Source organism: Raphanus sativus, chromosome 7 (genome assembly GCF_000801105.2).
Source record: "Raphanus sativus cultivar WK10039 chromosome 7, ASM80110v3, whole genome shotgun sequence".
NCBI classification, from domain to species: domain Eukaryota; kingdom Viridiplantae; phylum Streptophyta; class Magnoliopsida; order Brassicales; family Brassicaceae; genus Raphanus; species Raphanus sativus.
In genome coordinates, this window is record NC_079517.1 from 9,946,510 (window position 1) to 10,084,446 (window position 137,937).

Here is a 137,937-nt window from a genome sequence, read left to right on the forward strand (position 1 = left end):
GTTACGGTATAGATTCATACGCAAACCCAAAAAAATTGGGCTTTCAATGCCAATCGCAAATTGGTGGACCACTCGTCGTAATTAAAGCCATGCAGTGACGGCAGAGATCAGTGTGCCTTGACTGTTGCCTAAAGTGAGGTTTCACCACGAGTTTGCGCCATTGAAAATTAAAGTTTGACAAAATTGAAGTCAAATAATAAGAGAAGAAAGAGATCTCGTATGCGGACTACAGAAATCTTAGAATCGATGAGCCAAAACATGTAGTGGTTTATGTTTGTAGATTTGATATCATGTCAAGAATTCTATATAATTAGTGAAAAAGGCTTCATGTATATTCAATGTTACAGAAACAACGACATGCATATATGTTGGTGTTGTAAGCTTATTGCAATACAGAAAACAAAACGTCTAAAGAAAACCAAAACAAACATAAACGACAAATCTTACGAATTTTGGAGCATTTCGAACTAGTTATCAAACTTAGATAAAAATAAAATAAACAAATAGTCAACCAAAATTTTATGGACCCATACTAAAAAGTAATCGAGGCATTACATTCTCAACTATTCAGATGTATAAATATCTCAAATATCTCTGTGGGACATAACATACACGAGGAGTGTATTGATTTGTTTGACAAGACTGTCCGTATGGTGGTGAAAAATCTGAAAATATTGGACCAATCGTTTCCTTTTTTCTGTTGGTTACTGACATAGTGACATGTTATATTCATAGTACTATTACACGACAATGAATGATCAAGTCCCCAGAAGGCCCACGAAAAAAAGTTTCTCAGTGATAGATGTAACACTTGCACTAATCGAACAACAATCAATCTTTCTTTATGACAGCATTCTCTTATCTCATTTCTTTTCTAAATTTTCATGCCACCACCTCTCCTTTTCTTTTTTGTTGAAAATCTCCTATTACTCTTTTTTTATCTATAAATAACTTTTTTGGTAAAATATCTCTGGATATCTTTACTTTTAGAAACTAGTCACTTTCAGTTTATGGGATGCAAAATCTTCTTCGGTTGCTATTTTTAGTTTAGATCATTTCTGACCATCTCTAATAATAGAAATAATTTTTGTTCTAATGTGTTCCTTTACAATAGAAAAATTATATTTTTGCTTTTATAAATAGATGAATGCTATTTTTCCTAAATATCATTTTTTATTTTAGAGATCTCTATTATAAAAATAGATTATAAATGTTCTTAGATAAGCACGGATGCTTACGAGCACAAGACTCTTGTAAACTTCTTGTATAGCTGATGTTTTATTAAAAACAAATTATTTAATTTTTAGTTATTATACTCCTTCTGTACCATTTTAAGTGATGTTTTAGATTTTTACACAATTATTAAGAAAATACAAAATTTTATGCACTTTTATCTTGGTTATATAAAAATCACACTAAATAAAACAAGTTTAACCAATAATAAAATAGTACATGATTTTGTAATTGATCACAAAATTTGAATGACATTTAATTTTACATAGAATAGTGAGAACATCACATATTATGAACCAAAATAAAAATCTTAAAACTTCACGTAAAATGGAACGGAGGGAGTAACTATTATTACAGTCTTGTGGTATTTGTAAATAATCGGAAACCGAATGTCAAACAGCTTTTTCTTAGAAAATACGAAGTGTCTACCTTTGTGTATTAATTTATTTTCTAAAACATCTATACTCCATTAAAAAAACAGAGAGAACATGTGTGTTGTCATTTATTATAGATCTTTTATTGTCCGATCTTTATTTATTACTCTATCTATTTTATAATAAATGTAACTTAGACGCATTTTACATAGATTAAAAAAGTGGCAAAATATATTAATGTATTCTTATTAAATGTATAATTATTTAAATACAAATGATTTAAATAAATATCTATTGGTTAGTTAAAAGGATACGGAAGAGATTATGTATGAAAAATTGTGAGGGAGTATCTTTAATATGTATATGTAAAAGTGAATAAATTGACTGACATATTTTACTTGTTTAAAAACTTAAATGTTTGTATTTGCTACTTTATTTATTCGATTATTGCATTAACATTTAAATTTCGTGTATGTGTAAAGGCCACACTGATCTCTTGGCCAATATTTTTCCAACAAGTTAATAGATATAAATATGATGAAAGTGTATTGTGTGATCACCAAGATGAACTCAAAAGTAGAACAAAAAAAAAGATTCTATCGCCACTGGTTGTTTTTCTAGTCCATGTTTTCCGAATGTTAAGATACCGTTGCATCAAACTAAAATGAAGTATACGTATTGTAGCTATATAACACTTCTATTTCATGTAGAATCTATAAAATACTGAGCATCACACGCCATAAAAGTAAAAACACTCTCATTTGTTTCCCCCTCTCTGATTTATTTAATACATATTAAATTATTGTAGTCATTATCACCGTTCATTACTCGTATCATAAAATGCTTATTATAGTACTATATATAGATGCATTAATCTCATAGGGCATGTAAAGTCAAATGATTAGAGGAAGAACCCCCCATCGATCTAACTTCTTCGTCCTCCACAGCCATTATCCCTCTGACAATTGAAGTAAACCGCAGCCACGGGAAGGCCGAGATTGTATAGCGCAGCAAACTCACGAGTGTTAAACTGTAGGCGCCACCCTGGTTCATACACTGTCTGCCTCCCGAGCTGCCGGAACAATACCAGCACGATACGATGTATCCCCGAGGTGGGCCTTGGATTCTCGTAAGATACAATCTCATTGCCTGAGAAAACAAGCATCAACATATATCCGTCCAATCAACCGCATAGTCATCAATCTATGGAATAAAACTCACCAAAGTTTGTGCCAGTTGTCGCAGGGATATCAGTCACCAACCTGTAATGATGAGAGTACCCATATAGACTTTTAAGATATTGTACCACATCAAAATGCTACTTAAACTATAGATTTGTAAGAAAGATAATAACGTAATAAATAGGTTATCGGTGCTAATGAGATCTATAGTTCTATTGTGATTGTAAAGCGATAGATCTTCCGTGTAATTAAGTAATTCCAAAACGTGCATCAACTAATATTCAAAGCCCGTCTTTGAAAGTTTGGTATGGTGCATGCATACTTTCACAATATATATGAAATATGATTCGCGCATTTATTAAAGTGAGACTAGTAGATAAAAATAAAATTAAGTAACACTAAAAAGAAGTGTTGTGTAGTAGCTGTACTGTGATATAACAGGAAACATGGTCCTACTAACTTCAAGTCACAAAGATACGTCATCAGGCTAAGAACGTACAGGCAACTTTAAAGTGGAAAACCAAATGTTTGTACAAGTCATGTCCAATAGGACTAATGTGTAGCTTGTTTAAGAAAACATTTATACATATCGTGTATATATAGCATGCTAAGTTTTTTAAATCTCTTCAGTTTTAGCCTATGCTGTTTGGGCTTTGTTAGGAGACAAAGTGATAGACCGCTTCTTAAAGCTGATTCTACATGGTAGTCCTCGTCTGTTAAACGGCAAATATTTTACTTTTGTTATCAGTGAATTACTAAGTTTCAAAATCTCCAATTAATATGCATTTCATGTTTCCATGTCTAGTTGTGTCTTGTGTGTATATATCTAATTAAAGCAAAATTGTTCGAGGATATAACAAAGAAGTGGATAAAAGAGGTGAACTAGTGCACAAAGTTACCAATGGAGATATTCGCGGAGGTGCGGGTTGCTCGGACTTGGAACATCTGGATCCACCATAACCTTCATTAAACCCATCAGCACTAAAATACGTTACATATAAGACGAAGTTTTTTTGGTAAAACAAAAAATATAACGCATAGTTTTTTTCTGAAAATTAATATATAAAGCAATAAAGCATAGTTAAGTTTGAGAAATGAGTAAAAGAAGAAGAAAAATTAATAGAAAACGGTAAGTAGTAGCATACTAGTCCAAAAACGGTAGGTAGCATCTACATGTATATATAGGCAGTGTATCGAAAAGACTAACTTGAATATACTTATTCAAACAGGCATCATATATACCACAAAGAGATCTAATATTTATCAATATATCTTTAAACGACCGTTCATTCTCTTGATTATTATATTTTAGACATTCGAACCCATGTACTTTTGCCTTTTAAGAGCATTGTAAAACTTTTAACAAAAAATATAAACTACGATCTAAATTATTGAAGGAACAAAGGAACCCTTTCGCCAAAAAAAAAATGAAAACCTTTTGGCAAGAAAAAGTTTCTGAAAAGAAACATAAGAGATTCAGATAAGAGACCAAGAAAGAAGAGAATTCTGGTAGAGTATAAAACTGTTAACATGAAATGCTCATGGGTTCATCTTCATGGTAAAAGGTAAAAAAAAAAACAATATACTTCAGGATATGGTATATCTAGAAGTAAAACCAATAAATCGTAAGAGAAACAGAACAAGAGAAAGATTTCACTAAAGGTCTCTTTGTGGGTCTGCGCGGCCAAGGTAATTGCATGAAAGAAGAAGAGTAATGAAGCAATGACGAAGAAACAAAAACAGAGAGTTTAAATGTAAGAACCAAAGTATAGAAGTTCCTTAGGTCTTCTCCACCAATCTCAACTCTTGGCTTGTTGAGAATTTGAGAAGGCCTTATATCCAACCCATTTGTCACCTCTCTTTGGCCGTAAGTAACCCTGAGATCGATTGATCTTGTGAACCGTTCAAGAACGTCCCCTATCACTCCCCCTACCACAAGAGGATCTCTGGTATGTACAGACATCTTTGATCTAAAACAAACAAGTTGTTTCTGATTTATTTATTTATTTATGGTTCTTCTATTCTTATGAACTAACCCTCTACATGTAACTTATATATAGTGTCTTGGGAGTCGGTTTAACTCGGGTCGTGAGAACTCATCACCGCAATCTTTTTCTTGTCCAGTGATGTAGGAGAATCCAAAACTGATTCTACGTACATCACATATTGTCTTCTTATTTCATTTCTTTTTCTTTCTTTTATGTATTCTAAAGCCACCACTCTAATAGCTAGACTGATAATATTCCAGAATATATCTCACCCACTTGGTTAGGGCCGGGCAAAAAATCCGAACCCGAAAAACCGAACCGAACCCGATCCGAAAAAGTAGCACCGAACCCGAACCGAAATTGATTAAATATCCGAACGGGTTCAAAATTTCGGTATTTAAAGAACCGAAACCGAATCCGATCCGAACCGAAATATTTTGGGTACCCGAATGTATCCGAAATAAATTTATATACTTAAATATATACATTATTTTTATATATAATGTATATTAAAAATATATAAGATACCTTTAAGTTTTCCAAAATACTCAGGAAAATATATGCAAATAGTCAAAATTAAATGTTTAAAATAGCATAAGTATCTGGAAACACTAAAATAGTTAAATATCTATTGATTCTTTATCCAAATATTCAAAGAAAACCAATTTATATGTTAAATTAAGATATTTTGACATATATGTTATGAAAATTTATATGTAATATATTATCTTTCTTATAGATTTTGAAAATTTAAAATATATAATAAATTTTGAAAATTTAAAAACATTTTAAATGGGTTATCCGAACCTGAACCGAACCCGCAAAGATCCGAACCGAACCCGAACCGAAATTTAGAAATATCCGAATGGGGCTGAAATCTTTGACTCCAAAAACCCGAAACCCGAATGGACTGAACCGAAACCCGAATGGATACCCGAACGCCCAGCCCTACACTTGGTAGCCAATAATATTTTTATATATCCTTTAACTATATATACCATTCGACTTGTGACTCAGAATAAATTAAAAATTCTCCCCACCATATAATTACAAGTGTATTGTTTATTCATAAGAGTGCAAATAACAGCGAAATCTGTGTTAGAAATCAACAGAACTTTTTTCTAGAAAACAGTATTTTTATAAAAATATCGTTATATATTATTTTGAAATTCTTATAAGTAAAGAGTTGTTCATTTTTCTACATTTCTCTCGTCTTAGGCAGAAACAACACAAGATAAATAAATTAGCACACAATAATTTATCTGATTGTAATAAATGATACACTAAAGTATATCAAGTGGTATCAGAACCGCTTGAAGATTTAAGTATTGAAGATCTTAACCCATGGTCACAAATTCCATCAACTATTTAGTAATATTTTATGTCTTTTTACAGAAAACACAAAGACAAAGAAGTAATATGAGAATTGTTGCAAGAGAGGAAAAGAAACTAGAGGCATGCTGAGTTAATAGAAATAAATTGGCTGACATATGAACATAGAAAGAAATAAGAGGTCAGCTGAACAAGCAGCCAGAGCATAACCTAGGTCATTCGGAAAGAGCCAAGGACCTACTGCAGTTGTGATAAACAAAGTAGTTTTCAGGAGTTTTTTGCACAGCTTGATTTGCAAATTAATCCCACAGTTTTAGGATTACCTTAGGAATGATATACAAAATGCATACAAAGCAGCTGTGTAAAACCAACAAAAGAGGCCAGTCCCAGGACCAACCTCACAAAACTAAGTTGCTATCAGAAGGGACCAGCTGGGGAGAAAAAAGAGGTTGAACCAGAACCCATCATTCTCTGTCAATGAGAATTTTCGGTCTGCTAAAACAAGAAGAAAATGTATCAAAGTTTTGTATGATCATATGCTCGACCAAACTAAGATTAAAGAAGAAAGAGAATTTGATGAAGTCACATATAGTTCATAAAAATTAATTTGAGACTATGATTGAGCAAGGTAATGTATATTAAGAAAGAAACAAACTCTCTAATAACCAACTAACCGGCTGACAAACCTATCAACCAAACTTTCGCTGATAATTATATATATATATCAATATACTTGCTCCAAATTGTCAAATGCAGAATAATTATGAGATAAGTAAGAGAACCTAAACCCACCATCCTTTTATGAAAATGACATTCAAAAGTCATCAGACCAACTGAATAAATTGGGTACATGAGAAAGCTTAGAGTAAGACAAAACATTTATTGGGTCTCAGGGTGATGTCCTCATTATTAAAATCCCTTTGTTCACTCGTCTTGTTCGCTTGTTCGCTCTGGAGTGCTTTGTAACTTACTTTGGTGGCTATAAGAAAATCAATAGGTGCTAAAATGCAGACCCCTCAACTTTTCTTTTCTTCGTTTTCATGTGGAACAACCGAACAAGTAAACATCCATTCTTACTTACTACCATCGGGTGGAGAAGAAATTAAATAAAATAGTAACATAGAACAAAAACGAATCTAGAAATAGAAAGAATGCTACCAAGTAGAGATGTCTCTATACTTGCTACTCATCCAATACTTTATGGAATAATCTTCTGATGTTAGCCAAGATTCTCGCTTCTCTATCATTAACGTATCTATTTTATATAAAAAACGTGTCTATCTTATTTCAATAATGTAAAATTATTCTTGATAAACTTCCAGCTCATCATCTCTTATTTTTGACCTTACTGAAAAATAAAAATTAAACATTACTTCAAACGAAGATATTCTGAACATATTTGTTGTATTTTTTTATTTTCATCTTGTTTCAATGATTATAAAAATGGAATAAATAACTATTGGCAGTTATATAACGTAACTTTTGTGATCATACGAAATCTAATGGCTCTTAGTCACTAGTTTAAGGTTGTGAGTGGGAGGCGGGAAAAATGATGGAGCGTACACACATGATGGGTCATCCACCTTTTATCCCCATTCACATGTTTATGATTCTATACAAAAAATTGATGAAGCATATACACTTGTGGTTAAAATTAGTGGTTCATATAGACACAAAACAAAAGAACCGTTTTTCACTCGATAGTGAAGGCCGAAGGGTTTCGTCCACTTATTTGTACTGTTAGCACATTTTTAAAAAAAATAATGTTCTTGTGAATTAATAAATAAAATAAATTAATATGAAAGATATGATGTTGCTGTTACCTTTTATTTTCTCTAAATACTATATAATTTAAAATTTTGTATCTATGTTATACAAAATGGTTTCCAATAAAATACCTAATATATTATGTAATGTATTTATAAATAATATTTCTCAATTTAAACATATTAGGATTTTTAATTTACATTTTAGTAATTTAAAAATTGTTAATAATAATATGCTATTTGTGTTTCATTAACTGATATAAACTTTCATTCGTGTATATAAAATATTAATTAATACTGTTAAATGATAAATAATTTTAATTTAATATAAGTTATAATATTAATTATGCATTTTATTTTTTATTCACAATTCCAAAGTGTTTTAAATATTTAAAATTAATATTTAGTCAATCATAAAGCATAAAATTATTATACTATTTCACCAATAATTTTATTATTTTAAATTATTCAAAACTTGGTATATATTTTTAATTTTAAAGCTCAAAATAGTTACAAATAATACCAAATAATATTCTAAAATAAATAAATTTAATTTTTAATAATGAATAATAATATTTATTTTAGTTCCAATTTAAAAAGAAAATTTCAAGTATTTTTTATATTTTAAATATATACAGTGTTTTGGACCTATTTTTATCTTTCACCATTCGAATTTATATTTTGAACCTAATATAAGATTATTTTAAATAAGATTATTTTTCAAAAAATATTTTTTTGCCGAAGGCCTTAAAACTGCTTGAGCCATGGGCTCATTGGGCTGACTACACAAAAGATAATATCCGAATTTGTTTGGATATTTGTAATAAGTATAAAATATTCAGAATTGAACAGATTCAGAACCGATCGAAAACCATATCAAAACTCTGTATATGAGTCCAAAATAGTATATCATCGAGGCCTGAAAAGTAAGAAAAGCAGGCCCATACGTAAATGGGCTATCTCTCTCTCTCTCTCAGTGGCGCCAAACACAGTAAAAAATCGCCAAATGTGGCAACTGGAGGCAAAACCACCCGTCAAATCCTTGGCGGGAAAATCAACGAAAAACCTCCCAAAACTTTCTCCTCTTTTAAAGCCTCCCCATAAATCATTTCTCCAGATCTTCTTCATCTCTATCTGAGCTTTAGGGTTTCTGCGGTCCAAAAGAAAAAAAAAAAGAAATGGACGTTGAGAATCGGAAGACGACGATCGGTGCGAAGAAGCGGAAGAGAGAACCCGCCGCCGCCGCGATTGAGAATCTAACCCCAGAGGAGAAAGATGCTCAGATCCAATCGTTGAAGCTGGAGATGGAAAGCCTCTTCGTCTATTTCCGTCAAACGATTGGCCAGACTCAGACGCCAGATCTGTTTTCTTCTGATTCCTCCTCCTCCCCTTCCTCCTCTGTGAATTCAATGGTGGCGTTGTTGATGGAGGAGACGAGCCTGCCCTTGTCGAAGCTCGTGGATGAGATTTTCTCGAAACTGAGAGAGAAGATCGAGAGCGTCACGATGGCTTCCGTGAAGACGGCTGTCGTCTCCATCGGGCAGAGAGTCAGTTACGGCGTGCCTAACGCGGAGGCTGACGTTTTGGAAGATGATGATGAATCTTGTCTCTGGTGCTGGGAGGTAACTCTCTCTCTCTCTCTCTCTCTCTCAATACATGTTTATTTCTTCTTCAATTGCTAGTCTTATGGTTTCTATTAATGCTTAAATAGACGAGAGAGCTGAAGATGATGCCTAAATCTGTTCGTGGATTGCTCAAAGTTCGACGGACTTGTCGAAAGAAGATTCATGAGAGGATTACTGCTGTTTCTGGTGGGAATGTTTTTCTCTATTGATGATTACTCTCTATTTGATATGGAAGGTTTTATACTTGTTATTGTATTTATACAGCAATGTTAGGTGTGTTGCAAAGAGCAGAGACTGACAAGTCGTTTAGATCTGATCTCAACAAAGCTGCTGAGAAGCTTGGGAAAGTACTGAGTGAAGTGGATATTCGATCGTTTATGGATAATATGTTGCAGAAGAATAGTACTGAGATGTAAGCAAGCATCTTTAGTTTACTTCTTTGTTTGTTTTTTTTGTGTGTTTCTTTCTTTCTTATTGCTTAGTTGTTGTTTTTGGTTGTTAAAGGGCTGATAAAGATGCGAAACGGGAAGAGAAACTGCTTCTTAAACAATTGGAGAAAACTAAATGTGAAGCTGAGAAGGAAAAGAAGAGGATGGAGCGTCAACTTCTTAAAGAAAAGTTGCAACTTGTAAGGCTTTCTATTCTCTGGATTTGCCTATTTGATTTTGAAATCTGAGCGTTCTGTATATTGTTGTCAGGAAAAGGAGCAGAAGCTGCTACAGAAGGCACTTAATGAAGATAAAGAAAAGGAAGAGGCTGAGTCGAGAAAACGGATTAAGAAACAGCAGGATGAGTCAGAGAAGGAGCAGAAGCGTAGAGAGAAGGAACAGGCGGAACTAAAGAAGCAGCTTGAAGTACAGAAACAGGCTTCTATCATGGAGAGGTTTCTTAAAAGAAGCAAAGACACTTCTTCCACCCAACCCAAACCTCCTTCCGTTGAAGTAACTGCTCAGGGTCCGTCATGCACAAAACCTGAGGATGAAAGTAGAACAGTTATTGAGGCGATTGACAATGCCTTTGCAACAACTTGTGAAGCTTCAGTCGATGATATTCGCAGGTATGATAGTTGTTTTCGTTGGTGGTTGATCTGTAAAGTATCACTTTCGGTATTGTTGTCTGAGTTGTGTTTCTTTGTAGGGAACATTTTACTTCCTGGCGTCAGCTAAGTCATTCGCTTTCGAGAAGGAGAAAACATTGGGGGATGCGTAGGAAGCCAAAGAGTGAACTATTTCCAAAACTAAAACTATCTACAAATAATGGAGCAACATCTGACGGCGAACTTAACATGGAGAAGCAAGAAGATGAATGTCAAGAGAAACACTTGAATGATGTATCTTGTGTTAGACAGAGCAAGTCTTCTTCATCTGATCGTAAGAAGTCCAGGAGAGCCATGCAATTGTTACAGTTTGATAAAAGCTACAGACCAGGCTTTTATGGTATTTGGCCAACCAAAAGGTTAGTTCTTATTTTGAATTTAAAAAAAATTAGGCAGTAAGCTAAAAGGATATAGATCATTTGTTAGTTTTAGTCAGCTAAAAGTATGTGAAGTATTGACTAACTCCAAGCTTTTAGCTTCTCCATGAGTTTGTTTGTTACTGCTTTTGCATATTAGTTTTGTTGGCAGCTGTCTGTGTGACTACCCCTTCTCTATGCTGTTTAGTAAAGCATGGTAAAGAATGTCCGAAAACAACATAGTTCTTGTAGTGGCTGATCCTTAACTCAACTCACCTTCGTCTATTTTGACTTATTACCATTTTCTGCATTCAGTTGGATTAAACAATCACTGTAGCTTATTTTAGTGTAGCGATTGTTTAGTGATTCTGCTAGAGTTGCAACAATAATTCATTTCCTGTTGTGATATACATCTGGCTAATCCAAATTGAAAGAGAAGATAACAAATACTCACTCTAAATTTTCTTTCAAGTACTGATGGTTCTTTTGTTCAACATTTACAGTCAAGTTGTAGGGCCACGTCGTCCTCTGAAGAAGGATCCGGAATTGGATTATGAAGTTGATAGCGATGAAGAATGGGAAGAGGTAATATAATTGATTTTAACATTTTGATTTAGGAAATCATCGTGCTTTTACAACCCAAAAGATCACTGGTTAATAAGGTGCTTTTTTGTTTTGTTTAAAGGAACAAGCTGGTGAAAGCCTTTCAGACTGTGAGAACGATGAAGAAGAATCTTTGGAAGAAGGATGTTCAAAGGGTGATGACGAAGATGATAGTGAAGATGACTTTATGGTACCTGATGGGTATCTCTCAGAAGATGAGGTACAGAAACTCTTTTAAATCCTAAGTTGACACTCTAGGAATCTGAAACAGCTAATTTTGCATTTAGTCTAGTTTTCCTAAGAGCATCTACCATCTTTGTTAATGGTATTAGCTTCACAGTCTAAGAATTTTTGTTATTATAGCGAATGGTTTTCACTTAGGTGAAGAAGTTTCTTAATGTAAACTCTTGTGATTATATGGTTCAGGGGGTCCAAGTGGACAGAATGGATCTTGATCCGTCTGAGCAGGATGCAACTTCATCTCCATCTACGCAACAAGATCAAGAGAGTCAAGAGTTCCGCGCACTTGTACATCAGCAAAAACAAGTGCAGAGTTTGACTGACCACGCTCTGGCGAAAACGCAGCCACTGATTATATGTAACCTAACGCATGAGAAGGTCTCTCTTTTAGCTGCTAAAGATCTAGAGGGAGCACAGAAAATGGAACAGATATGTCTAAGAGCTCTCGTGGTGCGTGCATTCCCTTGCTCATCTTCTCTCATTGAGATATCGATCAACGACATACAAGATGAGGATCAAGAAGCAGCGGCCAAGTCATCCTGTAGTCAGAGCACTCCACCATCAGCTTCAAAAGCAAAATCCATACCAGACTCGGATTTACTAACAGTTGTGAGTAGATTTTCTCCAAACAAATTACATTTTTTCTCTAACATATTTTAGATAGTTCTAACAAGAAATTGGCGTGGCAGGTATCAACAATTCAATCATGCTCTCAAGGTATCACCAAAGTGGTTGAAACATTGCAGCAGAAGTTTCCTGATGTTCCAAAGACCAAACTAAGACAAAAAGTGCGCGAGATATCAGATTTCGAGGATAGCCGTTGGCAGGTTAGCTACTTTGATCTCTCTCATAACAACAGCTGTGTTTGGCTTGAGACGGAATTGCTTATCCTTCAGTTGTGTAATGAATATTATAGGTAAAGAAAGAAGTGTTGACAAAGCTTGGGTTATCACCATCACCAGATAAAGGCGTTAAGAGGCCGAAAATGATATCCACATTCTTCTCTAAACGGTGTTTGCCTCCATCCACAAACCCACCACCACCAGCTGTTGAAGAAACAGCAAGATTGGATAATGAGAATGATGCTTAAGTTTCTTTACAGTTTCCATCTTTTTTCTTTTCTTCTTTTTCGGATTACATCCCTCAAAACTCTTTTTTGGCTTCTTGTGGATTGAAGTTGTATGATCAGGCAAAGCGTTCTAGATGAGGGAATATGATAAATCGGTTAAAGAAGAAGTAACCTTAGATGTGTTTTGTTCAGGTTACAAGTCTATGCACAGCCTTTATAATGTAAAAACTCTTATGTAGTTGTTTCAATTTACAGTATCCTTTGTGCTTTCATTACAACGTTTTGTATACTGTCTTTTAAGTAACAGAAAAATACATGCGACGGTGTAAAGTACTCTTTTCAAACTTGTAATAATCAAATACCATATCTAGCAGTATAATCGTATTGCTACTGTTTTAAAAAAATTCCAAAAAGGTCAAATTTTACTGTAACCAAATAAAACAAACTGAAATTCATCATACATATTTCATGTATATATATTAAAAGTTCATTGAATGCAAAAAAGTATATTTCTATAAATAATTATGTTTAATACTTTTAGCTTGGTTTTTTATATGAAAATCAAGATTCAACTTCAAACTAAACCAAATAATACTTATTTTTTTTTTATCAAACAAGTACTTCATTCATTCAAACCAAATAGTTTACCCGCCATGGGTAGGGTTTGTTACAGACAAAGCAAGAACTGATTTTGCCACAGAATCAGACTCGGAATTAAAGTTGCGAGAAATGAAACTAAAAGAAATAACATCAAACAAAGGCATGAAATGATAGATATCAAACATGATACCGAACAGTTCAGGTTGAAGCTCTCCCCTCTTCAAAAGCTTGATCAAGGAAAGAGAGTCGGATAGAACCGCCAGGGATCGGACGTTTGAATACACGGCCAGCGAGACCGCACGATGAACAACGATGACTTCTGCCATAATATCTGAGGAAACATGACTGTGAACTTCTGCAATGGTAGAGAGGGACATACTTCCCGGATTTGGAGTCAGGCCCCCACTAAAAATCCCGCCTATACCACACTTCCCGTATTTGGAGTCCCACGCCGCATCAACTCTGCAAACTAGTACTCCCGGTTGGAAAGTCGGAGGGGGACATGGCGATCGAGTGTTTGAGTGTGATGATAGGGCGTTGCCGGAGATAGGAATGATGGCATCCTTTTGGGCCTGTCCCCATTCCTTTGCATCCTTGATACTCTTCAGTACTATCTCAGGCCCTGTGAAACTCTTATTCTCAAACACAAGCTTGTTTCGTGACTTCCATAAGTTCCATAACACCCATGGCCATAAAGGAACTGTAACCCCTATCGGAGGCAGAGGAGTATAGGTTCCGCCCTGTTTTATCAAATCAGCAATAGATGATATCGAACTCACTGGTCTGTGATGAACCGGTATCAGGCTCCAAACTTCTTCTGCTAGGGGGCACTTGAGTAGTACATGGATGTCATCTTCATGTGTTCCACAAGCCTTACAGTTGAAACTCGGGAATCCCCTTCTCTCCAAGTTTGAGCTCACCGGAATTGCTTTCTTCACTACCCGCCATAGGAAATCTTTTATCTTAGGACTTGTCTTGACATTCCAAATATGCTTTAGCCAGTCAACAGGATCATCAGTAGAGCTCTGTAGTCCCTTAGACGTAGCTCCCACTCCATACCCCGTTTTTGTAGTGAAATTGCCTGTCTTTCCTGGTAACCAAATTAGCGTGTCAGACGATGGTGTAGAGCTAGTTTTTATCTTCAAAATACTCTCCTCATACTGAGGTAAGATGCTCCTGATCTTCTCAACATCCCACTTATTTGAAAGGGGACAGAGAAGATCGCTAACCATAAGCAATCGGTTCTCAAGAGTAGCTGGGCCTATCGGTTGGCTAGGAGACTGGAAAGACAGCCAAGGTGAATCCCATACTCGAATCTGTTCACCATCACCGACTGCCCAATTTAAACCCTTGCGGAGGATCTCCCTTCCAGCGAGAACACTTCTCCATCCATGGGAAGCAGATTTAGGGATCTCACAGTCCATGAAAGATGAGCCCTACGCATATTTGCCCAAAAGGACATGAGCCAGCAGAGAGTTTGGTTCCTTGAGCAGTCTCCAGCCTATCTTTGTGAGGAGGGCTTCATTAAATATCTCAATATCTCGGAAGCCAAGACCTCCCGCATACTTCGGTAACGTCAAAGTATCCCAAGCTACCCAACACATCTTTTTCTTGTCGGGGTTAGCATCCCACCAAAACCGAGTGAGCAGTGACTGTATTTGTTTACACAGAGAGAGCGGCAATTTAAAAGAGGACATCGCGTGGCACGGCATAGCTGAGAGCACTGATTTGAGCATCACTTGTTTACCAGCTCCAGATAAGCACTTTGCCGACCAGCTATGTGCCTTCTGTCGAATTCTGTCAAGAATGGAGGCAAAGATGTCTCGCTTACGACGGCCAAAATGCTCGGGAAGTCCGAGATATTTACCAACACCACCTTCGGAATAGATTTCCAGTGACTGCTTGACACGATCTCGTACTGCAGCCGGTGTTTTAGCAGAGAAAGTGATGGCCAATTTCTGTGGATTTATCCTCTGTCCTGAAACTTGTTCATAGATGGACAAAATCTTCATCAAAGCTGAGACACACGGTGGCTTCGACTTACAGAAAAACATGGTATCATCCGCGAAGAGGAGGTGATTTATAGCGGGGCTACTGCGAGCTACTCGTACACCAGGGAGAGAGCCATCAGATTGTCCACGATTGCACAGAGCGGAGAGCACCTCGGTGCAGAGAATAAAAATGTGAGGTGAGAGGGGATCTCCCTGTCTAAGCCCTCTAGAAGGCTTCACCAGTCCCTGCGGAGACCCATTTATAAGAAAAGAATATGTCACCGACTCTATGCAGCTCATTATCCATCCTATCCAGATTGGATCAAATCCGAGAAGACCCAGTACTTCTCTAACAAAGCTCCACTCAATCCTATCGAAAGCTTTGCTCATGTCCGTTTTTACAGCCATTGAGCATCGCTTTGTCGCCTCTGAGGTTCTCAAATAGTGGAGGGTCTCGTGGGTAATGAGGACGTTGTCGGAGATAGCCCGTCCAGAGACAAACGCTGATTGAGTATCAGATATCAAACACGGCAATAATGGTCTAAGTCTCTGGGACAAAAGCTTTGCAATGATCTTATAGTGTGTATTGCACAAAGCTATGAGGCGAAAGTCCGCTACTGTCCGGGCACCGACAATCTTCGAATGAGCCTAACGTGGGTTTCATTCTGCCTAGGATCCAAGATGCTGGAAGTGAAGAATTCCCGGACGTCCCTGATGACCTCTGCTCCTACTATATGCCAATAAGATTGGTAGAAGGTGGCTGAGAATCCGTCCGGACCCGAGGCTTTATTCCCGTTGATTGACATCACTGCTTCTCTGATTTCCGAATCGCTCGGTATAGATGTCAGCATACTATTCATTTCCGGAGTAACTTTACTGCAGAGAAGTCCTTGGATCTGTTCAAAAGAATCATTCCCATTGGTCTTGAAGATCTGAGAAAAGTAGTCGGATATCACTCTGGTGATGTCCTGTTCCTCGTACACTGCTCCACCTTGTACATCTTCCAGGACCGGAATGGCATTTATAACTCTCCTTGCTCTAGTAGCTGCGTGAAAGAAGCCGGTATTTCTATCTCCTTGCTTGAGCCATTGAATTCGACTTCTCTGCAGCCAGAACTGCTCCTCCTCAATGTATGCCTTTTGGAGAGTGGCGTTGATCTCATCAATACGCGTCTGGTCAGGAGTGTCGCTGGATAAAGCCGCCTCAAGAGCATCCTGATTCTGTTTAATAAGAACATTGCTATGCTCCTGTTTCTCCTTTGACCATTTAATTATTCCCCGTATGCATTCGTTTAGTCTTTGGATCACTGAAGCTAGCGGTGATAGGTGCCAGGAGTCGTCAATAACCTTGGTTACTTCCTCCTGCTCAGTTAGCGCCCGATTGAACCTGAAGAGACCTCGTCTTTTTTTGTCTTTCCGAGTTAAAGTAAGTTAGGAGAGGTCTATGATCCGAGCCCTCAAATCGAAGGTATCGACATCTCCCAAAAGGAAAAGCTTCAGCCCAATCACAGTTGCTCATAACGCGATCTAGCCTTGACCTTATGAAGTGGGTATGCCTGTTGCCTCTCCATGAAAGTTGCTCGCCTGTATGCTTAAGGTCCCACAGACCGTTTTGCGCCACAAAAGACCTGAAAGCTGAGAAGGACCCTTCGGGACGAGTTGGGCCTCCTACTTTTTCCGCATTGTTTAAAATGTCGTTGAAATCACCCGTCAATAGCCACGGGGCATCCCTTCCCTGTCCTATCGAGTGTAGTTTACTCCAGTAAGCGACTCTGTTCTCCGTAGCAGGGGAGCCATAGATAAAAGACACATAAGATGTAACTCCTTTATGAACGATTCTTGTGTCAATCAGGTTGGGGGATGATTCCAGAATGGTTATATCAGTGTCCTCGGTCCACAACAGGGAGAGTCCCCCACTGAGTCCATCGGGAGGGATTGAGAAATAATGAGGAAACTGAAGACTCTGTAATTTAAGCTTTATAACCTCATAATTGTTCTTTGTTTTCCATGAGGAACATTACATTAGGAGCCATCTTTTTATGGATCTCCTTAATTCGCCGGATTGTAAGGATGTTCCCCAATCCTTGACAATTCCAGCTTAATAAGACTAAGGAAGAGGGTTTTGATGGGGCCGAAAATCCACCCCACCTCTAGTACTTCCTGGTATAAACACCGTAGTTTGAGGACCCGCCTTCTTACGTTGCTTACTGGTTCCCACCTTATCACAAGGTAAATTGGGATCTTTGTCTACTGTTAGCTTCCTTCTAGTTGTAGTAGAGCGCCCAGAGCTTGGTTTTCTTTGGATGATGGTTTGGAGGGGCTTCTTGATACCTTTCTTCTAGAGACAACTTTCCTTTTGCCAAGCGATTTGCTTTGAGGGGCCATCGGTATCGAGGTACCAGTTCTCTTACTAGCTCTTGTAGAGCTATCATTTACTCGCTGAACTACAGAGGCAGTAGCAGGTTCCTGTGTTTGGATCTCCATTTCCATATGTTCAGTTTGAGCTTCTGCTTCCACTAATCCCTCATTTAGTTGCAGGCGTCCAGACTCAAAACTGGGAGGCTTTCTCATGGATGGTTCAGAGAGTCTTTCAAGAGCTGAGCGCCTCTCTCTGGATCCCGAGTGAGTGTGAACTCCCCTAGTAGCAGGGATTTCTATGCGTGATTGTAGGTTGCGAGATGGAGTAATCTCGTTTCTGGAATCCGACAATCGAGCATCATCTTCTGCTACTGGAGACTTTAGACGATCGCTCAAGTTTCGTACTGGTGTAAAATCTCTGCGAGAGTTTATTTGTTGCTCTACTTCATTATGGCCAGAAAGATTGATACCATTGTTTTCAGCTCTCCTGGACTGGTTGACTGAGTTGAGATGAGGAGCAGATGAACCCGAACTGAGTCTGTTTTTCTCAACTACTCTGTATTGCACAGAAGGAGCTCCATATCGATGGTGCTCAAAGTGAGGATGAGCTGTACGCGACAGGTTAGAGTGATCTCTTCTGTGATCATCAACTCGAGGATAAGGCCTTCCCACAGGAGCTCTGTCTCTCACTGATTGTGAGGAGCTCATATGGTGGGGTCTAGAAGTTACACGAGCATCATCAGGTCTAGAATTTGCACGGTTATCATCGGGTCTTCTGTAACCACGTCTATCATCATGACGCCTCTTTTCTGCCTCAATGCGTTGAAGAGCAATGCTTTGAGTAATCCCCAGTACTCTATCTTTCGGAGGAGGAGCATGAGGAGGTAGATGGGGGCAGTCTGATTCCTCATGAAATAGCGAGAAACAGGAGAAACAGTGCTTCTCGATTTTAATATACTCCAACTCCACTTCAGTGATGTCGTCATTTGGAGTTTCGATCTCCATCTTCATAACCAAAGGTTGAAGTCCATCCACTTCTACCCATATCTTAGCTTCTTTGACATCTCTTACCACACATTTTCCAAGCTCACTGCCAATGGTGAGGATGGTCCCCTCAGACTAGAACTGTAGAGGGATCCCGTGTATCCTTACATTGAAGGAGATTTTTGATGGGAAGAGGTCAGGCACAGTAGGTTCCCATCTTTGAAGCAAGATCATCCATCGTTTGTAGTGGTATGGGCCTTTCTCTAGAACTTGTAGGAGCTCATTTTCGGTTCTGAAAGTTACTTGAAACTTGTCAAGCCCCAGTACCCTGCCTTCGAATCTTCCTTCTAGGTTCCAGATTTGAACCATGAAATCCATAACAGCCCTAGGCTTTTGGATATGAGTATTAGTCAGTCTACCAATGACTGTCAGTCTGTTTGCCTCAATGAGGTCGTCACAGTCATTCGCCAGTATGCGCACCGGAGGTCGTTTCGCTGGGAGCTCCGGAGGAGCCTGCCATTTCCCTTTCTCTGAGCGGCTGAATCGTCTAGCCATTTCTCAAACCGTTACAAGTTAGGGTAGTAATAAGTAGACAAGAGTTCTCTGCAGCGTGGGGTTAAACAAAGAGCAACCTCCACCGGAAAGTAGAGCTTTATACGTTACGAGGGAGAGAGTTAATGCCGAAGCAATAAGCTGGTAGGAGTGATTAATGCTGTTGCGCGTTAGTAGTAGAAGATATAAAGGAGGTTATGGCAACCCAAATGAGAGAATCCTTCAGCTTGTAGTCTCCATAAACAGATCTGCAGTACAGAGCAGTGGGTGTTTGGAGGTGGCCGAAGAAGAGGAGACGGCACAGGAGGACCTGGCTGACCCGCCGACGGCGTCGGGGGCTGAACCCGGCGAGTTTCCGATCAGAGACGGCCGGTTTGTGTGGTGAGACTGTCTATGGACCGGTGGATATTTCTAAAGGAGATAAACTTTTGAAATCGCAGCAACTTTTTCAGAGAATAAAGGGGGGTGCAAAAGGAAAGAAACGTGGGGTAAAAGGAAGTAACAGCTGAGAAACCAATGGTTAATACTTCACTTCGAAAAAAGTGCCTGAGAGCAAATTGCAAGAGAGAGAAAACTTTGTTTTTTGTTTGCTTTTGTTTTACTTTTTAAATTTGTCTTTTAACCAAATAATACTTATTTTTCTTCTTTTTTTATAAGAAAGTACCGAAGTAATAAAGTAAAATTAGGCAATACCAATGCAAAATGAAGAAACACAAATTCAACTTCAAACCAAACCAAATCAAACTGACTTTTTCTCTCTTTTTTTTCTTTGATAAAAAGGTAAAATTAAGCAATATACCAAAGCAAAATGATGCCAATAAATCAGGAAAGGGTGTCTTCAAACCAATTCTGAAACTTGGTCATCTCCTTAGAAGGCAAAGCAGCCAAGACATAAACACCTTTACCATCTCCCTCAATGTCTGGAAACAGCAAAACTATGTCTTTCCTATGATACACAACGGGGCAGCAATACTTAGGCTTCCCCCAAGGATACTCAACCTCCGCAAACCCTAGTTTCCACCACGACGAAACCAAAACTTCCCCATGTGGAAACCCTTTGTACATCTCTCCCCAATCTATAGCTGATCTCGCGTATTCATCCGTTATCCGATTTGACCCTTCTCCTACCATTTCCACTATCCTCCCAAACGGCTCTTCCAGCAATACCTTTCGTTTAGCCTTTGCATACGCGGTTAAAACAGCGTTTCCGGTGTAGGAAGAGGGAAGCTGAGGATTCAGCCTCCCCCTGATGTCCACCGCATAAAGAATCGTTGATTCTTTTTCAAGATCCTCTTCCTCTTCTTCTTCTACTAAAGAGAGGGCTTTGCACCTCCAAATCAAAGCGGTTACGACGTTGAAACCGGTCGCACGAACACGACCACTACTAATACCCTCCGAGGCCTTCTCCTTCAGCCTCAAGATTTGTTGAGATGATAGCTTGAAGATGTTGAAGTCTAGGTGCTCTGAAGTGGCCTCGAAGACGGTTGTTGTCTCGGAGTCTTGAATCTGGACAAGCTCGTGGTGTGGGAATGTGACACGTGGTGGAGTACGAGCTTTCAGAAGAGTACGGTCGTTGCATGGAGGTGTTGATAAGGGATTCTCGCTTAGAAGGAGGGAGGCTAAGTTGTCGAGAAATGTTTTGAAACTAAGTCCGTCGAACGTTGTATGGTTTGTTGAGATTCCCATTGCAAATCCACCGCACTTGAAGGATGTCACCTGCCCATATGTTTAATTTTTAAGTACGTACGTATGCATATTGATCTCCGTGACTTGGACCAAACTTTAGAATATTCACTTGTCATTAACACTTTCTCTATTTGGTTTCGTTAACCAAAGACACAGTTGTATACTTAGGAAAATCTCCGGTAAATTAAATAGTGGCACACCGCACATGGATGGCAAAGCTGGCACTAATGATCATTTGAACACATGATTTATGGCAAACAAGAGTGCAGAATATCTACATAGTATCATGACTAATTTCTAATAGCTCATACGTTCATTAGCTATCGAGTAACTAAGGTATACACTACTTTTCTTCAGGAAACGATTACAATTCAAACAGAATGATGTCACATTAATTTAGACTGATTTGTGTTCGGTGGATTTCAATAAACTAGCAACCAAGAAAACCAGCGTTTTAATGTTGCAATCATTTACAAGTGTTATTTTTAAAGTTTTATTAATGCCACCAAGTAGCAACTAAATAAATTGACATTACGAACAACTTCAATAAATATGTACATTGATAACGTTATAGTGATTGTTAACTAGATTCCCATCCGTCGATTTTAAAGTGCAAAACTATTTTTTATAAAGAAGTATATTTAATGAAAAATTATATTTTTAAACTGATTTGATTATTTTTTTGTCATCTACTTAAACAGACTCATTATGACACATAATGATTTTTATTACTTTTGATAAAATATTTATTTTGTTTAAGCTAAAATTGTTAGATTCTTTAAAATACAATATGCTAAACTACAATATGCTCAGTTTGTATTTTTATTATTTAAGAATATTGAGTTAATGTTTAGAAATATTTTAAATAATAATAGTGGATTAAACTAGTTGTTTAAACAACAATTTTTTAAAAAAAATTATAAGATTTTGTTCTAGTATAAGTAATGAATATCCAAACTTAAAATCCATTCTTAACATTTAGACCCAAAAAGACTTAAAATCCATTTAATGGTAATATGTGCGATGATGTATTCTATTAGTGCTGTCTAATATGTAAGTGATAATTAAATCAACAGTGATGAATTTTTTAAAAATAATTAAAAGTGGAATAAATCGTAATCCTATGTATATGAACATATGATGATTCTACTTTAATAAAATAGACTAGATTTTGATCCGCCCTTAAAAGGGCGGGTATTTTTTTGTTTTAAATTTATTTTTTGATATTTTTCTTTCTTTCTGTTTATATTTGTATTTTTAATCATACTTATGTATAAATTTTAATAAAAATATATTTTATTAAATAATAGCAATTTAAAAATTGAACTGGTACGTACGATTAAGGTTGGGTTACGGGTGAAACTTGTCCCGCTGATCCACCAACCCGCTGGTTTTCAATTTTGTTTTGGTTAAAAAACATGACCGCACAACCCGCAAACAAATAATTTTATACCCGCACCCGTTCCGTTTAATTTTGTGGTTATCTGTGGGTTATATATATATATATATATATATATATATATATATTTAAAAAAAAATTTATTTAATTTAATTATTATAAAAATATATTTATAATAAAAAATTTACACATGATTTAAAATTTCAATTATTATTTTTAAATTCCTGTATTTTTAAAGAAATATTTACTTTTTAAATATCTTGCGGGTCGCCGAGTAGCCGCGATCCAAAATCAACCAACTCACATTCACCCGCATAAAATACTCATAACCCGCACTCCCAAATCGATTTTCAAATAATTAGATCAAACTTATGATCCGTCCTTAAAAAGACGGATATATTTTTTGTTTTATATTTTTAAGAAATATAACTTTTATAAAATCTAGGCTATAATCAACAACAAACAACAAATTGTCGTCCAACGAACAAATTGCCACATGTCAGTTTGGACTTTTTTGAAAAATGTTGTGTAACTATTTTTTGACCGGTTAGTTGTGTAACTGTTTTATTTCTGGAAAAAACTATTGTCCACCAAATTGTAAAGAAAAAATAATATTCTAATAGCTAAAACAATTTTAAGAATAGAAGCATTTATAAAACTGACAGCCAATATGCAAAACGTTTTGCCACTATGCAAGGTTGATTTTACAAAACCGATAACAAAATTTAACACAAAACAAATTCCTAATAATATATTTGGGCTACGTAAAAATCTTGATACAAAGCCCACTTTAGTAACTGATTTACCCCGAAACATAAAACTTACGTAATGGTTAGGCGAATAATAAGGGATTGCGGTTAGACTTCCTATATAATTAGAAACATTTATGAAATACTCAGTTTCTTTTTAAAGGCATAGAAAGTAAGAATCATATTTCATTTAAAATTGGTCACAACTGATATCAGTTGGTCATGTTTCAACTTTAATAGTATTGATAGATATTCGAATAACCTATTTAAAATCTTTTAAACTAAAACCCATAGAATATATTTTTATAAATAGTAACTTCCATAATAATATCAAAGGGCGAGTTTATTTTCTGTTTTACGATTTTTTTAGAAATTTAATTTTTATATTTATATTTATTTAATCATATTTATAGTTTTCTTTGTAATTGTATTTTTCCTTTTAATCCTATTTAGCAAAAAAAAGTAAAATGGGTTTTGGAAATTTTAATTTTTGAAGATCACCTTTTTTGTTTATCTAATTTTTAATTTTATATATAATTAGCGTTTACATGAACTATTTTAATTGGTCTATTAGATGGATTAAGATTTTAGGCGAGAGTTTTGACCCGCAAAAAGCATAATATTATTTTAATTTAATATTTATAGATTTTCCATTTTCAAATAATTGTGTACATATAATATTGCAGTTCTAATAATAATCTGTGAAATTTTTATCCCTCTGTAAAGTATACATAATACGGAATCTCTGAAGTGTCCACAATGTCTGATATAGTTTGTTTTTAACAATGTTGATATTGATATCAAACTTGAATAAATGGTAGAAGTTAACCTATTATAATATTTTGCTCTGACATATCTAATATTTGTTCCTTTAATGTAGGGTTAGTGGGTTAGTTTACAAAAAAATAATATAGGGTTACGTTAGTGATTACAGTTATATTGTTTGCTTACAATTAATTTGTATGTCTATTATGTATTTGTGGCAGTTATAAAATTTAAAAAGATGGACACAATATTTATCAATTGGACATGTTGAAGAATTAATAGAATAGAAGATGCATAAAACACTCGTCGGTTACATAACTGTTTTATTTTTGGGTTCTAAAAACAAACATAACTGTCTTTTTGTCCTGACTAGTTTGTGTATAAATTAGAAATAAAGTAACAAGCTATATAATATTTGTGTCAGTATGGTTGTACTTGTACACTGGAAGAGTTTCAAACTTTTTTGGCATAGTATCTGTCTGCAGGCAAAACTGGAACATGTCCGAGTAAATATATGTGTCACATGTTACTTTGTGTTTACATGTTACTTGATATAAGACTTATGTTTACATTGTTAAGGACTGAGTAGGGTGGTTGGTTTACTTAAACTAAAGATCTCTTACAGGCTTATCCGTTTATATCTTGAGATCACCTACAGGATTGAGTAGGACGGTTAGTTTACAGTGGCTACCCAATGCATTTGACTAGTTTCTTGAGTATTGTTTACCCCTAAATATTTTTCTTTTCGTTTGTGGGTTATTACAAATTTACAATGATTAGAGGAATTGCTTGATTACCTAACTTATTTATTTCATTATAGATATTAATTAGATTAATAAACTTAAAAGTGTCTAGTTTTTTGTAGCAAGAAGTTTTTTTGTCATTTTATTACCAGAAGATTAGTGAAGCAAATGTTAAATTAATTTCTGAAACGGGGGAATAGTCAAAAATATTGATGTTTTATTTATCTACGTTGGAAAATCAAATTCTAAACCTATATCAAACATAATCCTCAAGTAATTACCATAATCTATTGTGCTTATACAGCCACAAAAAATAAAATAATGTATTGCTTAATTATATATTAAATGAATTGACAACTAAAAAACGTGAATATGAATCTGCTTGGTTTGTTCTTCTAGAAAACAAATCTTTTGTTTACTTGGATCTTTTTTTTTGTTTTTCTTAAGATCCTGAGAAATTTTATTCATCTGTTTTATTTACGATGTACACTCGAATCTGGTGAAAATATATTTTTGCGATATTACACCACAAAGAAAAACGAAGTAATTAACGTGGAAAAGTATATGTTTAGGATTAATCAATAGGGAGCAATTTGTTGGTTACCTGAAAAGCAAACAATGGTTGATCATCTTTAGGCAAAGTTTGAAGGTGACTTGTAACCAATTTAGCAAAAGCTGGATTTGGATAAACCAAATCTCCAAGTTCCTCCAAAGTGTACTCACTCGCTGCCGTTACAAACCCAGCTCCGGCACCGTTACAGTCCACATCCAGCCGACCAGAGCTAGGGTTCAGCCGAAGTCTCCCGGCCAGAAACTCGTAAACGTCCATTGCTCTCACCAACGCCTGTCTCAGCATCTCCGACACGATCTCAGGAGGAAAATCTTTGTTTGGTCGAAAGAAATGAACCGTTTGGACATCAAAGTTGAGAATTTGGTCGACATTGGACAAGAACATAGATTTTCTCTCACGAGCTAAGGTTTCTTCAGATGGGAAAATGAGTGATGCTTCTTTGATCGTCACTTTGAGATTTTGAAGAAGCAATGATGAAGATTCTTGGTACGAAGTACCCATCTTTCTCTCTCTCTCTAGCTAGTTTAGTTGTGTATTGAGTGGAGTCTGTGATTTGGGTTTGAAACTTAATCTTTATTATATAGACTAACACATGGTGAGAGATGTCTAGTTGCATCTAAATTATAGTATGAGATTATCCATCGTTAGTAATATGGATCCGACAATAAATGTAGCATAAGTTTTTATACGGATCGGAGTTGCACGAGAAATCATATGGGCGTCGCGTTAGTCCACTCCAGTCACATGGAAGCGTTTTATTGTTATTTAAAAAGCAAAAATTGTCACTATTGTTGCTTTTTGAGTTGTGATTATAGATTTGAGAGTAGTGATTAGCTTGATTTGGTGGGTGTGAGGTAGGCTTAGTGATTTATTAAAGATTTGATAGGAGGAGGTTGAGATGTCGGCCTTAACTACATAAAAGGCATGTGATCAGCCATTTTCGAGTCAATTTCTATGTGCCAATTTTTTTACTTTTTCATTTGGAGTTTTATGGAATAATAAGATTTTTGTCAACATTTAATTTGCAGCATCTAATAATGATTATTTGTTACAATCGTCAGCAAAAGAAAACTACGGTTATGGTCTACAATTATCTCAATTTTGTTGGTTAACCCTTTTCCCATGCAGATGATTAGCCTTTCACTAGTTAAAGGAAATATACGTTGATTACTTCAGATGTAGTTTAAGTTATATGTTTTAGGTTTCGATAGGGAGATAATCTTTCTCTTTCGTCTCTGTCCTCTGTAGCTGAGCACTGTTGCCTAGCTCCTTTCGTCTCCAGCAGTTGACGAACTTTTTCTTGCCGTCGACCCATCTCCTTCTTATCTACCGGTCCATCTCTAGATATTGACATACCAGTTTTTCAAATAGTTGTTTATGCATGTGACCTTGTCTACTTAGCTCTAGCAATTCATAGCATAAGACAAACAACTGGTAAGTTTCGTAAAGTTGTAAGAGTTCTGTATACTCATATGTTCACACCCTTTTTTTTATCATGATTTCAATACTTGTATATTGGATCCTATATATGATTTTGATAGTGTCTTAGGCGTTTCCAAATATTTGTGGCATCAGGGATGTATTTATGTCTTTGGGCAAAACATGGTAAAACGATGGTTAAACGAAATGTGAGCTTAATTTTTATGTAATTAATAAAGGTGTGTTTCATAATCTTATAGAAGAAACAGATGCAGAATCGTCTACTAGAAATCGTTCACAACGCTCCAACCATCACAACTTTGTAAACACAACATGGTCGGTAGAGACATGTTGTGCTTTCTCCGGTAGAGACATGTCTCTTCCTCGCCAAGAGATCAACGTATGGATGAGAGCTTCTGAGTTAGACGACGTCGACCACCACCTTCCTTTGAACTTTATTTTGGTTGGGTATGTTCTTGGGCCTTTGTTTAGCTTCATTTCTGGGCTTTTGTTGGGCCTCTACCTGTGTCATCTTTGTAATATTTGGTCTTTAAATTCATCAGAAGAAAGGAACACAATGTCGGTACAGACATAAAATATATCAGAGCATTTTTTGAGTCTTGTTCTTCGTTTCTGTTTCTCTCCTTTGGTTTCAGCAAAGACGAAAGAAGACACCACACTGGTAAGCCCTTTTTTGTTCCTCTCCTTACCTTCCTTCACAGTTCCTTTCATCTCTGCATCTCTCTCGCGCCGCGCTTTTGGGAGAACCCTAGAAATTAAAAAAAAAGAAGGAACCTTCGCGAAAATCTGAATCATCATAAAGTTTCAATCTTACCCCTTTTTTTGTTTCCAGCTCCCAGATTCGGTTTCGAGCTTCTAATTTCTCGAAAAGAATCATGTCAAGGAACGCTCTTTCCGACGAAGAAGGTACTCAAAAAAATCCCCTCTTTTCCTCAAACCCTAATTTCGTCCTCTGTACGCCCTAATTTCGCTAGGGTTTCTTCTTCTGCTGATTCTAAAGATTTGTTCCTTTTCTTCTTCAGACGACCACGAGCTCGAGGATGAGGATGGAGAGCCAGTTCATGGAGATCCTGTCGATAATGCTGACAACGATGATGATGATGACGAGGAGGAGGAAGAGGGTAAGTAACGTTTTTGTCCTTTGTTTTTGGGTTCTCCAACTGACAATAAATGTTTCTCTTTTGCATTAATGGTCTGATTTCATTACACAAAGTGCATGCAGTTCATTGTCTTAAAAAGTCAGATCTATTTGCTACTGTTTACTTCTTAGTTTGCTCCATTAGGGACATCTTATGTTGTTTGTCTGCTGCTGGAACTCATTCAACCACTAAGTCTTTATATCTTCTCTGTCTCTTGGTTTATCACGTGCCTTGTCAAGTTCCTTTTAGAGACTAAAAATGGTTTCTGTGCATTATTAAATCTATGAGTTTCACATCTTCTCCCTTTTGGGTTTGAGTCACTGTTGTTGGTGTGATAATCGTTTCTCTTTCTTTGTAGGTGATGATGAATTTGAGAACGATGGGTTCATAGTGGATGATGAAGAAGAGGAGGAGGATGACGAAGAAGAAGAATTAAAGAAAAATAGCGATGAGGAGAAGCAGAAAAAGAAGAAGAAACGAAGAAAAATGTAAATGTTATTTATTGTATTATCAGTAGTGCTTGATTATTGTATCTATCTGATAAGCTTTCCACATACGATGATTTGATAGGGACGAAGATCTTGATGAAGATGACTATCTGCTTCTCCAAGACAACGATGTCAAATTCCAAAAGGTCTGTTAATTACTTTATATCAAGATTATGTACACACACACACACACTTAACAATATATATAAATATTGATTTTCTTTGCCTGAATCATGACAGAGGAAGTTTAAGAGGTTGAAGAAAGCTCAAAGGGAAAGGGAAGGTGGCCAGGGGGGATCATCTGATGATGATTTCGACAGGAGTGGTGGAGCTAGAAGAAGCGCCGAGGACAAGATCAAAGACAATCTGTTTGATGATGTTGATGGTATGTCCTCCCTTTAGTTTTGTGATACTTGTATTTGGACTGTTTCCGCATGTGTAATTTTGTACTCTTGTCTTGTAGATTTGCCTGATGATGTAGGCGATGAGGAGGAATTACCGGTGGAAGAAGATGTAGTTGGGAGCGAGGATGAAATGGCCGATTTCATCGTAGATGAAGATGGGAATGGTCAACCTAGGAGGTACATATTCTTTCTTTTGATCTTATAAGTGTCTTATGTCACGTTTATTTTTCTCTGATTCTATCTACTCAACTAATTTTTCAGGGGAAACAATAAGAAAAGGAAGTATGGGCAAGGATCAGATATGAGTGCTATACATGACGCTAACGAAATATTTGGTGATGTCGGCGAGCTATTGTCACTTCGTAAAAAGGGTTTGGCATCTAGTGAAAGGATGGAACGAAGGCTCGAAGATGAGTTTGAGCCAACTATTCTTTCTGAAAAGTACATGACTGGGAAAGATGATGAAATCCGCCAAGTTGATATTCCCGAGAGGATGCAGGTGCGTTCTTTACTTCTTATGCTGTAAGTTTATTTGGTTGTCATGGTTGGATGTAAAGATCTCTTGTCACCTTTTGACAGATATCTGAAGACAGCACTGGAAGCCCTCCTGTTGATGAACTTAGCATTGAGGAAGAGAGCAATTGGATATATGCCCAACTTACTTCGCTGCTAAAAGATCCTGATGGACTTCATATTTTTGGAGGACAAGGTTTCTCGGTTAACAAGGATGATATTGCAAAGTTTTTGGAGCTTCATCATGTGCAGAAATTAGAGGTCCTTGGATTCATTTCTTAGTTGGATGTTCCTTGAGTCGCTCTTGGATTACGATGCTAATTTTTTCCTTGTCTCATCCAGATACCATTTATAGCTATGTACCGAAAGGAGCAGTGCCGGAGCTTGTTGGACTCTTCTGATATTAGTGACCTCGATACAGAGAAGAAAGCTGAGACCAAATGGCACAAGGTAAGCAGTTTTATTGGATAAACAACAAGTACTCATCTTAATATAGTGTCTGGAAATTGGTGGATGTAATGTAATAATTGTTTGCCAATATAGGTCCTCTGGATGATTCAGGACTTGGATAAGAAGTGGCTCCTTCTTCGAAAAAGGAAAACGGCGTTGCATGGTTACTATACAAAACGTTTCGAAGAAGAGTCAAGGAGGGTCTATGATGAAAATAGGCTTAACCTAAATCAGTATCTTTTTGAATCAGTCATGAAATCTCTTAAAGTGGCAGAAACAGAGAGAGAAGTTGATGATGTAGATTCCAAGTTCAACTTGCATTTTCCTGCCGGTGAAGTTGGTGTTGATGAAGGGCAGTACAAGAGGCCGAAGCGAAAATCACAATATAGCATCTGCAGCAAAGCAGGGCTCTGGGAGGTTGCAAACAAATTTGGTTATAGCGCGGAGCAGTTGGGACTTGCATTATCCCTAGAAAAATTGGTCAGTGTTCTTTTATACTGTTTCCTCTCCGTGCTGGTTTGGAATGACAACTCTGATGCTACTTGAGTTGCAGGTTGATGAGCTCGAGGATGCAAAGGAAACACCAGAGGAGATGGCTATGAACTTTGTGTGCGCAATGTTTGAAAATTCTCAAGCTGTTCTTAAGGGCGCACGGCATATGGTACGTTCCGCAACGAAGTTTGTATTATAAGAACTTCTCCTCCTATTACCAATGCTGAGATCCTTCTTATTTAACCTTTTCAGGCTGCTGTTGAGATAAGTTGCGAGCCATCAGTCAAAAAGTATGTCCGTGGCATTTATATGGAGAATGCAGTAGTCTCGACAAGTCCAACAGCAGAGGGGAATGGAATAATAGACTCTTTCCATCAGTTTGCTGGGGTTAAATGGTTACGTGAAAAGCCATTGAGCAAGTTTGAGGGTGCGCAGTGGCTTCTCATTCAGAAGGCAGAAGAGGAGAAACTTCTTCAAGTAACCTTCAAGCTGCCTGAGAATTACATGAATAAGCTGGTTAGCGACTGCTATGAACACTATCTAAGTGTCGGTGTTAGTAAGTATGCCCAACTCTGGAATGAGCAAAGAAAATTGATACTGGAGGATGCACTTCATGCTTTTATTTTGCCATCAATGGAGAAAGAAGCAAGATACTTGCTAACTAGCAGAGCAAAGAGTAGGTTGCTTTCAGAGTATGGACAGGCTTTGTGGGATAAGGTGTCTGCAGGGCCATATCAGAAGAAAGAAATGGACATTAGCTCAGATGAGGAAGCTGCACCGAGGGTCATGGCATGTTGTTGGGGCCCTGGAAAGCCGCCAAATACATTTGTGATGCTGGATTCATCTGGAGAGGTGCTTGATGTGCTTTATGCTGGATCCCTCACACTGCGATCTCAAAATGTCAACGACCAACAACGTAAAAAGAATGACCAGGATCGTGTTTTAAAGTTTATGATGGACCACCAACCGCATGTTGTGGCTCTAGGAGCTGTCAATTTGGCTTGTACACGTCTGAAGGATGATATTTATGAGGTAAGGATTCATGTACATAATCTCTGTTCGTTAACGCATGCTAACACAACATTATCACTGGTTTACTTAAGTTGTTCCTCAGTATCTACTGTTTTGTGACCTGTAGTTTGTGTGTTCACTCATTGTTATTTCTTTTGCATGGTAAATCATGGTCATGTTTCTCCTTGTCTTGTAATTTCAGGTCATTTTCCAGATGGTTGAAGAAAAACCTAGAGATGTTGGGCAGATGGGTGAATTAACCATTGTTTATGTAGACGAATCACTTCCTAGGCTATATGAAAATTCTCGAATCTCGGGCGAACAGCTACCTCAACAGTCTGGGATCGTGAAACGTGCAGTTGCTCTTGGACGCTACCTCCAGAATCCTCTAGTAATGGCAGCGACTTTATGTGGTCCAGGCCGGGAAATATTGTCTTGGAAGCTTCATCCATTGGAGGGTTTTCTTCAGGTTGACGAGAAGTACGGGATGGTTGAACAGGTTATGGTTGACATAACAAACCAGGTTGGAATCGACGTTAATATGGCAGCTAGCCACGAGTGGCTTTTCTCTCCTTTACAGTTCATTTCTGGACTTGGACCTAGGAAAGCTGCATCCTTGCAGAGGTCGCTTGTAAGAGCTGGTTCGATATTTGTCCGCAAGGACCTGATAATGCATGGGCTTGGTAAGAAAGTTTTTGTAAATGCAGCCGGTTTCTTGCGCATCAGGAGGAGTGGGCTTGCTGCTAGCAGCAGTCAATTTATCGATTTATTGGATGATACCAGAATACATCCGGAATCGTATGGTCTTGCTCAAGAATTGGCGAAAGATATCTATGACCAGGATGTTAGAGGTGATTCCAATGATGACGAGGATGCGATAGAGATGGCAATAGAGCATGTGAGAGATCGGCCAGGCTCTCTGAGAAAAGTTGTCCTTGAGGAGTATCTTGCAAGCAAGAACCGGGAGAACAAGAAGGAAACTTACAGTAATATCATGAGAGAGTTAAGCTGTGGATTCCAGGATTGGCGGATACCTTTTAAAGATCCAACTGCAGATGAAGAGTTTTATATGAATTCAGGTGAAACTGAAGACACCATAGCTGAAGGCAGGATTGTCCAGGCCACTGTTCGGAGATTGCAGGGTGGAAGAGCCATATGTGTATTAGATTCTGGACTAACTGGGATGCTCTCGAAGGAGGATTTCGCAGATGATGGGAGAGATATTGTGGAGCTGTCAGACCGACTGAAAGAAGGCGAAATCCTTACATGCAAGATCAAATCGATTCACAAGGAGAGGTACCAAGTGTTCCTTATATGCAAGGAGAGTGAGATGAGAAACAATAGGCACCACCAGCGGAACCAGAATCTGGATCCGTATTACCATGAGGATAGAAACAGTCTCCTGATTGAAAAAGAGAAAGCTCGGAAAGAAAAGGAGCTTGTGAAGAAGCATTTCAAGTCTCGGATGATTGTCCATCCACGTTTCCAGAACATCACTGCTGATCAAGCAACCGAGGTATTACCCTCTATTTGGTTACTTGTGTTAAAGTTGATAAGATGATTACATAAGTAGTCTTGTTCTCTGCTGCTGTCTGAGTTTATTTGTTGGTGATATGATATTTCAGTATTTATCTGACAAAGAATTTGGAGAGAGCATTGTTCGTCCAAGCTCTCGAGGACTCAATTACTTGACATTGACGCTCAAAATTTACGATGGAGTCTATGCTCACAAGGAGATAGTTGAAGGTGGAAAAGAAAGCAAGGACATCACGAGCCTACAGCGTATTGGGAAGACGCTGACAATTGGAGACGACACCTTCGAGGATTTAGATGAGGTATGTATGTCTCTTTATATAATATATAACTAAAACATGTATTTGATTATTCAGCATTCTGAAGCCACCTCATAACTGCAGGTCATGGATCGGTATGTTGACCCTCTGGTCTCTCACCTCAAGACGATGCTTAACTACAGGAAGTTCCGGAAGGGGACAAAATCAGAAGTAGATGAGCTTCTAAGGGCAGAGAAGAGTGAAAACCCTGCGAGGATAGTTTACTGTTTTGGGATCTCACACGAGCATCCTGGTACCTTTATACTGTCCTACATAAGGAGCACCAATCCGCATCACGAGTACGTCGGTCTGTACCCCAAGGGATTCAAGTTCAGGAAGAGAATGTTTGAAAGCATTGACAAGCTTGTGGCCTACTTCCAGAGGCATATTGATGACCCGTTGCAGGAAACAGCTCCGTCGATCAGGTCTGTTGCTGCAATGGTTCCCATGAGAAGCCCAGCGGACCGTGGTTCGCAGAGTGAAGGAGGCTGGAAAGGTAACTCAGATCGCTCTTATGCACCAAGACCAGGTAACGCGTTATGGTCATGGTTGGACTTGTCTGGCTTATGTGTTATTATTACTTTAATTCTGGAGTTTTGTGAAAATTGTGAGAAAATGTAAATTGTAGGGAGAGGCGGTGAGTACAGAAACGGTGGTGGACGTGGTGATGGGCATCCAAGTGGAGCGCCAAGGCCTTATGGTGGTCGGGGTAGAGGCAGAGGAAGGAGGGATAATAACAGTGAGAGAGAAGATGGAAATGGAGATTGGGGCAATAACAGCACCGGAGCTGGGGATGGAGGCTGGGGGAGTAGTGGTGGTGGTGGTTGGGGAAGCGAGTCTGGCGGTAAAAAGAGTGACGGTGGAGGCGGATGGGGTAGTGAGTCTGGAGGTGGTGGTGGGGGTTGGGGAAATGAGTCTGGCGGTAAAAAGAGTAGCGGTGAAGACGGCGGTTGGGGGAAGGAGTCTAGTGGAAAAAAGAGCGGTGAAGACGGCGGTTGGGGAAATAGCGGTGGTGGCGGTTGGTGAAAAACATAACAGCGGCTACAGTGTTGGTGTTTAAAATTGCAAATGCTAAGATAAAACGCATTATCTTCTTCTTTTAAGCAGTAGCAATTAGCTTTTCCCTAAACGCCTTTTGTTTCGTTTTATGCCGTCCTTCTGTCTTGAACTCCGGTTATGTAATGACTTTTTTAATTTAATTTTCCAGGAAAGTCTTACAAAACAAGTGGTAATAGTTATATTAATATTAAAAATTTCGTAACTAACTGATCTAATTACAATATTGGATTTTAGTTCTTTACTAGTTTTATCAACTTATTTAGATAACTAAATTACAATGTTCTTATATGGTTCACTAGTGGTTGGAAGAAGACGAAACCAGAGAGTAGCGTTTGCGTTAGACACAGGATCTTCTTCTTCTTCTGTTCCTGGAGGAGGAGGAGACAGAAGAGGTGTAGGTAGCACTAGATTAGGCAGAATAGCGATTGCGTTAGGCAGAGAGAGTTGCTTGTCAAGATAAACTCTGCTGGAAAAAACTTCCCCATACTGCTTCTTGGTTTCTACTTCTGCTAATGCATTAGCCACGATTCTTGGCCAAACCGGTGATTGGGACGTGCTTGTGGCAGGAATCGTCGTGGCTGCGATCGAAGGGATGTGTATGCTTATGTACAAGAAGAAGAAGCCATCTTCTTCTTTTTCTTCTGGTGGGAAGTTGCAGTCTTTTGTAGTGTTAATGAATTTCTGGAAAGCTGGTGTTTGTTTGGGTCTCTTTGTTGATGCTTTCAAGCTCGGTAGTTGAATACTATAAAACAAAGGCCTTTCTTTTCTTCTACCATATTAGTTGCTGTTTGTGTATAGAGAGAGCCTTTGATTAGATTCACAATTGTATCAGTTTTGTTGGATTATATATGAGTTTGCAAGTCTTCACATCATTTTAGTGCCACTTCTTCAATTGGCTCTCTTAGTAGCTGATTGGTCCGTCAGGTGAACAGACCGTATAAGATCTTAGAGTTGATGCAAGCGGAAAAGATCCAAGAGCAATGGTTTGCGCACACATAAAAATAAAACATGTCTAGATAAGATTCTTATCACTAAAAATGTCAGCTTTGTAATTGTAAGTTATGCTTTTTTGGGGGGGGGGGGGGGGTAAATTTATACAACCGAGGACAATAATAATAAAGTTACCGTACACGAAGATCATGACTTGCCACAACATTCCAAAATAAACCAAAATTGGCCTGTGGTTACTATCTATCCACAAAATGAGAGAGAGAGAGAGTCTCTCTTCGCTTCTCTCTCGAGTGTGTGTGACACAACAAACTCTCTCTCTCTCTTTCTTCTCTCTCTTAAATGGGATTTGAATGGCGAATTATCTTCTCCTCTTGATACTTCTCCGATCACCAATCACCGGCCTTCACACCCTCCTCGTCTTTCTCCACTCCCTCTTATAAAAACAAAAAAAGCCAATTCACATCTCTCTCTCTCTCTCTAAATGGCGTCGGTGTTTCTGTATCACGTGGTGGGAGATCTGACGGTGGGGAAGCCAGAGATGGTCGAGTTCTACGACACCGAGACCGTCGAGTCCGCCATTCGCGCCATCGGAGAGTCCACCGAGTGCGGGATTCCCGTCTGGAGGAAGAGATCGGTTCTTCCTCCTCATCCTCATCCTCATGGTGGGGTTGAGAACAGCGAGATGAGGCAGCAGAGGTTCGTTGGGATCCTGAGCTCTCTGGATATCGTTGCCTTCTTAGCTAGGAGCGAGTGCCTTGAAGAAGATAAAGCGATGAAGATCCCCGTCTCTCAAGTCGTTTCCCCTAACAACTCTCTCCTCAAACAAGTTGATCCCGCCACCAGGTTTTCCCTCCCTTTTTTTTATTTTCATTTTCTCTTTATTGGCTGTATGAGACTAGTTTGATTTCTAGTTGCATACATCTAGGATTTGCTGAAGCTTCAATTTTCTCTCTTTTTTTTTTGAGTTTTATCTTTCTTTAATGATTCTCTTGGCTTTACTTCTGTTCGATTATCTAGGATCTTAACTTTACTACAAAGGGGTCACATCTTAAGCTTAGTTATTGTCACAAAGCTGCCAAATTTCAGTTTATGTTTCTTGAATAATGATCCTCTGTCTTGATTCTGTTTTGTTGTGTCTTTATACTAGTTCCACTTTATTTGGATATCAAGTCTCAACTTTACTAAATTTTGATGTGTTTTAAGTTTTCTCACTTGTTGAAAAATCATCCAAACTTTGCTCATTTGGTTCCTAGTTTAGTTCTATTCGGCGTCTCTCCAGATTTTAGTTGCAAATTTTTAGGATCTTGCATTACTCAGAAAGGATATCATGTGTGACCCATAAAACCATATCTTGCGATATTAGATTTACTAGAAAGAAAGGGTCACATCTTTTAACTAAAATGGCAAAGACTGATTCCTAAATTGTACTGTTTTTGAGCTTGGATCTAGTTGCATACAAAGTTGGTTAATTATTTCAACTTGCATAGCTAATAAAGATCCTGTTTTTTCGTTTCTTTCATGTTGTTGTGATAATTGATTGAATCTCTAAACATGTTTGGATCTATAAGCAGAGAAACTCTGTCATACAGCCAAAATATTATTGTGCTCATACAGCCATGTGCTCAGATACCCAAAATATTATTGTTCTGATTTCATTTTTAAATCTATGAAAGTGGGACCTCTTTTATCTTCTTTTTTTTTATTGATTGATTGATTCCATGAGGAACATGGCTCCTGTCTCAGATTACCAACCTTGTTAATTAGCAAAATGACGTATACAAATGTTTTCTTGTGCTCTGTGTTTTTAAAAAGATGTTTCAAACCATCTGGGAAAGCACATCATTCTTGACTTCAACGTTTCTTATCTTGTTTACAACTTTGTCAATGCTTATTTTATGTCTGCAACCGTCTTTCTTATTTGAAATGATATTTTATGTTCTCAACTAATAGAAAGAAAAAAAAACAAACAAGAAAGACATGATTAAAATAGGACTGTCTTAGATTCTGTGATGCTAGTATTTTAACTACAAAAGAAAAAGCTCTTACCTATCCTTCTCTCCTTTATCACCCTCACCTACTACAAACAGAATTGTTGTTTCACCATTAATGCTTATAGCTTTAACGTATCATCTAATTAGATACAAGCCATAACTCTTAAGTAAACTTTTTTTTTTTCATTTGTTATCTGGAAAGCTATTTAGATTTATCATAGATAGCATGGATTGTATAAGCGTAAATGAGAGTTTCAAGTGTCTCTCTGAGAATTTTTAAGTGTCTGTAGGAGCAGTAATTGTAAAACCTGGAAGATGCATATCAATTGTTTCAGACGCTGTAGAAAGTCATCCTCATTTGCACTTCAGATTTAGTGTCTATGGAGTTGACTGCAGTTTACCTTGTTAAACATCTCATTTTTTTCCACTTGAAAGGGTCACAAAATGTTATGACTTGTGCAGGTTACATCTATCTGCTGCTCATTTGTTGGATCTTCTATAAGTAGACAATAGTGAATAGTTCTGTAACCTATCCAAGATAGAGTGTTTCCTGCGTATTTGCAGACTTGTTCATCCTTTCTTGTGTGTATTGACCAGGTGGATCTGCCACGTTGCCTTAAGCGTGCAGAAGCTTTTGAGTTGGCTCATATTGGCCTCTTCTGTTAGACTCCAAATCACATACACCCTATTTATGTAGAACATATACTTCCTCCTTTGCAGTCTAAGATATTATGCATACTTCTGTTGGATCCTATATTCCTTGAATCAAGGACCTTGATCCTCGTGTTGCTTTATATAGGTTCATATTGCTTGCGTCCCTTGAAGTTTTCATGTTACTCGATATGTGTGTTGATGGAATTACCTTACTTGCTTTAGTACAATATTTATGTGTTCACTGGCCAGCAAGATTAAATGTTTGTTATGATGATATAATTTTATTGTATCAATTGTAATGCAAGGTTGATAGATGCTTTGGAGATGATGAAACAAGGAGTGAGACGACTTCTAGTTCCGAAAAGCGTTGTTTGGAGAGGTATGAGCAAGAGATTCTCCATTCTTTACAATGGAAAATGGCTGAAGAACAGCGAAAACTCTGGCAGTAGCAGCGGTCTCTCCGCTGACTCCAACAGGCCTGCTACATCCAAGGCTTCAAGCCGGGACAAGTTTTGCTGTCTCTCAAGGGAAGACGTGATCCGCTTCCTCATAGGTGTCCTTGGAGCATTAGCTCCTTTGCCACTCACATCAATCTCTTCTCTTGGAATCATCAATGTAGACTACAACTTCATTGAAGCCTCTTTGCCAGCCATCGAAGCCACCAAAAGGCCACCATGTGATCCCAGTGCAATCGCCGTGTTGGAACAAACCGAGGACGAAAAACAGTTCAAGATAATAGGAGAAATCTCAGCTTCGAAGCTCTGGAAATGTGATTATCTCGCTGCAGCTTGGGCTCTAGCTAATCTATATGCAGGGCAGTTTGTGATGGGAGTCGAGGACAACATGTCATCAAGATCATTCAGCGACTTCCTCCAAACTTCATTTGTCGGAGGAGGAGGAGGAGACCAGAACGGAACAGCTACAACAAAGGCCAAGAAATTCAGTAGCAGGAGCATCGGTTTCAATCCGACAAGCCCGACAAGACTGAGCATCGGTAGGAGCATGTACAGGGGAAGAAGTGCGCCGTTAACTTGCAAAACGTCGAGCTCATTGGCTGCGGTTATGGCTCAGATGCTGTCTCATAGAGCCACACATGTTTGGGTTACAGAGGCTGATTCAGATGATGATATTCTTGTTGGAGTAGTGGGCTACGGAGAGATCTTAGCTGCTGTTACTAAACAGCCTTCTGCCTTTGTTCCTTCGAATCGTTCTTACGAAGGTTTTGGTAATGAAAATCAAAGCTAAGAAGACTACTACACAAAATCAAAAGGATAAACAACTTATGTCTGAGAGGAAGGGACACAGTTTTTTGGGTGTGTTTGTCAAAATTGTGTACTATTGAACTTAGTATCAGATAGCTCCAATAAGCAAAAATAAACGAGCTATGATTTTTCTTTCTTATTCATTACTATGTGAACTGTTGAGTGTTTACAGCATATGTATAAACAGATTTGTCTTATTATTTCTTGAGAGATATGTGTATTACAGACAAATACTAGTTGGCTATTAAAGTTGAAGAAAGCAATCTATTGGAATGGGGTCTACTCGGTTTTGACATATCATGAGGACACAGAGGTTCACCAAGTTAGCTCTACATATTTAATACGCCTCCGAATGTATTTAATAAACACTCAACTTTGACCAAACCAATAAATGATTGAATAAATATCTATAGACATTATTACAAACATTATTGATACACTGATGAACTGGATTTCATTTACCGTAACATTTGAGGTAAGAAATAGCAATGTGTTAGAAATGCTATTAGATTGGCAGTTTCTTAAAATGTACAAGTCTAAAAGCCAATCAAGGGGGGAAAATGATATGTTCAAACATTTCCAATAAGACAGCTTAATGATGTGTCATGTGCGAATACTGAATAGTAATGAACAATTAGTAATTAATTTCAGATCTTGCCGATTAAAAAATGCTTACAAGAGAGGGGAGAGAGACAGCATGAAGTGGGAACAAACATTTGATTCAAACATCTCTTACATCAAAAATGTGTTTCTTATGCAATCGATAAATAAACATATTCAAAGATTATGTTTAGTCCCTGCACTTGAAGATGAATAATTGTTTTTTACGTAAAAGATACTTTGTTTCATCTTTTTATAAACAAAAATACTAAACACAAGCACTTAGATCTTATAAGATCAGAACAGAGCACTAAACTTGATCCTTCTTAATAATTCCACGCATCACAAAGGCTTAAATAGCAGTTTCAACATCACTACCATCAGTCCATCACCATCAACACCATCATCGTCATATTAATATTCTTCCAATACCCAAGTTAACCAAAAAAAATATGAATAAAATATGCTACAAGAGCACAAGTACAAATCTTGGTGATAAAATAACCGATGGGAAACAAAATGGAGAAAACAGAAAAAAAAAAACAGATATAGAAACTGAATGAAAGAGAAGGAAAAACAAATATAGCTTGAAGTGTGGGTGAGATCCTCCATAAAAGACCCTAATTTGTTTTTTTTATAAGAATGGCAATGCAAAAAGATAATTAATTAATGAGGATGATGATGTTGCTGAAGATAGTTGGTAATGAATTTAAAGAAGACTGTAAATAAAATTATAAACAAAAATAATAAAAATAAAGAACCAAACCAAGAACAGATACTCCATTTTCTTCCCTTTCACACTTTGCATATGAAATCAAGATTGTTGATTTATTCTTTCTCTGCCCCTGGATTAATTGGAACCAAACATCAAAACATGATCCGAGAAGAACCCAAAAATAAAAATAAAGAGATAACACAAGAAGAAGAAAAGAGAAGCTTACACAATGAAAGATCTCAGACATGGCAACCAAAGCAATTGCAGGATTTGGGAGTGAAGGAACAATAACCAAAGGGTCTATTTGGGATGTTGCAGTTAATTGCAAAGCAACAAGGTAGAGGTAGGCAAGCTCCTTTTACACCTCCACAACAAGTGCAAACTGAACATATCTGGAAACTCCCAAGCTTCCTTCTTGTTTCATTCATTACCATAAACTTCTCCTCCATTAATGGCTCCATTCTCACCTCTCCTCCTTTTTTTTTAGATTGTGCTGTTAGCTCATTTGCCTTTAAAAATTCCACATAAATTCTCATCAGAGCCCAGAACATATAATCTTAATAAATACCCATTTTCTAATGTGAAATAAAGTTTAAAACTATTTTTTGGTTGAAAATATTATTTATAAAGTTTAAAACTTGAAACCAGCTTAAGGTTTACACAAACCAAGGTTCAATTTCTCAGGTAATATCAGAAACACCCAAATGAAAACATGAAGTGAATGGGATCTAAATCAAGAAGACGAGGAAATGGTAAGATATGAGAAGAAAGACACTCACCTGGAGACTGAAAGTGACGAAGACTGAGAAGCAAAGAAGCAGCAGAACAATAGAGATCTTAGATTCTTCTAAAGCTCTCATCTTCTTTTTTTTTTCTTTTTTTTCTTCTTTCGTTGTGAAAGAGTTGTGTTTTTTTAGTAAAGTAGCTAATGACTTAATTTTTTCTCTTCTTTCACTTTCGCCTTCTTCGTCCTCAACTCTCTCGAGCTACTTTTTTCAATTATTTGGTTAACATTTATTATTATTTGTCGAGAAAATGTTTTGTTTTGTGAGTGAGTGAGCGAGCGAAGAATATGTGGGGTCCTTATTTATTATTCTGTATTTACCACACAAATATCGAATCGTAGGCTATGAATGTATAGTGCGGTTGACATGCGGAACGGACTAGACCGCAATTAAAGTCACCATTCAAACTTATAATTTTGATATATGTACAACAGAAAATTAAATAATATAAAAATGAAATGGAACCTGGGCGGTTCACACACATAAAGAACTCAGTGGAACGCCATGCACATTTGACTACAGCAAATGAGGTGCATTTCAATCATTTCAAAGTGCGGTTCTTTGTCTTTTTTTTTTGTTTAACTCTGTTTTTGTTATTTACTTTTTAGTTGATAATAAAATATTTTAAAAATTGTTTAAATTAACACATTATCCAGCAAATTTATATGAATATTCAGAAAACTAGTTATACTCTCAAACATTTCTTTTAAATAACAATCCTTCCGTTTAATAATACACTAAATCTTGACTCTTTGCATACATATTAAAATTTTACCATTCAAAATAATATTGAAAATATAATTTAAAACTAATTTATTTAATTATAAATAAAATAGTAAAAACATTATCATTAACTACACAGCTTTTGATAAAATTACAGTTATCTATAAATGTTAAAACATCATCTATCGTAAAACAACAACAATTACATAAAACATCATCTACATTGAAACAGAGAGATTACTAAAATATGTTTTTCAGATATATAAAGGATTTTTGAAAATTAAATAAAATAGTTGTTTAAATTATATTAGTATTACTGATTTCTTAATTTATAATTTTTATAAATTAAATAAATACTTTCATATATTTTAACTTAATTTTGTTTAAACACAACTAGCGCAATTATAATTAAAAAAAATAATTGGATATAAATCTCAGTTATAGCATATTAATTTTTTTTATACAAACCGCAGTTAAACCGTACTGCAGTATCCAATCTGCTTGTCCTGCACCGCTTAGTACGTTATTACCATTCGCATATCTTTTAAACAGCTTCTTTTAGACGGACCACACTTGTCCTGCAATATGCGTTTTTCGAACACAGACCGCAATTAAACCGCACTGCACTAACCAATTTGCTTGTCTTACACCACCCAACCCATTGTTACTATTCGGAGCCATAATATTGAAAAACCAATGGTAATAAAACAGCTTCTTCGGAAGGATTAGATTCTGTTGATTACAAATGACAATTTTTTCCTGAAATTGATTTCATTATTTCTGTTAGAACTTGAGAAATGCAGTGAAGAAAATACCGAAAATAAGAAAAAAAAAAAGAATTTTCATTGCGAAAATCCATCAACTAAATTTGATTTGGATAAAAATCCTAAAATAAAATTTAACATGAAAATCTTTAAACCGACTTTATCTAATGGATCAAGATTCAAGCCCTCATTTCATAGTATCAATAAAACAAATAAGTACACTACTAATACATTTTTAGTTTAAGATTTTTTAACACAAACCAATTTAATTGGGGTTTTAGAACTAAAGATTCAGAAATATTGTAATTTTTTTATAATTCAAATTTTCAAAGTTAACACTTCAAAAAGATTATGCAAGTAAACGAAATTATATATTATTTAGAATTTTGAACTACATACAATAAAGTTTTATATTATATTTTAAATTACATGGATTTTCCAATTTTATGATTCACCCTTAATTCTGTGATATTGTAAGTTTGCCTTCATTGTCACAAAATTGGACCCAACTTGTTTCTAGGTAAATAAATAAAATACTATATAACATAATTAATACATCTACAACATTATCTTAAATCTAATTTATTTATATATATAAAAATCACAATAAATTCCCACCTTATTTATGGCAAAAATTGGTGTCAAAACAAATATATGGTAAAAATTTATAAAGTGATATTTGATTGTAGAGTATAGGAGACTTCTTAGGAATTGTTCCCTATCCTATCAATCATAGTCTATAAAGTTATGTTTCGAGAGACAATGGTGGATCATTAGTTTAAGGATGTGTTCCCTATCCCGTCGATTATAGTCCATCCTTTTAGGAAGAGTTGGCTCGTCGTGAAGCTGAGAAAGAGAGTTGTGTGCATGTTGTTCCGTCAAACTCTCTCGCTCCAACCGGCACTTCTACTCTTGTGGTTGAATTTCTTCAGCCTGAGGCTCTTCTTGGCGGTGGAGCGGATAACGCCCTTGTGCTTAGGGCCGAAGCTGTGGCACAGCCGTATGGTTCATCTTCGACTCCAATCCTAGTTGAAGAGACCGAGCAAGCTCTTGAGTCAATGTCTCCTCCTCCAACCAAAGAGAGAGATTGTTTTAGGACTGTATACTCCCAGCGCCACTCCCAGTGTTACGCCAAAGGGTCTCAAGAGGCCATGTGCCAATCTTGATGCGGCTAAAAAGAGAAGATGTGTCAAAGGTTTTGATGTCAGACTTTCACTTTTGGAAGCGTCTATTTTGGTTATGATGCCACAGCACACTGACAAGGTTTTTTTTTTAAAAACTTTCTTTTCGTTAATATATTAGTTTTTTCCTTACTTATTATATTTATTTTTGATGTAGTTCGTGTATTTGAGCGACGTGTAAATTAATTTTAAAATTAACTAGATATATAAATGCAAATAAACAAAAATATTTGAAAAGATAAAAAAATCATAGTTTCGGATTATATGTTTTCAAATTCAATTTTTTTATAAATCTTATTTTGAAATTTGTTTTTGTTTTCTCAAATTTTTCTTTCTTTTCGAAATTCGAAAATGATTTTTGAAACTATTTATAAAATAGCCTTTTTGAATACATCAATTCCATATATTATATATATAAATATGTTCTTACACAATATTGAGGATATAAATGGGCTTAAAGCTTGTTTTCACAACTCACCATTTAACTTGATTCCAGACAAAAAAAGCTGGTAATAAAGAGTCCCCGAATTAGTTAGGTGGCCTAATAAGAAAGGTCCACTACTAAATGTACGACGTCGTTTGTGAGGTCGCAAATCTCCTTGAGAGAGAGAGTGAGAGTGAGTAGAGAGAAACGCCTTCTAGGGTTAGTATTGAAAAACACAGTGATGGCGGCGAGAAATGCTCTGCTTCGATACCTTAGAGTCAACGTGAATCCATCACCTGCACTCCCTTTCACCACCGTACTTCTTAGGCGTTTCTCGGAGGAAGTAAGAGGATCGTTTCTCGACAAATCTGATGTCACAGATCGCGTTATCTCCGTCGTCAAAAACTTTCAAAGAGTCGATCCCTCAAAGGTATCTGATTTGCTGTATTTTGATTAGATCAAGAGAAGGTTTTCGATTGAAACTGGGGATTTACGATTCAGCATTGTGGATGGGCTTTTGAGGAATGGGCTTTTCTGTGAACTAACAACTGTTTTTGGTCGGTCGTTGCAGGTAACACCAAAAGCCCATTTTCACAACGATCTCGGGTTAGACAGTTTGGACAGTGTGGAGGTTGTGATGGCGTTGGAGGAAGAGTTTGGGTTTGAGATCCCTGATAATGATGCTGACAAGATCCAGTCCGTTGATCTTGCTGTTGACTTTATCGCTTCTCATCCTCAGGCTACTTAAGAAAAAGAGATTCAAAACTCTTCAGTGTTATGCAGCTGTGTCTACAGATTTGATTAGAGACTAATAGGAAGAGAACAAACTTCTTTTTTTTTGCTCTGCTTTGCTTTCATAAGTGTTTGCTGTGTTCCCCTCCTGCGTGATTTTACGAGATCTTTCAAGAAACTTGCTTTTTTGGTATTTTTCTTTCTTAAATTGTTAACTTTGGGAAATTAGAACAACAATGAAACTTCAGAAGCTGCAAACCAATGTTTAAAAATGTCTGACATTCAGAAGCTGCAAACAAATGTTTAAAAATGTCGGACATTGGACAACGACTTCTGAATTAGTACGCTGACAATTATTGATTGTATTAGTAAGTTACATTTGATAACTGTTAAAACAAAAATTGAAAGTGACTTCCATAGTATCACCAAGAATCGACACTAATTTATCCTTAACACTTGTATTTTACCTTTGTTTTTATAATTTAATTGATGTTTCTTGGTTTATTTTACTTCTGAACAAAAAGATTATTACTGAAATGATCATATCCAAATAATAGATTATTACTCTTAATTGTCAACACATGTTGCGACAAAGGATCTAAAAGAAAGTCACGAATATCGTGAATACAGAGGGACATTTAAATCATATAAAAGAAAAAAAAATTACATTCAACAGAGTTTGGCTTTAAGATCCTTTCTCAGAATTTTTCCGGAAGGAGATTTGGGAATGGAGGGAACAAAGAAGACCTTGTGCAATCTCTTGTAGAATACCACCTACACATCCACAGATCAGTTACATATTCATTCTATACATAAAGCAGATAACGAAAATCACAAGTATACTGTATAATCTTAGTGTCTTATTTCCCGTGATCTCAGTGTCTTATTTCCCGTGAGATCTTTTAGTTTCGCGGTTAAGCAAGGACTAAGGACATGACTGGTCTAATCACAAGGATTGAAGGGTTGTGGACATTTGCGGATGCAGATTATTACAGTTTTAAGAGATTTGTATGCTTGATACAATGTTAAAATGAGTAGGTTTGCGGGATATTTAGTCTGGTTAACTATCAAATACATACATTGTTAAATATTAAATCAACGATATTTACATTTTATATAGTTATAAAGATATTAAAAATCATAATATTGTAATAAATATAAAATTAATTTATGGAATAGTAACATTAAGTTTTGAAACATTATAGAAAATATTTTTGTTTAAATTTTTTATAATATAAATTAAAATATAATATATATTAGTATTTATGTTATTTCGATTTAATTTTTTTATTTAATATTCTATTTTTTTCTTTTTTTAAGAAAAAATTATCATCCCACAATTGCATGCAACCGCAAATGTTAGTTGATACCAGGTTTTGAATTTAAGAGATTTAAAATAGTTTGAATTAATTTATAATATTTTATGTAATTGTTACAAAACGTCAACAACTGATACTAACTGCAAATCTACATTTGAAGGTAATAGGGAAATACATTTGAAGGTAATAAGGAAACCTGTCATGCCCTAAATAGAATATGCTTGTTCAAAATTTTTATTTTTATTTTATTTTCGAAGTAAGATAACATTGTTTATGTAGTTTTACTATTTTAAAACATCCCGATTTTTTAAAAATAGTTTCAATTTTTCGTCTTCAAAATAAAGTTTGTTTGTTTTCTTTTTCCTTTTACAAAAATGTTGTTTCCTACAATTTAAAATCATATTGAAAAAAAAGAATTTTAACAAGATTTAAATAATTAACATAAATTAAAACTAAATATATAAGAGAACAAACCTATGCTTCAGACAACCAAATGTCTAACATTTTATATTTTGGAAAACCCATAATTTGGTTGTCCATATTTGTATAAGTATTTATCAAAAATTATATTAAATATGTTATTTATTAAATGAATTTTAGTTTTTTTATCTATTTTGATTATTATTTTATTGTGTACTTTTTGAAAAAATATTTTATAATAAAAAATTGGGTTTCTATGAAAAAAAAGTATTTCGAACTTAGTTAGGAGGATGGTCCTATTATATTTCCCCCCGCATATCAATCTATGAAAAGATTTCTTGTTAGTTAACCAAAAAGAAAGACCAACTAAATGTATACCTGTTTGGATATATATTCTTTTATATCTTCTTCCGTGATGACGTTTCCATTTGATCGGACTACGAAAGCCACCGGAACTTCTCCAGCCACTTCATCTCTTTGACTGCAAGTGACCAATAAAGTTTAAAAACGGTGTCGGTAAAACAACCTTACGACTCAATGCATATATATTGTTGTGCTACTTACGGAACAACCGCAGCATCCGCAATAGAGTGGTGACTGATGAGCAAAGCCTCTAGCTCAGCCGGAGGCACCTGTTCTTCCGTATTCCATCATTAGTGCCACAGTTTCTAAATAATCTTATTTATAATGTAAGCAGTTATACCTTTATTGAACAGAGTTGAAATATCTTTTTAATTAATCTCCGCGTTTTATATTATTGTATTGTATTACTAGTTATAGAGTAAAAACAGATGATAATACTATTTTGAACTTACTCTCAAAACTTCTTTTTAGCAATTAACATGTTTTCAGATGTATTAAGACATGTTCTGTTTTTAATGACGTGACATTTTCAACGATTTTACCAGTTCGTTATTTTGCATATAAGTGTTAAAGTTATGTTACCTATCTAATTAACATTTAAAGTCATTTAAGAGATTCAATATGTTAACTGAAAAAAATAGTTACAAGCGAGGAAATAAATATTTAATTTCAGTTTTTTTTTGTGTGTGAGTGAAATTGAAGTTATTTATAAGGTTTGTTTTAAATGAACTCAAATATTGTCAATGGACTTGCCTGAAAGCCTTTGAACTTGATGACCTCTTTGAGTCGATCAACAATGAATATCTCGTCATCTTCGTCAACATACCCAATGTCCCCTGTGTGAAGCCAACCTTCCTCGTCAATTGTAGCTGACGTGGCTTCCGGATCCTTCAAGTACTCTGCGCGCCAAAAGTCGGTTGAAAATTTATATCCCCTAAACCTTAATTATGTCGAAATTGTGATACGTCCTTATTACGTTTTTGAATATCTTGTCAGCTTTTCATTTCAAGAAGTATAAAAACATGTCACGTCTGTTTAGACGTGGCCGTATTTAGAAATCATAGTAAAAAGCATGTCGTGCAAAATGTACATGTGATGCAAACCTTATTAAAAGCTGTATATTTAGATGACTAAACTTTATTGTTTTCTTTTTTGAACAATCTGTATAAATTAAATACGTTCTCTTATATTTGTGAAATAAAAAGTAGTATTTACGAAGCCACTACAAAAAATTTTTCTTACGCCACGAAAAAAGTTTGGAAATTAAACTATAGTTCTTTTATTTTGCCGACAAAACAAAAAAAAATTCGCTATCAACGGTCTATGATGTTAATGATGAATTGCTATTCTAGTAAGGCCGTTTTCCATTGAATGTAAGACTTTCATTGCACCATATTTTCCAAAAAAGATAAAAATATGAGCAGAAGACAAAAGAAAATGAAAAAACGAACCTTTCATGATTTGTTGACCACGGATACAAATCTCACCAGTTTGGTTGTAGCCAAGAGAGAGACGTGTCTCAAGGTGAACCACTTTAAGCTCTGCGTTTCGGACAACAGTCCCACAAGAGCCTGATTTTGACGGAATTGGCTCTTTAGCAAAACCAAGGCTCATTGACAACACTGGTCCTGCCTCTGTCATACCATATCCCTGTTTGTCCATAATCCAGCAGTTGTTGACTATTACCTCATAAGTTCTATATTACTACACTTTTGGCACTATTGTACTAAATTACTAATAATGATCGACCATAGCAAGTATTGGTCGACTATGAGAGATCTCTCCAATACGTAAATTTGATTTGGTATATGAAAAACATTATTTAACTAGTTTAGGTTACAATGCCGTTTTGATTATTTTTATTTAACTCATATGTTACATAACCTTTTATTTATTTATTATTTATTTAGGCTCATAAACTTTTCGAAGTACTGTAAAAATACATCGACGTATCATCATTTACTTCTCTAGTATAATTTTTTTAGCAAATGTTAATAGTGTGTGTGTTTGTGTGCATCTATGTCTAGTTGTCTTTGTGTGCGCGCATCTACTTTTTCTTCTATTTAATCAAATTCAATCATCGTATTATAGTCTTGAGTTAATTGGCCTACAATACATAAAATTTTATTAACTTGTCGCAACCTTGGTTGTATATTTATTAGCGTCTGATCACTATCACTATCTTGAAGCTGTCCTTCGAAAAATCTGCCCAACTAATATTGGTTGTAAAATTATATGTGTCCTTATTCGTATTTAATTATTTTATTGTCATTGTCTAACATTTATCATTAAACTTTCTTATAAATATTTTATTCAAAAATCAGTTACAAAAAAAAATATTTTATTCAGAATTATTGATGGATGTTATTTAAAATTTAGAAGTTATTATTATATGTTATCATTCAAACAGTACTTTTTATTTATTTATAAAATATAATGATTATAGTTAATTAATAATATTTTTTGTAACTTAATTAATTAATAAATTGATAATATTATTAATTAATTAATAATATTGAGAACTAAAATACAAACTACAATCGTTAGAACAACACACTTTGACTTCTTATTTCAAAGGTAGTCTCACTTCAAATAAGAGTTGCCTTTTCATATAGTATTGTAAGAATTAATCAATCAGTTGTATTGAATAATGTCATCATCAAAATCAATACGATTAATCATTTTTATTAATACTAACATAAAATAGTGTAACAATTCATTTTTCTTATGTAGCTGATGATAAGCGTAAAATGGTTTATTTTTGCAATATCTGTTACTTATTTTTGAAATGAGCATACCTATTTATTTTTTTTTGCTACGAAGCAAATTACCATATATGTAAAAGACTTTAAAAGGGTAACTAATTAAGAAAAAAAAACTAGAGAACAAGACATTTGAAGAAGTTCAAAACCCAGCATAAACCTATGTTGAAACTTCAATTGTAAAGACAATATCGATGTGAAAATTAGATGCGGTCCCATTGGATCGGCAACCTAAATCACATCCGTCTTTTCTTCCTATGTATGTCTAAACCTAAACTACACCAGCTTTTAAAACTATAAATAAATAAATAAAAGTAGAAATATTAGGAAAATGAATACAATGCGAAATTGTTTCAAAAAAAAATACAATGCGAAATTAGCTTGGGAGCAGATGGAGCGTACGTAACCGAGATTACGCCGAAAAGCTAGACGCAACCCTCACTCACTCTCTTCCCATGCATTCCCCTCCTTTTTTTTAAATTTTTGATAATTTAATATAAAACGAATTAACTAATTATCCAAATTATTCATATTCACCGAATGAAAATGGGAAAATACTTGGATAATTATAACAAAGGAAAATGTCTAAAATTATGCATTGATCACGAAAAGGTTCCCGCCGTATTAGTAGGGTTAGTAACATAAAGTCAACATGCAAAATAAAATATTAATTACCTGGCCAAGGACTGCCTGAGGGAGACGGCTGCGTAGACTATCCTCGAGATCTTTGCCTAAGGGAGCTGCACCGGAGAGAACCAATCTAACGGAAGAGAGATCATAAGAGTTAACGGTTGGGTTCTTGGCCAAAGCAATCACAAGCGGCGGAACAAGCGCCGCTACCGTCACCTTGTGTCTCTGTATTAGATCCAATAACGCCCCGATTTCGAATTTGTGCATCAAAAGAACCGTCGCACCTATACTTATTATTACAATAATTATTATATTGTTTTTCATTATTAAAAAAAAAGAAACTTGCATGTATGTTTATGTTACCGGATCGGATGGAATTGAGAAGGACGCTATTGAGTGAGTAGATGTGGAAAAGAGGCAAAACGCAGAGCACGACGTCGTTTGATTTCAGGTAAAGATTAGGGTTGTCTCCATCCACTTGTTGCGCGACGCTCGTGATCAAGCTCTTGTGCGTTAAAACCACACCCTTCGGCAACCCCGTCGTGCCAGAGGAGAAAGGAAGCGCCGCCGCGTCGTCGCCACCGACGTCAACAGCAACATCTAGCGAGTTTGCCTCGTCGTCGGCGAGCAGCAGCGCCGAGAAAGGAAGACAGTTCTCCGGCGGAGGAACCTCCGTGGTGATCACGGTGAGATCTTCACCGATTCTTGTTTCCTCGTCGAGGTTCCTCAGTTTATCGACGTAATGAGAGTGAGTGACGATGAGCTTGGCTCCGGAGGACTTGACCTGTTTGTGGATCTCCTGAGAGGTGTAGAAAGGATTCGCGGTGGTGGAGACGGCGCCGATCATGGAAGCGCCCATGAAGGTGAAGACGAACTCGGCGGAGTTTTGGAGGAGGACCATTATCACGTCGCCTTTTCGAATCCCCGTTTTGTGTAGCCCGGCGGCGACTCTCCGGCATATGAGGTGCGTCTCGCCGTACGTGTAGCTTTTTCCCGTGGAACCTACGATCAGACAAGGCTTGTCGGAAACAGAGGGGAGCTTCTCGAAGCAGTAAGTGTGGAGAGGTAGGTGGTTGGGAATGTCGATGTCCGGAAGCTTTGATCGGAAAATACGCGGTGGTGGAGAAGGAGGAGCATCGGTGGGGGAGGTGGTTGTATCCACCGGTTGGTGAATCTGAGGTTCTTGTAGAGTTGCAGTTATCATTGTGTAAATAAAAGATGTGTTTTATTTGAATATTTTTTTGGTTGTTATCTTCTTGTTTGGGAAATCGAGAAATGTACATATATAATAGAAGTGGGTGTGTGTAGGTGATGAGAGAAGAATGAAATAAATTAGGGAAGTAGAGGAAGGAAAGACTATTGGGGTAGGTAGAGGGAATGGCTGTTAGAAGAGGAACGGAGGATTGTCTGGTAGGTTTCATTTTGTCTAAACAGTCTCGTGCATGTCCTTCTCTCGCTCTCTTATTTCTTCTTTTTTTTTCTCTCTTCTTTTTATCCCTATTTAATTTTTTTTTCTTTCTTAAATCCTGTTACATATGTCTTATATTATGTACATAAATAACTTGTCACAAATATATGAATAATACCGAGTTTGGGTTCTTTGTTTATATATGTATAATAACTACTGTACCAAATTAATTGCATATATATATAAGTTCATAGATCAAGATTTATATAATTGTCATCGCATATTTAATTGATAATATATTAGAGGAATTTGTAAACAATGATTATGTTTAATAAAGCATATTGGTCGGGGGAAAAACGCGAAATTATCTGTTACGAATTTCATTCAGTGAAAATTTAGATATGTTGTCTAACAAATCGTGTGTGCTTATGTTCATTCAGTCTTATTATGGCTTTAATTAATACTGTATTGATTTTTTTTTCTTCTAAACATACACGAGTGGTAATACAACTATTCTCTTAACAAAAATCAAGCTTCAGAATATTGAAGTCGTGTTTCTTGTAGACATTTTTTTTGTAACTGAGGCTATGTTTCTTGTAGACATTTTACCCTTGTTCACGCGTTGAACACTTTAAGCACAAAATAAGAATCTTCATGTGTTATCAAGACTTGTCAAGCGAGATGTACTCGTACATACTGCACATGCTTAAGCTCGAATAATTTTAGGGTATTCTAAAACCCTATTATGAAGACCATCCACATCTAAGAAATCTCAATAACCTCTATAGGATTTACTATCACTTTTAAGTGATTTTTGAGACGAGACTTCAATTCAATACTTGACCAAGAGATCGAAAATTTTAAGCTATTTGAAGGCTGCACCATCTTATTTGCTTTTGCTATATTTTGTAAGGATGATATTGACTTTGAAAGTGATAAAAACTAGTCATGTTGTCATTGATGCTTCTTTTCTGAAGTTTTGTATTTTTAACTTCTCCACCTAAGTGGAGAGATGGTAAACATGCAATTTTTTTTCTCTTTTACCTATAGGAACTCATGTGAATAAGTGTTGGTATTTAGTTATTTTTCGTCTCTGATGACATATTCTCCTCTATTAGACTATTACATTACTGGTGCATCTTTGTTACTTACTTGAATTATTTTGGATGCTGGTCACTGGTTTCTATGTCTTCAACAATTTTTAAGAGTTGATCACTATTCACCTTTCGGCCATAGATTGAAAATAAATAAACAAATTGTGATCCAAATTGAAACACTCGGCCCCATTGATGTAAAGCAAAACATACTTCATAAGAAATGAGCTATTTAATACACCTATAAAAATATATTTCATAACTTTTTTTGTCAACTTGTTATATATTTCATAACTAGGTGATTCTCCCGTGCTCATGCACGGAAATAAATATTTACAAATAAGTATTTTACTTTATTTGTTTATATGTTTTAAGTAATCTTTTATTTGTATGTATAAAAAATTGTATTAAATATCTTTATGTTTTAAGTATGATATTTTGTATTATTTAAACTTTTTTTTTTGAGTTGTATATAGACGGTTAAATTAATGATGATTTTTCTCATTAGGTTAAAATTATCGTATTAGTAGATAATTCAGTTTATCCTCTTATATTTGTAAATATATTTCATAAAATTTTGTATAATTTGATATATCTTATTTTAGAAAAATAGAAAAATATAAATCAGATATTCATTAATAAACATAACTTGTAAAACATTGAAAATTTATTCACGTATATGAACATATGCAAAATAGATACGTCATAATAATTGGTTGATTTAATTGTTCATATTTTAATTTGATTTCATTACTTGCATTTGGTATATTGGGATATATCGTTTTTAATCATAATGTTTTGGTTATAATTAGACTAAAATAAAACGATTTTGCTAATTACATTTTTTTAGTTTACCTTAGGTTCATAAATATATTTATGTATAATTTATATATGTTTTGATAAAATATATAAGTCTATATTTTAAAATATCATAGATATTTTCTGTTTTTTATGTTTTTGGAAAAAATATGAAGAAAAATACAAATAAATTTGTTTATGTATAATCAATCTTTTATATTCTAGAAATATTATTATCTTATAGAAAAATGTCTAAATTGTTTTATTAATATTATAAATTTTCTTTTTCTTATCAATATTTTAATACAAATTTGATTTAACTGAACATTAAAATTAAGATAAAAACAATTTTGTTTATTTTGAATTATATTTAAGAATGTGCATGTATATATTTAAAATTATAATCTTAGGTAGATTTTTCTATATATTTATTTTAATTAAATATATTATATAAATATGTAAAATTGCATAATTGTCAAAAATTAAAATTAAAAAAGATTTATAATATCTGTAGATATATATATAAGAAACTAATGATTTTACGATTTAATTTGATTTTATTATTCAATTTTTTTATAATTTTCTAAAAATATATATATTTTTGAAATATTTTTTATTTAAATGATATTTCGAAATTTGAAATGCCATAATTGAATATATTTATTTTAATGATGATTTATGAGTTATTACCATATTTTTAAAAAGTCCAAAAATATAAATCGACAATAAATGTAATATATGAGTTATTACCATATTTTAAAAATTTTACCAAAAATATAAATTAACATTAAATATAATTTTCCATGTCATATTAATCTTTAAAACATGTTATCAATTTTAGTAGTCATGTCACAATTATTAATCTAGGTGTTTTCCTGCATCATGTGTAGTGATGAATTTTTTGAAAGTTAAATTTTATATTTTAAAATGTAATTTATTAATATTATATATTTTATTATTTTTACCAATAGTTAATATAAATATCATTAATTAAGCATACAATTAAGAGAAAATATTTTTTTTATTTTAAATTATATTTAAGAATATACAGTATATGTATAAATAAAGTTAAAATCTTAGATAAAAAAATTATCTATTTCATTTGGTTAAATGTATTAAATCAACTTGTACTAAATTACTAAAAATCATATAAAATTGTATAGTTATCAAAAATTAATATTTACATAATTTGTAGATATCTAAAAAAAACTAATGATATTACGATTTATTTTTTTTTTAATTCAGAAAATTTAGAAACTTTTAGATAATAAAAATTTTATAATTATAAAAGTAAAATTATATAATATTTCGAAATTCTAAATGTCATATTTGAATATATTTATTTTAGTGATGATTTATGAGTTATTACCATATTCTACAAAGTTTACCAAAATATAAATCAATATTTAATGTAATATATGAGTTATTGCCATATTCTACAAAGATTTCCAAAAATATATATCAGCATTAAATGTAATTGTCTATGTCATATTTAACCATATGACATGTCATCAATTTTAATAGCCACGTCACAATTTTTTTGTGAAAACGATTGTAGAGAAGACATGTGGCAAATCACTTCGCAAATAATGTCTAGGGGACTTCATATATAAGAGTGGAAATGTCAATAGTTTAAATAAGGTTTCATTGATATTTTACACCAAAAATGTAGTTTTTGAGTTTTAAAAAATAAATTATGCAAACTAATTTACAAGAGATTTTTGTCATGGTACAAATATGTTGTCAGAAATGGATATAGTGATTCAGAATTATGCCGTCAAACGTGAATTTTTATAAAACATGTAGAATGTCGACTATTGAATGGTTTTTATAATATTTTCTAATCGGTAACTTTTTGACAAAATCGTACTTCAAGTCTTATTTTTATTAGTCTTTGAAAAATAGTCTTCCAGACACTTTAATTAACTTTTGTGATTATCATTTTACTCCTTATAATTTTATATCTTATATATATAATACATGACAAATTAATAATATTAAAACAATATTACAAAAAAAATTGAGATATCTTTCTCAAACTTACATATAATCAATTTTTAAAAATAGTTTTGGATTTTTTTTACCAATAACATTTGGCTTTGTCTATCTGCATAACAGATAAAATCTTATTAAATACATAAATAATTTTTTAATATAAATACTTTATGATTCTATATAAGGAAATATAAATTTTAAGTCTCAAAAAGGTGCATTAGACAGACTAGAAAAATAAAAATAATAATAAATAATAAGAAATCTTCAACACAATTTAAAGAATACGGATAGTCATGAATTTTATAACACATGGTAATAGAGTGAGACTTGAATTAACAAGGTAAGTAGAATTGTCAGAGTGAGACTTGAATTAATAAGGTAAGTAGAATTGTAAGTCGATGCCAAAAAGATAAAGCGATGTTCAAACTTAAAATATCTAACCATAATCTGTTTACTTTTTCTTTGGTCTTACTTTCCAAGCGTCTCAAGAAAAAAAAAAAGGGAAGGATGTGGGTTGAGATCATCTGTGGTCTAATCTACAAATTCGTCCGCCGTCTCTTCCACGACGACGAGCTTTCCGATGACGAAACCTCCGGTTCCACTGCTATCTTCTCCGTCGGTCACAGGTAAAACCCTCTCTTTTACCCACTTTGCTGATTTCACTGATTGATTATATTTGGTTACAACAAGTGCAGAGTTGAGAAGGTTTATGGTGGAAAAGCTTATGTAGGGCTTCGTATTCCAGATGCTGACACTTCTTCTAGACAGGACATTGATCTTGTCCTCCTCACTAAAGGGTAACTTCTTCTTCTCTCTCTCTCTCTCTTTTTTTCTCTGTGTTGACTTGAGAAAAATCATATTTTTGGCTTTTAGACAAGTTGTGGTGATCAATGTCAAGGATCTATCTGGGGTTGTTATGGTAACCAGCGATGGAAGCTGGGTTTGTCAATCTGGAAAGCATCAGACTTACCCTGATCCTGTACGTTCTTTCTTTCCCAAAGTAAAACACTTTGTTTCTCGCTTTGTTTATTATTATTATCAAACTAGTTTAGGGCCTGCACTGCTGCCCAAATCTACTCAAACCTAACTCTATTCCATTTCTCTAAAACAGAGATTGCTAATCCTCTGTTTTCTACTCTATAACTAGAGATTGCTATTTTAGAGAAATATATTTTAGTAAACAAAATAAATACAATGGTCTTACACATTTCTAGACACTAGACAATGTATGATTGAAGAGTGAATACAAGATTATATGTTTTATTCATTGAAATCTTTTTTTTTTTTTTTAATTTTCTTGACAGAGCAAAGCTGACCTGCTTCATCCATCTATGCAACTCTGTTTCTGACTAATAGATTTATGTTTTTTTTTTGTTTACTCAGCTGGTTGAGGTGAAAAAACAAGCTTCGGTTCTTGAATCATATCTTGAACAAAGGGGGCTTACTCTACTAGAAGGAAATCTGTCTTGCAAAGTTGTAATTCCCAATCCCAACTTTCGGTATGTAATTATTTTATATTTGCGACCGTCTGTGTATTTACATGTTTACATCAAATACTAGTTACAGACCCCTTTTGAAGTGTGTGGGCGTGACCCACTATTTTACCCCATAAAATGTTTTCTAGTGGTGTACTTGTGTTAATTTTTCAGTACAATGCATGCGTTTCCGAGTGAGGTAATTACCTACGAAGAGTGGAAACATATGAAACCAGTATCAAGGAACATTCTTTCTGGTTGGGTGAAAGGCGCATTGTGCACGGGCAAAGAGATGCATGAATCTTCGCATCGAAAACTCAACTTCATCCTTGGCACTGCACCAATGTGGGATAGGTCTGAAATAGCGAGAGAGATTTTCTTTTCCTGAATATATGAATGCCGTTCAGAGAGTTTAAAAGGTTTGATTGTGATGCAGGGTGGAGCTTAAAAGTAGCAAGATTGTGTTTGGAGAGTTCCTTGAGTTCAAAGGAAAGCGGGAAGATACTTTGGCTCTGAAACAAATCAAGAGATCAAAAGTTGACCGTATCTCTATTCAGCATACAAGCATGTTTGGATTCGGTAATTTCTCTACAAATTTCATTATCTTCTTCCATTTATTTCTTTGTTTTTTTACGTTTTTTAAATTTGGATTCAAATGAAACACAAAAAATGCAAACAGCTGATGTTGATTTTGACTAATGAAGATATATTTATTTTAACCGTGTTTGCAGCACCGTCGAGGCTGCAGGTTGTTTACTCGTATAGGGACTACAGAAGTGAAGGGAGATCAGTATCAGAGACGAAGGAAGTGACTGTAAGGTCGAGCACCGAGGTTGTGTTCCAGCCACGCGACTCCACGAAGATTAAGAAAATTCAGCTCTTGTCCCTCCGCTCCATTTCACTAAGTGCCTAACTGTTCCATTTGAAAAAACAGCAGAGAAAAGCTGTTTACTATGTATATATAAATTACATCTGAATTCAGTTTTATTATTAAGCGATATAACAACCTGTTTGTGGAAAGGAAAGGATATTTTCTGGTTTATTGTCTTTACTTAACGCTTTAAGCAATTTCAATTAGTTATTTAAACCCTTCATTAGAAAAATGATCACGATTGAGAAAGAGACTGTCCAATCATTTGTGAAGATCAAAAGTACTGACACACCACAAAACTCCGGAGGTGGTTCAAAAGTCAGTAACCACGCAAGACCACAAGCCAATTATTCCATTCCACGAGATGAACACTACTATGGTACATGAGATTATTTACATGATGTTTATAGAAAGAAAAAAAAACACAGGCTTGTGAGAGAGAGAGAGAGACTTGAGTCACAAAATCAGTCGTCATATGAAATGTGAGGACTGGTGAGACAACCAGGTGCATTAGGATCCTCTGCCCCGCAACAATCGTAGAACTTGGCTGCGTATGGTGGATCTTCTGGTCCCAATTCATAGTACCTTCATTTGTCAATACTCTTAATCAATCAGGACAAGTGATGCTACATAATAGTCCCTTAACTAATTATTATATCAGTACTTATAAATAAACACACAATGAATCAGATTAATACCCATCTGACCTGGTGACAAACAAACAATAGTATAAATCAATTACTTCCAAAACTCTTTCAACTGATGAGACGTAGTAAACCCCAATAATCGAGGACAAAAGAATCAGTGTAACCTAATTCTTTCAAGCTGTACGGATTTAGGGATTCGGGGGGAGGGGGGGGGGGGGGAATAACCTTTTCTGGTCATCGTGGCGACGACAAACGAAGAAGGAAGGATGAAAACGGCAAGAGGAAGCATTGTTCGAGGAATCTCTGTAGCTTGCCTTGCACCTCCGGCACAACTTCTCCATCTCTTTCGTCTTTCTCTCCATCTCCGTTCTCTCGATCAACAAACCAGCTCTCCCACTCAATTCTATTTTTTAAAGCCCACTGCAAAACTACCCTTAATGGGCCTGATCCACGAAAGTCGGCCGCTTTAGACTTGTAAAATATATACACAGTCCATCGTATGTTACTAGAGAAAAAAAAATTCGTCTCCGTTAATCTAAACCTCTACAGAGAGGTTAGGGTTCCTTTCCTTACGCGCTTCCTTCCTACTTTTGGTCAAATTTTATTTGTGAAGAAACTTATCGATTTTCCGCGTGATTGTAGAGTCTCAGGCTTGATACGATCTGTAACTATGGCGGCAGAGCAGAAGGCGACTACTGAAGAAGTGAAGATGGATCTGTTCGAGGACGACGATGAGTTCGAGGAGTTTGAAATTAACGAAGGTGAATTCCTTTGATTTAATATGTAGATCTGATGTGTGGTATATGGTAGTGTTAGTATGGGAATGGATCTTTAGGTTTCTATAGATTTGGTTGGTTCTTATCTTATAACAATTGATAAACATAGTTCTCTAAAGGAATGGGGATTTGATATATCTAAGGATCTTTTTTATAAATATGTTTTTTGAGCAGATTGGGTTGAGAAAGAGGAAGTGAAGGAAGTTGGACAGCAGTGGGAAGATGATTGGGATGATGATGATGTCAATGACGACTTCTCGCTTCAGTTAAGGAAGGAACTTGAGACTAGCTCTGCTGATAAGAAATGAATGAGAAGCAGCTCTCAAGATTGAAAGATCGTATTTGAATTTGCATCCTCTGTTTTTTTTACTATTGTTGCTTCTACTTTTACCCTTTTGCACATTTTACTCTTGGATGCAATATTCCCCATCTATCAAATCTTAACCGCTTAATAGATTTATTATGATTCAGTCTTCCTAAGTTTTACCGGGAAAAATGTATGTTGTGTTTTACGCGGAATCGTTATGGATTCTCGATTTTCCTCTTCCATTACGTTTTGGTTTTCGCATTTTCATTTTGATTACGTGCTAGGGTCGTTTTGAGTTGTTTCGTGTTCTTGTCTAAGCTTCATTCAGTTTGCTTTTGAGGTGTGAGCAGTTTCTATAACCGTGGTCTTTGAGATTCTAGTTCTTTCAGACTTATTACCGAAAATCCAATCATGGGTCATAGCGGTTTTCAAGTCGGTTGAGTGGTTTTGTGTTCTTGTAGCTTCAATGGACTGGGAGCTTCTTGAGACCGTGGTAGACCCCAATCCTTTGCTTGTCAAATGCAGATTCTTTGGATGGCATTTTTGAATCTTGATAATACTCAAATCTCTCAAGTTAGCTAGGACTAGAGTCTAGCTGATTGTCGTTTAGGTTAGAGGGTTGTACTTCAGCAACCATCGACTTGTCCCGCCAGAATTTTTTTCTAAATAGTCGGTTTTGTATACTTCAGTTTGGGCTCTAGTTCTGATGTTCAGACTACTAATTATACCCACATACAGTATAGATTTGTAATGTGAGTTTGATAATAAAATCTGAAAAAAGTTTTGTTGAATACTAACAGTAGAATCGAAAAGATTCATAGAACAAAGGAAAAGACACGACAGCCTTTGAAATCACTTTTATCTTCTACTTCAACAGCCAAACATAAAACGGGTCTTGCGGATTTTACTATCATATCTCTCTCATCTTCAAAACCAAATACCAAAATAAAAACAAAACTCCTAAGAAAGAGTGAGCAGACTTGGTGGACAAAACGAACAAAAAACCACCCAAATGTAAAGTAAGCAGCTTGCTGCTGCTGCATTCAGCATGCGCTGGCAACTTCTGCAACGCCGTTTTGTGATATCTCTTCAACTACTTCTGGTATCATACTAGTAGTCTCTTTGGTTTCCTTAGCCTCGTCTTTTGGTGTCACCTTCTTGTCACTGGCAGCCAAAGCTTGCTAAAGGTATTAAACAAATCTCCATCAGATATATTTATTTATCTTTAGACAAGGCACACAATTTAAGAGTTTTTATTCTGTTTACCTGTTTTTTATACAGCTGGTGCTTCTTTTTCCCCTCTTTGATTATCTTCTCACGACTCTCGTAGAAGACAAAATCATCGAGTATGCTTGTCTTGGTCTCATGTTCCTTGAAAATCTTGATTACTTTGACTCCTTGCTCTATCTTTACCTGCACACATTTCAAACCCCACATATCCCAAATTAAATTTTTTTTTTCTAACATTCACATGAAGTAGAAAAGGACCAGAAGACAACACTGACCTCCTGTGTATCACGGCTATTAGTAACAGGCTTGTTCTCATTATTCTCCAGAGTAATATGCCTCAAGGAACTATTAGGGATATCTTTAACGATGTGCCACTTAACAGGGAAGCAACCAACCCACTTGTCCTGCTGCCAGTATTCCACAGTCTGGTTGAAATCAACTGGTCCAACCATCTCCGCTAAACCTACAAACTGCCCACTTGTGTTCACCTGTGCACAAAAATCATTTCATTTCATCAGATCGGAACAAAATCAAAAATAAAAATAAAAAGTCTTTTTTTTTAGTCATTTCACTTACAGAGAAGATGAGAAAAACAGGGCAGGAGGATTTGTCTCCAACTGCTTCATTGTATGCAGCGTTAAGCTTCTTATTGCCATTGGGGGTGCTAGACCACACATTGTACTTGATGCTTTTGTGAATATCATCTTCACTGTAAGATTTGATCACAAAGAGCTTCGCATTGGTGTAGGCATCAGAGAAATCTTCCTTGTTGTACTCCTTCGAATCCGGAACAGAAGCATCCACCGGTGCTGCTTTAAGAGTTTCAGGCTGACCAATCTTGAAGCCCTTGGCTCTTGGCCCTCTGTTAAGCTCGTTAAGCCACTCGGCATTCTCCTTGCCGTACCCGTAGAAGCCGTAACCTTTTGTCTTGTAACCATTGTCAAACGCGTACCAGTTTGGAGTGTAGGTGCTATAACCACCGTAAGAATCATATCCGTAGCCACTCATGTAAGGTCCATACATTGAGTACACGCTGTCCATGTATCCACTGCCAGATCGTCCCTGATGCCATAAGATTAAAAAGATCCAAATCAACAAAACTCAATTATTAGAAGAAGGGAGAAAGGTGATCCAAAGTCTAGAAGACATACCAGGTAGGAGGAGGGAGTGTTGGTGGTGGTCTTTCCAGAAGCATAGTTCATGTCGTAACCATATCTCGGGTACTGATATGCTTGAGGATAGTAGCCACCAGTAGGGTAGGAACCATAGTAGCCCTTTTGAGAAGAGTAGTTGTTGTAACCAAGTTTCTTCTGGTTCAATCCTTTGTTAGGTAAAAGACCACTCTTGTTTGAGAAGCCACTGTTACTGTTTCCGCCGTACACATCCTGCAAACACGAAATGGAATTTGATTACTAACCACTTTTGTTCTCTAAAAAAATGTAAATCACTCTGGATACCTTATTATTATTCGCAGTGTTTGCAGGGACTTTGGCCATGGTTTCTTGATCAATTGACAGATTCTTCGGCAAATCTGCAGCTTCTAATATTACAAAAGCAATCAAGGGATAACATTTCTTTCGAATTTTGCAAAAACACTAACAGATCTAAACCCTAGAATCAACAGAGAACAAATATAAGAGCTCTTTCTTTCTTTCTTGCAAGTAAACCCTAGCAAAACCCTCCATTTCCAACACAGAAATGAAAAGTTCCGACACAGAAATGTAATGTTTTAAAAATAAATTAAGACGGTGAGAAGCTAGGAATGAAGTGGAAAAGGATACGATCGGATGGAGAAATGGTAGTAGCCATGGCTGTCTCTCTCTCTCTGCTGTCTCTGCGGCGGAAACTTGAAGAGGAGAGTGAAACAACAAAAACCCTAGTACAATTTTGACACTCCTAACTCGTGGGTGTTTCACTTTTATAATGACCGCTTTATTTTCCAAACTTTTTAACGCCTACAATTAAAACCGAACCGTCATAAATACCGGTTTAGTCACGGGTCAAAGCAATAAAATACCGGTTCATTCACGGCTCGATGCTTTTTCATTTTAACATTCTTTTGTCATTACATCTGTTTTTATTTATGAATTTAAAATTACATAAAAATCTAAAATTGTTGGATCTTGTCTACATAAAAAAATATTTCAGCCATTAAGCAAATGACACATCAGCTCCATATTCACATCAACTTCAAAATTTTCAGTATAACCAACCTCAACATATATATATATATATCTGAGCTCTTTTAAATTTGTCCATCAAAAATATCAAAAACATATAATCTGCACACACGTCGAACCGACCTTTTATCTTCATCCTCCTCAGCTACAAAACTGTAACGTTCCATGCCGTTCCAAATATCCGGTGTAACCGATGCCTGTCTTCATTAATGCAGTAATGACAAGCAACTAGCCTCTTCAATTTCCCCTGCTTCACACTATATAACTCACTCGGTTCCCTCCCTAAACCCTTTAACATAATAGCTTAAAAATCTATTTTGTGTGGATTCACATAAATTTTGGTTCGTATTATTTTCTCAGTCTTTTATTTATTTTGAGTGGCGATCAAACCATTGTCAACCATGTGCTTGTATCAGACGCTGTAACTCCAAAGAAGCTACGGGCCACCGTGATTTCTAGTTAGATTCGCCAAATAAACGACAAAAAATTCAGAGTAGCTGAGCAAAGAGAGATGGCAAAAAAATTGAACTCATATTTCCATCTTTCAGATGTAACCCTGCACTCGGATCAAATTGAGATTCAGAGTTCAAATGAACACACTAACGAATGTAATATATTACAACACATCACAGCTCGAAACCAACATTATCTATTCTTCTTCCTCCATCATGCGAAACCTTCCGGTTTCATAGACATGGTACGTCCACACAGGTAGAAGCAATTCTCTTGCCGCCTCTAGCTTCTTCACTTCCTCTTCATCTCTTTCTTCACCAATCTCTCGCTCTATTATCGGGTATATTCTCGGAAGCGAGACCAACATTGTGTCAAGCTCTTTCCACTCTCTATCTTCCTCTGCTCCTTCTCTACTAAGCAACTTCACACATAGAAAGCGCAACAACCCTAAAACTGTACTGTAATCTTTCTTCTCTATACACACGGCTGAGCACACCAAAAGAACATAACCGATTCCATCAACCACTTTTGAATGACCTTTCACCAATGAAACTATGGTGTTTCTCAGTCTTTTCAGTGCCGGGAGCTGGAGATGAGTTTCTGAGGTGTCATCCATTTCATGTAGCTCCAGCTTCGCACACGTAACAAGCCATGTCGGAAAGCAGAGTTTGATGTGATTGAATGTGCTGGTGTACGAATCTTCTTCTTCTTCTTCCAAGTTGTTGTTGTTGTTGTTGATGAAACACGGTCCTAATGCAAGAACCAAATCTGGTATCCAAGGGTTTAAAGCTGTCACAAGTTTCGATGCATAAGCCGAGCCTAACGATATCTCCACCGTGGTGAATAGATCAAGCAGGTCATTTGCAAGGTCGAAAGCTTCAAACAGAGGGCCAGTCGCTTCCCTCATCACCAGGTTTATCAACTTTCCGGCATAACTGGTCGAGCTTTTGGTACACAGAATCATGTCCTTCAAATCTGCATCCTCAAATTGTAACTTACCAGTTGAATGGTGGTCGAAACTGGAGATGGCATACTTCAGATACGCAGATGTGAACTTCAGCATTCTTGCTTGGAAATGGGAAGCTAGACCCATCTCTGTAGACTCAACAACAAACTTGAGAATCGCAGTTAGCATCTTGACCTTGTTCAGTACACCTCCTTCTTTTGATCTAAGAGCCTCTGAAGCTGCATGAAGCATGATAACAATGTAAGAAAAACATATATCCTCTATTGACTCTTCTTACTAACAATAAGCAGAGCTACATAAGAAGATTTCATTATGTTGGGTAACATGTGTAATGAACTCAACGTCTCCACTAACCATCATCACCTTCATTTGAATTTCTTCTTTTCTGTTTCTTGCTAAGGTGAGCCTTTGGAGCTATGGCGTCTGACGTTCCATCTTCACCTGCCTGGAACAGTTGTTCTGTAAAGCCTAGAATGTGACCCATTGTTTGGTCCAGAATATCCTGCTAAGGAAAAAGAAAATCCTAATAGATTAGTAATCTGATTGTAATGAAGAGTAAAGAATCAAGAGGGAAAGCAAAAGGTCAGTGCCTCGGCAATATTCATCTGAGCGTCATCCGTATTAAGATTGCGAAGAGTCATGTGTAAAGCAAGAGAAGTATATGCTAATACAGGGTACACGTCCATGTATACACAACAAGAGGATTGCAGTATGCTAGTCTGGGAGACGACTTTTAAGGCAATGCATAACTCCTCAACATCAGAAGATTCGAGTACTGCCTTACGAGTATCTTCCATGATAAGCAAATCCTTTATTTGCCATGCTATGCCTATAGCTACCGAATAATCTTCCTCGAAGCTGATCGCATTTTTCTCGCTAACATGTTTCCACTTTGCGGAAGAGGACTTTGACTTCTTCCTCGTCGCTGAGTAGACATTCTTTCTTTCTGCTTCATTGCCGAAATTGATCTGGCAGCGGTACGCAGTCTTCTGGAGGATACTGGTAAAAGTTCCAATGAGGTCAGAGAAGGCATTAGAAGACAGGAGTAACTTGTGCACAGACCTAATCTCGACCTGTCGTCCTTCATCACCAGGCAAACCACCACAATTAACAACCAAATTCATGCAATCTTCTAGGACGTCAGAGACGGTATCAGGGGAGACCATAGCAAGAATATCAAAGACAGCTGACTGAGCCTGTGCAGTGGGTGCAAAAGCTAGCAAGCTTTTCAATTTCTCTCCAGGTAACAACTGTTTAAGGGAGGCCATACACCCAGAATCAGCAGCAACCAGATCTTTACAGAGATGGTACGAAGCAAGAACCAAGCCTTCAATCTGATTCTCCTCTAGCTCATCATCACCTGACAAGATTGAATCCAAGAAGAATCCGACTAGCTGCCGTGCAGATTGAAGGGTTGCTCCTAAAGATACTAAAAACTCGCAAAACCTTGCACCAGCCAGTGGGTTTCTGTTAATGAGCGTCCTGCATCGCGTGCAGGCCTCCTCAGCTCTCTTTCTCGTCGGAAAATAGGATGGCATCAGAAGCCGTGCGATTCCCTTAGCAACATGAGTTTGGTCAGAAGCAAGCACGGATAATAACACATCCAAACTCACTACCTGCATATAGTAAAAGGCAACTAATCATATCATTGACTCAAGAAAAGGATCTTAAAAACAGAAATGGAAGGCCTCCTCTCCTCATTACCGTGTTAAACTGGAAAGTACGCACATCTCTCAAGAGCAGGAGCAGATCAACCATGGCAACACGTACAGAAGTAACACTATCCAGCATCAAATGCCCCAGTCTCGGCAGAAGCACCTTAAGAATACCATGGGACTGCGGGTTCGCGAGGAGATAAGTTATACCGTTAACCGTCGAAAGCCTAACCTCACTGCAAGACTCATGCGACATGTCGTTGAATATCTTGGTGATGATCTTGGTGATCGTCGGCGATGGGATCACTTCCCAGAAAAGATAGAAAACTCGACAGAGACCTTCCACAGCAACAGACCTCACATCAGGACATTCATCGCTCATTAATTTCTCCAGCAAGTAGAACTGTTTGTCAAGCAGCTTGTCTTTCTCTTCTTTCGTTGCTTCCGGATCCTCCATTGGGAAAAGATCCAGAAGCAAATGTAAAGCATTCAAACGAACATTTGAATTTGCAACCTGAAACGAATTATCAGAGTGGGCTAGTTAAAGTTCTATGTACAGAAGACCGACATGTGGCAACACATGATTAGTTTGGACCACTTAGAATAAGTTAGAGAAACTAACCTGCAAGGAGCGAAATATCATAGGCTCAGCAAGGCTGAAGAGGAGCTTCTCGACACCGTGAATAGTCCGCTGGGTGATAAACCCTCCGAGAACCTTCCTCAGAGAGGCAGCAAGAGCGGAGGAAGCGGCGTGGATAGCGCTATCAACAATCCCCTGCATAAAACCGTCTTCGATCTCGCCTTTCAAGTCATCCTCAACTTCTCTCCAAGCTCTGAAGAGGATCCCTCCGAAGCCTTCGAGGACGGACTTCCTCCCGAAAGGGATCTGAGCTTTGACAACGGCGAGTCCGGACTTCATCAGCTGCCTGCTGAGCCTGAACGCGAAAGAGAGAAATCTCTGGCCGTCTTCCGTTTTCAAATACAGAGGCGAGACGACGCAGCGCATGAGGAGCATCCGAAGGTCTTCGATGCTCTCTTCGTCGTCGAAATCGAACAGGGAGAAGGCTTCTCTGAGCATGTAGACTCGGTGGACGTCTACTTTCTTCTTCAGCGTAAGTGACCTCGAGAGGAGAAACGGTAACAGCTGGATGATGAGAGTTTCTCTTTCCGGAAGCCCTTCCTTCCACCAAGACTCGCAGACTCCGGCGACCTCGAGGCACAGAGGCGGATCCGACTCGAAGAGGCTGAGGTTGTTGTGCAGAGCTTGAGCGGCGGGGAGTAAGTCAGTGGCGGAGAAGGCTTTCTTGGGAGATAGGATGCACAAGTGGAGTACATGAGAGAGGACCTGGAGAGAAGTAGCCGGATCCGAGTCGGATCCGGGTGGTCCGTTGCCGCGTTGGCGCTTTGGTGGAGGCGAATTAGAGGGAGAAGAAGGAGGAGGAGGATGTGGTGGTGGATTCTGGAAGGATTGGGTGTGGTGGAGAATGGAGTGGAGAAGAGCGAGTGGGAGAGAAGATGAGAGGTCCGAGGAGGGCTTCACGGAGTTGATGATGGTTTTCAGAGACGGTTTTGAGGATTTTAGGGTTAATTTCACGGCGGTTGAGAGGAATTCATCGGCGGATGTCTTGAGAGATGACCGGAGCCTCTTCTCCATTTTTTTTTCCGTCTGCAATTCCGTTTCAATTTTTAGGGTTTTCTTTTTCTGTTGCTAAAGAAATGAAATGGGGGGAAGAGGTGGTGGTGGGACCGAAGCATTTTGAATTTTGTGAATTTTGTTGAAACTAAGTTACAATAAACAAGTGAAATAAGTGTTAAAATATATTTTCACATATTTTTTTTACTTATTTTCACATATATTCTTTACTTTACAATGGTTTGTTTAAAAAAAATTAACACCATATCCTACAATTTTTATTTTCATATTTTTTATTTTTCTATATGTTTTTGTTTTGTGATTATACATTAATAATAGTTATTTGTTGAAACTAAGTTACAATAAACAAGTGAAATAAATGTTAAAATACTTTTTTGTTTATTTTACAATTTTAATAAAGAATAAATTATTAAAGACAAAAATATAGATAGTAATTATTAAAATAAATAAAATCACCAAAACTTTAAATATAATACATCATTAATAAGCACCCAACAAAAAATAATACAATACATGAAAATACCAAATAAGTGAAGATTAAACTCTTTTCATCAATATATGTCCAAATAAAATAAGTTTCTATTAATAGATTATGAAAAAATTATAAAATTGAGTTATTAAAAAATAAATATAAAAATAATTTAGTATGAAATAAATGACATCAAATAATATAGGTGGACAAAACAGTCAGATATTTTAACTCCCGATAGGAATTCACCATACATCTCATTCTCTTTTTTCTTCAAACTTCATTTTTTAACTCCAACCATAACATGCCACTTGGACTCTCTCTTTTTTTCTTTTTTTGTCAACCGGTCACTTTTGGACCTTTTTAATCCTCAAACTGAGGTAAATAGGGGTCGAACCCCCGACGTCAGGATCCGAAGGCAGAGCTCAGCAGCCACTAGGCTACGAACAACCCGACGAACTCTCAACGTGGGTCCGCCTCTGGGTGTATACAGCTGAACATTTTCGTTTATAGAATATATGTGGTGTCAAGTGACACCATAACCCTCAACGTGGGTCCGCCTCTGGATGTTTATTTTTAAAAATTGGTAAATTGTTAAATGATGTAAAATCGGAGGTGGAACTGATCCGAATAACCGAAAAATTTTAGGCAGTCCAAATCTGAATTAGTCGGATATGTGAATTTAGTATCCAGATCTAGAATCTGGCTTTCGGATATCCACTTAGATATCTTATGATCTGCATCTATCCGGATCCGAATTCGTAAAAATAATTTAGAAAAAAATAGAAAATATTTTTAAAAATATTAAATTTCCGAAAATAATACATACATTAAATATTTATACAAGATTTATAAATATATGTGTATAATATGAAAAACAAAAATATAATATTATAAAATGTATAAATATTAATATATCAGATATAGTTATTAATAAAATTAAAATATTTAATATATTTTAAAAATATGAATCTAAATCCAGATATCCAGACTTAAAAATTAAATATCCGGATCTAGCTTGGGTTTTGACGGATCCAAGATTTTACTATCCGGACATTCAAGTATCCCAAATATCATATTTTTAGACTCAACTAGGCAACTTTTCAAGTTACATGATTATTGGGTCGATCACAGATGAACTGCGGGTAGATAAATTAGTTAGTTTTATTATATGATAATATAGTAGCTATTGAAAAATATAAGAAAAAAATATGTTTTTTTAAGAAAATTTAAAAATACTTGACTTTAGTTTTCTTTACTTTTATTTTCATTTCACGTACAAAATATCGAAAAGAAAAATAACTAGACTATTTAACAACTTTTGTAAAAAATTAAGAATGATGACATACAATAAAAATATATCCAGATTTAAAATCAAGTATTTAAATATGTAATTTAATAATAAAGTTAAACTTTAAACCAATATAAACCAAAAGTAAAACATAAAATCATAGTTGATTATCGATAACAAATATAGATCAAATACCAAACCACATCAACTAGTTTTATTAATAGATTATAATCCACATGATCATATAATATTTTATTTTTTAAAACTAAAAACTAATTTCTTAATTAGAATACAAAACAGATTCTATTATGTTATTGAAAAAATCCAAAAAATAATAATTAAAAAGTATATATTGGTTCAATCAGTGATCCAATCGGTAAAAAGATTCCAGATTTTACCGATTTTATGTGGATTTTACTTGGTTTTTAAATAGTGAAATTTTTTTCTAAAACCCAAACTAGATTACATAAAGGACAATTGAGTTTACCGGTTAGACCGCGATTTGAGGCCTACGTAAAACTAGATTAATGATGAAATGTATATATGGTTCTCAGAAAATAAGGATAAATAAAAAAAATATTTACTAAAATATGTATGATGAGATTAGTATACATTAGCCTTTTACAAGAAAATAATCAATATACAATTATATAAAATTTATATACTTATTGAGGGATGAATAAAATAATTAGTTCTGAGAAAAATTATTATAAAAATACACCATTATTTTTAAAAAATACAACATGAAAAACAGAGAAATTCAAAGTGATTTTAACCACCTCAAAAAGATAAATATTGTAAGATATGTAGATAACCTGTAAAAAGTAGACTTTATGGCTTCGTAATTTCTCTAAAGCTATGAAAGTTCTTACGTCAATCCGACCCATTTATTTTCAAAAGTCGCAAAATGAATATTGGTACCAACCCTGAGTTTTAGGCCTCGACACAAAAAAAAATTCTGAAACTATAGAATTAAACCAGAACTAGACAGAAAGTGGATATAAACTCTCAAATATCCGAATGATTCATAGATTTATATGTTTGAAATAACTGAATCGAACCGGAATCGAACCGAATCGAAAACTGAACTAACACCCGAATATAAAAAATATTAATTATATACATGTAAAATATAACTAACTATATTTTTATAAATTAACATTCTATTAAAAGTATATAAAATAATTAAAAAACTAAATTATTATAATATATTTAAACTATTCCGAAGTATCTGAACAGTTTTTATCCAAAATAACTAAAACATCCAAATTTTTATCCAGATTATTTTATTATTTAATATTGTTATCCAATGTATCCGATATTTAACTTGAATTTCCAAAACTGTCTGAAATAACCAAATCATAATCAAATAAAAACCAAATTTTTCCTAGAGGTTTTTTGATTTCTAATTTTACCATCCGAACTGAATCCGAAACTGCTATAACCAAATCAGAACCGAAAATAATCAGGTAGTAAATAAATCCTATATATCCCTATCCAAATTGCCTGATACTCGATACTCCAACTGACACCTGACTGAGGTTGATGTTCTTTTCTTTATAAAATCTAGTGATTCTTGGAAAAATATTTTTTGGTAAGATTTATATGTCACCATTCTATCAAGATACATTGATAATATTCATATCCATTTACAATAGATTCCAAAAATGGCATTTAAATGATAACTATTTTAAATGAAAACAACACACAATCATATCTATTTATTATATATTAAAATATAATTATATTTTATAGTAAGATTGGTTGTGTTGATATGTTGCCATTTTATCAAGATACACTGATAATATTCATATCCATTTACGATAGATTCCAAAATAACATTTAAATAATAATTATTTAAAATAAAAGCATCAAACAATCATGTCTGTGAGCTGTTTTATTATATATTAGAATACAATTACAGAGCTGATCCTTATAGTTATAAAATAAAGTTATGAATTGAACTTAAGATAATTTTTGTGTGCTTATAAAAAATGATATTTTTAATATACAAATATGTACAATTGCTACCGTATTCGAGTAATAAACGTTCAATATTCGATTATATTACATTTAACTTGATAATACATATTATTTTGGTCATTTGATATATAATATATTGGTAATCATGGTGTGGTGTGATCTCAAAAATGTATCCAAAAACTAATCACCACAAGATCTGCAGGATCCACATTTTTTGTCACTTAAAGATAATTCAGATGGTTAAAAAAATCAATCCGAAGACGGTACTCATAGCCGTGAATCATTTTATATTTTAAACCAATCAAATTATAATTTTTTTACTTAATAATGTTCTCAGTTAATAATATGATGATGAAAAGTGTATTAAGATTTCTCAAGATCCTAATGCTTGACGAGATAAGTTCAGTATGCAGATTTTACCTTCATGAGATCAGTTCAATAAACAAGATGAGATCTCCTAATACCATGCTATTTGATATCCATAATTTAAACACAAGAAAATCATACACGAATAGAAAGAAGATAATGGTAAGGGGTAAGAACAGTTCTACTTTGTTATTTACAAAAAGAAAACAGTTCTAGTTTACTGAAAGATAGAATTTTAAGGAATTTAATTGCTGACCAGAATATAAGGTAAGTAAATATAATGGTAAAATTTTGTTGACCAGAAAATACTAAGCCCAGATTGACCGATTAGAAAATAGCCAAAATTAAATGGGTAAGAACTTGTGACTTTTAAATAAATAAATACATTAATTACAGAAAAATCCGAAGGAAAATTATTAATTACAGTCACTACTTTGTATTTTACATAAAGAAAATGAAATCCGAAGGAAAATTAATAACAACAGAGACCAACCAAGTCAGAGCAGAGACTTTATATTTCAACTTCTTTCTCTGTCTTCTCCACTTGCGCGCGAACCAAGCAGAGTAAACCATTTGAAACTAATTAAGGTTCGTCTACGTTCTTTATCGATTTAAGGTTTTGTAGGAGAATGCATGTGCTGTCTAATTAAGGTATCATGATCATCGTAGATTTTGGGGATAATGTTTTAATGTTGCATCAATTTTGGGATTGTTTTAGATTTAGTGATGACTTGCACATATATATTAAAAATACGTTTATTCTATTGATGAGACCAACTTTGGTCCGATCGATTGTGGATGAGTTGGATTGCGTTGGTGTGGCTATGATATCATAATATGTTAAATGAAATGCTAACTTAAAATTCTAAAACCAATTGTCATTATCTTGATTTATATTACTTATATATTAATTAATATATTAATTGAGATCTTTTTAGTTTGGTTTTCGGTTTAGTTTTCTGGTTTTCACTTCTTTCGGATATATATAGGTATTTGCAAAGACGGATCTTAATTTGTTTTTCGGTTTTTGGTTTAGTTTGGATAACAAACTAAAAAACCTGTTAATAACCAGGAAAAATCTAGTCAAATTTAATTTCGGTTTAGTTTTTTGGATAATTCGGATAAAATGTCACCTAACCGGGTTTGGATAAATATAATCAAATAATTGATTTTTGAGTAATTTATTTTTACTGGAAAATATTATAATTATTTTTGACTGAATATTGGAAAATGTTAGATATTTACTGATATAAACATTTGTCTTATCAATTAGTATACTTTTAGGTATTTGATTATTTCAAATCTAAATTTAATTAATCCTTTTAAATATATAAATTATGTTTTCCATATTTGGGTATGGATTTTCAGTTCGATCAGTTTTTCAGATACGAGATAATATGAACCATACAAATATCTGTGACCATTGGTTCGATTTTTCTAGTTTGTTTTTTGGTAAAACACCAAAGCCTAGATACATGAATAAGCTTGTAGCTTGTGAAATCGAGTGATATTTGTTTGATTCCTTTCAGCTGGGTTCTGTATCCTTGTTGATTTTCTTTCATTGTCAGTATAAACTTTTGGAACAAGCTAAACCATCATACGATTATACAAGATGGTTTGACTATGTTTTTTCGTTGCGAGTTTCAATATTTTTCTTTATTATTTCTTTCTTACCATTTCTTTTTTTCTTTTTCTGTTGATGTTTCTTCTGAGAGTAGAAACACATCCTGACATGTCAATGTTCCTTTGATTGAAAAATGTGCAGAATCAATTGTTTATAGTTTGATCTAGCTCAATGCCTGAATCTCACAAAGGTGTGATGCGTCCAAATCTTAACACCATGCCTAATCAGCAGTTGAGCATACAGTCAGATGCTAACGTGAACAAAGAGTGTCTTGGATCCAAAAGATCTAATTATCATATCATAGTACCAGATGATGATGAGGAAGAGGATGTGGTGTTCCTTAGAGAAACATTACCGTCAAAGCGACAGAGAGTCGAAGCACATCCTCCTCTCAAGGATGATGAGACGACACTAGGATCTGGAATGGAAGTTGCTGAGCCGATGGAAAGTGATGAACAGTCCAAACCCGAGGCTAATACTCCTGCTGACACAACAGTGCCTCTGGAAAAGAAGAGAGATGTCTCACTGGTGGAACGTTTCACAGAAGAAGAAATAGAAATGCATATAAAGAGTCTCCACGAGGGAAAGGTTGAGCTCAAGGATGGTGAAACATGTCAACTGTGTGGCGAAAGCCAGCTCTTGTTCCCAGCAGCACCACTCTACTGCTCGATTTGCACCTTCCGCATCAAAGACGATTCTCCATATTACATCCCCGGGGAAACAATAAGCGGAGCGCAACATCAAATATGTAATCGATGTTACGTTCGCCGTAGACGCAAAAAGTTCACGTTATCTGGAGTCGACATCGTAAAAGCCAATATGCTTAAATATCACAACAACGCTGACAATCAAGACTCGGAACATGTAACTTTCTTTTTATTATTATTTTTTTTTTTCTCATTACATTTTTACTCAGCGACTTTGTTTTGTTGGAGCAGTGGGTTGTTTGTGAATCTTGCGGGAAATGGCAGCATCAGATATGTGGTCTTTACAATCCAGATAAAGACATTGGCCAAACCTCGGACTACATTTGTCCCCACTGCTTGTTAGAGGAGCGTAGGAGTAACAACAACATGGGAGTTTATGATAATACGGACCTGGGTGCGGAAGATTTGCCTGAAACCATCCTCAGCCACTTTATAGAGAGAAGGCTAACCAGGCGGCTCAAAGAAGAAAGACACCAAACAGCAGAGGCTACTGGAAAGAGCATTGATGATGTAAGAATGATGTTTTTTAAGGTTAATTTGGTCTGGAACTGTATACTGAACTTGTTGTTACTTTTCCTTTCCAGGTATCAGTACCAGATGATCTTACTCTCAGGGTCGTGTTCTCAGCTGACAAAAGCTCACATGTCGACAAAACATTTGTGGATTTTCTTCACAATGAACATTATCCTAGTGAATTCCCTTACAGATCGAAGGTACATGTGAATTCATTTTCTTTACTAAGTTATTAGCATTAGGAAATGTTACATTGTCCACTTATCACCAATTGATTTTAGTTCTGAGTTGTAATCTTGTTCCGAATTGTTTCAGGTGATTCTTCTGTTTCAGAAAGTTGATGGAGTTGATGTATGCATATTTGCGCTGATTGTCCAAGAGTTTGGATCGGAATGTAGCCAACCAAACAAACGCAACGTATACATTGGATATCTAGACTCAGTCAAGTACTTTAGACCCGAGAGAGTAACGTTCTCAGGAGAAGCTCTTCGAACTTTCGTTTTTCATGAAATATTGGTAAAAAAATATATTCCTTATTTTTTTCTTTGTTTCAGACCTAAACTGTTCTTTTGACATGTGTCTCATTTATTTCTTTTACCTTTTTGATAGATTGGATATCTTGAGTACTGTAAGATTAGAGGTTTCACAACGGGTTATATATGGGCGTGTCCACCTCAAAAAGGACAAGACTACATTATGTACGCTCATCCTAAGACTCAGCAAACCCCCAACCCTATGAAGCTTCGTCAATGGTCAGTCTCTTTTCTTCCTTTTTATGTTTGGTGAGGAAACTGGATTTAAACTTTTAAAAAATAACATTGTTTTTCAGGTATGTGTCAATGCTGGATAAAGCAAAAGAGCAGAGGGTGGTGACGAATAATACAAACTTGTATGATCGGTTCTTCGTTTCGACTTGCAATAGTACAGCTGCACATTTGCCTTACTTTGAAGGATCTTTCTGGACCTACCATGCTGAGCTTCTGAGTAAAAAAATCGAGAGTGAAGTCAAGAATCTTGTTCGATCACTTTCTAAAAGAGCATTAAAGGGCAGCAAAAGTAAAGACGCTGATGATACTAAAAACATTCTCCTGATGCACGAGGTTGTTATTCATATGCACTTAGAGTTTGAATATGGATAGATTTCGGGGTGTTTATTCTTTGACTATTCTGTTTTATGCAGCTTGGAGAACTGATATCAGACCAAAAGGAGGATCTCATCGTGGTGGACTTGCATTATACATGCACACGCTGCTCGGAATACATATTGTCTAGATTGAGATGGTTTTGCAAGAAGTGCAAGAATCTTCAATTGTGTCAAAGGTACTCTCTCTCTCTCTCTATACAGCATTTTCAGTGGTAGTCTCTCACCATTAAATTGATTAGAAATAATTTAAAACTAAGAAGAGAGTATATCATGTGTTTTTGAAAAAAAAAATCATTTTATATGTGTCACTCACATATTAATTCAATTGTTTTGAAAAAGTATAAATGTAAATAAATAACAAAATACCAATATTTATATTTTTGAGAGATTCACATGATTTCTCACCATTACTGATCATTTATGTTTTTGCATTTTGTTTATGCTTAACAAAACCCTTCCGTTTATGCAAACAGATGTCATGATCAAGAAGAAGATCTTCCTGGGGAGCACACACATACTATGAATGGGGAAGAGGAGCACTCGCTGTCAAGGGTCGTTATGAACATACCGTCTACAACAGAAGATAATGATGTCAGCCTAGGAAACAACACTTTCGAAGGCAGACAAATGTTCCTAAGTTTCTCTCAGAAGCATAACTACAGCTTCGACACTCTTCGACGCGCCAAGAACTCTTCTATGAGGATACTTCACCATCTTCACACTTCAAACAAGCTTCACCAGTCTCAGATATCCAGTGGTGGTCTCCTTCAAGTGACTTGCACGGCCTGCCAAAAGGATGTTTCGGCAACAGTTTACTACACTAGTTTGTGCTGTTCATCTTACTTAGCTTGCACTTCATGCTATAACAATAAGAAAGTCCTTCGCCTGCTTCATCTCTTCCCCGTACTCCCTTCCAAACACGGAATACCGCCTAGACCTGTAGGGGTGAGTACGTAGCAGCTTTACTATGTTCCTTTTTTTTCTTTGGTTTATATTTTTGACCTGTTTTTTTTTTCTGAACTACTCAACTCAACTTGTACAGGCTCTTGAGATACTGCAAGCTTTGTTACATGCGCATGCATGCAGAATTACCGCCACTGGTTCGTGCTCGTACCCTAAATGCAGTGTTGTCAAAAGATTATTCAATCATAGTGAAGTGTGCCAAAAGCGGGGAGAAGCTTGTATAACTTGCATCAATTTTGGGGTGGTAATACGTATTCACGCATACCATTGCCAAGATCCCAATTGCTCCATACCACGTTGCAGGTAACTTTTACATTGGTTTTTTTCTTATTAATTATACTCTTCCCTTGCAAGTTGATATTTTTATATTGATGCAACTCTCTTTCGTGTACTTCTCAGTGGTTTGAAGGAGACGTTGACTATGAGAGGTTTGAGGTAAGGCTCATGGGACGAATCTGTACATCCCTTACTGTTGTGATGATCTGTAGAAGAAATTGTACAGACCAGAAAAACCTTTTTAACATCAAAACTATTCAATCTTGTCCAGTTCTGTCAACAATGCTCATGGTGCTGTTGTCTTTTTACTTGTGAGGATATTGTTTTCTTTTATCAAATTAAATACTTAAACTATATATTTTGCTTGATCTGTTTATCATATCTGTGTATGGTATATTTACTATATATTTTGCATATTGTTTTATTTTATAAATTCTTAAATCACCATTATAAATTAGATAAATAGTTGAACAAAGTTTAATAATTTTGTGTTAAGTAAGTATTTCGAAAACCACACGCAATAATTTTTCTTGAGATACTGTTCTATGCAGGGCCGGTCCTGAGCCATGCGTAATGAAACATTTGCAACAGACCCCTGAAATTTTTGAAGAAAACTAAATAGACATAAGTCCCCAAAAAAATATTTTTAGTCACCCAATTTTTTTTTTTACATTGACATTGTAACAGGCCCCCAAAATCTCAGGATCGGCACTGGTTCGATGCATGGTTAGTTAGAGCACCTCTATTGGGAGTATATCTATGTGTATATATATATTATATATGTGCATCTAATTGTGGAGTTCTAAGCTTTACATGAAACATAATTTAAAATATTTGGTTTGATATTTTGGATTATGTTTTTTGTAAAACTTATAACACTGCGATTACATATACATATATTATATACAGACACATGTATTTTTAGATATTTTTAGGTAGATATCCCAGTTGAGGTGTTCTTGAGATACTTACCCAATATATAATAAATCTTCATTTAATTATTTCTATAACTCTTTTTAAATGCTATGAAAATAACATTTGTTTACTAACTGTTAGGTTATATCGAATCGGAAACGGATAAATGAAGATGAAATGTTTCAAAATAAAGAACATGATTTTTAAACCTTTTCTAAATACTACGAAAATAACACTTATTTACTACCTAACTAACTAGGTTGCTGGAATGATGAGTGAAAATAAAAAAAATTCAAAATACGAAAACATGATTTAAATTTTCTTTTAAATGAAAATATTTTAGAAACGTCTATAAAGGTGTACATATACATTATACGCTGTTGATCTTGTAGATTTAATAGATTTCATTCTTATAAAGGTGTACATATACATATGCATTAATTTAGTAAAAAATATATTCAAAAGTCATATAATCTTCCAAACTCAAAAATAGTTGTCTAATTTTTCAAATTTCTATTGACTAAATATATAATTTTAAAAATAAATCTTCCAAATTCATAATAATAAATTTAAAGTTTACAAAATATAAAAAAATAGGTCCTTAAATATAAATTTTGAAATCAAACACAAAAAAAATAAAATATTTTGTAAAAATTACAATACTATATATTTTGAAATCCTGATTTAATAAAAAATCAGAAAATTGATACTAACTTAATATTATAACATCAAAACATCATGTATTGATAAAATGAGTAAAATAATACTATAGATGCTGTTATGCATAAAATTTATTAAATAACAGGGTAGGACTACTTAAATAGAATAATATATTTAATTATAAAATCATGCAATATACTAAAATGGTAAATGCTAAAGTATATATTTTAAAATAAAATATGAAAACATACACTATTCTAAACAATATCATTCTATATTATAACTAAATAAAACTTAAAAATGTATTGTATACACACTGTCGAAATTAGAAAAAACATATTTTGTAATTCTTTTTTTTCTAACTCATATTTTGTAATTCTCTATTTAATTATTTCAAATTATGAACTTATTGTAATGAATTTAAAAATATAACAGTATGTATAATTAATAACAAAGTTTAATGCATACAACAAATCATTATATACTAATTATGTTGAATAAGAAACTTAAAACAATAAGATTATAGAGTCATACAATATATAACACTAAAATGCAAATCATATATTCTTTAAAATGTTTAGTTATATATTTATAAATGAAAAATATACCACGACGGATCAAACTCTAGTATGATATTAAAATATAAGTCAAGAATTAATCCTTTTTTTTTTGTAAACTATCAACAATTAATCTTTAGACATCAAATGAGAGAAAACTATTTTCCGTGTTCTAAATCACAGTCTTAAGTTTTCAAAGTGGAACGTAAATTCTAAAATAGAAACACCTTTTCAAAATAAGACTTTCAAACACACGTTGCCATTACGTTTTCACAAGTTTCTCAAAAGATTTTGATTCTAAAATGTTTCCTAAACACGAAATGTCTTCAACGAGTTAAAAAGTTAAATTTAGTTGCAAAAAGGTTAAATTTGATTAAAAAATGTATTTTTTACAGCAATTTTTTTTTATATATATATTCTCATCATGATGAACAGCAATTGCTATTTGTTTATAACCGCATAGATTTCGAGCGACTGTCCCCAAGGATGCGATCCAGTTTACATGCAACCTAATTTATGACGGACCACTTTGTTGTATACCTAAACTTACTTGGAAAGTTAAGAATTCGAATATTTTTGTTCACTTTTGTGTTTACACAAGATGATTATTTAATGCGCTCAAGTGACAGCGAGACCATATGAATCCTCGGAAATTGATTTTTTTAAAAAATTGGGAGAGGGAAAAAGGGTTGTGTAGAAGATGGGCAAAAAGGCGGGGGTATCTGTTGGCTTAATTTGCTGCATGAGTAAGAAGGTTAGAAAGATAGAGACTTGTTCCTCCTCGTTGCATTTTGCGTTCTTTTTTCTGGCTTTGATTAATATCCGCTTCATTACCAGTGTCATGACACTACATTGTTCCACCAGGAACAGTTGGGATATATCTCATTTCCTGCCGTGGTGGTTCCTCCTCAAGAACATTTGCCAGTTTTACTCTTCAAAAAAAAAAAACATTTGCCAGTTTTGACAAATTTGACTTTCGGATAAGATATGGTATATGTTGACCAACCATTTTAATCATTTAATTTATTTCGACTAGGGCTTGACTGGTTTTTCCGCTACCACCCGCAAACGCAGCTTTTGCGATTGATGGCGGTTGACAGGGTTTCGAAACAATCATATAAACCACTACAAATCGCTTCAAACCGCTCTGAACCTCTTAAAATCAAAAGCTGGTTCCAGCTAGCGTTTGCGGTTGCGGGCGGTTGGATAAATAAATATAAAATTAATTTTTAAAAATATTTTAAATTTTTAAATTAAAAATTAAAAATCTGAAAATAAAAATATTATAAATAAAATATATACGCATTTTAATTATTAATTTAAATTCACAAACATTATCATAATTTTTTTATAAAAATTTTAAACTAGCTATTCATTAGAATTTTTAAAAAATTAATATAGATACAAATATAAAGTATTCTTTTAAAAGTTTTAATATAAATCTTCAAAAAAATAATTATTAAAATTATAACTTTTAACTAATTAAAAATAAATAAATAAATAAAATATTATTATTAATTATATTATATTAATAGTTATTATATTTTATCAAGATAGTATGTTTTTATATTTTTTATAATATTATAATATGTTTATATTGGTAACTTATTATTAAACTGCTGCAATATTTCATAATCAACCAGTCACAAATACCCCGCAAATGCAACAATTTTCAAACGTTGTGCCAGTCATACAAAACGCTAAATAATGCTTGAAACCGCAACCACCCGCAGCCGCAAACTCCCACAACCGCAACAGCAACAGCTGCGTTTGAACCAGTCGGGTCCTAAATATCTATTGATTAACACTGAAACTAAACAGTTAAGGTTAATAAAAGTTAATAAATACTTGTGAATTGGAATGAAAGATGAAATATAAGCAAATCTGATTTATTGATAAAAATAGTTGATCATTTAAAACACATAAAGAAAAGTTCATTTTCTAACGGAATCAATAAAACTTTTTTCCAACACTAGGAACATTATGAGGTCTTGATGATTCTTTCAGATTGGTTAGCTTATGTTGGAATCATTAGTTTCTAGTAACCTCAAATACTTGAATTGATTGGGCCATATTGATTAGTCGAAATGAGTTCATAGAATGACCTCAAATTGATTCATCATCCAAAAGCTAAAAGACATATAACATGGAATAAAAACCCCCCATCCCCTACATGAAACTTGGGGCAACAGGGCCCTTTGACATACCAAGACGAACTTCCATCCCGTGGTGCAAGTCTACAGGCTTGAATGTCTCCGAGTCACGCGGATCTGCAAGGGATGATGAAAATGCTAGTTTCAGATAAACCAATATCATAGTAACCAGGCCTATTGGTGTCAAAGAAAAAAACTTAAAAAAACAAATGAACTTAAATACCTTGAAAAAACTTCACCATTGCAAAAAAAAAAAAAAATATATATATATATATATTGAAGTATGAATTTCTCTGCTGGGATAAAATCAAACTGGTATGCGCTGATCTAGAGAGTAAATGTAGCACATTGATGAAAATTGCAAATAGGAGGAAAGGAGAATAAGTACCATTCAAGTAATCCTCAAAACCAAAGTTATCAATGGCTCCTGTGTAGACTTCTAAACCGAGCATTGACGAAGGAATTGGCCCAGAAGGTCTCTGAAACCTATTAAGTCATTCACACAATACAACCCAAACAGTGTTTGTAAGATCATCATCCAAGTAAACACTTAAGAGTAATAATGCACATTTCCATTGAAACAAATGAATAGATGAAAACCATTTCCCAATGCATAACAAAAATCTTGAGACGAGAGAGCAGAGAGTTAAGCTTTTACCGTGAGAGGATTTGCGTGTCCATATCCATCTTCAGTGGAAGTGCAGTCCCGTAGGTATGCCCAATGATCGTCCTCTTCATCGCATCGTCCGATCTCTTTCCCTGAAAATGATGATATTATATTATTAAGAGCTTCTGCAATTGAGGAATCTAGTAACAACGAAATCAAACCCAATCAGCAGCAACACAAGAAGTAATCAACAAGCTTACTTAAACTCTTCTTTCTAAGCTAATCAGCTACTTTTCCTAGAAAAAAACATATTCAAGCTCACTAATCGAAACGGAGCTATCAAACTGATATCGGGAGAGAGAGATTACAGATTCGTAAGAGGATTCGAGTGGGTGAGATCCGACGATGTCGCTCTTAACGCCGTTGAGACCAAAACGAAGAGCGTCTCTCTTCACACCACCGATCTCATGAGCTATCTTCTTCGCTGACTCCATTTTTTTTTTTTTGCTTACCTTCCTTTCTCACTTCTTACCTTCTTCTATAGCTTAGCTTCCTCTGCGACTTTCTGGGCAAGCAAAGTCTTGTAATGGGCTCTCTCTTTTATTAATAAGCAAGACTCTAGGCCCATTTAAATTGTAATTTGGCCCATTTAGATTGGCTCACGTGATTCGTTCGTTTTCAATGAGACATACCCGTCAAATATTTTTACAAATTTTTGTCAAAACATCTTCACACAATTTTTTCATGGATTTTATATTTTCATTATATATGTCTAATACTAATAAATATTAACTAACACCCCTTTTTTTAAGAAAAAAAGAGAAGTTGGAATGTGATGTAGTCATGTAGATATACTTTTCTGGAAAATTCTGTAGTTAAACTTGTGAATAAGTAAATTTATCATCTCTAAAAGCAAAGATATCCTTTAAAGATTGGACGCAGTGGATGTCCACTCAAGATCAGACAAGACTAATAAATTATTTTATTTTTTTGAATGAAATAAACTTTTTATTCAATAGACCGCAAAGAGTCAAAGACATGTCGAAAAGATATTGTGCGAATATTATAATCAGCTATTTCGGCGAGTTTATTTCATAGGACGATCTGACATGAAATTTTATATAATAAAGTTACTTCCACCTTTCAACAAAATCTTTTGAGATAATCAGTTTCCAGGCATTTGTTGATTAAATATTGTTGATTATTAGTAGGTAACTTAACTAATCCAGCTAGCCAGGTCTAGATATTATTGTCAGTACGTACACTCTTACTTGCTTTGGAGATGAAATTTGAAGCAAGCAACAAAAATGAAATAACTTTTATTTTATATGATAAAATGAAATGAAAAGTTAAGGAAGCAAAATTCGAGATTACCAAAAAAATCTGTTGTTTTCGGGAAAGTGGCCAAATTAAACCAAATCTAAAAATTGAAAATAAATTTTAACTTTAAGAAATCTGTTGCGATAAAAAATTGTTTTAAATATTATATTGTGATAATGAAGAAAAGTATACACAAAAATACGCTGGAAAATCTCTTAAAATAAAACGTTACAAATATATAAATACAAATTGTATAAGACTAGATAGTGTTACCAACTCTAGTCTTCCTTGATTTTTCCTTTGTAGCCTTGATTTCTCTTTTATATTTACTAAATTTCTTTTGACTGCTAATATATTCTTCAAACAAGACAAGGTTGTTTTCTCTGCTTCGGAGTGTGCTATTCTGTTTTGAAGCAACGAGGAACAGTTTTAAAGGTCTCCCTCTCTTTATCTCTCAGCTGCATTATTTTTTTTTTTGCATATACAGGGCATTTCTTTCTTTGTCTTTAGTTCGTTACAAGATTTGCTTAGTAATTTTATCTAAATCAACGCACAAAATTTTACGATTGACTCGTATACATATAAAAGAAACAATCATACGTGAGTCATCTAATATATATATATATATATTTTTTTTTGTTCAAAACGTGAGTCATCTAATATATACTCAGTTTTTATCTAGTTTTTAGGTAAACATTTCTATTAGCTTCGTAGTGTGATTGATTAATTTTAGATAACAGTGAATATTTTTTGAAAGAGTTTATACTTTATGTTGTTCTTTTCAAGTTGTGGTCCATCATGTATTTTAGTGATGTAGTTTGCTAGCTAGTTTAGAAAAAAAAATTAGAAGAGACTGACTAACCTAAATTTATAAAGTTTCATCTGTTGGGATTTTTCGGTAGACATGTCATTTTAGCTTAAATTTTTTTTCCCAAATTATTATACATTACACACACATGTATATATCTTATTTACAAAGCCAATTATTAGAATAAAAAATCTCACAGAAACGAGAAAAACCATTCAAATCTTGCAGCTTTCTCTTGAACATTTCTTTTGAAACTATTAAAACATCACTTTTCTTTGAAACCATACATCTTGATTTTTGCTACTGACATTTTCAGATTTAGTCTTATAGCTAATAAATGTCGATTAGCTATCTTGATTTTGAAATGAGTTAATATGGTTCCAGATAGTATTATAGGATAAATGGCGTTTGCAGTTTTTGACTAGATTATAAATTGCATTATAAATTGAAATGGATACCTGGAAGTGGTGAATGTTTACAATAATTTTGAGGTACTAAGGAACTTAAAGATTGTCTACAAAAGAGGGACTTGAGCAGATCACTTCATATCATATTCAAAAATGTAGGAGTTACCAACCCTCTTGCCCAAAACCGAACTTTATAAGCCAATAAAATCAATTAATGTATGCCTTCAAAAGGGAAAATCATATGTATCACTGCAAAATATCATTGTCTGAGCAAGAATATAGATATGCATCCGTAGAAAATAATATCAACTCTAAGATCTATCCTGCGCATATTTCAATGGCACGCTTCTAGTTCACACACTAGTGCTCAGTTTCATTTCAATTTGCATGGTAACTTAGTCAAACATTACATGTTTGTGTGTGGATACAGACTTGTATATGTGAGCGTAAATAGTCATCATCATGCCTGGTGTAATATGTACCTAATGGAAATTAGGGTCTTAAGGAAATAAACTAATTGATGTAGAGCTTTATATGAAACGTTAAACTGCAAATTGCTTAGTCTTAAAAGACTGTTGTGTGTAGCACCTAATCAAAATTATGTATGGATCTTGAAAGGGATTGGGTTTCATCAAATTTATAAATCATTTGCTGATTCATCTTCAAATTGAAATACTTTAAAGGTTACATACATACCACTTGAAAGCTGTAGCTAAAATATATTAAGGTAGACAAACTGTATTTTAGAAAATAAATCTTGATCAATGACATATAAGATCAGATAACATGTCCAGAAGAACACACATAACCAAATATTTAATATATACTCAAGAGGAATACAGGATTATTTGCCTTACATGTTTAAATTTGATGCCTAGTCCTCCGAAATATCAAGATTTATGGGAACCCTGCCAGATAAAAACAAGAAAAAGAAACATATCATGGAATGCCAAGATATATGAATCATATAATTTAGGTTAGAGAAGCTTCTAAAATTCAAACTATACCCCTGAAGAAATTCGTGTTGGTGACTCCACAATAGAGTTGATCAATAAAAGGGTTTGGATTATAGTCAAAATCCAAGTTTTGAGGCAGAATGGCATAGTAGTTGCTGCTAGAACCCTGATCTTTCAACATGAACTCCGGATATTGCTGATTGTAACTTTGATCCATATTCATGGGAAGATTGACCTGTATCTTTGTAATACATTCTTGATTAGCAGACTCTTGGATTGATTCCTTGTAGAAAAAATCTGTCATGTCTTCTCCTCCATTGAAGTTTATGGACCTTTTGAATGGGTCCATTATTTCAGTTTGTATGATCTTGGAGGCTGTTTCTGGATGATCACTGATTATCTCTCTTGCTTTTTCCTTAGCCTTTCCTCTAGCTTTGGTTCTTGATCTCTTCGTTGAGGAAGATATGTTGCTCAATCCAGTCTTCTTATTCCTCTTCTCTGGCTTCTTGACCTTACAAACCACTTCTTCTTCGAAGCAATCAGAGCATGAACCATATACAAAGCTCGTATCACCAACATCATCATCCTTTTCTAAGTTACCTCCATTGTTTCCAAAATCTTCATCATTGTTGTAGAGCTTTTTTTCTTGGACAAGCTCTTCGATGTCTCTTCTTGATTTCTTGAGTAGCCAGTCTAATGTTTTACTAGCTTTATCAAACCCCAACATATCCTGGAGATCGAAGAATTGGCGAGAAATTCCAATAGAAAGCCTTACCCTCCTGTCTCTAAGACCTTGTGCCGTGTGAATCTTGCTATGCCTATCTTTTTTCACAGCCTTCTTGATTTCTCTCGACACCTCAGGAATGTCGAGCCCTTGCTGATTCATAGCACTGTTTGAGCTAAACGGCATGTAGTTGATAAGAGATTCAGGCACGGCTGATACCATTTGGCCCGGAGATGCTGATGACTGATGATTGTAGGGGATGCCTTGATGGCCAGAGAGTGAAGAAAGGTAAAGAGAGAGAGGGAACACTGCACTGTTACTACCATTGTTGTAATTATTGTTGGAAGAAGACATCACTGAGCTTAAGGAGTTACACAAATCAAGAATGAAGACTATGAATCTTTCTGTTTTAGAAATAAAACCACAAGTTTCACATCATCAAAAATAAAATTTTGGCTAAAAAACAGGAAAGAGAAAAGAAGAAATCCAGAAACAAGAGAGGTAGAGATAGAGAATAAGCGTCCAATTCTCACACCAAGACAAAAAGATCAAGAGCCAAAAGTTGATTTTGGGTCTAATCTAGAAACATGTTGTTCAAAAAAAAGTCTAATCTAGAAACATTGTTTCTTCCTCTCGCTTAATTACAGTATAACTTTTTAAGCTAGGGTTTACAATTGTTTATAGGGTTTCCAGTTGCAGATCCTATACTAGTTTAATGAGCATATATATCGGGAATTAACCTCAAACTCTACTAGTTTTAGTATCATCTTAGAATATACTTTTACTACGTATACATATACAAATAGGTACCTTCATATGAAGTATTGGCAGCAATATCTAATGGTCCAGAAATAACCACAGAAAACGACCTGTGAAGAGATTCTATTTCCATGATAAAGACCAGGCTTTTAAGAGTCATGATTCAAAGATGAATGTACAGTTGTTTTCTTGTCCGGGTCTCATATAAGATCTTTTTTTTTCTTTTTTCTTTTTAATCTGCTAGTCTTTTGTCCAGATATACTTAATTTATGTAAATGGTTACTAATTATTCCTACTTGGCTACTTGCCATGAAATAAAGTTTTCAACTCTTTTATTTTGGGTGAAATTTTTTTATTTTATGAAGGAAGATATTTATTTAGGGTGAACGTTATGATCCGGAAGAAATTGTACTCTGTATATAACATAAAAACATATTCCCCTTTTTAGGGTTTTGTCAAAAGAAAAAGGACCATTAATGTGACCTGAGTTGGTTCCCCCGTACAGTTTCATTAACAGTGTGAAAGGATTTGTCGTTTTCAAATGTTCATTTTCACGTCTCTAGCCATTAATCAAGGGTTGTTCTTTTTTTTTTTTAAGTGGACACAACACAACTACATAATGCAAAATAGCAAAAAGATATTATGCTTAAGCAAAATATCAGTTTTAAAAGTTACCATAAATACAATTTTAAAGGGATAAATTTGATCATTTTCTTCAAAAATGAAAATAAAAATATAAGTTGAATATTTAAATACTTGAGGATTTACAGAATTATATATGATTTTTTAAAAAGATATGTTAAAAATTTAGGTTTGAGATGAGTTAATTACCGTTTCTTTTTTAACCGAGATATTTAAGTGTTTGAGATTTAAGGTTTAGTTTTAAGATTAGAAATCTAATTTATTAAAATAGAAGTTATAACAATTTTTTCATGTGTGATTTTTTTTTTTAAAAATAGATCTTTACCAAAAAGTTATGTTTCACTTATTTCTAATTAATATTTTCTAGTTTACTGTTATAACGACTTATACCGTTAACAAATATCATTTCTAATCATTAATGAATCTCACATACACGATCTTTGCATGTCTATTTCAAATATATAAATGTATATATATATATATACATATATATATATCAAACTTAATTTATTTTTAATAATATTCACTCTTGAACCGGTTCACTTTATATATTTAACAAACAAAGAAAGCATTTAATTAAATTGGTTCTGACCATCATTTCTGACATATGATAGATTGATAATTCAACCTATTCGGTTTAAATACTAAATAAACCACTATTCAGCCGGTTCATTTTATCCAGTAAATAAAATTAACAAAATCAGCTTTGAACAGTACTTGAGATGTAATAGCATTCACCTTTCTAGGTACTTTCATAAATCATAAATTATAGTTAAGAACCAAGTATATATTATGCCTATATCAAAAGATGACTAATGTTTATTTTTAAAAGGCTTTTTAAACCTTTTGGTTGCAATATTCGAAAAATCTCAACAATATTTTAGTCATCTTGTTTTTTTCAGAATGGGACAAGTTCAGTCATCTCTGCTCCTTCTTTTTCATTATTTTTATCTTTCGAGTTTTCAATAGTCGGGCGGATCTATTTACAAAAAGGAACCCACACACACCTTTCTAAATTTTTTTATATGTAAACACTACGATCCCTCCATGGTTAACTCCTCGGGCTATAACCTATTTGGATCAGTTTAATAAATATGGAGTTCAATGCCAAACAAAAGAAAAGGAAGAGCATTGATGTAGAGTTCAAAAGTCACTGTGGTACTCATGCATTGTAAAATTATGAATTATGAAGCAGACCTTAAATAGCCACTGAGTAGGCTCCGCACAGAAGAGCGAGTGCTGCAGCAGGTATGGTTGACACCCAGAAACAGACGCCACCTGAGTAAACATAAAGACATAGATGACCATAACTTCGTAAAACATGCTTTCAGTGATTTGATTCTACTAAAGATTATGATAGATTCTGCAAAGATGGACTTTTTTTTGCATCAGTCACAGGAACTTGTATTACAAGCAAATTTCTTTTGTGTTTACTTCGTTTTTTTTTTCCTTGTACAAAAAGAAACAATGCTTCCAAATTTGTATCAAAGTTGGCCACAATAGAGATCACTTACAGTCGCTCACTACTAATAACAGCTTCTTCCCTTTTCTCATTGCAATTCTATAAAACTACTCCCACTCTTGAAACTTTACAAATCTACAGACTTAATTATTAAAATATCTAAATCCCCATTTATCCTTGTTCTTGCATGGCTTTCCCTCTCAAGGCAGTGCAAACAAATTGTCATATTCCATATCAGCTATGTCGAATAACGCATCATCATCATCATCCTCATAACCACCACCACTTCCACCTGTTCCTAATGTCTCTGTTTTCCCAAGCTCAGCCTTTAAAAAAAAAGATTCACTCAAGAAAGAAACACCTCAAAAACATATACTAACTTGATCTATCTTGCAAAGTTACTCTTACCTTTTTTTTACAGTATCCCGTGAGCACACGGTGGTATTGCTGGCGAGACTCTTGAGAACGAGTCATAGACAAAACACGAGAGAAAGCCTCGTTCACTGCACCATCTACTTTCTGCTTACGAAACACTCTCAGAATGTCCTCATCTTCGCTCTCCTCTCCTCCACTTTCTACGTCTTGCCTGAACCCTTTTAGTCCAACACCTTTCCTTCTCCACCTCAGTATTACCTTATCTAGAACTCCTACCGCCCAGCAAATCACCTTATACTGCTTCCTCGTTTGGTAACCTCGAACATGCGCCTGCCACATATAGTAAGGTGATGAAAAACAACTATATTCACCTTCCCACTTCGAACATGTGACAAAACTAATATTATATATTGTGGTCTGGGGCCTAGTTGGCATCGCCAGGGACAGAGGACCGACACGTGGCAACACGTGACTAGTCTGGACATCTTATGTGGAGTCAGAATACCTCTGTATAATGCAAAAAAAAACTATATTGATCTTAGTGAAGGTGTTAAGTAACATACCTGTATTATGACAGCTTTCTCGCGCTTTGTCAGAAACTCTTTTCGACCTTTATAGCCACGGTACTTCTTCTGGATAGACAAAGCTGCTGAATGGTAGTTCCTTGCATTTGGGCTCGACATGTCTGCGTAGATCCCGTACTCTTTCCAGAAAGTATGCCTAGCAGCTTCTCTTTGTTGTCGCTTTCTGAATGAATGTGCACGAAATGCTGCTTGGATTCTCTCTGCTGCTTGAGCTGCGTTTTTCAACGCAGCCAGTGATTGTGGATCGTTATTAACGGGATGACCTCTTCCCGCGATGGAGTTCACTGTTTTCTCTGCTTTCGCTTGAGCAGTGTTTTTAGAATCTTCGGTTTCTTCGAGTGTGAGAGACGAGAGATGGTCTGTTAACGCCACCTCTGATAGATAACCTGCAAGGCCCTTGTGGCCATTAGAGGCAGCTATCGAAGCTGGAGTTTTACCGATTGGGTCTTGCGTATTGGGATCAGTCACTGCCCCAGGTGATGCCCCTGAAGCTATAAGGGCAGACACCATTTTTTCACTGCCACAACAAAAGACAACACTGTCGGTTAGTACATTCAGTTGAAGCTATTGTCTACAAATGAAACGGTTGAAGCTAGACGGTGCTCTCTAGGACTGCAGTTTTTAACCGAACCGAACCGAAATTTCGGTTAGTTTGATTCCATTCGGCAGGTTTATAGAAAAACTTCAGCTTCTTGATTCAGTAATCGGTTAGTTCGGTTTAAAAAGTATTAACCAAATTCCAACCAAACTAACCAAAATTTTAAACCAAAATTACCCAAATTTAATAGAATATTTAACTGAAATATAATCGAAACCAAAACTTCGGTTAGTTTTGGTAAAAACTTAAAAAACCGAAACACCCGAATACTGAACCGAACTTTTTTCGGTTCAATTCAGCAATATTTTGGTCGAACCAAACTAAACCGAACTACCGAAACCCGCAGGCCTAGTGCTCTCTATAGGCTCACCTTCCAAGTTGTGCAGCCCAATGAAGAGCACTCCATCCCTTACTATCACGAAAATCAACATTAACACCATGACCAAGAATTGGAGAGAGTGCCCAATCGAAGCCAAGGCCTGCCACCATATGAATAATGCCTTGTTCTTGCTTTGACAAAGAACAACAAGATGCTTGGTCTTTATCTTGGGATCTTGAAGACAGCCACGAATCCAGCTTGTCTTTAAGCAGTTCCTGTAGAAGCCAGTCAACAACAGTACCTGATGACGTTGCAGTGCCATCTCGAATGAGACGGCTCCACTCATCATCAGTGCTTGGCTCCAGGTTGGTTTTTCTATCCGATAGAAGCGTCTGCACGAACTTTACAAGTAATGAAAGCTCACCAGGACTGCTCCTAGGGATAGATGTGTCATCAGGCTTATTACGATACTCAAATCCCTTTATTTGACTACAAGAGAGTCCATCTCCAGAAGTGATGCATAGATTCACTTTGCCAGGACCACATGGAGGGGCTTGGCACCGAATAACACCTTCCTTGATGATCTCAAAAGGAACTTGATCATTTCCAAACATGCAAGCCCATGTAGATTCTGTTGGATCACAGAGAAATGATCCTATGATTATCACCTGCATTGTCCAAACGAAAAATCTAATTAAATCACCAACTCTTTCTTCTAACCAATAACATATAAAAGGTAGATTTATACATTCCCACATAGGTGTCAGAGTATACCTTTGTAGTTTCAGTTGCATAGCCCCACTCTGGTGATATGTCCTCGATGGTAAACTTTTGCTTATATGCAACTGTGTGATTCATTTCTTGCTCGGTTTGCCCTTCTTCATTCATCATTCTACTGTATTCACCGTTATTCTCTGGAGCTCCCATCTCAGAATAGCAAGCAGGAAGTTGCAAAGAAGAACCAAGTTCTTGAGGCAACAACAATGTAGCTGAAATTTGAGACAACTATCAGCACTGACCGACGTCAAACCAGGGTATAAAGCAGATGACATACCTTGGTCAATTTGGTTGCTATAAGTCCAGTTAGAATCTCCCTGCACTCCAGGTAGCAAACCTGTCCTTGGACTTAGTGTGCTTCCCTGCTTTTAACAAAAAGTACATAAATAAACTTTTACTTCTTAGTTTGAAAAAGCTACTATTAAGATTCCTAGTGTGTTTTTTATTTCTGCAAACTAAACATTTCATTTAATTATATGAGTGAATTACCTCAGAGTTAAGAGCTGTAGAAGCCCCAAATGCCTCCAGCACATCTTTCCAAGATCCAGACTTTTGATCGCCACTCCCTCCACTACCACCTGTGTGACAAGAAAGGTTTTTCACTCTTCCTAATAACCTTCTTCAGACTATAAGGGGGCTTTGCTGAAGCTATAAAGTCTGCTACAGAGAGAGGAAATAGAAAAATATTGAAAACCAACTTTGGCCTACCTGAATCGTTATTTACAAGCATGAGACTGTTGGGATGATGATATTCAACTCCAAAATACCCTCCGTTAGATCTATCTAGTCTGTTACTCTCCGGTCTCTGGTGTCCAGCTGCTGGTTGAGCAAGGTGACTCATGTCTTTAACGTACTCTAAAGACAGGAGACTATCCAAACTTTCATTTTGACTGTACAGTGGTGGTGGTGGAACAACATTATCATATTGGGGTCCAACATACCCTGCGCAACATCTCCTTAGTTTGCTGCTACTCTCTGGTCTCTGATGTACAGTAGCTGGTGGAACCCGGTGATCAGTATCCGTACTAAAGTCTAGAAGGTCGAGACCATCCAAACTTTCTACTGGATCTGTAGCATTAACTAAAATGTCATCATCAAGACTCAGCTGTTCCTCAAGCCTCCTAAAAGCCTCCCTGTTTTCAATCTCATAAGAACTCCCACTCCCCTCCTCACCTCCAGAGTTACTACTATTAAAGACAACGCCAGAGTTAGCCTCTGCAATGCCCAGCGAAGTAGATGACTGCTGCTGCTGTTGTATGTCAGTAGAAGATTCACCAATGTGGTGGTGGTGATTGTAGCTTGGGGATGAAAAGAGAGTGGTGGGATTCAGTGAAAACTGTAAAACGGTTCCACTACTTTGCCTTCCCTGAAAAGTTAAAAAGCCAATTATAACATCATGCAATAAAACTGCAAATTTAATTATTACAGTGCTTATAGGAGAAAGTTACCTCGTTTCCGTCACTCACATCCCTGTAATGAACAAGGACAATATGGTCGTATTCCCTGATATAAAAAAAAGATAATAACATTTAATTGTTAAGTATACACAACAAGTTAGAAAGCATAGAGTATACATGACTCACAGATCTAGCATCCAGAAGATACGCCTCTGGAAAGAAGGGTCATGCTCTCCATGTGCATAATAACAATTCAAAGCCTCCACATTACCCACCTGTTCACATAAAGAAAGAGTCATTAACAACCCTTTAAAGATTCCACAACTAGTCTTTGATATTATGGTTAAACCAAACAAAACCTTAAGACGTTCATGAGCTTCAGCAATAGCTCTACCATCCCTCTTTTTCCTCCATTGATGACCATCTTTACGGAAGAATTTAAGAACCCTCTTATTGAAAAGATACAAAGATCCACCTGATGATGAGACAGGAAAAAAAGCAGCCAGACCTCAGCATCTCAAAAAAAAAAAACCCAGTTGAGAACCAAAAGTCAAACTTACTAGTAGGCTTGTGAGGAGCCTTGTGAGTCAACTCATATCTCTCATGATTCTTCAAAATGAAGTACACCTCAGGAGGTTTCAACCAACGGGTCTTAGCTTCTTGGGACAGAGTACTAATCTCGTATTCTAAATTAAACGACAAAAAGGTAAAAAAGAGTCAGCCTTTAGTCATCCAAGTACACTTTTCTTTTTTTTTTGGGTTCAGAAAACTCACCGGATTGCATAGCGAGTTGAGAGGATTGTTGATCAATCCAACTTGGTCTCTGTTCTTAGGCTGTTCGCTATTATTGATAAGAGACAAAAGATCGCAAATAAGAGACAGAGAGGAGTCTCGGTAGAGAGAGTATGAGCGAGATAAAAGATCTTTTTATAACAAAAAAAAAGAACAAAGGTGGTGTAAAAGTTTGACTATGGACTGACGACCATGATTGTTTTGAAACAGCAAGAGGAGGTTTCCGACAACAGCCACGGCACGAAGATGGATGCTATGCCAGGTAATTATGATCATGTGTGACGATACCCATATTATTAAGGCGATATTATTGGTCCATGAATAACCACGTGTGAATACTTTGAAATTAATTAATCCTGTTACATGTCGTTGTCTCACTCGGACACTCGCAGTCGCAGCTGCAAGGAGTTATAGAGAAATTACGGAATCGGCCCGGGTCTCGTTTCACACTTTGATAATGTAGAATCGTAGATTGTAGAGGTGTCAATCGGGCTACCCGATCCAAAACCCGCGATATCCATTAATATTTAAGTCATGGCTGATTTGTTAGCAAAAACTGAAATTATAAGTTAACTGCGATTCTAATAATATAAACGGTGCGGAATTAGACTGCAGTACAGTGCAAAACGAGTAGTTATAATATTATATTTTATTATTTTTATGATTTTAAAACATTTAATTTTTCATGAAAAACCGGCTTTAACTTTTTGTTTTTCCATATAAAATTAGTTTACTTTTTCCAGAAAAGTATTTTTCATATATTCTAAAATTATATTATGAAGAATCAAATCTAATAATATTTAAATAATCAAATATAAATTAAAAATAACATACTAAGAAAGCAATTTTTGTCTTAAATGCAGTCAAACGTAGAAAATACACATTTATCAATTTATACTGCAGCTCTTGTAATAATCAAATAGTAGAATACATTCACATCTTTCATATTTGATTTGCTATAGTTTAGATCAGAAATATTAAAATATCTCAAAATCGCAAATGACTCATACTACATGATACATTTTAAGCTAATAAATAAAGTTTCCAAATTCTGTGAGCTGGCTCTATCTCCAAACAAATTTAAATCCAAACCAAAATATTTAAACCTCAAATAAATTTAGTCTGAAAAATTATTTTTGTACTTAATAAGTCCGGCAATTTATAAAGTTTGACAGTTTCAAGTTTTGGACATTACATTATTCAGACCGAAAATCTGAATTGAAACTTATCTTAAAGAAATAATTAACCGCATTTGAAAGATCTAGATTCGATAAAAACTGATCTGATCAGATCAAAATCTGGTAAGAATCAATTATAATCCAGCTCAAAGCCTTAAATTCTCATAATTATTATTTCATTCATATTTTCTCTATTTTTATTTATGATCTAGTCATAGTATTTTTTTATTTCTAAGCTTCTTTTTTAGTATCAGATGATTATGGGCCAAATTTCATAGTCCTCTCAAATTCTATATCAAAACATATAATATTATTTTTGTCCTAATGGTTTCTTGAACTTGAGAATTCATCCTTGAACTGGGAACCGTTCAGCTAAGTTAATGATTTCTGGTTTATAAGTTTCTTCCTTTTGTTTTTTTTTCAAGTACTATAGAACTTTAAATATTAAAATTATAATGAAAATATATAACATCAATTATTTTGGTATTATTGTAATATTTAAGAATTTTTAATAAGAATTGACCAAAATGATAATTTTTTCTGATGTTCATAAATATCAACTATTTAGAAACGAGCTGATTTGAAAGTGAATGAACAAATAAGAAACTGGATTCAAATTTTATGAATATTCATATAGGTGCAAAATTCATCTATTATGGTAAATATTTATATTTAATATTCTTTTGTGATCAATAACTTTTTGCCGACGTCTAATTGAGAAAATAAGGATGATATTTGGATGTTTCAATATATTTAGTTTCAAATTTATTTTTTGAATATAGATTCTGAAGAAAACAAATTCTGTCCAGTAGAGAGAAAAGAGAAAAGAGAAATTTTTGAAAACAAACAAGAATGTCCTAATTAAAATACATTTCCATGACTTCTTTTATGAAAATAATTAATCCACTAGGTGATGACCCGTGCCCTGCACGGGGTGAGTAGATTTTAAAAAGATTATCAGTCTGAATTAATATATATTACAAAGGTCCATTGCATAGAAAAAATGGCAAATATTGTAAAATAAAAATATAAAAATAATTGCATAGAAAAAATTGCATAGAAAAATAGTAAATACTGTAAAATAAAAATATAAAAATAATTTTGTGTTTCAATAACAAATTGATCCTGTTCTTTATAAGTAGTGTAAGAGACTCAATAAGAGATATAAAAGTAAGCAAAAACTAATATAAAATCATTTATGAAGCAAAAATATAAAACAAAATATAAGCAACAGGATAAATACGACATCTGAGAAGGAGACAATTGTGTGGAGATGTAAATATAAGGCATTCCTATTTATACGTGTAAGACATCACGTATGTCTAGGGTAAACTCGTTGGAATTAATAGCCATAATGATAGTTCGTATTCGTGATCCAGATTTGAATATTTTAATTGCCTTGTTCATAATATTAGATGATTTTTTGTTTTAAATAGGAAACAAACCGAGTATAAGGATTCACAAATTAATCTTTGAAATCAATCAGTGACAATCACTTGTCCTCTCACCAATTTGACTTGCTACAATTTTTAGTTTCCATATTTTTGTATGATTCGACGATTTTTATTGATGTATTATAGGAAACAATCCGAGTATAAGGATTCGCAAATTAATCTTTGAAAGCAATCAGTGACAATCACTTGTCCTCTCACCAATTTGACTCGCTACAATTTTTAGTTTCCATATTTTGTATGGTTCAACGTCTACTTTAAATCGATAATACCATAAAAAGCGTTTTTTAAATAATGAAAAATCAATTAATAATAGTCATAACCGTATTTACATTCCTAATGTTTCCTAAATTGAAGAAAATACAATTAAAATCACCAAAAATGTGTGATTGACAGGGGATTTGTTGTAATTTATTGAAATTAAGCATATCAGTGACATAACATATGGAATCACAGCCATATTCCTGGTTTTAACTATGATTAAAATTGACATGACATACTTAATGTAGGAAGATCATCAAAATATCATGTGGGTTGTGATGCATTTGATCTTTAGAAAAATACATCAAATAAATAAATTCTTCATAGTTAACCCAAAATAAATTGTGATTGTTATTACATATTTGATCTTTAGGAAAATACATCAAATAAATAAATTCTTCATAGTTAACCCATGAAGAATTTTTTTCCATATAGTTAATTTGAATCGGATTCTTATAAAATAAGTCATTAGGTTTTATTATGTATTTTGTATAATGATTTTAAGTTACAACATATCAACCTGTGATTATCACATTTTATTGTATATAAATTATAAGTTATATACATGGGAAACCGTATGATTCAAAGTCTCATATATAAGTGATAAAACAATTAGTATGTCGAACACAACACTATTAATATACATGTAATAATACATAGATAATAAGGATGTTGGATCGTTCGATGATATAATGATTTCTAAATAATATTTTGAGTTAGTTTATGTCAACAAAGTTAGAAGTTGTATTTTTTTTCATTATCCTAAAACTATATGATAGACTTACTCAAATATCAGTGATTCACCGATGAATAATTATATTTTTTTATTGATTAGCGTGTAATATAACATTGAAAATAATAATACAACATTAAGAAGGACTTATCATAGATATTATATTCTTGGTTGGTCAATAAAGATGAAGCTTATAACATATTAATGGAATTATAAATTAATAACCAATGACAATTTTTGTAATTAAGCTAGTAAGTTAAGGGTTTTTGAATGTAGTTGGTGAGAGAGCATGTAGTGATGACACGTAAGAAATGGCAGTGTTGTAAATCACACATGAACTAAAGGTTAATTATTTTTAATGCTCCTAAAATAATATATAAGGGATTATGATTTCTTTGATAGATACAGAAGTGTCATCTTCTTCTTTGTTCTTTTTTTTTTGCTAAAATTCTTCTTTGTTCTTTACGCGGCTTTTCTTGTTATCCAACACGGTGGTTCGGCTAATCCATTATAATTTTTGAAGGTGGAGACTTGACTTCAATAAAACTCCATAGCATGTCGTTATGTAGGCTTTATCAAAATACATAAAGTCAACTTTTCCAATGTCGCCCGACTCCAGTCTCTAATATCATGCATCTTTATTAGTTTCGTAGAGCACCCCCATCGAGGATAAACTAAAAATGAGTATCTAAAATAATAAAATTTTACCTTTTATTAAAACATAATTATCTAACTAAAATTTAATAGTCTTATTAAATACTCTCTTCGTTTTAAATTAATACTTTTTCTATATCACTTTAAGAGATGTTTAGAGGAAACTTTTTTGTTTCAAAATAGTTGACGTTTTCACTATTCTAAATAAAATTTAATATCATTTGAATTTTTTGACCAATTATAAAATACTGATTTTTTTATTGGTCAAAGTAATTTCATTTATTGATTTTCTATATGACCAAAATAAATTGTATAGAAGTTTATATTTTCTTAATCTATGTATAATAAAAACCTTAAAATCATTTAAAGTGATACATAGAGTATATGTTTTGAGTATTTCACGTTATTAATAAAATACATTACATTTTAGTATTAAATGTATCATTTTTGTCTGTAAGCTTTACAGGCTGATATCGGGAAGCAGTTTTTAAGTGGTATATATCCCCTCCACCAGTGTAATTCTCCATTCAGCATAATTATTAAATATAAGCAGTCCAAAATATTATATTAATAAAAATATGTTGAACTGCTTGTGGTTTATTTTATAAAGAGAAATGAAGAACTGCCTGGTGTAGCAAAATATGCTTATTTTCCAGTGTAACTATAATTAATACATAAGATTTAATTTATTAATTTTTATTTTTCGGTTCAGTCTAACTTTTATTCTACTTGATAAACAATTATATAAATTTTAATCGTTTTAAAACTTAACCTAATAAACCTTTAATTATTTTTATTTCAGTTTGACGGATTTGAAATCAATTATTAGTTTGGTTCATCAAATTATAATTATTTTAAAAGCATCCAAAATAGATCTATTTAATTTTATACCCCAGATAAAAGTTGTATATAAGAAAGTGATTTTCTTTTTATATTTCAACTAAAAAATTATATTGATTGTATTTATAAATTATTTTCTACAATTTTTTATTTATTAAAGTAGGTAATATTAATAAAATTTATATATTATTTTAAATTTGTACAATATTTTAAATCGTTTTTATCTAATTTCATAACTCAAACATATTTATAAGACCGCTTGATTTACACTTACTTGTCTGCTAGATCCTTAACAATTAAACCATTTTTTCCATTTAGGAACTTGCTATAAAAGAAACAAAAAGGCAGGAGAGCTTTTTCTTACTACCGACACATCCGTGGAAAACACAGAGACCTTTACTAGTCAATGCGGTATTTAACGTAGCTTCCCTTGTTTTTCTTATCGTTTTTCTCCCTCCAGTTGTAGTATAGAGATGTTTGGAATTATTTTTTAAATAATTTAAAGTATTTGAACTTCTAAAACTCGACTAATTTCCTCAAACCTGGCCCATCGACAACATGCAAGTCTGGTTGTTTGATTTAGGAGTTACATATTAACATCACATGGTTACATAAATAAACAAATTTAAATGCTAAATTGTGAACCAGTGGTGGACTCATCAATTATGTTTACCTATGTCATAATATAATTCTTATAAATTACGTCAAACGTGTCAAATGGGAAATTGAATCGAGGTTTAGGGATGTCAAACCTACACAACCGCCATTTAAACTACTGAGTCTTATACTATTGTACATACAAAACAAATATTTATCATGATTCTACTCAGCTGACTCTTTATGTGGGTATGTCTCAGTTTCGGAACCATTATACTTAGCAACTGTAGGAGGAGGATTACATCCCTCCAGAGGCCCAGCGAATAGCGAGATACGGCCCACTCTTCAAGAAAGGGAAAAAGGATTCAACAAGCTAAGAAGACGTCGTAACAGGCGACCCGTGTTGGTATGACGACCAAAAGACACAAAGCCCATTAAGTCGGCCCCGCGACTTAAAGCCCAGCAAGACTGGTGGGCATTAGGGCAAACGACGAGTAGCTGCCTATAAAAGGAAGAAGAGTAGCAACATGAAAGGGATCCACACTTTTACACACTCACAAGGCGGCTAGATCTAGGGTTTTTACTCCTCTCTATCCGCTATCTTGTATCGTTTCCAGGCTAGCTCTTCGAGCTCTGCTTTGTCTTTCTCTTTACATTTACTCTGTAACTGGTTCCTGATACCTTCATCTATAAAACGTCTTTGTTAGACCCACAGACGAGTTCTTCGTCTTCTCTTTACTAGTTTCGACCGAACTCGGTTCTAACAGCAACTATCCGAACTCGCGTACCACCCGGCGTTTGTTGGAAATATTGGAATTATAACTTTTTTTGGAAATTTAAACTTACATAATCAAAGATCCAGTGTGATACATAGTTTACATATATAGCTTATTAGCTTACAGAAATATAATTATATACATGTTTCTATGTATCTTTTGGGATGAATTTATTTAATGTCTATATGAAGTAATCCAAGCTTATGAGTTGATATATGTTTTATATGCTGCAATATAGTCACGACCGTCAAATAGTATGATGTGAGTTTTGTCAGCTGATTCTGGTGATTTTAGTGTAAAAGCCAAAATGTTTATCCGTTTCATGTTTTTAATTGTTGAAATCTCTCCGTTTTTACTAAATTTGAGAAATAAGAAATCAGATTCTAACTTAACACAAATCGTCAAATCCTCCAACGGATTCAGAGAGAGGACATCAAAAAGCGTCTCTCTCCAACATTTTCAGACATTATTTAACATTTCACGTGCTTTGTCTTCGACAATGAACTGAAATACATCGCTAACATGTACTATAACATTGTAACTACTATAAAATTGTAACTCAATTACTGCTAATTATTATTATTAACCTTTTCCAATTCAATGTGATGACCCACCATAAATGTTTTATTCTTTTTTACATCTTCTTTGGCATTATTTGGAATTTTGATACATCATTGAGACATTAATTAGTTACTTACACGATACAAGGAAGGAAACAAAAAAAGAACAAATAGTAAGGAACATAAAGCTTTGATTCATTTACTAGGCCTCAGAAATTAAGGTTTATGGCCTACAGAGGAAAAAATCACACATACCCAGCAGTTCCATAAAGTTTTGTCCTTGCAGATTTCAACTTTCATGCATAACATCGTTGCATGTGAGCATGACCGACTTTAATTTTATGTGAAGCACGAACCATTTTAAAATATTCACAAAATTTTAACTCTATGTCCAGACAAAATGACCATACACAACAACCCCGAGTTGTGGACAGTGGATAATCAAACAGCTTTTGCATCAACTTCAGTTTTCAACTTTCCACCGTCATAGGATGATAGGAATATGGATTCATAATCTACTACATTAAACCATACAAGGAGAAGGATTAAACCGAATCAGCTGGCGTCTTGGATTTCAAAATCTTCTGACTCTCCTCGAAGTTTTGGTTTGGATGGTTTGCAGCCGGCAACTGCTGTTATCCAGCAATAACAAGATATGCAGGATTGGTGGATTAGAATATCATGTTTTCCACCACAAAATCACCTTTTTCCTGTCAACAACAAAATTATTTTACCAAAAAAAACTACAAAAAATCAGATTTTCCCGTTAATTTACAAAATTATGTTTTCCCATCAAACCGCAAAATCACATGTTTAATATATAAAGTTTAACACACGTTTAAGATTTTTCAAAACATATGAAATTATGATAGATGTGAATTTTAAACTTAAGAATAATTTTTAAATGGGCCCGCAGACAATCTAATTGGCATTGTCCAAAATGGATTTAATATAATTTGAGCTAACGGAACACGTCAGGGAACATAGAATTTCTTTCGAAGTAGTTTGAATTAGAAAATTTTGTTGAGTCGGTAATCTTTATTCCAGTTTTTGGTCGATGTTATATAAATTTCATTTAAAGAAAGATTATCAATCAGTTTGATTAGTCAATGCAGTATCGAATATTGGATTTCCATGTTTTTTTGTTATTTTACAAGAATATCAATGAGTTTGATTTTTTTTTGGGCACCAATCAATGAGTTTGATTAGTCAATGCAGTATCGAATATTGGATTTCCATGTTTTTTATCGGTTTTCTTCCTCCGGTTGTATATAGAGAAGTTTAGAAATCTAGGATCCAATGTGATATTTAATTACCTCATCTCACGTGCCGTGTCTTCGATAATTGATTTGAACTGAAATAGTCCACTGCTAAATTTCTGTTCTATTCAATCACTGCCACTTATCATATTAACCTTTTTCTATTCAGTGTGATAACCCACCATGTTTTATTCCTTTTTCCATCTCTCTTGGCTATTATTGACTTTTCATACATCACTCAAATGTCAAATCAGGATGGACACGGATCAAATAATATCATAATTTTCAGTATTTATAATATATTTTATATTTAATGGATATTTAATTTTTTGATTTGCTCAAAAAATGCGGATATCTATTTTTAATATCTAAAAAATTACAGATATTAACGAATATTTACAGATATATACGAATATTTCATTCACTTTATTTAAAACAAGAAAAATATAGAAAAAAATCTATATGAAATTTTTTAAAGAAAAATATTTTACATAATATATAAAAAATCAAATATTAGTGAAACTATTATGTCTCATAAATTTTAAAAATTATTTAAATTTTTCTATAAAATATTTTCTAGAAAATTGCAATTTTATAAATATTTTATATTCCTTTCTTAATCTAATACTTTTACAAGTAATTTATAGTTAAAACTAATAAAATTATATCTTACAATAATAGTTATATAAAATTATATATTTAAAATTCAATATTTAATTGTAGATAGATATCTATTCGTGTAAATATCAGAGCAGATATCCAAATCTATAATTTTTAAGATTTACGATTTGATTCGTTTTTAACGGATATTGATTTTTAATATTATTTACTTTGTTTCAAAAATTTATGGATATCTAAATTTTTTGGATCAAACCAAAACAAATAACAAATCGAATCAAAGTTAATATACCTGTCCATTTAGTATGATTATGTCCTTGCAGATTTCATGAATGACATTTGCATATGCCCATAAATGGGGTGACCATCTTTAATTTTTACATAGATGAAGTACGAACCATTTTAAATCACAAAATGAAATCTTGTGTCCAGCAGAATGACCATACACAACCATCCAACTTTCGTACAGTAAGTAAATAAGCTTGTGTGTTTTTCTTATAAAACGATAAATATATAATCAAAAGCATCTAACTTTAGTTTCCAACTTGGATTCATATTCTACTACGGCATTCAACCATACAAGCGACAAGGAATAAACAGGAGCAGCTGGCGTCTTGGATTTCAAAATCTTCTGACTCTCCTCGAAATATTGGTTTGGATGGTTGATACCAGTATCACATGATGTACCATAAACAGCTTCAAAGGTCAATGTGCATGCAAGCTTTTAAAATTGCAAGTCCCACATGCACATAATAAGAAGACCACGTTAGTTTTGCTGAAAAGTCTGAAGAAAAGGATTCATGGTTCAGTGAGATAATTACTTAATAGATCACCTGATAATGTTTGTTCCGCACTTTATCCATTACATCTTCCATTCCACGGGAACTCAATCCCATTCTACCAAGTGCTGCCCTCAGGTTATCCTCACTGTCAGTAATCAGCAGAACACTGCGCATGAGATACATATCTTTTAAGATTCACATAACGAGTCGGTTACAACTTCTACAGAACAAAAGAAGCAAGCAACTTAATTTCACACCCCCAAACTTGCTTCTGCACATCTACATGTACGTAGTTTAAGGAGTTTTACGTTTCTGCTGTTCCCTAAGCAACTATAAATGGAAACTATAGCGAAAGCTCAAAATGTTTGCAACTGCTGCTGTTATTCAAAAATAATAAGATATGTGGAATTGGTGGATAGAAGATCCTACATGAAAAATAAAAATGATTTCCTGTTTCTTTTACAGAAAGAGAACACAGACACTTCCTAAGAAAACTGACCTGAAATGTCGATAAGGACAACCATGATGATCCCCAGCACCAGGAGCAGATGAAATGATCTTCTGACAAGCATAAGGGGTATAATCCTGAAACAGCAATGTAATTTTTGGTATCAGAAGCTTACATGATGAAAACTGATCATTGCAGCTTTCGTTGGCATTAAAGAAAGTATATGAAACTGTAAGCATCTTACCGTTCTCTTGCCTTCCTTCCCGTAGTTATGGCGAATGCCATACGCATACTCTTTATCAAATCTCTCAGAGCCAACCTACGAATAAGAAGGAAATAAGCACACAGCTAGTAGCTCCGTATTACTTTTTAGTTACAGCACACAAAAGCCTATTGATCACTTTTCCTTGTTCAAATTTGCTTGCACACACAGAAATCATGACAAGAGGGTTTAGGACCATGGAAAACTAGATTATTTTGAGAGAGTTGGTCTAAACTCTAAATAATACACATTAACCTCTAAACAGATAAAAACATTTGTGAATCAAGTTACCTTTTTTGAGAATTCTGTTCTCCAAAATGCTAGGGCGTCATCCAGCTTCAGACCCACACCCTACATGTCAACAGACAGCTTCAGAGAGGTACAAATAGAAATAAAAAAAACATGAGAAAAAAATAACCCATCTAGCCTCTACTATAGATGTGAATAAATTTGACAAGGGGGGTGAGGGATTAAAGAGAAACCTTCAAAAACAGACCCAGTTGCATTCTTCCTCCATGTTTTAGATGGTGGTCTTCTCGAAGCTGTGTGGGTAAATGTTCACATGTTACAGTTGCTTGGAACCAACCAGGATATGTAAATAATGAAGAACATAAGATTTGAAAGCCGTGAAGCAACTTACTTTTTCAAATAGATGCTTCATACAAAGTGGAAAGGAAAGGAACTCTTGGCAACTTGATCAATGTCCTTGAGTGATACGTCAGCGTACTCACTTGACTGTGGAAGCTTATCAACAACTTCAAATGATTCCGAATCTATAAATGTATTATAACAAATTATCAAATGACAAATCCTCACCTGAGAATAATCAGGACCCACGTAGGTTGTAGATAACGCTTCCACTATCTGAATGATGTCAATAGTTAAGGAAACAAGGGACAGGGAGTAAAGCAGTTGATATCAGTCAAAGTGCTTACTGGAGTTAGTCTGTCTTTTCCATGTGCAAACGAATGATTTGATCAGATGATTGAATTCATAGGTTTTGATATTATGACGTATACAGAAAAAAAAAGAGACAGCCTTTACCTTGTAGTATACGGCTTCAACTGCAAAGGGAAAGAAAGAAAATAAACTTTCCATTAGAGAAGGTACAAGCCTTGCTGCTAAATAGCTTAAGAGTTGAAGGTAAAAAATCATACCGAAATGCAACCAGATATCATGTACAACTAACTAGTTTATTGACTGACTCTCCAGAAAAGAAGATAAACAACCAATTATGCCGCTACTAGGCTATGCTAATACTAAAGGAAGAGACAGAAAAGGGTTGTGCGATTTGAATGAGATCATTACTTACCAGAATGTGAAATTTGACCCAGTGAACGTACGACTTGCCCCAACCTTCCTTTCAAACTCTGAAAATGGTCAAAGATCAATTAACTGGATTTCTGAACAAGTACCAAGAGGAAAGAACATAATACACCACACACAGTAAGTGGGGAACTAACAGTTACCTCAAGCTCTGCTCCTGTGACTGCCTTATACGATAGTCCAAACTCTCCCACAATCGCTCTCTGTAAACAAGAAGAGAAGAAGCCTTGTCTTTTAAGTTAACCATCATCTAAAAACAATAAAAAAAAATAAGAAAGGAGAGAGAGGGCTTACGATCTGCAGTAAACGAGACGAAGAACAAAATGAGAGATGATATCCTTGTTGTTGAGCATTTCAGAATAATGTCTCATATGTTCTTTCCACAGCGCGTCTACCACTTCATCCATCTCCTTATGGTTTCTCCCACGTGCTAATCCATCTGACACCCCTTTCAGCACTGCAAAGATTCTCCTCTTGTTCGATTAGTAAGAAACCTAATTTTGATGGGAAAACCTCGTAGGCGATCTATGGCGAAGAGCACGAACTCTTCTAATCGGATTTCCATCTGAGGAGCTGTAAGATAAAGAGGGATCTTCGGATTGGAAACGGCGTCGTTGGAGCCTGTTCTCTTCTTCTGAGATCGTATCACCTCCATTTCTAACTTCTTAGTTACTCTCGGCCGCACTTCAAAGCACACACTGTCGTCTGACGAACCCAAAGAAAGAGAGAAAAAAAAAGAGGTCGAGAAAAGCGCGGGATTTTCCTTGTTGGGCCTATTAATGGGCCTCTAACCGCATATTTTTATTGCATTTATATGATTTAACAAAATCATCATTCGCAAATGTCTTTGAGAATGATGTTTGCTGCTACTAGGAATGTCAATTGGACTGTCCGGACGGAAGTGGACATGTCCAGATGGGCTTTTTTTTTTGGGCGTTTTTGGTCTTGATGTCCAAATAGGTCCATATCCAAATAGTCCATGTCCAAATAGAACCATGTCCAAATAGTCCATGTCCAAATAGGACCATGCCCAGTTGGACTGTCCATGGAGTCCAGTTCGCCCACTTGATGTAAAAAAATATACAGATTCTAAATTTTATATAAAACAACAGATATTTAGATTAAAACTACATGTTTGAGCTCGAGATCGAGAGAGATTGAGTCATGGAGAGCTTGAGATCGAGAGATATGAGATCGAGAGATAAGAGTGACGGCCAAATGAAAAAAATAATTTTTCCCCAATTAAAAACCCTAGACATTTTAATAATTTGGACGGCCCATGTCCATCTGGTCTTGTCCATTGGTCTTTGGGCTTATTTGGGCGTTGTCCAATTGGACAACAAAATATTTTGGACGATTTGGGCATGTCCATATTAGTCCATATTAATTTGGATATGGACGTCCATGGACAGAGTGTCCAATTGACATCCCTAGCTGCTACGCTATGTTTGGATGGAAATGGAATGGCTAAAGAGTCATGGATGTCCTCAGTTTGCTTCCCGATGGTCATATCATATGACGTATGTATCATCCACTCAGTTTAGCTCCCTACTCGTACATTTGACGTACTGCTTTTAATGACCATGCTTCTTTTTTTTTCCAAATTTTGACATTTTGTTTTGTTTGTTGATATATGTTTACTTGATCTGACTCCATCTCTGTCGTTATTGAATCTCATTGGGTTTGGATTCCTCATCTCGTAGCGTTGGAAATGCTTATATTTGTATTTTCTTTTCCCTTTTTTTTCTTGGTCCAATCCAATTGTATTATTTAAATTTATTGCATGAAAAATGTGACTAGTGAAGATCAGGAAGTGTTAAACTGACTTCAATACACCAAAACCACCTGTAAAGGTAATAACTGTTTTTGATATAAAAAAAGGTAATAACTGTTAGCCTGTTTTTTTTTTTTAATTTTTGAAGAAACATTGAACCTCATTTCTCAAAATTATATTGAACCAACACAGGAAAAAAAAAACATCTGTAACTGTAGCCATGGAGAAAGCCTTGTTATTTTGAGAAAATTTACAAATACTAATTATACTCCACATTTTATATTTCCAAATCAGTAAATACTATAAAGACTTTCTAAATCAATTACACACAAACAAGTAACATGCTCTTTTCTTTGAACAAATAATTTCTAGATACGTGTCTTATTGTACTCAAGTATATCTGCATAATGTTTGTTTTGCAAGCATTTTATACTATGTTAGTTACTTAATAATCGACCTACAAACCTACTATACTAACAAATTGCAGCCTTAGAAGAATGTCTAGTTTTATGAAGATGGTAATAAGGGAAAAATAAAACGACCAGGTGGACTGCAACAATGTATAAACAAAAGTGCCAAACTAAGATCCCAGGATGTAAACAGGGTAGAGACGGAGGTAGCGATAGCAAAGATCCACAACGACCACAAAGTAGATTGAGACATATTAATACAACACAGCTAACCCAAAGAGAGGTAAAGACACAAATGCATAGAAGTAACTTGACGACCGCTGCAACATGGACGACGACCTGACGCAATATTTGACTGACATTACCGACACCCGCTCGATCAGACACCCTTCTCAACCCCCAAACATGTCTACGACTCACTGGAACAGACCACACATTTTGAAAACACACACCGTTCAGAGATTTTTGACTCTACAGATTGCGTTGATTTTTTTTTTTTTCAAAAACAAATAACCAATACTATCACTAGATATAAAATCTACACATACTGTTACATCTGCGAGTTTTCGAGGCAAACAATTAATTAACAAACAGATGTGACTACATAGATACGTTGCATAACAAACCTGATCGTTCTCTTCAGGTGCATAGGAAGGAGAATCGTTCGACTGATCCCCTGGTTTATCAGCTCCACAGTTTTGCCTGTTGCATTTGTTTCTGAACGGATAGTTTATGTTTCCACAGTTGTCACACTTCCAGCTTCCTTCCGGTGCCTTTTGTTCTGATAAACAACACATGCAACTACGTAAGTCTCAAAGTTCCTCAAATAAACCACATTATTTTAGATTTATGAGAGACTTACTGGAGATTTGATCTGAGCTTCCACCTTGCTGCAGTTACAAGATTTAAAAGTCAGAAATTACAACAACAAAAATCCCAAAATTTATCAAAATTGTCCTTCTACATGATTAAGCTAGCTGTTTGTTTGATAGTTGATACCCAACTTAGCTAGTCAATCCTTATATTTCACATAGATGTATCTGTTCATTTTTTTAACAGGGTCAAACTGAAAAAGAAAAAAAAAACTGCACGAACCTGGGGCCCAGGCTTTGGAGTGTTGCACTTTCTCATGTTACATACAATTCTGAACGAGAAGTTTACATTACCACAATTCGGACATGTCCAATCATTCTCACGAGTTGAATCTGTAAATGAAACACACAAATGAATATATCAAGTTGACTATCACAGTAATATATATATATATATATATATATACTTTTACATCTGACATGTTCTAGAATGGTGAAAAGTATAACCAGACTATCAAATACCTCGCTTTTGTGATTTTTCCTCTGGATAGTAACCGGATCTTGGCATCTGCAAAATGGCGCCCACATATTGTTAAAAGTTTCAGCTCTCGGTACAAGTTCAACGACTTATAAGATATTTGCATGAAGAAACAAGAATCTAACTGTTATACATACCATAGCGGCGACAGCAGCAGGACCCATGGCCATCCCAAGGCCATACCTGTTCATGGGTGGTGGAGGCATTCCATACATGCCACCTGTAAATGAAAACACCAACAAACGCACCAGCCAAATTAGACACAGCTAAAATTATGGTTATTTGAGAGACTCTTTGAGCCAATTGGGAAACCGCAGAAGAAGAAGAAAAACTGATATAAAGAAAATACATACCACTTCCCATCATAGATCCACCACCATGGTATGGTGGTGGTGGTCCAGACATATGTAACGGTCTGTAATGAGCTCCAGCAGGAATTCGGCTATTATAGTTAAAATGATAAGGCGAACCCCCAGAGAAGGGGACGTCATAAGGAGGAATAGACCCGTTAAAGAGAGAGGATCCGTATGGTGACCCGCCCATATATACTGGAGGGGGGCCCCCAGATCCTAAATATCTACCTGGTGATGAGAAGCTTTGTGGAGATTGCATATGTCTGGGAGCAGACTTCTGCGACAGTTATACATCAGGTAGTAAAATAATGAGAGAAAACCAAGTTGAAAACTGCTTATAACAGGCATAATCTAGTAGTCTGCATATAGCTACACTTTTCTTAAATGAAATCAAAGTACGAAACCTAGAACCAGTGGATTAGTAAAGAAACTCCAAACTCTCTCTCTCACATGAATTAACAGAACTCAAGAAAATGCATGAACCCTTAATATTTTGCAAATCTCTTGTCAACTTAGAAATTCCAGCAACATCTGCTGGAACTGCAGATGTCACAGAGCTACTACAAACCGACCACAGTGAAATGCAATATATACAGAAGACTAAGGATGAACTTTCACCTCAGTTCTTACTGTTACATACAAACACCTGAAAGTACTTGATGGATGTTTTGTGTATAAATGTGTGTAACAAAAAGACTTCTACCAAGTCTGATTACGAGCATGATACAAATGCTCTAATTCAGCGCCATACTAAAAACTGCTATGCAAAATCAATTCTCAAACTGTTTCAAAGCAGAAAGACATTAACTCAAAAAATGACTTTTACCCCATTGTGATCAGCAGGTCGAGACTGAGTGCAATTACGCATATTGCAGGTAGTCCGGAACGAGAAATTGACATTGCCACAACTGGGACAAGTCCAATCATCTTCTCTGCGTCCCCCTATCCACCCACCCACCAAAAGAATCAATAACAAAACAAAAACATATGTTCACAGTTTATATTCAAACTCGTACCGTCAGTTCTAGCACGCTTGGCTGCTGAAGAGTTTCTGCTGTCTACCTGAAAAAAATAAAGTCAAAATTCACCGATCAAAGGAAGGATCTCTAGAGATTTGATTCACTAATCGCTCAACTGAAATTGAACGATTCGCGATATGGTAATTGTAATCTTTAGGACTGATCTGCAAGAAGCTCAGCTCAGTTTCGATTTCAGTGCTGCTAGATCTGCGATACTATCTATCTCCCAGTATGGGACCAACAAAAGAGGGTGGGAACTGTACCTGAGACATAGCTGGCGGAATAGTCTGCGAAGTAGAGAGAGAGGAGTGGAGAAGGAGGCGGCACGGCGGCGAGACGTTCCTCGGCGATTTAACCTTTGCCCTAAGATTAAACTTGGTCGGGAGGAGCAAAACGAAGTGACATTAGGTACGGGATGGCCTTTTATAACTTAACTAACTTGTTGATTTTCTTTTATTGAAAAAAATATGATGTGGAAAATTACATTAAAATTCATACTAGATAGTGTTTCAAAAAAAAAAAAAATCATACTAGATTTATGTTTAATAAAACATTTGGCCAAATTTTTTTAATAAAATATACCAAATTTTATATGTAAATTAAATTAATAAGCCAAATCATAAATTATAATTTTTTTTTCTTTTTATGTGATGTCAATTTTACCTTCTAGATTACCAATTAAATTCCATTCAAATCTAATTAAATAAATGAAACTGACCTTTATGTTGTGAAGAAATACCTTTGTATACTATAACTTTCAGATTTAAATTTTCTTTCAATTTTTTTTTATTTTCAGTAAAACATTTGGGACAGGCGGCAGCTAACAAATTAGACCAAAAATCTGTATGAAAATTAAAAAAGGCCATAATCTAGGAAATTGAAATATCAGTTTGTTATCTTATGAAAAGTATTTTTAGTCCTCTAGGCTACCAATTAAATTCCATTCTGATCACTTTATTTAAATAGATGGAACAACATTTATGTTGTGAAATTTGCATTTATATTCTATAAACTTCATATCGAGGTTTTATTTAAAAGTTTTATGTATTTTTAATAAAATATTTGGGAAAATAAATAAGACAGAATATTTCATAATTTTAAAGTAATTTTATATATAATTTTATAAAACAATACCAACATATTGAAACACAAAAAGAAATTATAGAAAAAATAATATTTTAAAAGAATATAAACAATATAATATTTTATTTATACTTACATAAATCTTATAGGTTTTATATAAAACTATTAATTTATAATTTTAATGGAGCTATGTAGTTATCTAAAAATTCAAATTTCTTCTATCTTATTATTTTTATTAATATATTATTTTATCATATTATTAATTTATCGAATGATAGTTGATACTTGATAGAGTTTCTATTGTACTTTGTTTTCTGTCATAGGCATGAATTGTCACCATGTCAAGTTTGTCTATTGGACTATTAACCTATTTAAATGATTAACTTTGTTAAATAATCAGTTTTATTTATTTTCCCAAATATCAATTTCTTACATTTATAACTATCAACTTTTACATCTATTTAAGTTCAAAGAAAAAAAACTTTTACATCTATAGCAAAATTAAATAGAATAGTTTTAATAATGTATGACCCTGAAAAAAAAATAGTTTCAACAAATGTGTATAGTTTTTTACTCCATAATATCATATCAAACCACATACGAAAATGTTTTAAAAGGCTCAAATAACATTTTTTACTAGACACACATTGATATAGTTAATTGTCTATTCCATTTTAAAAAAGAAATATTACAAAATAAAATTCCGTACATGAGCTGCAGTTCATCGGCATCCAAATTTCTTCAGTAGAGTGTTGTTTTCATTGTAATTTTTTGAAAATGATATTTTTGCCATAAACACTAGGTTACCAAATTATATGATTTGTTATTTAATAATGTCAAGAAGTGTAAATGTTTACTTTTTTTTTTGATTAAAGAAGTGTAAATGTTTACTTAAAAGTATCCTTCTCTAGTTTTTTTCGACTGACAACTAATTAAAGAAATAATCAAGATATCTGACCAGTTAAGATTTTTAAAAAGATGAGTAAATTAGATAATAAAAGCAACGATGATTCAACAATCAAACGTGCAATGCCGAGACCAACGTGCTTCATATTCGTGGATCTCTCTCTCCCCTTACCATTGTTTCTCCACCTTCTCATCCGATCCCATCCACCTTGTATAACTCGATCAAGTCATCACGCTCTCTCGCCAAACGCAAGAAAATAAAAACTAAAAACAAAATCAAACATGTTTCCAGAGAAGTGGAAAGGTGCAAGGCACACGCTTCTAGAGCGACCATGGTTCACCATAGTTGCTCTAGCTAGTCTTTTAGGTGGCGCACTGCTCATCACAAGTATCATCCGAGCTGCGGACAACACTCTATCTTTATGTTCCACCGCAAAAACCACAGCGCAATCCATAGCCGAATACTCAACCACACCAATCCAGCTTCAGTCCATCGTCCACTACGCGACCTCACAGACCGTTCCTCAACAATCCTTCGACGAGATCTCAATCACTTTAAACGTCCTTAAAGACAGTATACCTTGCAATTTTCTTGTCTTCGGCCTCGGCCACGACTCCCTCATGTGGGCCTCCCTCAATCCAGGTGGCACCACTGTGTTCCTCGAGGAGGATCCTGAGTGGATCCAGGCCGTCCTGAAGGATGCACCGTCCCTAAGGGCCCACCATGTTCAGTATCGGACCCAAATTTCTCAAGCCGACAATCTTCTCTCGACATACCGGTCCGAACCCAAATGTTTACCAGCCAATGCTTTCCCGATCCGCTACAACGAAAAGTGTCCATTGGCGTTAACTTCACTTCCTGACGAGTTCTATGATACCGACTGGGATCTGATCATGGTGGACGCACCAAAAGGGTACTTCCCAGCCGCACCAGGGAGGATGGCAGCGATATTTTCCTCGGCTGTCATGGCACGCAACCGGAAGGGTGCGGGCACCACGCACGTTTTCCTTCATGACGTTGACCGCATAGTTGAGAAGACGTACGCCAACGAGTTCCTATGCGAGAACTACAAAGTCAATTCAGCTGGTAGGCTCTGGCACTTTGAGATACCAAACACTGCTAACATGAGCGACCAGCCAGGGGACCGTTTTTGCTAGGTTGCACCGATCTTTGATTCTTCGTTACTTTTAAAATTAAACACCGCACAGTTCTTCTGAGTTTATAACGTTTTATTTTAAATATAATAATTATCCCGAGGCTTCTCATAAAAACAAATCATATGTATTATATTGATGTTACTATTTGTTTCGTATGGCTTTGTGGTTTCAATATATTTTTGACATTAGCATACTTTGTGGTGATATCTGAAGAGTGCATCTATGCAGCTTTCGATATGACTAGAAAAAATACAATATACTGATTGATATGGTTATCGAGTTATAATTTTGACATTTTCTATGAGCTATGAGTTGAGAATGAAGTGGTAAGCTATCATGATGAAGAGTTTACTAATCGTATTAGATGTTTTGTTGTCAACATCTTCGTCAGATCCATCTCATACGTCGATTTATGCTATGTAATTGTAATTATGATCACGCATCCGATAAGACTATTTATCAATTATCATAGGTGTACTGAAAGGCTTGGTGGAAAATACTATAGAGTGAAAAAATCTTGTTATATTCTCACAAGATGATTAACCTAGTTCATTTGTTGAATCACACTATTTTGTTCCACTTTCGTTTTGGATATCGCAGTTTCCCCCACAGTAGATAAGCAGCCATAAGTTAGTCAAAAGTTCCTAAGATAGTTGTTAACAAGATTAACTCACACCTCATGCATTTTAAAATAAAGCCATGTTGAATAAACACAAAAGTTACTTGTAAGCAGAAGTAAAAAAAGTAACTCTTTGATTCTTGTTTTAGGCAATGTGTTCTATTGGGTTTAATTTCGATTCTTCTTGTTGACAGAAAAAAAAATTCGATTCTTCTTAGCTTTACGCATATAAATCTAGTGGGCCAAGTCTGATAAGCCCAACACGCACTCTTCAACTAAACACGGACAATGTATGTGTTTTGTCCAACGATTGGATTTCAACGATTGAGTGATGAAGCTTCCCACAATCGGGAACTATACCAATTAACCTCATTTACAGTGGGATTATTCTATGGTTGTTGGAATCCAACTGAGTTGAGATTGTTTTGTGGTTACCTGTTTTGGAGCTTTTGTATTGTTTTCTTGTTGTATCTTGTATTGGAGATAGATCTTTGTAACTGGAATCTTCGGATCTGTTCTCATGTTGAACATTAAAAAACATGTTGTAATTACAACTATTAATATAGTAAAATTTTGAGCAAACTATGGTTTCATAAAAAATGTTTGTCTAATTTAGTTTATACTTATACTATATATAATGCTATTGTTAAAGTGTTTTACTCACAGATTTGTGTGTGAGAAAAACAATTTGTTTCCACCGCGTCTTCATAAACATGTGTTCTCAATAAAGTGATACGGTTGTAGTTTGTTTGTGTGATATTCCTCAACAACAGTTTGGAAGGGATTACCACCTCATTAAAACATGTGATATTGTCAACGATTTTGCATAACTATATAAAACTAAATTTTGTATTTTTAGTCAATCTGTATAGTCTGTACCTTGGTAATTTTTAAGTTTTGATTTCAGTGAAATTATGTATTGAATTCGTCCGTGGGGGCTCTGGAGCAAATCGTTTGATGGATTAAATGGATTAGTAGCGTTAATTATGTTATGATTTTATAAGGTAGCGTTACTGTTATTGTCCATCTCCATGACTATGTATTATTTTATCCCACAGCCTAAACTTATGTGTTTATGATATGTTTAACTATTTTATCCAACTCGTCTTCTCTACTATTTATGCAATATTGCATCACTTTAATTCATAGTTATCCAAAAGGACAATCAATATGAGTTTTTTGAGTTCTCAGCTTGAAATTTGATTGTAGATCATCGGTAGATTAAGTCCCTGTTAGTTTTTCAGGTAAGCAGAGGGGCTCGCCGTGGGGGACGATTAGAGTCTCATTTTTGGCAGGAGACGCATCTTATTTCAGAGTTTTGCAAACAATATGTACATTGAGCTTGTCATTTAATATTTTTATATATAATTTGTATTATTGCATTCGTTAGCAAATCCAAAATTAAATTGATTAACATCCAAACATTAACATTATAAGACATATGGTTAGTAAGAGCCCGAACAAATATTACAAATCAATACATTTTTAATTAGTATATCAAGGTTTAGCATGCAACTCATTACCGACTTTTCTCAAAAAAAGAAAAAACTCATTACCGACTACTCGGCATGCCAATAGCGTTTTTTTCACAAGGAGACAAATGGAACAATTAAAATGTGAATACACCAGTCTTTTTATCAAAAGAACAATATAGTCAATAGTTAGTAGAAAATGAAATCACCAGTCTTGTAATAACTACTAAGCGTTCAATTATCTAGATCAAAATTAGATACCGACCATCTTTCTTTCTTTTTCTTCTCAAAAGTTGAACTATTAAAATGTGACAAAAGTTGGATTATATTTTTTTTGTTTCAAAATACTTGAAGTGTTAGTGACAACTATTAAAAACTTATTTTTATCTAAAAAGCATGAACAAAATATAAATTAAAAGCTATTAAACAAATTATAATACAATTGCAAAATATTATTGATTACACAGTTTTTGATAAACTGAAAGTTATTGAAAAATGAAAACATCATCTATCTTAAAACATCAAAAACTTCTTTAAAATCATCTCTTTTGAAAATGAGGGAGTATATCTTTATTGAAATTTAGGGAATCAAACAATGGCTTGTGACTTAGCTGCTCTACCGCTTCTCGCTTTCAAACTCAAATCATAAGGCCAGAGATTAAAGGCGGCTGCTGCATATGTCACTTGCATATGTAATTAGCTCTTTTGTGATTGCAAATAGATATTATATAATATTTTGGGTCAACGAGAAAAATATTAGTGAGTAGATTCAAGTTAGATGAAAGGGCACTCTCAAGCTCTCCCCAGACAATTTATCCGCCTTTGTATCATATCCCAAACTGGTTAACCCCTTGCCAATCTCATGAAGTCATGCATGGCTTGTGTTAAATTTTTCTTGGTTTCTAACTTAAAATCAATTGATAATTAGTGGATTGATCCAAATCACTTATATATTATTCAAGTCTTTTTTATATTTCTGATGTGAGATCTTCTCTCCAATACTCTCTCGAGAGAGATAATGGTGTGTATAACTATTAATTTCGAAAAATTCATTATACCTCTCCAAAATAATATTTTATTTTTCTAGCAGTTTCGGTGGAACTGAGACTTCTATTAGCCATCAGCTAATGGGATGATTGGGTCAATGTCTAGACCGGATTAATATGTCATGGTAGTGGATCGGTTTTGATATCATGATAAGTTTCATGGTATCATATCCTACATTGGAAATTCTAAGAGACATTAACTAATATATAAAAGATTATGGTCAATCCACTAATTACCAATTTGTTTTAAGTTGGAACCTCATAATAAATATGAATTTAACATGTATCAGAACTCAGATCTTAAATAACCTAAACCCCTAACTACTATAATCTTTCTGACAGGGTTTAAAGGTCGTACTTAACCCTATCCGACCGGATATAAAAGTTGTAATTAACTCGCTCGACCGAATATAATTATCCTAAACTTCCGAGATTTCTGGCTTATAAGAACCATCAAGAAGAAGGTTATTAGGGATATCATATCTCATATCAAAAATTCTAAAAACATTAACTAATATATAAATAGTTAAGACAAATCCACTAATTACCAATTAGTTTTAGATTGAAACTCATAACAAACTTGAATCTAACGGTTTTAGTTAAAAACACAACTAAAAAAGCATGCTGAATTAGCATTACTCTTCAGTAAAATTACCAACACCGATAGAAAAATGCTCATATGCTTTAGCTAAACCAGGAAGAAGAAGAAAAAAAAATCTGAGAAACTAAATTAGAATACTTTACTCAAATCTTCCCATGATATATATACAAAAAGAAGAATCTGCAAAATATACTATATGAAGAATAAAACAATAAAAAAACTCACATACTTCTAATGCCAAGACAGATAAGTTAACATTGGATACTTGACCATATTTGCATGATATTATTACATACATATCTTTGATTTGAGTTTCTAAACCGTGTATAATATATATCATGTTGAGAAAGAAAAGCAATCAAAATAGCAATAACTAAAATACTCCCAAGAAGCATATGCTTAAGGGGGGTGTATTCAACTGAAAGTTTCAGTTGATTTGTATTAAAATGACAAATCTACTGTTATTCAAACATGAATTTTAAAAACTCATTTAAAATCCACTGTTATTGAACTTGACATTTCGTAAAGTAATCTGAAATACACTGTTATTGAAAATATTTTAAGTTGTGGGATTTTAAAGTTTTGAAGTGATTTTAGGGTGTTTGGTGGAGTTTCTTAGTTAAAAAAAAATAAAAATCAAATCTCATTGTTTTAGGTGATATTCTAGAGTAGTTTAACAAAAATCACCTAAATATGTGCAACTTATTAAAATCATCTAAAACTCCATTAAAAATCAAATCACATCAAATGCTAAATTGAATACATCCCCTAAGTGTTTTTGAATCGTTATATTAAAAAGGACAGCAACAATCTCATTGTTTTGTTTATGTTTTTTTTCTATCAAAGAATCATACAAATCCTTGATTACGTAGGATATACTTTTTATTCAAAGAATTTTACAATGGAGAAGGTCGAGAGAACGAGTTCTTGAGTGGTGAAAGAGTTCGAAGAACTCTAATAATTGTATTTTTTTCTCAAACGAAAATGACCAGACAATATAAAAGTGAAGCTGGATAAGTATCTTTAAACGTGCAAGCTACCATCTCGAGTGTCTGCTCTAACAAAATAGCCAAGTATCAATCGAGATTGTCTCGTGAAATATCAGTCTGAGTGATGATGTCCCGTTAAAGTATATAAAGTATATTTTCAAAATATTTACTAACCACGGGACTACTAGTCTAAGAATACTAATATGTGCTTTAGAAGATCATTTCGTTGATCTGCTGTTTCTTTATCAAATTTTAATAATTATCTTGCTATTTTTTTTTCAATTCTAAATTTTAGTTAGTCGATTATATGCTTATTATTATAGCTACGTTATTCAGACAGACATTAAATAAATAATTATATATATATATATATATATATATATATATATTAAAAAGAAAGTGAAAAAACTGCGAAGGTAAAAAATAAAGAAAATGATAGAGGGAGGGAGAGTGACAGATTGACTCCTGAAAAATAAGAGAGATAACATCCTCTCAAACCCCAAGTGGGTCGTAGCCTTTTACCCTGTAGTTCCTTAATTTTGGAACATCGAGCCCCGTGTTTTCTGCGAAACAGTTCATTTTAGAAGAATTTGTCAACCTTTTCCTGGGTTTTGCAGTGTACTTTGCCTTCTTTTTCGAAAGCTTCACCTGTTCTTTCATCTAGTTCTTCATTTATTGAAAACAGTTGGAGAAAAAAGGGTTGAATTTATTACGAGAAAAGAAGATTTAAAGACTCAAAATCATGTCGCTAGCAATGGATCATGCGTTGATGGCGCTCTCGTTGGATGAAGAAGAAACTCCGTTTGTCATGCCGGATCTGCCGGGCTTCAGCTCGGCGGAGGAGAATAAACTCAGTCTCATGGGTCGCATTCTTAACCCGAGGTGTCAAAAGATGTCGTCTCTAATTATGAAGATGCCTAGGAAATGGCAGAAGGAAGGTCGTGTGCGTGGAATAGCTCTCTCCCCTGAGCGTTTCCAGTTCATATTCAAATATGAACATGATCTGGTGGATGTGTTGGAAAGAGGAGTTCAAACCCATCAAGAATGGGTTATTGTGTTGGAAAGATGGGTGGAAAACCCCCCAGAAGACTACCTGCAATTCATCCCTGTCTGGGTCCAAATCAGTAAGATTCCTGTGAACTGTTATACAGTGGGAGCCTTAACTGCTCTTGGCGACTTAGTAGGAAAGACGGTGGTGGTGGCCTTCGACCCCACTAAACCGGTAACCCAAAACTTCATCAGAGTCAAGGTTAATTTCAATGTCGCTCATCCTCTGAAATCGTCAAGGACCATCTCTCTCAAAGGTGGGACGGAGGCGGTAGTCCACTTCCATTACGAGAAAATTCAGAAGAGATGCTTCAACTGTCAAAGGCTTAACCACGAAAAGGATTACTGCCCGCTGGTGGTGAGGCAGAGACAAGAAGATGCGAGGTTAAGGAGAGAAAAAATGGCTGCAAACCTGGTGAAAAAACCCTTGGTGCTGCCTGAAGATGATATCTTGTTTGGAGTCTTAGAAGAAGAGCAGGTGGGAATGGATCCAGCCACAGGAAGATGGAAGATAGCAAAAGAAGTGCTGGAGGAAATGAGAAGATATCTCCTTGCTGACACTGGTGAAAGCAAAATGGTGAAGGTGGGAAAGGTTCAAGAGTCAGTGAGGTCAGCTGAGAAGGATCCTATGTTACAGCGATCAGTGCTAAGACTTGAGCCCCCCCCGATCATCACGACCGATTTGAACAAAGGGAAAGGATTGGTGTTTGATTATAGTGAAAAAATGGGAGAATCGAAAGCTAACTCTGTGAAGAGTAACCCTACAAAGCTCATGGCAGACTCCTTCAAGGCGCTCTCAGCTGACTCCTTCATCTCTTCACCAGTCCTGAAGATAGCTACTGAAGAGGAGGATAGCTCTGTGGATATATCATCTCGTAAACCTTCCTATCCTACGGTTTTCAAGGCAAGCAACTTTGCTCCTTGCTCTTCCGGGGTAGGCAAGAAGAGATCTGCGGTAAGAAAGAGACCACCTAGGGCCGTAAGACTGCAGAAGAGGAGAGAGTTGGAGTTGGCAGAGATTAACTCAAATGACGGTGTGGGTGAAGGGAAGCAAACCGTGGGTAACAAGAAACGCAAGTGTTCAGTGGAGGAGGTGGCAACGCCAACAACAATCAAGGCTGTGTGCCTTAAGGTGGTCCCATATGAGGGATCGCCCAAGCAATTATGAGCTTCTTGAGCTGGAATTGTCAAGGTTTGGGGCGGCCTCAAGGCTTGACAATTCAGAGACTGCGGGAACTGCGTCAACACCATTTCCCGGAGATTTTATTTTTAATGGAAACAAAAAAATGTCGGAATGTAGTAGTAGACCTCCAAGTGTGGTTGGGTTATGAGCAAGTTCACACTGTCAATCCGGTTGGTTACAGTGGTGGACTTGCAATTTTGTGGAAAAAAAATGTAAACTTATGTATTAAGAGCTCGAGCAAGAACTTGGTCGACTGTTTCGTTCGCTATGGGGAACTTTCTTTCTTTTTATCCTTTGTGTATGGAGAACCTGCTTCAGATGGCAAGAGTGTGGTGTGGGAGAGACTGAGCAGGATTGGTGTTAGCAGATCTGCTCCTTGGGCCATTGTAGGTGATTTCAATGAAATCCTAAACAATGATGAGAAACTAGGAGGGCCCAGGAGAGCGGAATCTTCCTTCCAGCCTTTCGCGGATATGATTAATACTTGTAACATGGAGGAGCTTGCAAGTAAGGGTGACATGTTTACTTGGAGTGGGCAGAGGTGGAAGAAATGGATACAATGCCGTTTGGATAGGTGTTTCGGGAACAAGGAGTGGCGTCTGTTATTCCCTGAAGCTAATCAAACGTTTCTTGAGAAGAGAGGCTCGGACCATAGGCCGGTGTGGGTCAGTTTAAGAGCAAATCCTGAGCTGTGGAGAGGTCAATTCAGGTTCGATAAGAGACTGTTGCACCATCCTGATGCGATGAAGGAGGTGGAGAACGAATGGAAGAAATGTGCACCCTCAGGCTCAGTGTCTTTCAAGATCCGAAAGTGCAGAAGGATTATGGGAGAATGGAAACGCAAGAAGAGATTTAATGCCAGAAACAAGATCAGCTTGCTGCAGGAAAGGCTAGAATGGTTTCAGTCTAAACCTTACTCATGCTGGTTCGTGATCAATAATTTAAAGAAAGAATTGATGCAAGCGTACAAAGAGGAAGAGATGTACTGGAGACAAAAGAGCAGAGAGAAATGGCTGAGGTTGGGGGATAGAAACTCAAAATTCTTCCACAACTCGGTTAAAGCCAACAGATCCAGGAATTATTTGATCAAACTCAACGACAAGAATGGCATAGCACAATGGTCTGATGCTGCGAAGGCAGAAGTGGCGATAGAGTACTTCACTGACCTATTCTCATCTTCTAATCCTCCATCTTACGAGTCTGTCTTCCACAGCATGATCCCGAAAGTCACTCCAAGAATGAACAAGTCGTTGGTTGATCCGATCACCAAAGAGGAGGTGAGAGATGCGATTTTTTCCATTGAGGCTGAAAGTGCGCCAGGACCCGACGGTATGACAGCCATTTTCTTCCAAAGATTCTGGCATACCATTGGTGATTCGGTTACTTCGGAGATACAAGAAGTTCTTAGGAATGGTAGCCTACCGGTGGACTGGAACTTCACTTATCTTTGCTTGATCCCCAAGATTCCAAATCCGGAGAACATGGTTGACCTGAGACCAATAAGCCTATGCTCAGTACTCTACAAGACGGTCTCGAAGATTTTGGTCAAACGATTGCAGCCATTTCTTGGAGAATTGGTGTCAGTTAATCAGTCGGCCTTTGTGAGTCAAAGATTGATCCAGGACAACATCTTAATAGCTCACGAGGCGGTTCATGCGCTTCAAACTCATCCTGGAGTGGCAATGGATTATATTGCGGTTAAAACCGATATGTCCAAAGCTTATGATAGGATTGAGTGGTGCTACTTAAGATCATTGATGGAAGCTATGGGTTTCCACGAGCAATGGATCAGATGGATAATGATGTGCGTTTCCTCAGCATCCTTTGCAGTTCTCATAAACGACCAGCCTTATGGACTTATTACTCCAACTAGAGGACTTCGACAAGGGGATCCCCTTTCTCCGTTCCTCTTCGTGCTCTGTACTGAGGGTCTCTCTCACTTGCTTAATGTGGTCGAAAGAAACAACTTACTGCAGGGAATGAGCTTTACAGAGGAGGGGCCGGCCATACACCATCTTTTCTTTGCAGACGACAGCTTATTCTTGTGCAAAGCAATGGCTAGTCAGTGTAAAAATCTACAGCGATGCTTAAAGATTTATGGAGAGGCTGCGGGCCAATGTATCAATCTCCGAAAGTCGTCGATCACCTTTGGAAAGCTGATTCCTGAGAATAAGAAACAGGAGATCAGGGACATATTTGGAATTTACAGTGAGGGTGGATCAAGCAAGTATCTAGGACTACCGGAATGCTTCTCGGGATCGAAGGTAGAACTACTCTCATACCTAAAGGACCGCACTCATTGTCGACTGGAGAGCTGGTTCCTGCGAAGTCTTTCCCAAGGTGGAAAAGAAATTATGCTCAAGACGACCGCGGCAGCCCTCCCTGTCTTCGCGATGTCGTGTTTCAAAGTTCCAAAAACGGTGATCAAGGCACTCAACAGCTCTATGGCAAACTATTGGTGGAGCTCGAAGTCTCACTTGCGGAAGATCCACTGGATAGCATGGGACGTTTTGTGCCTCCCCAAAGAGTTGGGAGGTATGGGCTTCAAAGACCTTGAATGTTTCAATCAAGCGCTGTTAGCAAAACAGGCCTGGAAACTGATTAATCAACCGGAGAGTCTGCTGGCTAAGTTCATAAAGAGTCGATACCATCCTAAGGTGGACTTCCTGTCTGCAGTTGTAGGATCTCGCCCATCCTTTGCTTGGAGGAGCCTGCTGTATGGACGTGAGTTGCTGATAAAAGGACTTAAGTGGCAGGTGGGGAATGGAGAGAACACCAGAGTTTGGATAGATAAGTGGGTAGATGACCCCAACCTTGGCATGAGAGCTCCCTGGATCAAAAACATTTCCTTCGATGTTAACTTAACAGCCAATAAGCTGATCGATTTCTCAACTGGGAAGTGGGATACTCATGCTTTGAAGGAGATCTTTGTTCCAGGTGACGTTGACCTGATTATATCCAAACAGCCGGTGACATCGCGGGGTGATTCACACACATGGAAGTACAACAAAAGTGGGAACTTGACGGTTAAATCCGCGTATTGGTTGGCTCAGAGCAGTAAGATTCAGGGTTCTCACCCTGAGGTCCTGATCATGCCCTTTATCATCCCGCTAAAAGCAAGAATTTGGAAAGTCCCTACGGTGCCAAAGATCAGAACGTTTGTATGGAAAATTCTTGGGGACGCGTTACCGGTTGCTGACTTGCTGATAAATAGGGGCATGAACGTGGATGAAAGATGCCAGATGTGTGGCCTTGATGGGGAGTCGCTACACCATATCTTCTTTCAATGCGATGCAGCGAGACAAGCCTGGGCCCTTTCGGGTATCCCGCAACCAGAATTCTGCTTTCATGGAGGCTCTGTCTTCTCCAACTTTGATTATCTTCTCAAATTGAAAGAAGTTTCCCGAGGGGACCCTGAAGATAAACGATCATGGCCATGGGTGCTGTGGTACATCTGGAAAAGCAGAAATGAGTTTCTGTTTCAAGGCAAAGTTTGGATACCTGAAGAGATTCAAAGGAAGGCAAAAGAAGAATCGGATGAATGGTTTTTGGCGCAGGTCGTTGAAACGGAATTGGTGTTGAAACAAAGCGAAACTGCTACTATCCCCAAGCGCCAATGGAACCCTCCGAGTGAAGGCTGGCTAATGTGTAATGTAGCCTTCGATTGGAATAGGGAAGGGAGTGGATTAGGAGTGGCTTGGGTACTACGCAACCACAGAGGAGTGGTCACGCGTCACAGTAGAAGAGCATACTCGAGCGTGAGAAGCTTGGAGGAAGCTAGAAATATTGCAATTCTGTGGGCGATAGAGAGCATGGCTAGTATGCATATCTCCAAGGTAGTATTTGCAGGGGATTTTCGTGATCTTTTCGCAGCCGTTAAGAAGCCTTTTGAGTGGCCGGCGCTCAGTCACCAAGTAGAGGAACTGTTGGGAAAGCTTAACGACATTGTGGAATATCAACTCAGAAAGGTGATGGCGGTGGAGAACAGAGGAGCGGCTTTCATTGCTCAAAGTGTAAGGCAGGGTCGAAGCCAATCATATGTTGCGGCGGGACCTCCTGCATGGTTGTTTGAACTGTTTGTTAATGAAAGTCGTTTCCTCTAACGCTCCCGAGGTAATGCGATTCTGATGGTGTTCGCAGATTGTTAAATGGACGTTCTTTTGTGTTGTGACAGGGTGATGACTGTTGAGTCTGATGTCAGTTGTATCATCCGTGAATGTTATTTTGTATGTTGGGGGGCTTTAAAATCAATGAAACTTCAGAAGTTAAAAAAAAAAAAACTGCGAAGGTATGCCTAGTGTAATTTTCAGCTGACCTTACAGAGAAATGATTAATAAATTTTGTCGTAGGTTCATATGACGCGAATGTATTATATGCATAAGAATACTTTTCAAGTGGTTGATGAGTTTAGGTTAAAAAGAAATAATTTATTAATAACGGCATGAGCGAGGATGGTCTAGTGCCAAGATCAAATTTGATTATTATGGATTAATTAGAGTATTAATTAAATATTGTTTGGTGTTACTTTTAGTAAGTGAGTACATTTTGGCGGAGTGTGCATAGAAGTAACTGGCCATCTAGAACATGTTACATCGACTGGAAGGTTCAATGCTTTAGAAAGCAAAGTGGTTCATAATCTGTAAAACATAAATTTTACGTCGAGAAAAAAAGTTTCTTGATTTTTTTAGGATGATATCATGTATATATTCTTTGTTCAAGTTTTCGAGATATTTGATTAATTTTAACTCTTTAAGTAACTGTAAAGAATTTAGTGAATATATCACAAATTCGCAGACCAGCTTCCATTAAAGAAACATTCCAAACGAGTTCCTCAAAATTAAGATGAAAACTTCACAGATTTGGGGACTTTTACTATCCCAAAAAACTTATGTTGTTTCCTACCATGGTTTGTCAAAAAATTATATACTAACTACCATTAAAATTTTAATATATATACATACACACACATATATAATATGATTTAATCAATTATGTTTATTTTCGGAAAGGGATATTAGAGGATAGCTTTAAAGGAGGTTAAGTTTGTTCACTTATCATGCACGTAAAGGCTGTCCAAGAAGTAGCAGGCATTAAGCAATGTTAAAGAGTCTTCTATGGAGCTTTGGTTTTATGATCACGTTCTTGTGAAACCCTAATTCTAACTTTACTTAATGCCGTTGACGTACGTCTTCAATTTCTTATCCTCTCGTCGATCATGTGACCATGTTTTCTCTCATTGTATCATCCCAAGCTTTCCTTAATTACTACTTTTGACTTCTCTTGAGTAAAAAGGTAAAAGATTGGATGTAGTAGACGTTTCCCTTTTTCCTTGGTCAACCAAATGGTTTGTTTAGTAATTAAGTACTCATCTAAGTTTTTTTTTGTAAAAAAGTACTCATCTAAGTTCAGAATTTAAACTAAAACAATACATACTATGACATTAGAAACTGATTTATATATCCATCCAGATTCATAAAGGGTATGACCAGGAGTTGTCCTGATACTTTTTTGAGTATAAGAAAAACTTATTTTTTTATGTGTACAAAAAAAACTTTTTTTTATCTTTCAAATGGACCAAAACTAATTTCCACTTAAAACTAATTTTTCCAATATATTGCTCTCTTTTTGTAACATTCCAATATATTGATTTGCTTTACAATTTTGAACTCAAATGATAACCAATGGACCCATATGTTTGAGCTCAGATTTTGATTTATTATTTGGACAAGACTTGGGTTCACCTCTATGGTGAACCTTTAAATTCACCACTTCCCTAAAAACTAATCAAAGTGCCAACTAGATTAGTGATTAAAAAATATTAAATAATTTTCTCAAAAACCAAAATAATTAAAAAAATAAATAGTGTCAATTTTAATAATGTTAATGTTACCATCTAATCCATAAACTCAAACTCTATACCCTAAATCCAAATTCTAAAACATAATTTCTAAATTATAAACCCAAACTCTATATCCTAAACCCAAATCTTAAACTCTAAACTCAAACCATAAATCATAAACCCAAAAACCTGAACTCTAAACCCAAACCTATACCCTAAACCCAAATCCTAGACTCTAAACCCAAAACGTAAATACAAAACCCAAATCTTATACCCTAAATATTTAGATTAATATTGATGTTGTTCTTTTGAAATTTAAGGTTAAGAATTAAAGTTTGGATTTAGAGTTCATGGTTTGGGTTACGGTCTAGGGTTTGGGTTTAGGGTCTAGGGTTTGGGTTTAGGATTTATGGTTTGGGTTTAGAGTCTAAGATTTGGGTTTAGGGTCTAGGGTCTAGGGTCTAGAATTTGAGTTTAGGGTATAGTTTTGGGTTTAGAGTTTAGATTTTTTGGTCTATAATTTATGGTTTGAGTTAGGGTTTAAGATTTTGGTTTAGGGTATAGAGTTTGTGTTTATAAGTTAAAATTTAGGATTTAAAATTTGGATTTAGGAAATAGAGTTTGAGTTTAGGGATTAAATAGTTGGGAAAATGGCTTATTCCCCTACAAACTAGTTGTTCCCGGCTTTTTCACACACGAACTTTTAAACCATGCTAAAAACTACACGAACAATTGAAATATTGTTTATTCCTTATGAACTAATTATTTCCAGCTTTTTCACACACAAATTTTTTAACTTTGCCAAAAACCACATGAACTACGCTATTTTTTTAGTTACATACACAAACTATCAATTTTAAGCTAATTTTCTAAAATCATAAATTGTGTTATTTAAACATTAATTTAGTTTATGATAGGTGGATAGCCGGTTTAATTTGGGTTGATATAAAAGATAATACATCGTTTTGTTCTTTTTAGTTTTCTTTTTGTCAACTGCTCTTCTTCTTCGAAAATCGTTTTACTCTTCATCATCAATTGAGAATAAAATTTATTATTTTGTAGAAGATTAAATGTTTTACATGATGCATAAAAAAAAGAGCAGCAACTACTAGTTTACCAATCCGCTATGTTGCTGCTCTTCTTTCTTTATGCATCATGTAAACGTTTAATCTTTTATAAAATAATAAATTTAATTCCCAATTGATGATGAAGAGTAAAATGATTTTTGAAGAAGAAGAACAGTTGACAAAAAGAAAAGTAAAAGAACAAAACGATGTATTATCCTTTTTTATCAACCCAAATTAAATCGGCTATCCACCTGTTATAAACTAAGTTAATGTTTAAATAAAACAATTTACGAATTTAGGGGAATCAGCTTAAAATTGATAGTTTGTGTATGTAATTCAAAAAATAGCATAGTGTATGTGGTTTTTGGCAAAGTTTAAAATTTTATGTGTGAAAAAGCTGGAAATAATTAGTTCATAAGGGAATAAGCAATATTTCCGTTGTTTGTGTTGTTTTTGGCATGGTTTAAAAGTTCGTGTGTGAAAAAGCCGGGAACAACTAGTTCGTAGGGGAATAAGCCAATTTCCCTTAAATAGTTACATTAACATTATTAAATATGATATTATTTATTTTTTAAATTATTTTATCATTAATCTAGTTGGCAGTTTAATTGGTTATTAGGGAAGTGATGAATTTAAAGATTCACTATAGGGGATGAACCCAAGTCTTGTACTTATTATTTTCCATTCGCTTGCTCGTATAAGTGATTATAATAGTGGAAACTCAAAAATCTACATTCCTGAACATCTTTCTTTCATCTTTAATCTCATCCACTCGAGGCCAGTACACGCTCAACCATAAAAGCAAAAAAAAAAAAGTAAGTGTAAATAAATAGGTGCACAAATTTTACTTTGACCCAAAAGAAGACTTCTGTAGACTTGTACAAAAAAAAGAGAAAAGGAGAACAGTATTATTAGCAAGCAGCCAAATTATTCGAAGTTGGATTCGATTGAGTTTTATTTATTTCTTTCTTTACAAAAGTAAAAAGACGAGAGTTGATACAAGAAATACATTGCTGACAAAAAAAAGATGGCTCAGGTCTCTCATGACCTTATGGTTTGAGTTAAGATTAACCTAGCCAAATCTTGTAGGTTTTTAAGTTGACCCATCTTGTTTTTATTCTTGTTTGCCAAGATGGCTCAGAAGTCAGAACTAAAGTTTTTTGTAAAATCTTTCCATCATTTATATGATATTTGCAGTTTAGCAAAAAAAATATATATATATATAAGAAATACTAAAAAGAGAGTAAAGGGAAATGATGAACAGAGAATGTTAGGATGGCTTAAATGTTACTCAAACATAAATCGAAGGAATCACGCCTTCTCTCTTCACATGTCTCACATTTTGTACCACTCTTCTCTCTTTTATGTTTTAGATATATCCATGGTACCAGCATTTACTTTATCACTCAAAATTTAATAACCACTTGATCATACCAGACCATATAAGCCGGTTCCGGATTGTATATATCGTATTATTTCGTTTATATTTAAATGATGTTTTGCACCTTGATCATTAGTTGGAAAAATATGTTTGGAATTTAATTTTTAAAGAGATTCCCACAACGTGAAGTTATGTATTTGGTTTCGTTCTTCTTAATCCCATTAATAAGCATGTTCGTTACGCTAAATTTTCACAAATCCCCACTTTACCTTCCTTCATGTTTTAGATTTCCATTATCTGAAACTTTCTCGGATCCACCCTCTAAAATGAACATATAAGTTCACCGAAAAATAATATTTATTTATTTCAGATTTAATATCTTAAAAAATAAACAAAATAATAAAAATTTATCAATTTATGTTATGTTTTTTTTTAAATAGTAATAATCATTTAAAAAGATTTTTTAATATTGTTAATGTCATCAGCAAAATACTCAATCCTAAACTATAAATCTTAAATTCTAAATTCTTGGGTAAACTTTAAACCATTAGACAAATTATAAAAATATTTTTTAATTTTAGTTTTTAATGTTTATAATTTAGAGTTTATGATTTATCCAAAGATTTAGGGTTTACCCAATGATTTAGAGTTTAAGGTTTAGAATTTAGGGTTTTACTCACGTGTTAACAATATATTTTTTTTGTAATTACTACTATTTTATTTATTTTAAAACATAATATAACTTAACAAATTCTTATTATTTCGTTTTTTTTCTAAAATATATTAAATCTAAAATAATTATATACTATTGGTAGATAAACATACAAGTTTAATCTGGCGGGTGGGTAAACCCAAAAAAAAACTCATATTATCTACCCTTAGTTATATAAAATTTAGGGTGACCTTGATTTATGCATACGTATTGTTTCTGCGTTTAACAATTTTTGATTCATTGAAAAAGAATCGTTCCTTAAGTTCCAATCGGGAAAAGGTCATGTAAACAGAAAAGGCAAGGAGGGTACATGTACATCAATTATATACGTGGTGCATGTGCATGTTAAGTGAAGTATATACAGTGCTCTGTACTTTGTTTTTGTTTTTATAATCATCAAGTTTCACAAAAAAAGGAAAAATTTGTAACTTACTCAAAAAAAAAACAGTACTATGTTTCGGAATTCTTTAAAATCCAAAACCTACATTTGAAAATATTTTGAAAGTGTTTTTGAATGATGTGACAGTATTTTTAATAATACTAATAACACTATGGGTTCTTTTATCTTTTATGGAAACACACACTGAGGGTTCAAATTCACTTTGGTACACTATTAAAAAAACTTTTGTAAATGTTAAATTGTTAAGACCAACCACTCTTTGATTAATGGAAAATTAGACATTGACCCGTGCCTGCATGACTATTTATTTTCTGTTTTTATAGTTTTCTATGTATTATATGATGTACTTGTAATATTTTATCATAAATTTAGATTGAAAACTAATTTCTTCAGTTATAACAAAAACTAAATTTAAAGTTTTAATAAAATATTCTGATATAAATTCAATTATCCTAACTAAAATAGTATCGGGGTGGATCACATAGATAATTAGTTTGCGTAACTTTATAAGAGAAACGTATCAGACTAGCTTTGGATTTTGGCAAATTTAAGAATCACGATTCTGATATTCCTTCTGCGCAAAGATACTTCAATTTTTATTTAATCAGCGATTCAGTAATATACCCAAATAGTGTTATAAAAAGAAGCTAATGCATGCGCTATATCGATTCTCTGTATTGTTTATATTAATTACATACGATACATATACACTGGCACACTTACACGGTGCACAGATTTGCACGTAGGTTATTTAATCAGCGATTCAGTAATATACCCAACTGTCTCACCCTTTTTTTTAACTGTCTCACCCTTGCCTTTCAAATAAAATAAAATTTAGTTGCATATATGAAAATTCATAACACGTGAGCCCACTTGATTAAACTGATAAGTCTAAGACCATTAATACTAAGGATGTTTCAATTAGAATTTTTTAAAGCGAATTTCTTATAAACTTAAAAGTTTCATTCCAAAATCAAATCTGATATTCCACCAACTCCCCATGTTACAATCAAGCTTATCTTCCACTCTACCGTACGTTACCCGCCCGATCCTCTCTTACTAGACATGTCTTTTTTTTAACAACGCTAATTAGACATGTTAAAAAGATAAAATCGGCCTATATATTAACTTTGTTTTCATGCTTCAAATTGTATTTCATTTTTCTATATATCTTGAACCTTCTCTTTAGAATGCTCTGAGAAAATATATGATATTGTAATGCAATTTATATTAAACAATAACTTTATATATACATTTCTTTTGATATTTCGATTTTTAAACCCTAGATACTTTTCTGCGAGTGAATGGGTTAGCGTGTGAAGAAATGGCCGAGTGAAAATGGTAAAACAAGTTAAATGATATAACTAGAGAAAAATCAAAGCTTCGTTGTTCTTGCCCATCTTGAAGCAGCAAATCACGTGACCATGCAAGGGAGGAAGATGATCATCCTCCTTGTCACGTCTTCAAAGGACTGTGTTGCCGTTATCAACCCTTATTTTGTGCGTATGATAGTTGTTTGCATTGAAATTTGAAATCATCCACTGTTTTTATTTTGTAATCAAGCTCCAAATATATTATTCACTAATCATTACCATAACAAGAGAGTATACATTAACAAAATCCAATATTGTTAGCCAACCACACTTAATTAATTAATTACACTAATGGGTTATTTAGAAATTATAACCAAATTACTTCAACTCTTGACCGGTACTCTGCGTGCATGTCACATGCGTGGCATCCCTTTAGTACAAGTCACTGCAGTTACGAGGCCAGCTTTGCCTCGACTCCGCATGCGTAACGCAACAATCTCTCTCCCTCTTAAATCTTAATACTACTAATTATCATGGCCTTGCCTATATACGCACTCTTAACTTTAGAAAACCCCATATAAAGTTCATTACTATTTTTGACAAACTAACCTTTATATAAGCCTAAATTTCCCCGTCACCAATAAGGAAGTTCATTAATTAAATCCCATCATCTTACGCCAAGTATGAGGATAGCGATTGGCACGTTCTAAGTTGATTGAAATGCACTTTTTTGCAGGGCTAACTTTGTAACTGATATATTAATTGTTTACATATGAGTCTTTTGCTACTGAGTGATGTTGCTTTACTTGTTTTCTTCCCAAAAGTTGTTGTAGATTAAATGTTTATAGAGAATATATATATACATGTTGGTTATAACTCTTACACTCTACATTTTGCATGCATGGCCGATATGTCTAAAAGGTGTAATATATTTATTTAGGCCTTTTATCTAGCAACACTTCATTATCTTTTTTTTTTTTGATAATACAGGTATCCGACTTCTCACTTAGTTTGACTATCCTATCGCGTCCAACTGGAACTAGCGAGAAAAATTTTGGAAGCCAAACGGAAACCATGTTAAATCCGCTGTGGCCGAGGTTCGAACTCGTGATGGCGGACACCTCAACCGAGGTTCCTTTACCACCAAACCACAGGACCCGGTTTACTTCATTATCTTTTCGTATTCATCGTTGTATATATGGCCAGAGACGGAACATTACGGGCGTGCAAATACATCTGTTTATATGAAGGACACGTGTGCGCCTTTGTTTCTCTCCTGCTCCAAAAACCACTTTTAGAATATCTCTAACGAGATTCTATCCATTGGAATTCTAAACATCTATATATATGTATGCATATATAGTATATACATACAATACAGATAAATAGACGTTTAGATTTGGATATAACCTTCAGAGTTGTTCTCACGTTGTATATACTTATATAGTATCTCTTAAGAAAAAGGGTTATAACTATTTCTCATTTCTTTCTTTTTTTCTATCAAGTGACAATAATACATACCGTCCACGAACTATCTGATCTTCTAACGCTGTATTATTCCCTTACTAATAAGTGGACTACTTCGCAAAACTGACCATGGAATGAAAAGTATTCAGGTAAATAATAATAAAGGTAAATATTCAAATATTGAAAAATCATTTAAATTTATATTTAATGAATAATATCTTGGCCGTGCAAGTTTTGGTGTTATTCTCCTAAAGCACCGTTATAAGAAAATTGTATATCATTCAAAATAACACAAGATGATTAAGGAATAATGTACATCAATAGAATGCCATACACAAGTATAATATCATACAAAAATAATGTCATGGATAATCAGTGTGGTATCATACGAATAATGTTTTGCTGAACAAAATAACATGGTATATGGTTTTATCATTTGCGAAAATAATTTACGTGACTACGTAATCGGAAAGTCCAATCATTTATAAGACAAAAAGAAAATTTCTAATCACTTCATAAAAATAAAAGGGATACATAGATATTAGAGTTGTTTCTACGGATATACAGGATGTAAAGAAAAAGACACGTGGCAAAAGTAGGAGAGAGACGTGCACCACAGGGAGGGAACAGCAAAAGATCTGTCTACACACTTCCCAGCAGAAAAGGGGTCCCGCCTCCTAACAGCATTTCTGCTTTTACTGATTCGATCTTTGTTTAGTAGAGTGAACGGCTGGAACTATCGGGGTCCTACTCCTACACCCTCTCATTATTGTATTCATTTTGACTACTTAGCAGATTATGTATTTTTGAAAGTATAATTATCAAAAAATACTTTATACTTCGTCACGGTTGCACCTTTGTCCCCTTTTCGCTTCGCAATCCAAAATGTTTTTGATTGTATGCAATATAGCTTGTTATTAATCTGTTTTGAATATTTTGATTTGGTTAGATATTTTAGTAAACTACTAAACTCTACGAATTTTGACGAGGAAAAAAAAGTGATTTAAATCGTTTGCAAAAAAAAAAAAGTGATTTTGTTGAAAAATGTGTTCAAATGATGATAGAAGATTAGACGTAGCCGGAAAGAAAAAGAAGATTAGACGTATTTTTGTTGTAACCTGATCTGAGTCGTAAAAACCCTTTTTTAAAAAAACTAAATATAATTTTATTTCTAGGATGTATTATGAGTAACGTAAATATGAGTAGCCTGAAGTTGTTAGAATCACGTGATGGCCTCACCAACAAACAAAGCGATATAGCCGTAGGATTGAGGTGGCAGAGACTGAAGCAACGGCATGTGATAAGGCCGCGAGAGCATCGAGCAAGGGATGCCTTCACTTTGATAATATGGTTGCCACGTGTTAACACTCTTTCCTTTTCGTTTCTTCCTTTTCTCTTGGTCTATTTAAAGTTACATTCATTAGACTATTTTAACCACAGCGTTAGTGATCGAATATAGACGTTCTGTAATGATTGTAAAGATCAAGGATTTGAATCCGTTGTTCTCAAACTACCACAACTTATGTTGTTCTCAAATTACAACAACTTATTTTCAGACAACATTAATATTTAGCATTTTTTTGTGAGCAACTGTATTTGACTGGCGTCGATGGTTAGACACACAAAAAACTAATCGATTGAGTTTTGGTATACCGGATATCCCGGATCAACGAATCGATCAAAATCGTACTGTTTTGTAATAGATGTCAGTTGAAAGTACTCATAATAATTTCGGGAATAGCATCACCATCAGGCATCTGTAACTAGCTACGAAGCCATGCATTTTCCTATACATTAAACCGCCAATAGAGAAGCAGAAAATGTTAGGTTGCGTGTGGGTTAGGAAATCGAATATGAACTAATTTGTTAAACACTAGTTTGAGTATCTTGCTATTTTAAAGTGACTAGATTTTGCTTCTTTAGCTTTGAGGTGACTAAATTAATACATCCTTTATTCTATACATTTATTTAATCTTAAGACATACACTATATGTTAGAAAGTTTTTTTTTCTTTTGAGAAATGGCTTACACTATATGTTAGAAAGTTACATTTTTTTAATTGTTCGTTTGTGTACTACCAATCATTAACAGTAACATCGAGGCTCATGTTCGAAAAACTCAAGTATTTATGATCTGTTTGTCGAAAAGGTATATATGATAACTAATAAATTCCACAAAGGCATATACAAGGCCGGGGTTCTATTTTCCTTTCCATGTTATTTGCTATCTAATTCATACATGATATAATATCTTATGGAGATTAAAGGAGAAATCAAAGAGAAAATAATATTTGAAATATGGACTTCCTCTTTCGTTTAAGAGAAGTAACTAATAACTAAAGCTTGTGTTTCAAAAAAAAAAAAAAAAAAACTAAAGCTTTGGATATGTGTACGTAGATTGACGAAGATCTTATGTGTGGGTTTCGATAGAGGATAAATCTAGTAACAAACAGAAAAAATCTAGTTACAAGGTCTCAACTCTAAAGGTCAACTGGTAGTCTAATACGTATTTCCTCTGTTTCAAAAAATACTCATTCCATTCAATATAGATGATATTTTTAAAATATTATTTTGTTTTAAATTACATGAAATTTTTAGATTTTAAAATAGTTTGAACTTTATTGAAAATTGTTCAACCAATTAAATTTTGCGGTCTTTCTATTATTAGTTAACTGATTTTAATATTATATCTTTTTTAAAGAAAATTTAGTTAAATTTAGTTTTCTTGATCTTTGTGCAATAATGAAAAACATCAAGTATTACGAAACAAAAGTAGTATATGTTTTAAAATTGTCACACTTTTTAATAAAATATATTAAACTTGATTATAAATGCATAGCTTTCTTTAAATTTATATTTTCTATATTTTTAGACAAATAATATTTTATAAATTGCAATTAATGTTTTTGAATTTCACAATTTTTATTAATAATTGAAATATTTTTAAAAATTATAAAAAATATATTTTTAAACATATTTTTTTAGAATATACATCTTTTTGAAAAAGACATAATATTAAAAACTATTTAATTTGAGACGTATCCTGCTTGGGCACAAACTAATGTCAAATGCCGTCTGCTTCCACAATTATTAGACATTAGGTGATTCATATACGTGTCAATGCACGGACATGAGTATCTTAAAATATATATATATATATATATATATATATATATATATATATATATATATTCATTCACCTCCAATTACATAAAATTGTGCAGATATCCTTTTAGAAACAAAAAATTGACTAACTATTAAAAGGTGTAATTACATAGTTTTATTTTTTTAATATCCTAAGAACTTTTTTAAATACAAATAAAAAGTTTACAAAATTGAAATTAATATTAAAACAAAATTCATTTTTATTGACTCACATGTGTAAAATATGTTAAACTATTGCGTTTTAATAATAAAAAACTTTCTTATACAATTTTTTTTATAATAATACGTTTAGAAAAACGAAAATGTTTATAAATATTGTCTTTTATATCATGAAGTTCCTTTCGATAAAAATTTAGTTATAAAATAAATATTTTAATAAAAATACTAATAATGACAGTTATCATAATAAAATAATCAATTCATTTAAGTGTAGTTATCATGATATTGTTTTATTAATAAAAATAAAAATAATTATATTGCTTTTCATATGATTTTTTTGGTAATAATTTGGTTATAAAAGAACGAATTAATAAAAAGAAAAAATATTACTATAGTGATAACTATACAATAAACTTAATTTATTAAAAATATGAATGTAACAAACTATCGTAAGAGTTAACGTAAACACGTAAAACTAACTTTTAAGATAATATTATAGAAATTAACATATCAATTCTCTCATTGACTATTTTTATACGCTATAAAAAGTAATTATAATAGACAAGGAAGTAGATAAAGAGAAAACCGTAGCAGACTGATATGAGAACCAATACATTGATCGATGTTATCTTTTTAAATATTTTACTGGTAACAAAATAATTAGTAATACTTTATCAGAAAAATAATAATCACTATACACGATGTGATGCGAAAAATGTTACAATTTAAGAAATTGTATTGTTTCTAACATATATTCCCTCTGTTTCATATTAAGTGTCATTTTAGATTTCTATACACAGATTAAGAAATCATTTAATTTTGCATATTTTTAATATAAAAATATCATTATCTATATATCTACTCATATTTCAACCAATAAAAAAATAAACAAAAGAATAACGTTAATAAATTCTGCATTGAAATATTAACGATACTTATTTTTCATAACGATACTTAATATAAAATGTAGAGAGTATATATGTCTTCGATTTCACTGGTTTTCTGTTGTTTTAACTTTTATTTTTCCCTTTATAATTTTAGATGATATCTTACCAAATCAGAAAAAGACTATTAAGGTGTGGTAGATATTGGTGATATAAAAGGGTTGTTTATTTGTGCATCAGATTTAACTTATATACATAATCATATTATAAAATCGTTATATTTGAAAGCTGATTCTGGACACTAAGATTATTGATAGGATCAAATGTACAATAATTTTTTATTGACTTTTAATGATTAAGAGTTTAGTTTCAGCATACAAGTAAAAATAATATATGGATCATCCACACACTGTTGTTAAGCGATCCATATAGTAGTGGTGACGAGGAAAAGACAATATAGGCGTGGCATGACTTCTCCAATAAAGCAAAGGAAAAGACAAGTTAATTGGATATAGATTAGCTGGATTGGTGTTCAGAAAAATAATTTTAGCTGGGTTAACTTTCTTTATTTTAATTACTCTCCAATACAAAAAGAAGTCCTCTCTCTCTAGACCTAAACTCTATGTCTTCTCTCTAACACATCCACCGTGAGATTTGTTTCCGGTCGGCGGTTTTGGCTCCTAAAGCCACCACCAGTCCGGCTCCCTTAGGTTTTATTTCCTGTTTTTTTTTCTCGTGTTTATTTCGGCATAGTTGGGTTTCCTTGAGCCGCTT

General features: G+C 34.7%; 22 protein-coding genes and 2 pseudogenes across 28 annotated transcripts; 11 read left to right on the forward strand and 13 right to left on the reverse strand.

Annotated features, from left to right (window-relative positions):
• Positions 1–2,275: 2,275 nt before the first annotated feature.
• Positions 2,276–5,051, reverse strand: LOC130497702 (protein FLOWERING LOCUS T-like). The gene is made up of 4 exons (XM_056990724.1): positions 4,551–5,051; positions 3,688–3,749; positions 2,829–2,869; positions 2,276–2,756 (listed from the first exon to the last, which is right to left on the reverse strand). Exons 1-4 carry the CDS (start codon positions 4,749–4,751, stop codon positions 2,533–2,535), a joined length of 528 nt encoding a protein of 175 aa, XP_056846704.1. The 5' UTR covers positions 4,752–5,051; the 3' UTR covers positions 2,276–2,532.
• Positions 5,052–8,909: 3,858 nt separating this feature from the next.
• LOC108814151 (chromatin assembly factor 1 subunit FAS1) lies at positions 8,910–13,236 on the forward strand. Its single transcript, XM_018586654.2, has 11 exons — positions 8,910–9,496; positions 9,586–9,685; positions 9,764–9,911; positions 10,004–10,127; positions 10,198–10,556; positions 10,637–10,954; positions 11,455–11,536; positions 11,637–11,774; positions 11,981–12,403; positions 12,484–12,621; positions 12,711–13,236. The coding sequence occupies exons 1-11, from the start codon at positions 9,053–9,055 to the stop codon at positions 12,882–12,884; spliced, it is 2,448 nt and encodes an 815-aa protein (XP_018442156.1). The 5' UTR covers positions 8,910–9,052; the 3' UTR covers positions 12,885–13,236.
• Positions 13,237–14,899: 1,663 nt separating this feature from the next.
• On the reverse strand, positions 14,900–18,816 carry LOC130498004 (uncharacterized). The gene is made up of 5 exons (XM_056991331.1): positions 17,785–18,816; positions 16,841–17,416; positions 16,108–16,674; positions 15,800–16,003; positions 14,900–15,700 (listed from the first exon to the last, which is right to left on the reverse strand). Exons 1-5 carry the CDS (start codon positions 18,814–18,816, stop codon positions 14,900–14,902), a joined length of 3,180 nt encoding a protein of 1,059 aa, XP_056847311.1.
• Positions 18,817–20,037: 1,221 nt separating this feature from the next.
• Positions 20,038–25,865, reverse strand: LOC108833813 (acyltransferase GLAUCE). Its single transcript, XM_056990306.1, has 2 exons — positions 25,294–25,865; positions 20,038–21,063 (listed from the first exon to the last, which is right to left on the reverse strand). Exons 1-2 carry the CDS (start codon positions 25,759–25,761, stop codon positions 20,170–20,172), a joined length of 1,362 nt encoding a protein of 453 aa, XP_056846286.1. The 5' UTR covers positions 25,762–25,865; the 3' UTR covers positions 20,038–20,169.
• A 1,383-nt stretch (positions 25,866–27,248) lies between these two features.
• LOC108833814 (transcription elongation factor SPT6 homolog) lies at positions 27,249–34,254 on the forward strand. Its single transcript, XM_018607213.2, has 17 exons — positions 27,249–27,361; positions 27,533–27,606; positions 27,723–27,821; positions 28,198–28,327; positions 28,410–28,473; positions 28,568–28,712; positions 28,791–28,908; positions 28,993–29,230; positions 29,311–29,505; positions 29,587–29,694; positions 29,788–30,174; positions 30,248–30,355; positions 30,439–31,218; positions 31,400–32,713; positions 32,823–33,032; positions 33,114–33,558; positions 33,658–34,254. The coding sequence occupies exons 2-17, from the start codon at positions 27,576–27,578 to the stop codon at positions 34,053–34,055; spliced, it is 4,770 nt and encodes a 1,589-aa protein (XP_018462715.1). The 5' UTR covers positions 27,249–27,361; positions 27,533–27,575; the 3' UTR covers positions 34,056–34,254.
• An 89-nt stretch (positions 34,255–34,343) lies between these two features.
• On the forward strand, positions 34,344–34,960 carry LOC108833816 (ycf20-like protein; annotated as a pseudogene).
• A 332-nt stretch (positions 34,961–35,292) lies between these two features.
• LOC130497756 (CBS domain-containing protein CBSX6) lies at positions 35,293–39,158 on the forward strand. The gene is made up of 2 exons (XM_056990878.1): positions 35,293–35,882; positions 37,990–39,158. The coding sequence occupies exons 1-2, from the start codon at positions 35,521–35,523 to the stop codon at positions 38,927–38,929; spliced, it is 1,302 nt and encodes a 433-aa protein (XP_056846858.1). The 5' UTR covers positions 35,293–35,520; the 3' UTR covers positions 38,930–39,158.
• Positions 39,159–39,851: 693 nt separating this feature from the next.
• LOC108814900 (uncharacterized) lies at positions 39,852–41,257 on the reverse strand. The gene is made up of 3 exons (XM_018587544.2): positions 41,041–41,257; positions 40,488–40,770; positions 39,852–40,391 (listed from the first exon to the last, which is right to left on the reverse strand). Exons 1-2 carry the CDS (start codon positions 41,119–41,121, stop codon positions 40,501–40,503), a joined length of 351 nt encoding a protein of 116 aa, XP_018443046.1. The 5' UTR covers positions 41,122–41,257; the 3' UTR covers positions 39,852–40,391; positions 40,488–40,500.
• A 2,995-nt stretch (positions 41,258–44,252) lies between these two features.
• On the forward strand, positions 44,253–45,048 carry LOC108817857 (acyl carrier protein 2, mitochondrial). The gene is made up of 2 exons (XM_018590676.2): positions 44,253–44,568; positions 44,710–45,048. The coding sequence occupies exons 1-2, from the start codon at positions 44,380–44,382 to the stop codon at positions 44,884–44,886; spliced, it is 366 nt and encodes a 121-aa protein (XP_018446178.1). The 5' UTR covers positions 44,253–44,379; the 3' UTR covers positions 44,887–45,048.
• Positions 45,049–45,407: 359 nt separating this feature from the next.
• Positions 45,408–51,678, reverse strand: LOC108817856 (4-coumarate--CoA ligase 3). Its single transcript, XM_018590675.2, has 7 exons — positions 50,728–51,678; positions 50,410–50,648; positions 48,424–48,622; positions 47,726–47,871; positions 47,174–47,241; positions 46,988–47,090; positions 45,408–45,644 (listed from the first exon to the last, which is right to left on the reverse strand). Exons 1-7 carry the CDS (start codon positions 51,566–51,568, stop codon positions 45,540–45,542), a joined length of 1,701 nt encoding a protein of 566 aa, XP_018446177.2. The 5' UTR covers positions 51,569–51,678; the 3' UTR covers positions 45,408–45,539.
• A 4,411-nt stretch (positions 51,679–56,089) lies between these two features.
• LOC108817455 (uncharacterized) lies at positions 56,090–58,176 on the forward strand. The gene is made up of 7 exons (XM_018590146.2): positions 56,090–56,285; positions 56,355–56,456; positions 56,533–56,638; positions 57,043–57,158; positions 57,309–57,488; positions 57,571–57,713; positions 57,866–58,176. The coding sequence occupies exons 1-7, from the start codon at positions 56,167–56,169 to the stop codon at positions 58,045–58,047; spliced, it is 948 nt and encodes a 315-aa protein (XP_018445648.1). The 5' UTR covers positions 56,090–56,166; the 3' UTR covers positions 58,048–58,176.
• Positions 58,177–58,339: 163 nt separating this feature from the next.
• Positions 58,340–59,044, reverse strand: LOC108817458 (uncharacterized). Its single transcript, XM_056990417.1, has 2 exons — positions 58,878–59,044; positions 58,340–58,590 (listed from the first exon to the last, which is right to left on the reverse strand). Exons 1-2 carry the CDS (start codon positions 59,012–59,014, stop codon positions 58,470–58,472), a joined length of 258 nt encoding a protein of 85 aa, XP_056846397.1. The 5' UTR covers positions 59,015–59,044; the 3' UTR covers positions 58,340–58,469.
• Positions 59,045–59,064: 20 nt separating this feature from the next.
• LOC108817457 (protein DELETION OF SUV3 SUPPRESSOR 1(I)) lies at positions 59,065–59,901 on the forward strand. The gene is made up of 3 exons (XM_018590147.2): positions 59,065–59,205; positions 59,295–59,413; positions 59,603–59,901. The coding sequence occupies exons 2-3, from the start codon at positions 59,323–59,325 to the stop codon at positions 59,734–59,736; spliced, it is 225 nt and encodes a 74-aa protein (XP_018445649.1). The 5' UTR covers positions 59,065–59,205; positions 59,295–59,322; the 3' UTR covers positions 59,737–59,901.
• Positions 59,902–60,477: 576 nt separating this feature from the next.
• LOC108817454 (YTH domain-containing protein ECT3) lies at positions 60,478–62,883 on the reverse strand. The gene is made up of 7 exons (XM_018590145.2): positions 62,747–62,883; positions 62,423–62,505; positions 62,117–62,350; positions 61,542–62,027; positions 61,241–61,453; positions 61,002–61,148; positions 60,478–60,916 (listed from the first exon to the last, which is right to left on the reverse strand). Exons 1-7 carry the CDS (start codon positions 62,772–62,774, stop codon positions 60,779–60,781), a joined length of 1,329 nt encoding a protein of 442 aa, XP_018445647.1. The 5' UTR covers positions 62,775–62,883; the 3' UTR covers positions 60,478–60,778.
• A 774-nt stretch (positions 62,884–63,657) lies between these two features.
• Positions 63,658–67,955, reverse strand: LOC130497402 (uncharacterized). Of its 2 annotated transcripts, none has more exons than XM_056990146.1 (5): positions 66,843–67,955; positions 66,270–66,734; positions 65,156–66,181; positions 64,929–65,067; positions 63,658–64,783 (listed from the first exon to the last, which is right to left on the reverse strand). In XM_056990146.1, exons 1-5 carry the CDS (start codon positions 67,872–67,874, stop codon positions 63,795–63,797), a joined length of 3,651 nt encoding a protein of 1,216 aa, XP_056846126.1. In that variant the 5' UTR covers positions 67,875–67,955; the 3' UTR covers positions 63,658–63,794. The 2 variants fall into 2 exon arrangements, with proteins under 2 accessions (XP_056846126.1, XP_056846125.1); XM_056990145.1 differs by having other exon boundaries at positions 64,920–65,067.
• Positions 67,956–73,742: 5,787 nt separating this feature from the next.
• On the forward strand, positions 73,743–77,470 carry LOC108815335 (histone acetyltransferase HAC2-like). The gene is made up of 10 exons (XM_018587971.2): positions 73,743–74,471; positions 74,546–74,824; positions 74,899–75,027; positions 75,143–75,343; positions 75,437–75,579; positions 75,657–75,927; positions 76,008–76,147; positions 76,445–76,916; positions 77,014–77,237; positions 77,334–77,470. The coding sequence occupies exons 1-10, from the start codon at positions 73,779–73,781 to the stop codon at positions 77,371–77,373; spliced, it is 2,592 nt and encodes an 863-aa protein (XP_018443473.2). The 5' UTR covers positions 73,743–73,778; the 3' UTR covers positions 77,374–77,470.
• A 3,924-nt stretch (positions 77,471–81,394) lies between these two features.
• Positions 81,395–82,677, reverse strand: LOC108816016 (cyclin-B1-2). Its single transcript, XM_018588567.2, has 4 exons — positions 82,471–82,677; positions 82,154–82,254; positions 81,884–81,981; positions 81,395–81,612 (listed from the first exon to the last, which is right to left on the reverse strand). The coding sequence occupies exons 1-4, from the start codon at positions 82,594–82,596 to the stop codon at positions 81,512–81,514; spliced, it is 426 nt and encodes a 141-aa protein (XP_018444069.1). The 5' UTR covers positions 82,597–82,677; the 3' UTR covers positions 81,395–81,511.
• Positions 82,678–85,378: 2,701 nt separating this feature from the next.
• On the reverse strand, positions 85,379–87,249 carry LOC108816448 (transcription factor TCP1-like). Of its 2 annotated transcripts, XM_018589021.2 has the most exons (3): positions 87,128–87,249; positions 85,645–86,630; positions 85,379–85,545 (listed from the first exon to the last, which is right to left on the reverse strand). In XM_018589021.2, exons 2-3 carry the CDS (start codon positions 86,537–86,539, stop codon positions 85,535–85,537), a joined length of 906 nt encoding a protein of 301 aa, XP_018444523.1. In that variant the 5' UTR covers positions 86,540–86,630; positions 87,128–87,249; the 3' UTR covers positions 85,379–85,534. The 2 variants fall into 2 exon arrangements, with proteins under 2 accessions (XP_018444523.1, XP_018444521.1); XM_018589019.2 differs by lacking the exon at positions 87,128–87,249 and having other exon boundaries at positions 85,645–87,095.
• A 1,780-nt stretch (positions 87,250–89,029) lies between these two features.
• On the reverse strand, positions 89,030–94,146 carry LOC108837671 (calmodulin-binding transcription activator 4-like). Of its 2 annotated transcripts, none has more exons than XM_056990936.1 (13): positions 94,005–94,146; positions 93,791–93,916; positions 93,590–93,705; positions 93,417–93,505; positions 93,282–93,336; positions 92,542–93,199; positions 92,323–92,411; positions 92,111–92,195; positions 91,831–92,045; positions 91,108–91,724; positions 90,119–90,656; positions 89,589–89,885; positions 89,030–89,506 (listed from the first exon to the last, which is right to left on the reverse strand). In XM_056990936.1, the coding sequence occupies exons 1-13, from the start codon at positions 94,012–94,014 to the stop codon at positions 89,381–89,383; spliced, it is 3,021 nt and encodes a 1,006-aa protein (XP_056846916.1). In that variant the 5' UTR covers positions 94,015–94,146; the 3' UTR covers positions 89,030–89,380. The 2 variants fall into 2 exon arrangements, with proteins under 2 accessions (XP_056846916.1, XP_056846915.1); XM_056990935.1 differs by having other exon boundaries at positions 92,111–92,198.
• LOC108837672 (uncharacterized) lies at positions 93,796–100,408 on the forward strand. 4 transcript variants are annotated; one of them, XR_008936755.1, is made up of 5 exons: positions 93,796–93,936; positions 94,233–94,284; positions 98,758–98,814; positions 99,458–99,550; positions 99,997–100,408. XR_008936755.1 is itself a non-coding variant. In XM_056990937.1 (3 exons), exons 1-3 carry the CDS (start codon positions 94,215–94,217, stop codon positions 100,146–100,148), a joined length of 315 nt encoding a protein of 104 aa, XP_056846917.1. In that variant the 5' UTR covers positions 94,165–94,214; the 3' UTR covers positions 100,149–100,408. The 4 variants fall into 4 exon arrangements, 1 of the variants encoding a protein (XP_056846917.1); XR_008936756.1 differs by having other exon boundaries at positions 98,766–98,814; XR_001947380.2 differs by lacking the exons at positions 98,758–98,814; positions 99,458–99,550; positions 99,997–100,408 and adding an exon at positions 94,415–94,547.
• Positions 100,409–103,335: 2,927 nt separating this feature from the next.
• Positions 103,336–106,467, reverse strand: LOC108815337 (probable DNA primase large subunit; annotated as a pseudogene).
• Positions 106,468–108,030: 1,563 nt separating this feature from the next.
• On the reverse strand, positions 108,031–111,093 carry LOC130497450 (ranBP2-type zinc finger protein At1g67325-like). The gene is made up of 10 exons (XM_056990235.1): positions 110,937–111,093; positions 110,671–110,716; positions 110,481–110,596; positions 109,655–109,931; positions 109,439–109,521; positions 109,286–109,331; positions 109,047–109,156; positions 108,814–108,841; positions 108,578–108,732; positions 108,031–108,370 (listed from the first exon to the last, which is right to left on the reverse strand). The coding sequence occupies exons 1-10, from the start codon at positions 110,943–110,945 to the stop codon at positions 108,368–108,370; spliced, it is 873 nt and encodes a 290-aa protein (XP_056846215.1). The 5' UTR covers positions 110,946–111,093; the 3' UTR covers positions 108,031–108,367.
• A 1,747-nt stretch (positions 111,094–112,840) lies between these two features.
• On the forward strand, positions 112,841–113,862 carry LOC108816837 (probable methyltransferase At1g27930). Its single transcript, XM_018589398.2, has one exon. The coding sequence runs from the start codon at positions 112,945–112,947 to the stop codon at positions 113,818–113,820; it is 876 nt and encodes a 291-aa protein (XP_018444900.1). The 5' UTR covers positions 112,841–112,944; the 3' UTR covers positions 113,821–113,862.
• Positions 113,863–119,301: 5,439 nt separating this feature from the next.
• Positions 119,302–120,762, forward strand: LOC108815338 (uncharacterized). The gene has a single exon (XM_018587972.2). The coding sequence runs from the start codon at positions 119,302–119,304 to the stop codon at positions 120,760–120,762; it is 1,461 nt and encodes a 486-aa protein (XP_018443474.2).
• Positions 120,763–137,937: the final 17,175 nt, after the last annotated feature.

Coding starts and splice junctions, on each gene's coding strand:
- LOC130497702 (XM_056990724.1), bottom strand. CDS start 4,751: ATGTCTGTACATACCAGAGATCCTCTTGTGGTAGGGGGAGTGATAGGG. Junction 3,750..4,550: donor TAAGGAACTTCTATACTTTG/GTTCTTACATTT, acceptor GGTTTAATGAAG/GTTATGGTGGATCCAGATGT. Junction 2,870..3,687: donor CTCCGCGAATATCTCCATTG/GTAACTTTGTGC, acceptor TCATCATTACAG/GTTGGTGACTGATATCCCTG.
- LOC108814151 (XM_018586654.2), top strand. CDS start 9,053: ATGGACGTTGAGAATCGGAAGACGACGATCGGTGCGAAGAAGCGGAAG. Junction 9,912..10,003: donor CAGAAGAATAGTACTGAGAT/GTAAGCAAGCAT, acceptor TGGTTGTTAAAG/GGCTGATAAAGATGCGAAAC. Junction 12,622..12,710: donor TCGAGGATAGCCGTTGGCAG/GTTAGCTACTTT, acceptor TGAATATTATAG/GTAAAGAAAGAAGTGTTGAC.
- LOC130498004 (XM_056991331.1), bottom strand. CDS start 18,816: ATGGAGATCGAAACTCCAAATGACGACATCACTGAAGTGGAGTTGGAG. Junction 17,417..17,784: donor AAGTTGTCTCTAGAAGAAAG/GTATCAAGAAGC, acceptor CTTAAATTACAG/AGTCTTCAGTTTCCTCATTA. Junction 16,004..16,107: donor CTAGGCAGAATGAAACCCAC/GTTAGGCTCATT, acceptor CTTTTGTCCCAG/AGACTTAGACCATTATTGCC.
- LOC108833813 (XM_056990306.1), bottom strand. CDS start 25,761: ATGGGTACTTCGTACCAAGAATCTTCATCATTGCTTCTTCAAAATCTC. Junction 21,064..25,293: donor AACCATTGTTTGCTTTTCAG/GTAACCAACAAA, acceptor ACATATGGGCAG/GTGACATCCTTCAAGTGCGG.
- LOC108833814 (XM_018607213.2), top strand. CDS start 27,576: ATGTCAAGGAACGCTCTTTCCGACGAAGAAG. Junction 29,231..29,310: donor ATATTCCCGAGAGGATGCAG/GTGCGTTCTTTA, acceptor ACCTTTTGACAG/ATATCTGAAGACAGCACTGG. Junction 31,219..31,399: donor TGAAGGATGATATTTATGAG/GTAAGGATTCAT, acceptor TTGTAATTTCAG/GTCATTTTCCAGATGGTTGA.
- LOC130497756 (XM_056990878.1), top strand. CDS start 35,521: ATGGCGTCGGTGTTTCTGTATCACGTGGTGGGAGATCTGACGGTGGGG. Junction 35,883..37,989: donor CAAGTTGATCCCGCCACCAG/GTTTTCCCTCCC, acceptor TTGTAATGCAAG/GTTGATAGATGCTTTGGAGA.
- LOC108814900 (XM_018587544.2), bottom strand. CDS start 41,121: ATGAGAGCTTTAGAAGAATCTAAGATCTCTATTGTTCTGCTGCTTCTT. Junction 40,771..41,040: donor TCGTCACTTTCAGTCTCCAG/GTGAGTGTCTTT, acceptor GAATTTTTAAAG/GCAAATGAGCTAACAGCACA.
- LOC108817857 (XM_018590676.2), top strand. CDS start 44,380: ATGGCGGCGAGAAATGCTCTGCTTCGATACCTTAGAGTCAACGTGAAT. Junction 44,569..44,709: donor AAAGAGTCGATCCCTCAAAG/GTATCTGATTTG, acceptor CGGTCGTTGCAG/GTAACACCAAAAGCCCATTT.
- LOC108817856 (XM_018590675.2), bottom strand. CDS start 51,568: ATGATAACTGCAACTCTACAAGAACCTCAGATTCACCAACCGGTGGAT. Junction 47,091..47,173: donor GCGGATGCTGCGGTTGTTCC/GTAAGTAGCACA, acceptor GGTCACTTGCAG/TCAAAGAGATGAAGTGGCTG. Junction 45,645..46,987: donor AAGAATATATATCCAAACAG/GTATACATTTAG, acceptor GTGGATGTGTAG/GTGGTATTCTACAAGAGATT.
- LOC108817455 (XM_018590146.2), top strand. CDS start 56,167: ATGTGGGTTGAGATCATCTGTGGTCTAATCTACAAATTCGTCCGCCGT. Junction 56,639..57,042: donor ATCAGACTTACCCTGATCCT/GTACGTTCTTTC, acceptor TTGTTTACTCAG/CTGGTTGAGGTGAAAAAACA. Junction 57,714..57,865: donor TACAAGCATGTTTGGATTCG/GTAATTTCTCTA, acceptor CCGTGTTTGCAG/CACCGTCGAGGCTGCAGGTT.
- LOC108817458 (XM_056990417.1), bottom strand. CDS start 59,014: ATGGAGAGAAAGACGAAAGAGATGGAGAAGTTGTGCCGGAGGTGCAAG. Junction 58,591..58,877: donor CGCCACGATGACCAGAAAAG/GTTATTCCCCCC, acceptor TGACAAATGAAG/GTACTATGAATTGGGACCAG.
- LOC108817457 (XM_018590147.2), top strand. CDS start 59,323: ATGGCGGCAGAGCAGAAGGCGACTACTGAAGAAGTGAAGATGGATCTG. Junction 59,414..59,602: donor GGAGTTTGAAATTAACGAAG/GTGAATTCCTTT, acceptor TTTTTTGAGCAG/ATTGGGTTGAGAAAGAGGAA.
- LOC108817454 (XM_018590145.2), bottom strand. CDS start 62,774: ATGGCTACTACCATTTCTCCATCCGATC. Junction 62,351..62,422: donor ACACTGCGAATAATAATAAG/GTATCCAGAGTG, acceptor TCGTGTTTGCAG/GATGTGTACGGCGGAAACAG. Junction 61,454..61,541: donor CTGTTTTTCTCATCTTCTCT/GTAAGTGAAATG, acceptor TTTTGTGCACAG/GTGAACACAAGTGGGCAGTT.
- LOC130497402 (XM_056990145.1), bottom strand. CDS start 67,874: ATGGAGAAGAGGCTCCGGTCATCTCTCAAGACATCCGCCGATGAATTC. Junction 65,068..65,155: donor CTCAGATGAATATTGCCGAG/GCACTGACCTTT, acceptor TTTCCTTAGCAG/GATATTCTGGACCAAACAAT. Junction 64,784..64,919: donor TTCAAATGAAGGTGATGATG/GTTAGTGGAGAC, acceptor TGCTTCATGCAG/CTTCAGAGGCTCTTAGATCA.
- LOC108815335 (XM_018587971.2), top strand. CDS start 73,779: ATGCCTGAATCTCACAAAGGTGTGATGCGTCCAAATCTTAACACCATG. Junction 75,028..75,142: donor AATTCCCTTACAGATCGAAG/GTACATGTGAAT, acceptor GAATTGTTTCAG/GTGATTCTTCTGTTTCAGAA. Junction 75,580..75,656: donor CCTATGAAGCTTCGTCAATG/GTCAGTCTCTTT, acceptor ATTGTTTTTCAG/GTATGTGTCAATGCTGGATA.
- LOC108816016 (XM_018588567.2), bottom strand. CDS start 82,596: ATGGAGTCAGCGAAGAAGATAGCTCATGAGATCGGTGGTGTGAAGAGA. Junction 82,255..82,470: donor TCGAATCCTCTTACGAATCT/GTAATCTCTCTC, acceptor CATCATTTTCAG/GGAAAGAGATCGGACGATGC. Junction 81,613..81,883: donor TTTTGAGGATTACTTGAATG/GTACTTATTCTC, acceptor CATCCCTTGCAG/ATCCGCGTGACTCGGAGACA.
- LOC108816448 (XM_018589019.2), bottom strand. CDS start 86,671: ATGTCTTCTTCCAACAATAATTACAACAATGGTAGTAACAGTGCAGTG.
- LOC108837671 (XM_056990935.1), bottom strand. Junction 92,199..92,322: donor CTACAGCTCTTAACTCTGAG/GTAATTCACTCA, acceptor TTTTGTTAAAAG/CAGGGAAGCACACTAAGTCC. Junction 89,886..90,118: donor AGAAAGCTGTCATAATACAG/GTATGTTACTTA, acceptor TATATGTGGCAG/GCGCATGTTCGAGGTTACCA.
- LOC108837672 (XM_056990937.1), top strand. CDS start 94,215: ATGATTGTTTTGAAACAGCAAGAGGAGGTTTCCGACAACAGCCACGGC. Junction 94,285..99,457: donor GAAGATGGATGCTATGCCAG/GTAATTATGATC, acceptor TTTTCCATTTAG/GAACTTGCTATAAAAGAAAC. Junction 99,551..99,996: donor GACCTTTACTAGTCAATGCG/GTATTTAACGTA, acceptor GGTATGTCTCAG/TTTCGGAACCATTATACTTA.
- LOC130497450 (XM_056990235.1), bottom strand. Junction 109,522..109,654: donor TGGATCTATGATGGGAAGTG/GTATGTATTTTC, acceptor TTTCATTTACAG/GTGGCATGTATGGAATGCCT. Junction 109,332..109,438: donor CTGCTGCTGTCGCCGCTATG/GTATGTATAACA, acceptor GCCATTTTGCAG/ATGCCAAGATCCGGTTACTA.
- LOC108816837 (XM_018589398.2), top strand. CDS start 112,945: ATGTTTCCAGAGAAGTGGAAAGGTGCAAGGCACACGCTTCTAGAGCGA.
- LOC108815338 (XM_018587972.2), top strand. CDS start 119,302: ATGGATCATGCGTTGATGGCGCTCTCGTTGGATGAAGAAGAAACTCCG.